General features: G+C 41.0%; 4 protein-coding genes and 1 long non-coding RNA gene across 12 annotated transcripts; 4 read left to right on the top strand and 1 right to left on the bottom strand.

The window, feature by feature from the left end:
* Positions 1–4,700: 4,700 nt before the first annotated feature.
* usp45 (ubiquitin specific peptidase 45) lies at positions 4,701–49,231 on the bottom strand. 5 transcript variants are annotated; one of them, XM_036006238.1, is made up of 19 exons: positions 49,096–49,230; positions 48,909–49,006; positions 46,825–46,935; positions 46,098–46,267; positions 44,788–44,888; positions 44,289–44,389; positions 31,744–31,895; positions 29,594–29,701; positions 28,670–28,800; positions 21,809–21,896; positions 19,097–19,178; positions 18,597–18,688; positions 17,202–17,258; positions 16,367–16,498; positions 14,881–15,535; positions 14,023–14,120; positions 13,762–13,848; positions 11,131–11,275; positions 4,701–6,755 (listed from the first exon to the last, which is right to left on the bottom strand). In XM_036006238.1, exons 3-19 carry the CDS (start codon positions 46,925–46,927, stop codon positions 6,625–6,627), a joined length of 2,433 nt encoding a protein of 810 aa, XP_035862131.1. In that variant the 5' UTR covers positions 46,928–46,935; positions 48,909–49,006; positions 49,096–49,230; the 3' UTR covers positions 4,701–6,624. The 5 variants fall into 5 exon arrangements, with proteins under 5 accessions (XP_035862131.1, XP_035862133.1, XP_031178534.1 ...); XM_036006240.1 differs by having other exon boundaries at positions 14,881–15,532; positions 48,909–49,231; XM_031322674.2 differs by having other exon boundaries at positions 29,606–29,701; positions 48,909–49,230.
* A 2,820-nt stretch (positions 49,232–52,051) lies between these two features.
* On the top strand, positions 52,052–58,347 carry tstd3 (thiosulfate sulfurtransferase like domain containing 3). Of its 2 annotated transcripts, none has more exons than XM_036005882.1 (4): positions 52,052–52,356; positions 52,499–52,666; positions 53,958–54,117; positions 58,186–58,347. In XM_036005882.1, exons 1-4 carry the CDS (start codon positions 52,215–52,217, stop codon positions 58,232–58,234), a joined length of 519 nt encoding a protein of 172 aa, XP_035861775.1. In that variant the 5' UTR covers positions 52,052–52,214; the 3' UTR covers positions 58,235–58,347. The 2 variants fall into 2 exon arrangements, with proteins under 2 accessions (XP_035861775.1, XP_031178658.1); XM_031322798.2 differs by lacking the exon at positions 58,186–58,347 and adding an exon at positions 56,395–56,614 and having other exon boundaries at positions 52,055–52,356.
* Positions 58,348–58,641: 294 nt separating this feature from the next.
* zgc:172323 (uncharacterized protein LOC564165 homolog) lies at positions 58,642–63,552 on the top strand. Of its 3 annotated transcripts, none has more exons than XM_031322773.2 (11): positions 58,642–58,972; positions 59,907–60,066; positions 60,264–60,413; positions 60,894–61,013; positions 61,118–61,213; positions 61,300–61,434; positions 61,524–61,634; positions 61,739–61,849; positions 61,982–62,106; positions 62,206–63,136; positions 63,307–63,552. In XM_031322773.2, the coding sequence occupies exons 1-10, from the start codon at positions 58,749–58,751 to the stop codon at positions 63,122–63,124; spliced, it is 2,151 nt and encodes a 716-aa protein (XP_031178633.1). In that variant the 5' UTR covers positions 58,642–58,748; the 3' UTR covers positions 63,125–63,136; positions 63,307–63,552. The 3 variants fall into 3 exon arrangements, with proteins under 3 accessions (XP_031178633.1, XP_031178634.1, XP_031178632.1); XM_031322774.2 differs by having other exon boundaries at positions 62,206–63,126; XM_031322772.2 differs by having other exon boundaries at positions 62,206–63,120.
* Positions 63,553–69,909: 6,357 nt separating this feature from the next.
* On the top strand, positions 69,910–75,759 carry prdm13 (PR domain containing 13). The gene is made up of 4 exons (XM_031322780.2): positions 69,910–70,210; positions 71,592–71,723; positions 71,824–71,944; positions 74,005–75,759. The coding sequence occupies exons 1-4, from the start codon at positions 70,043–70,045 to the stop codon at positions 75,492–75,494; spliced, it is 1,911 nt and encodes a 636-aa protein (XP_031178640.1). The 5' UTR covers positions 69,910–70,042; the 3' UTR covers positions 75,495–75,759.
* Positions 75,760–83,801: 8,042 nt separating this feature from the next.
* Positions 83,802–100,261, top strand: LOC116066618. The gene is made up of 3 exons (XR_004109003.2): positions 83,802–83,812; positions 97,506–97,516; positions 100,192–100,261. It is a non-coding gene; the product is annotated as an uncharacterized LOC116066618 (long non-coding RNA).
* The last annotated feature ends 42,189 nt before the right edge of the window (positions 100,262–142,450 follow it).

Consider the following 142,450-nt stretch of genomic DNA (forward strand, 5'->3'; position numbering starts at 1 on the left):
CTAGAATGAAGGAAGTATCTTGTTTAAAGATCTGTATACAAATACAGCAATGTGTAGTGGATTGACTGTGAGGATGCCTGATCTTAAAAACAGAAGTTGAGAAGAATGACTTTAATGCACACAGTAGATGATTCGTAATGCCCTTTTCTGAAGACAAAAAAACAGGGACAAGTTTAGTGGGTTGAGTACTTCCCCATACAGAGTTACAGTGGTGTATGTAAAGCCCGAGACACACCAACCCGATTATCGGCCATCAGACAGTCTGGCGAGGTTGGTGACTCGTCTGTTCGGTGTGTTCTGTGCCGACGTCCGTCGGACAACACGGTCGGCCTTCATTTTGACCGACCTGACTTGCTGGGTCGGAGGGCGGGCAGTCGTACTAACCCGGAAATAACGAGCGGGATGAGTGACGAACGCCTCTCAAAAAATCGGACGAAAATCTTTTAAGGTGTGGACACACAGAGCCAATAATTGGCCGTCGGACAGTCTGGCGAGGTCAGTGACTCGAGTCTGTTCGGTGTGTGGCCTATTTCTCGCTTAAATGTTTTCAGAAACACATTTCGGTGAACTATTTTAGTACATTAGGAGATAGTATTCTAAACAAGCCACCATGACAGTCTGTCTTTGAATTTCTGGAGAAACCAGACCCACGTAATGCGTTCATCCAATCAGCTGCCGGTTTTCATTTTTGGGCGACAGTACAGATTAGCGCCGTCTGTTGTTATGGAGACGTATTACGTCTCATCTCTTTGGTGTGTTCCGAGGCACTATTTTGACCAAGTCGGGGAGACTGATCAGTCCAACTGCCTTTTCTGCCGACATTTGGCCGTCGGCTCTGTGTCCACACCTTTAAACTGACCTTTGTTGATCTGAAATGAAGACAGATTCATCAACTGCATGGCCTATTTCTCGCTTAAAATGTTTTCAGAAACACGTTTCAGTGAACTATTTTCGTAAAATAAGAGATCGTATTTCGAACAAGCCACCACTACTATCGGCTGGAGAAGCCAGACCAACGTGACGCGTTCGTCATTTACGGTTTTAATTTTTTGTATTACGTCTCGCGCACATGCAGAATGTACGCTCAAATTGGCGTCGCTTCGGTGTGTTCTGAGGCACTTTTTGGACCTCCGGGAGCCAACTGATCAGTCCGACTGGCTTTTCTGCCGACGGTCGGCCGTCGGGTTGGTGTGTCAGGGCCTTAAGGATAAACCGTAGAATAATATAAAAGCATGGCAACCTCCGTGTTTTGCAATTTTAGTTTGAAGCCAGAAGGCTGTTTAACTCACCAAAGGCCATGCCTCCTCAGTTTCAGTGAGTAATATTTGACACATATTTATTCTTAGTACCATTGTGTTAAAAGTCCCTAAAGAGAGTCCACCTGACCTAGTTTGATTGTCTCTAATGCACACAATTTATGTTCACGTTTGAATCATTATTGAAATTTTGTTATCTTGTTGCAGCGAAAAAACACACATTGAATCTGCCAATCTGCTGACGTCTCCTTCCATGCTAATATAACATCAGTTAAAGGTGCTGTAGGTAGGATTGTGAAGATCCAGGACCTAGCCAAAAAATTTGAACATCGACAACTTCTCAGTCCCTCCCCCTCTTTCTGCTAAAGCCCAAAACGGTCTCCTAAGCTGCTCCCCCCACAAGGGAGAATGAATGCATGTGCATGAGCAGTGATTGACACACAGTTAGACACCGCCCCGGTCCTGATTGGTCATCTGAACAGGGAGAGGTGGATTTTTGTAAATCTCACTACAGGCTGTAGGTGGAGCCAGAGGAGCTGGATTTATTTTAATGACCTGCTTCATGTAGTTCTACTGGAACATAGGGTCAGTTTCAGCAAATATGACAAAGTTAGTTTTATACGTCTTACCTACTGCAACTTTGAGTCAACTCGCCAGTGTTTCCTTCAGGTTGTGATGTCTCTGTGCTGTTCTGAAGTGTTTTTAAAACAAACTCTGAGCCGTTGTCACCTTTGTTGTTCTCTATTCATATAAATGAAATGACTGTGCACAGCATCAATGTTAGTTTACTTAAATATGCTGATGACATGGCCGTGGTAGGACTTCTCACAGAAAATAATGCAGCACATGAGGAAGCTTACTTTAGCCAAGTCACTTTACTGCAGGACTGGTGTCAGACTGTTAAATTGGAAATTAATGTGACTAAAACAAAAGAACTTATAATACAAACGAAACTGAGAGGGGCCAGTAACTTTAACCCTGTTGTACTTAACAGCCGGCCTGTGGAAGTAGTCGAAAATTTCAAGTATTTGGGTATAATAATTGATCGCACTTTAAGTTTTAATGTTAACTCAGAGAGTATTTTTAAGAGAGCTAATCAACGGTTGTTTTTAATTAGAAAATTGAGGAGTTTCGGGGTCAGTCAATACATTCTTGAGATGGCATATAGGTGTCTAGTAGAAAGTATTTTACAGTTTAATATAACTGCCTGGTATGGTAACCTGAATGTGAAAGATAAAAACAAGCTTTCTAAAATTGTTAATACTGCAGGGAAGGTGATTGGCAAGTCACAAAGGCAGCTTGGGGATGTATTCGATAATGCGGTACTCAGGAAGGCCAGACAGATATCAGCTGACACTCTACACCCACTAAACTTAGAGTTTGAGCTGCTTCCATCTGGCCGTAGATTCAGGGTTCCAAGGGCGAGTCGGAACATTTATAAGAGATCTTTTATTCCCAATGCCATACATGAACTCAACTTAAAATTTTAAATGTGTTAGTTGTAGATTGAAACCTACCTTAACCTAATCGTCTGCATCGTTTTCCATTTCTGTTGTTGCATGTTGACGGTATTAGTGTTGTACTGTTAACTGTGTGTATTTTAATGTAATTTTAAATTGGTGTCATTGATGTATATCTGTCGGAGAAGTCAAAGACAAATTTCCACTAAGGTGGACAATAAAGTCTAATCAATCAATCAATCAATCAATCAATCAATCTAGGATCTGGGCATGTCTGTGTATTTCAGGCACTGAGTGAAAAAGTGTAACTTCCCCTTGCAGGATTAATAAAATGTCTTAATCTTGTCAGTTGAATTTGTCTGTTTTGACATTACACCATGATGCAGGAGTTCTGCGCATACTGTATATTTTACATATAATACTGCCTGTTTCAATAGTGCATCTGGAGGTGTATTAAAAGTTCTTATTATGGTTAAAAAAAAGGACTGGACAGAAGACTTGAGCAACAAACAGTTGGAGATTGTAGATGCTGTAGATAAAATCTCATACAGGACTTCGTAATACATTGTTTGAAATGGGTATGAATAGAACAGCAGATCATACACGGTGACCAGATACCAGAGAATCACTGGTTTGACATGAAGTACAGGTTGGGGTGGAACCCACATTGAGCAGCCAACCAGGTGGATGTTACTCTTTGGTGCACACCAAAACAGTGGAAGTGCATTAAAGCCAAGCATTTAACTGGGGTTAAGATTAACCCACTGGGGCCAAAATGAGCTGCAGACCCTTATTCCTTATTGGGGTCTTCAGGGGCCCACAATGCAGTTTCTGTTAATCCAGCCATTTAACCTATGTGCTGGTATTTCTAAAAAAAACATGTCTATATCAGTAGAGGGCAGCATGCGCTAAGCATGCGTTGGTTGCCTGGGTAAATTTCAATAGCAACGATAATCACAGCAAAAACAAAGCCAACAATGAAATACAAATACAGTACTGATGTCCGGTTGCTCTGTAGCTCTTACTGGGTGTCACCAGTTTCCTACAACATGTCTGAAATCTATTTAACACATCCTGTTTTAGGAAAGAAAGGGTTATGTGCAGGTGTTGTTCAGTGCTATGTTGGTGTTAATAATAGTGATGTACAGTATATGCACTGTGAGGAGCAAAGCCTGAGGCGTGTTTTCATGAGAAAATGTGTTGAGTGGGTTATGGATTAACGCAGGATATGTGTGGTGTGGTATCAACCTAGGTGACACTGACAGTGACAATGGCGTGCATGGTGAGAACAGTAACATGTAACCTCCACTGCTGGTAGATAGGAAGACAGTAATGAGCATTCCAGCGTTAGTTTCTTACATCTGCCTCACACAGGGGGAGGGTGTCTTTCATTAAGTGAGATTAAATCACATCTAATGCTTCAGCAGCATGTCCCCGAGCCAAAAGCCACCCCCGCTTTAAAAATAGACAAATGCATTTCAGAAAAGATTTGCTCTTTTTGTTGGTGGCGCTTTGACAATCTGTTTTAATGTTTCAGCAGCATGACTCGGATGTCACAGCGTGTGGGAACAAGAGGACGTGCAAAGCGATGTTTTTGGACGTTGCCCTTTTCCTGATTCCACACCCACCTCCTCTTCACCAGCTCGCGACATGTTCTGAAGCAGTGCTGCTTTGCTCCCGTCAGGGCCGATCACTGGTGAAGATGGGTTGAGTGTGGCACCATTGGATCCACAGCGACAGCCCACAGCGATGCTGGACAACATCTCGCTGAGAGTAAAAACAGGATGACATCAAGTCCAAAGCAGAAACAGTAAAAAAAAAAAAAAAAAAAAAAAAAAACCTTCCCCCTTGTGCTGTTGCACAAGGCTAACGCATGGAGAGAAAGATGAGCCTTGTAGGATATTCAGTTCATAAATTAGTTTTATTTTGATACAGTTTGTAGGTATACTCATTTCAATGTTTTTTTTTTATTTAATTTTTTTTATAAATGAAATTAAATGATTTTCTGGAAACAAAAAGCCGCCTTGAGGAAAAACCCTGCACGCCTTAAGCACCATGATTGTGTGTTGTTTTTAGTATGTACAATTACATATACTCATTATTTTTTCCTTACAGTAACTTCTACTGTACATAAATACTGTTTGTCACAAATATCCCTCTTTGCATTTGACTATGCATATGTTTTTCATTTCACCATGCACAGGTTTCCTAAACCTGAAGCACAGGCACTGAATTTGTCCTCGTTTCAAAATAAAAATAATCAAGCTCTAGATTCTGATGCACATGTTCAACCCTTTCCCTTCTACTGTTGTGGCAAATGTCCCAACAACCAAGAAAAATGTTTTCATCTAAAATATTTTCATAGAAAAAGATGAACAGCTCATTTGACAGACATTTCAAGAATAGGCAATACATTCATTGGAACATTAACCCATGCACATTACAGCAAAGACGTTTTTTTTTTTCTTCTTTTTTATAGTACTGTTTTACTCAACCTTATTGATTGTATAAGGGATATTCACAGCGCTGACTTTTTGTTGAACATCTTAATGGGTTTGTGAGTGCGCCTACACAGTTGCAGTAGAGCAGAAATACAACAAAGGCAGACATGGTGCTTTGTTGATTTGATAAACGGAGTAGTTTTGTTTGTGCAACGACACTTGAGAACCATACTGATGGCCTCGAAAGAACAAATGTTAAAGAAACTGTATGAAGTAAACTCCTCGTGTGTTTGGTTTGGATTTTCTGCTCTGACTTGCAGTTGCAAAACTTGTCTTTGGCAAATGTAATTCACTAATAGTCTTACATTTTAACATTCTGATGTAAAAAAGAAAAAAAAATATATGCTCAAAGGAGGCTGTAAAATAACTGTTGTGCTGTTCTTTAAAAAGGTGCTATGTGTAACAATTTAAACCACTATGTCAATGTAAACTATTATTAGCTGTGATAGCTTGGTTATTATCAGTAACATAAATAAAGAGGGCAAAGGCTGAGGGAATTACAAGCCACTATTTAACACCACTGGTGCTGTATTATTAGTGCTCGAGTTTCTTAAATGAACGCCCATATTTTCCATAAACTCTGTCACGAATGATATTGCTACTTGTCCTCATGCATCAATCTCTTTACTGAAAAGAACAAACATGTCTGAATTCATTTTTCTCTTGGCATTTCTTACCATCTATAATCTGCCACTGCCACAAACAATCAAGCACACATCGGAACAAATCTGAGCCAGTGCCACACAATGAAAAATATTCTGTGTAGAATGCAGACAGAGGAGCCAATCTTCTTCACGAGTGTTTACAATAATTACACTAACTATAATACTAACTCAATTTATTGTGGCAATGTGAAAATGATACACATAGCACCTTAAATCTACATTCTCCTGTCTCTCACTCACTCATTCACTCACTCATACATGTGTGCATGTGTACATACACGCACACTTGACATCAACTAGTCAGTGCTGAGCGCAGTTTAGCATGCAATAATTCTGCTTACTTCCTGTAGTTACTGTAGAAAACTCCTTCATGCACATACCGCAGGCATGTCATCGTGACGGTCGTTAAACTTAAAACAGCTCAGGCTCATTAACACTATTTTCTCCTGACCTCTTCTTAAAGGGTAGGATTTTTAAAACATGAATTATCAGAAAATAATAACTTTAACATCTGATGTTCATCTTTTATATCTAAGATATTCAGAGGTGCCAATTTTATTTGAGAATGTGTATGCAAATGATAGTTCTTCCTCTAGTAAGACAAGTGAGTGCACAGGGAAGTCTTTCCCTTTTCTTCCCCCCCACTTAGTCACAGATAGAGCATGAGGAGTAGTACGGGCGTGTATCAAAAACAATACGAAGCAAAACGGAGATCTAGAGAAAAATACGTCTGCTAGACACGTTACAGCAGTTCCTCGTAGAAGAGCAGGTATGCCTGAGAGTTGAGTACCCTTGACTCTGGTACCATCTGAACAGTGGTATCACTGATGTACACCCACTGGCCCTGGAAGCTGCTGCCGGCATCCCTGGCACCTGAAAACACACACACACACACACACACACACACACACACACACACACACACACACACACACACACACACACACACACACACACACACACACACACACACACACACACAGACACACACACACACACACACACAGACAGAAATAAGCTGCTATGTGGTTTTGTATTTGTCTCGTGGTGGTGATGTCATTAAAGATAAATTAAAAAAAAAAAAAAGGCACTAACTCTTTGGTAGTAGTCTTCTGTTATTTTTTTTTAAGTCTGACTAAAGGCCAGTGTGGGTAAATAATCTTGTTCGGTGTACAGATATGTGGAGAAGCGGCCCTTTTACCCTAGACGGGTTGTAACGTTGGTCTATAGAGAAGTATGTTTGCGTGTGTTTCAAAGGTGTGTCTGTATATCTGTCAGCCATGAGGGTCCAGATTTGTCTCTCAACATGTTTGTTATAAAATACAAACAGCCATGTGGGAAGCAACATGTGACTTCCTGTCCATAAACTAGTTTAGCATTTGTAAAATTCATTTAGATTTCCTAAATAGCTAATAGGCTAATAAGCTTATATAAATGTTCGTCCCTTACCTTGATATTATAATAAAACTATAATGATGCAAATCTGTGCACATCATTACTAAATTAGGTAAATGCTAACAGAGTGTTTTGCCTAACATACTGCACTGGGTAAAAATTGCCCTGGCAGTTGTTCATCTTTCTCATCTGGAGACATAATTTAAATAATTTTGTCTATATGGAACCAAAGCGGTAGGCAGCCTATTGCAGCAGCTCTCTCACTACATTGCTTATTTATTTATTTTTTTTTAACTTTATTAGTACACACAAAAAACAAAAAAAAAACATGAACATTGTCCTGAGACTGGGCTCCACACATTATTTACAATCAGAAACATAAACAATTTAAAGCACAGGCTTGTGTCCTACTTCAGAAAGTCAATGACAGGACCCCATCTCCTTTCAAAAACTGGGGTTTTTTAATTGCAGCTGTGCTGTCAACCGTTCCATTAAATAAACTTGTCTTATCTTTTGTGTCCATTGCGTAACGGTAGGTGGCTCAGGTTTTAATTGTTATCATTTTCCTTGCCATCATTAAGAGGAGATGGAGAAGAAATGCTTGGTCTTGAGAAAGATTGTCTGGACAGATATCCAGTAAAAATGTTTGGGAGTCTAAAGAGATGTTCACTTTTAGTAGATTTTCCAAAATGCCCTTAATGTCCCTCCAAAAGTTAAGTATGACGGGACAGTCCCAAAAGATGTGATTGAATGAGTTTCTCCAACATTTGTCACTCCTGATACTCTTGGCGAGGAAAGATTTTAACTGAGTCCTGAAAAATCTGATTTTAGTCTTCCAATCATACTCCCTCCAGACCTGACTGCCCGCACCCTTATGGCAGCCAGAGCAAATGTTAACCCAAACATCGTCATCCAAGGTAACATTCAGCTACATTTCCCATTGTTGTTTTATGTGTTGTGTGTTATCTGACATGTCGATCAACAGTTTTTTGTACATCAAGGACATTTGTTTTTTCATTGTACCACCATTTTCAATCAAATTAATAAAATGCTTCTCTATATTTGTAGGCTCTCTTCTGATCAGTTCCCAATCATTATGTTTTGTTACATAGCTCCTTATTTGAAAATACTTACATAAGTCACTTGAGGGTAATTTGAATTTTGCTTTTAATTGGGCAAAGGTTTTAATTACATTTCCGTCAAACAATTGATTCACTGTGAGGAGACCCCTCTCAGCCCATCCCCGAAAGCCGCTGCTGTCTGATAAAGATGGAAGGAACTCAATATTACCATTAATAGTTATAGCCCAAGATAAAGCAGTCCCTCCCCTCAACTGCTTTTGGACTTTATTCCAAATCTTTAATGTATGTTTGACCCATAAATTTGCAGCTACATTGCTTATTTTTCTTAATTTTCTTACTTTCGGTCTGTGTATCTTGAGCATTTCTATACATCTGGTTTGCATAGTACAAAACTATTCATTTGGTTGCATAGACCTGCGACGAGCTCCTGGAATACCACTAGAGACACGCTGCAGCAGGAGAGTGAAGTAGATGAAAAGCCTTCTCAAAAGAAGAAGTGGGCTTTCAATGCGAAGGCTGTCAAAAGAATTTAAAGAGAAAACTGAGAGGCCAAGAACAGCTACAAGGAGAAGATTGAGGGACTGTTTCCGCACCCCCGTGTTTGAGAGGGTCCGCACTAGAGGTCGACCGATAGTGGATTTTACCGATACCGATAGCTAGGTTGGGCCGTATTTGCCGATAACCGATTAATCGACCGATAGTATTTATAACTTATACAGTTGACAAAATACATACATTGTTTCAAAAAAAGTCCAGACGCTTTTGCCAATAATCAAAATAATAATGTCATATTTATTGATATTACACCCACAGCAATGCTACACAAGCATGTGTGTAGTCTAAAACAGTTCTCCTACATATTTGGAGTCATCCAGTGCAAAAATAAACATAATGAGCATTATAATTCATATAAAGGACAAACAATCTCAAAACAGTGACGCCATTCTTCTCTGTAGAACGGTTTAGAACGGTAACAGACGATCTCTGACCTGGAGGGATCTATCTTTCCCACTTTATACTATATATATATATTTGTTCTCGCTTGGATGCCCATATAAGGCGTAATGTGTGACGGACCTGCCTCCCCATTGGTTGAAAACATAAACAAAGGCATCATGGGAGATCCCCTTGTCGGTAGCACCTACTGTCTATGGGTAGCACGGAGTTAGCGGCAGAAATGACCGAAAACGTAATGAATTATGGACATCAAGTGGATAAATCTTGGATGTAACAGTTTGGATTTAATGCTCAACAACCCCGAAAAAAGGCACAAGTTCCAGGCTGGACAGAAAATCACCTGTAAAGGCTAGAAAGACACCAAAGACACCCCCGTGACGGCTAACTCGTTAGCTTTTAGCTGCAGCCATCAGTAAGTCTCTACGTTTAACTGTTATTAAATGATCTAAATATGAATCAGAGGTGCCGTTTGGGATCGTGGACGATCCTTTAGGGTTCTGATTCTGACATTTGGGTCGGACTTGCGTTTATTTTTGTCAGTGTTTTAACCGCTTGAGGTAAGTTAGCCTACTACTAATGTTTAGCATCATCTCAGCCTCGAAAGCAAACAAATATACTGTTGTGCTGTTCTTTCTCTACTAATGCAGCATCTATTCAACAAATTAATATGAACTGTATACATACCTTTTTGCTGTCGATGCTTTAAACGTGCATCTGATGCATCTGGTCAGCCTTCTCCGCACAGCATGTGCTCTCCGTGCAGCGCGCAGTAACACGTGTCGATAATAAACAACACCAGGCATCAGTGATAGTTTTTATTTCGCCTCTAGAGGCCGCTATTGTAATGCATGATGCCAGCAGACCCTTCTCAGCTCTCGCGTACTGTGTAATGAATGACAGCGCGCACTTCTCAGCCGCTCCAGCAACGGACGCAACCATCGGTATGGATTTTTGCCGATAACGATAGTTCCACCAATCAACTATCGGTGCCGATTAATCGGCAAAACCGATGAATCGGTCGACCTCTAGTCCGCACAGACCCCTATGTGGACGTATGTGTGCAGCCCAAAATTTAGGACGGACTGTACCCATAGCAAGTGTGCCAACTGTGCATGCTCCATCTCTTGTTTGGCACTCCAGCCCAGTAAAGGGATAAGCTTCTAGGGATTCACTGCATTGTGGAGTATAGACTACTTCACTGGTCAGCCTCAATATGTTGGAGTGGATGGTTGTGCCTCTGAGGTTTTGATTAGCAACACTGGTGCACCTCAGGGAACTGTTCTGGTGCCATTCCTATTCACATTCTACACTTCAGTCTTCCAGTTCTTCTTCTTCTTCCCTAAATTATGTTAATATGTTACATTGACTCTTGCATTATATTATATTATATTAAGACAAACACAACATAATTATACCATATATTAGTCTGGTCTACACTGTTGACATGGACTTGGACACCACTGTCACTTTACCATGTCATCTTGTCTTCAAATACTTTTGTATAGTTTTTATTTTTATTCTATTCTTATTTTAGATTATGTAACTTTTATTATTTATTTTTGTTACCTTCTATACTTATCTGTATTTATTTATTTCCTTGTACTGCTGCAATAACCAAAATTCCCCGCTGGCAATCAATAACGGCTTATCTTATCTTTATTAAACAGAGAATATTGCATTGAGTTAACTAAAAAGAGAAGAAAAAGTGAGGCCTACTGCAAAATTCTGGTCACTTTCGTGAACAGCACTCAAACACACGACACAGAAAAAAGATAAAAAGGTCTTTAAGGAGCTCAAGAGAACCAAACCCTGACCTGACAGGTTCCTGTGGTGCTGTTCTTTTTTCCTCTGGGGAGCACGCACTTTTACATATGCAGTGTAGTGGCCCCCCCGCATTGAGCCACTATGTTCGACAATCCCATACAGGTTGTAGAGGACACGCTCACCAGCTGCCAGGTTCTAGTAAAAACGAGAAAGAGGGTTAGCAAAAAGGTAAACAGAGCTAAGAAAAAGGAAATATACAGAGATGGAGGTCTCCAAGAACACTACCACCTAAGGACTTTCATTACAAACTGAACTACTAGAGACCTTAGTACAGAAATAGTAAAGTAGTGGTGAATGTAAGAGAGTTTAACCTCTTAACAATCCGACATACTGTCGGTAGTTCTCACTGTTGAGAGGCTGTAGCGGGCTCGACTTCAGCTACAGTGAAGATAATGGTATCATATGAAACTAGACGATCTAAGAAACTATACCTACCTACCAACCATAGCTTGTCGGAAACGGGGGCTAAATAACGCTTCAAAATAAGGCTCAATTTAGTGAGGGAAAAACTGCCATGGACATTTTCAAAGTAGGCCCTTATCCTCTCTAAATAACGCTTCAAAATAAGCCTCAATTTAGTGAGGGAAAAACTGGCATGGACATCTTCAAAGTAGGCCCTTATCCTCCCATTTCAAGATATCTGAATGAAAATGTGTAGTATGAATACCCACGGGTCTCTCCTTTACAGACATGCATCTTTCTCATGCAATAAAAAATGTTTTATTTTCTCCTTTATTAAAATGTACGGAGCCCCCCTGGTCCCACTTTGTCAAAAAAAATTAATTATAACTATCTCGTGGCCTCAAGATAGTAACTCGTGGCCTCAAGATAGTATCTCGTGGCCTCAAGATAGTATCTCGTGGCCTCAAGATAGTATCTCGTGGCCTCAAGATAGTATCTCGTTGCCTCAAGATAGTAACTCGTGGCCTCAAGATACGTATCTCGTGGCCTCAAGATAGTATCTCGTGGCCTCAAGATAGTATCTCGTTGCCTCAAGATAGTAACTCGTGGCCTCGAGATACGTATCTCGTGGCCTCAAGATAGTAACTCGTGGCCTCAAGATAGTATCTCGTGGCCTCAAGATAGTATCTCGTGGCCTCAAGATAGTAACTCGTGGCCTCAAGATACTATCTCGTGGCCTCAAGATAGTAACTCGTGGCCTCAAGATAGTATCTCGTGGCCTCAAGATAGTAACTCGTGGCCTCAAGATAAGTGTATATAAAAGGAGAATGCACAATGGAGCAGCTTTTCTCCCCAAAGCAGAGAGTGCATCAAGACATTTAAAGGAATATAAATAATAATAGAAGTTGGTAAATAAACAAGTATATACATGTAAAAAGTATAAATATAGGCTATAAAATATGAAGAAGAATTATAAAGAACTATGGATATGCAGTCTCACGGCAGTTCGTGTAAATGTCACGTTATTTTCTCGGGGAAAGGACGCCGGGAGACGGCTGGGAAACGCCCGAAAATGATGCTCTGTAAGCTGGGAGGCGGCCGCAAGGCGGCCCGCTGGGGACGCGCCACAATAACGGGATGGCGGAGGTTGGGTTTGGAGAAACATAACGGGGAAAGGGCGCGTTACGTGCTGGGAGACGGCCGCGGGGGACCCGCCACAATAACGGGATGGCGGAGGTTGGGTTTGGAGAAACGTAACGGGGAAAGGGCGCGTTACGTGCCGGGAGACGGCCGTGGGGGACCCAACACAATAACGGGATGGCGGAGTTTGGGTTTGGAGAAACATAACGGGGAAAGGGCGCCTTACGCGCCGGGAGACGGCCGTGGGGGACCCAACACAATAACGGGATGGCGGAGGTTGGGTTTTAGGAGAAACTCTCTGCACTCTCTGCTTTGGGGAGAAAAGCTGCTCCATTGTGCATTCTCCTTTTATATACACTTATCTCGAGGCCACGAGTTACTATCTTGAGGCCACGAGATACGTATCTCGAGGCCACGAGTTACTATCTCGAGGCCACGAGATACTATCTTGAGGCCACGAGATAGTTATAATTAATTTTTTTTTTTACAAAGTGGGACCAGGGGGGCTCCGTAAAAATGTTATATTTGTATACTTCTGCCCACAGGGGTCCCTAAACAGTCTTGGGATTGCATAAATTGGGCATGACGGGAATACTGAGACTCTTATGGATTCAGTAAGCCCAAATGTATTTATGTGTGATGTTAGTCCCCATAGTAGCTATTTTACTGTAGTAAGACCATTTTTTGAAATTTGACCTCACTGTATAAAATGACCTGTGCCTGTATATTGACAATAAGGGGGTTTCTAAAGCATTGATTTTTCTATGGTTTTCCTCAAGGTCTTGGTGTCTTAGTGTGGTATTTGAGAGATTTCTGACCATTTTTATCAATTCCCCAGTGGTAAATTTTCTTTAATTTAGCAAATATGTGTAACAAATGGTATCAACCCAGAAATTGCTGCAACTTATGAGACATAATTGAGCATAAGAAAGGCCATCATACACACCACTTCTATGTGGCATATACGGTTGACTTTTTATCTACCTCTGAACATCCCCTGTCCTCCACCCCCAGCCCTTTATGCTAAGAGGTTAAACATCTTTTATCACAAGTTTGACCAAACTTGAGAAGTTTAATACCTTGCAGGACGCCGAGCAGAATGGAGCCAGATCCAAGATCAGGGGAAAGTCAACGTGGCGGTTCACTTTTCGTAAGTTCATCCCTGCCTTGAAATACAAAAACAGAACGGCGGCACATTAACGGCCTATAGACCACAACAAAAGCCCCACAACGTCACCGTTAAGGATATGTAAAAGACACACACTACTGCATCAAATACACTATTGAACCATCTGCATGATTAAATGGATGGGAAGAAAAGGCTGCGTGTGGCTTCTCACCTGATGGAAGCGTTTCAGATGCAATGTGATGACAGGAGGCAGCATGGATATCAGCATTTGCTTCCTAGCACTGGTGTAAATCTTCTCCACCTTCTTGTCTATGCCAATAAGCCAAAACACACAGAAATCTCAGGTTTAACAGTTAAAACATCCATACCGTTTTATTTAAACTAAAAAAGTCAGGAATCTCTGGAAAAAAGATTTGAGTGATTAAAAAAACACACTGAAAATAGCAAGTGTTTATTACAGGAACATCTGGAGCCATGGAGAAAATGACAAAAAAAAGTGAGATGTTAGCCCTTTATTTTGACACTAGTTAAGAATTTGCACTTGCTCTGGCGTGTGCAAACACACCTGCTACTGATGATCTCAACACGGTCAGTTGTATTATGGCAGAAATATGAGTTTTATATATATTATGCCACAGGAGTGGATTAAGAAGTTTCTATGGCTGTTTTGATACTTTGTTTCAGAGCAAAATCTGGAATGGTTGGAATCTATTTAAAATGACAAGAACTCAAGCTCAATTTAGGAGGAAACTCCATACTTTTTACAGCCAACAATCAAGCCTACAGGGGATGAGAATTCAATATTCTAAAGATTAATTCTGTATGTGAAGTGTCACTTTAAATAATAATAATAATTTATAATTTATACTATTTATTGATCCCTAATGGGGTAAATACAATTAAAGGGTTCCTATGGACAACCTTTGATGTAATGATTAGATGTACAATATTCTGGCAATAATTCTGAAAATATTTATGTCAATCATTTGCAGGTAGGCAACTTGCAGACTATTGCTCATTCTCAAAGCTCCTAAAAAGCTCTTTATTGTTTGCAGATGTTTTTTCTTACCGGCTGAGCTGCTCTTGAGCAGCTGTTTATGTCTGCGTTCAGTGCAGCTCTCGCACAGTAGCTTGTTGTTGCCCATCAGCAGTTCTACAGAGGTGAACTGGTGGAGGCAGGACTGGATGGAGCACTCCTTGGAAGTGGGTGTGTAACTGTGGGACAGCGCCTGGAAGGCCCCCTGGTGGTGTTGATGGTGGAGGTTATCTCGGGACTGCGTTTCTCCCTGCTCCTCTGGAGAACAGTGTGTCGAAGGAGGGCAGTCCCCAGAAGTAAACCCAAGGTTGACTTTAGACACTGCAGTAACTAGCTGCTCTACGGCGCCACCTTGCCTCTTGGAGGATGATGCCGAGGGGGAGGAGGCAGAGATGGGCGTAGGGGATGGAGTGAGGGTGGACGATGGGGTGGACATGTGTCCGTGGCTGGAGGGGGAGGTGCGTGGGGCCCACTCGCTTTCTGAGGCCTCACTGTCAGCGTCATTACTGCTGTCCTGAGCACCTGAGTCTCTCTCACTGCCGTCTGATAGGCTGCCAGCAGCGGCCATCTTGCAGACAGAGACACCACGGGCTGATCCACCAGCTACCCCCTCCTCCTCTGGCCGCTCCGCGCTGCAGCCTGCTCCCTTCTCCTCCACAGAGCTCGAAGACCTCCTGCTCTGCTGCTTCTGGGGGAAAAGAAGAACGGATACATCAGCCCCTTTCAGAGATGCAGACTCATGGAAACTTGACATGTTTGTGTCAGGGTTAAAAAGGATCTCGATTTATTTGCTCTGGCCATCTGCCGATATAATTTTTTGCACAACTCAAATGTGAATTAAAGCATTGCCAGCATAGGCACGTAAAAGATCATCCTTACGTATGACATTTTCACAAGAGAGTAGGGAGGAATGCTTTAAATGCTGTGACTTGGTTACAGAAATCAGCACATATGACTCTGAGGAAAGACTTTTGCAAGCTACAACAGATATATTACTTTTGTAAGGATGGCTGGAAACTGACACTGAAATAAGAAAACGTATCTCTCTGGCCCAATATACAGTAACACAAAGATATAGAAAGACAGCTTGGTGACTCATTGCAGTAAACAATCGTCCACCCTGTACATCATCTGAAATATCCTGTGTTGTTTAGCCTGATGTGCCAGATGCCAAATATTGTGCAAGCGTTGTGGCTCTATCTGTAAGCAGAGTCAACGTGGAAATAGGGCGTGACATGGATGTGAAATACTTTAGAGGGGAAGTACCAAATTTGATAAATATGTTGTGATAATTACACATCAGAAAAACATCAGTTATTAGCTTACCCACCATGAAATGAATATAATGTTGGCCCATGCTTTGCACATTGCAAAAATATGTGTGTATGTGTGTGTGTATCTATCTACATCAGTTTGCAGACATTGGAGGAAAAAAAAAACCTGCAGCATGATACAGAAAAACAACAAATGAACAAACTCAGCAGATCATTTCACTGAGAAGCATGACTATAAACAATACCTGTCCGCTCAGCTTCTTCGTGTTTCTGTTGACCGAGTGCGCTGCGGAAAGAACCTGCTCATTGTGAGTCACGTGGGTGTCTTGCTCCCGGTTGCCCTTACCCAGCTTACCAGGGTTGGATGGTTTTGATATCTGAGTACAATAAATAAAGCATCATCCAAGTGGAACCATAAACAGTATGTGGCAGAACTTGTTCTGCAAAAAACAATTAACGAGCAAAGCCTTGCATGTCTTGTAGAGCCCGACTGATAAAGGATTTTTAAGGCCGATACCGATAAAAATATTTGGTGATTTAAAAGTCTGATATTCCAATATATCGGCCGATATATATATTTTTTTAAACATCCAGAAACGCGTAACAAAACATAAACAGATTTCCCTAACATTAGTTATTTGTAGTTATTTATGCGTCCTCATTAAAATATGATAATGCAGTTTAAAAATAAACTTGTTTGTTTTATTGTCACAACAGAACAGAGGAACATCAAAATATATTAAAGTTCTGATACATAAAATGTATAAAAATACAAACTTAAAGATATGAAACTTAAAGGGTTAAACACGAGTGTTGCCAACAGGATGATTTTATTTTTTAAATATTTATTTATCAGCCATTATAAATGCTGATAACGATAGTTTGGAAAATGCCCAATATCGGCTGATAATATCGGCCCGCCGATACATCGGTCGGGCTCTAATATCTTGCCATCAGTCAAATAACTGTGACACTTTGTTTTTCTTACTCATTAGGTTAGGTATACTCTATGAGAGTAATACTCATCATTCTTTAATATTATTTGCATTTATTTTCTTATGAACAATTGTAGCAGCTCACCCTCTCCTCTATGATGGGTAAGGATATGTCTATGAAAGCCTCCTTCACTGTGGAGATCTGAAAAAGAAATCACATGTCAGTGTTGGCAGCATATGCATTCATTATAATAGCCAAGCAGCTAGTTGTCACCTGGTGCTCTCTATCTTCAAGGATGTTCATTAGTTTTCATAGTGGCATTTGCTTTGTTAACAACTCTGAGCTCCCACTTTATTGTAAATGCCTGCTGCAGTTTTGCTTTTTCTGTTGACTTCGGAATTCCTCTGATTTATTTTTCAGTACATCCTTTGGTTGTGGGTATTGAAGTCAGAAATGTTCCCTGAATATAACAGCTAGAAGAGAAATGGCAACTTAAAGCAGCCATATTATGCTCATTTTCAGATTCATAATTGTATTTTAAGGTTGTACCAAAATAGGTTTACATGGTTTAATTTTCAAAAAACAACCATATTTTTGTTGTACTGCACCGCTCTCTCTAACGCTACAAGCTAATGGTTGCGGTTAGCCTGCTCGTTTCGGCTTGTGACGTCACAAGCCGTGCCAATTTTGAACAGCTCACCCAGAAACACATTCAGAAACTGTATCTCACTCTAAACAGCATGGATGGATTTTTTTCAAAGTTTGTATGTGTGTGGAAGCACCAGAGACACAAAATAACACCCCAAATCCCAGAAAAAGTGATTTTCATAATATGGGCACTTTAATGTTGGTTAGCTTCACTTCAGGTCAGTGACAAATATCTGTCAATTCATGATTTGAGAATGCCAGTGTTGCTGGAAATCAGCTGGCAATCGGCCGTGCCTCCTGCGGCAATAGTTTAAAGCAATAGTGAAATAAAATGAAATATGAAAAAGGTGGGGAAGCTTTCACAACAAAGTATTAAGTAGTAACTGTGTTACACATTTACTGCATTCAAAAGCAACTACTGTCTGAAGATAAGGTTGCCTGAATAGTGTGACCCTGTGCTTCATAAGTGTTCCATTGAGCTATGCCTGCCTGAACCTGAATAGAGATCGACCGATATGGTTTTTCTCTGGCCGATGCCGATCTTTAGAAATCAGGGTCAGCCGATATTTGGCCGATACGTGCTAGTTTTTAAACCTCTATACGGCAAGGCAAGAACACCAGCAACATGCTCCTGCTAACGGTAGCGCCTGAACCTGAAGTGACTCTGCGAGACACACTGCGCAAGAATTCACGAGGGGAGGGGCTGGAGGCAGCTGGTCTGGGCGCTGCCCGCAGATGTGCCTGCTTATTAATCGGCTTGATATACTGGGATATTGGCCGATGCCGATTATGTAAAAAAAATGGCAAAAATCGGCCGGCCGATTAATCGGTCGACCTCTAAACCTGAATGCCTCACACAGACTATTCTACAGTTCACCTACGCACACTTACATGCTCACACTCTTCACACATAATTGTGTTGGTCAGCTCGCCTACAAAAATGCGGTCAACGAAGTTCATCTTCACACCTTCCTTTCCGTATGCTAGTGGGAAAGATAGACATAGTTTTCAATTGAACAATGTAATGAATAGTCACTTCAATACACTTAACCATTCTGGTCACTATTATACCTCCAATAAAGGCTAATAACTAGTTATATTAACCTATCTTGGACTAAAAATGCATATGTAGCCTTACTTTTTGAAATTAAGATGACGGTAAACTGTCTAACTTTTCAGTGTTAACAGTGACATAAAGGCCAGGTATACAACTGGGTTTTATTGATAATATGAATACAAATGTGACAGTTAAGGTTTATCTAACATAAACTAGCTCTGTCTTCCATCAAACCACCCTTTGCCTGATTAGTAACTGAGCTGTATTTCCATTTACTGCCACAAGATGGGACTATTGATCTTGGCCATGTATCCACTACAGCGAGTATATGAACCTTTGACTTGGCGTTTGGTCTCCTCATCTGCTGTCTTTTCTGTGGGATTGTTGAAAGCCTTCAGAATTCCCGCTTTCACCCTCTGGACACAACAAAAACAAAATAATATGAAAATGGTCACTTAAAGTGATATTCCTAGATGCAAAACAAATACATGAATTAAAATAAAACTCACTCTGGGATGTTTTTTCTTGAATTCCCTCTATTACATCCATTAGTGAAATATCAAAGTCTAGCCTATAGCTCAGTTTGACAGGTATACCTATTACAAGCATCATTAGTGTAAAATAATTATTGTGCCTGTCTAGAAACGTTACCATGTAAATCTCTTAATGAACAGTGTTTGTGTGTGTCTATACGTTCTTCACAGGGCCCACTCATTGAAGGTGACATGGTCAGTGAGTGTGTTGGCAACAGAGCTGTGAAGAGGCACAGCCATAGTAAAGCACCAATCAATAGATAATTGGCCATGGTCTATGTCTGTGGTCGAGACCAGTCAGCCCCCATTGTCCCGGGACCCACGCACTGGAATGGCTATTTAGGTCAAAAAGTGTTAATCCCAGCCCGGCCAGCGTTCACCCCTCAGTCAGCAGCCAAACCAGGCTGGGGCTCTCCTACTAATTAATTACCAGTAACCCCCACCCTCCATAAAGTAACAGCGTGCACTGTCCCACACAGGATGGGCTGAGGGAGGGGGTTAGAGGGGGTGGAGAGGGTTGCTGGTACAAGGGTGCAGGGGTGGAAACTAAAACGAAGACAGGGCGAAGAAGGACAGTCCATGCCCTGAGAGAGTAATACCTACCGTCTCAGCTAATTGGTGATAACTGACTGGGGCCAAATTAGCATATTTAGATCCCTGATACTAATGGCCAATCAACACAAACACTTAGGGCCTCTAAAAGGTTGGCGACACCCACTGCAAAAATGCCTACCTCAGAGGCACACACGCAGGACAGTGTGTGTATAATATTTAAACGGTATATGAATTACTCAAATATGCCTATTCAAAATGAATGGGTTTATTCTGGCTCACTCAGGTATATATTAATTGCTGTCAGTTTAAGGAAAAATATTTGTGTCATGTTCATCCAGTCTTTGGATTTGCTACATTAAGAAACCTTCTATAACACATTTCATATTTATTAGACAAGTTAGTAACTAGTTTAATGTTTGCGTTCATTTTAAAAATCATTCAACAATGTAGGCTAAAATGCCACTTGTGCTTGGCTGTATAAATGAGTTTCTGAGTGAATGAATAGATGAGGCCGTACCCCCTCCCTCTTTACCTCCTTGATTGGATTGGGAGATGGGCTGATGGGTGAGTGTGTGTGTGTGTGTGTGTGTGTGTGTGTGTGTGTGTGTGTGTGTGTGTGTGTGTGTGTGTGTGTGCGCGCGCGCGCGCGCGTGTAGGAGGGGGCTGTGGGTGACAAGCACAATGGGACGGCCCTGGAGCTCATTCAGCAGCTGTGGGTTTCCCAAGATCACACAATGATGCCGGTCGTGCCACTTGCAAGTCCCCTAAGTGGCACAACTGTCAGTGTTCACAAGTTTAAATGGGAATAGGGGAGCTCAGCCTGCGGCCCCTCCCGGGTCTGGGCCTGACCACTAAACACACCCGCTAACTTCTTCTCCTTGGTTCACATAACCACTGGTGGGGCCCTGCAAAGGGCTGCTGTGGGGTCTCCTAATTGCCCCGTGAAGGCCTGGGGGGAAGGGGTTCTCTGTACTTGCCAAAAACATGGCACCATAAGGTTTAAACACAAAAACTGGCTAGAGCCAAGATATTGGGATATGTGAGAGCACACAGCCACCCACAAACACACAGCTGAATGTCTTACATTATGACTACGCTAGTTAAGGATGGCTGTCAAAAACAAACAGAATTCCATGTGTGTTTGACTTTTTTTTTTAAAGATTATTTTTTGGGCATTCTTAGGCCTTTATTCGACAGGACAACTGAAGACATGAAAGGGGAGAGAGAGGGGGGAATGACATGCAGCAAAGGGCCACAGGTCAGAGTCAAACCCATGCCCGCTGCGTCGAGGAGTAAACCTCTATATATGGGCGCCGGCTCTACCAACTGAGCTATGCGGGCGCCCGTGTTTGACATTTCTGTTTTTGGTGCTACTATCAACTCATTTTGGATATTAGCATGAACACAATTACAGCAATCCAGGCCAACATTTAAAAATAACAACATTTAAAACAAAAATACAATTTGCCAAATCAAGAAGAAAACAAATTAAGAGTCTACAGCCATGCTAGCGGCTCGGTGAGGCTGCACTTAAGCACAGCAGTGCTTTGAGCTAAATGCTAATGTCAGCAGGCTTTTCAGTCACAGTGCTAACATGGTGATGTTTAGCAGGTATAATGTTTACTATTTTCACCATCTTAGTTTTGCATGTTCACTTGTTGTAAAATAAGCTAATTAGCACAAAACACAAAGTGGAGTATGATGGGTTTTTTAGCATTATAGTGGTTAAAAAATGAAAGACAGCTTTAAATCCCCGGACAGCCTCGAGTTTTGTTATAAACCGACTAACTGTGGTGTCTTCACTTTTAGCACATTTTCCTCTACCAAACGAAAATTAAAACTTGAGCAAAAAAACATGACAAAAGATCCCCACCAAATATATTCTAAACTTTAAAAAAACATGTGGGTTTAAGCTTTTTACAGCCATTACAGGTGTATGTATAAATAAGTAAGCTCACTTTAGTTTCCTCTACTCGTATGGAGTCCAGCAGGTAGTGCAGAAGCTCCTGGCTGTCTTGCTGTTGGTAGCCCTTGAAGCGTGGAGCCCTGTAAAAAAATAAAATAAATAAAAACATTGATGAAAGTCAAGAAAAATAGTGCAGACCTCCGTCAAGGCATGCTCTATCTCACAATGTTAATACAGTGTGAATTTTCCCAGACGCAAACAAAAGTGAAGAATTATTTGTGTATCCGCCCTGTGATTTGGATCCGCTACAAAATGTAATGGTTTTTTCCTTGGCCCATGCCTCTACAAAGTTTCCTGAAAATCGGGCCAGCAGTTTTTCTGTAATCCTGCTGAGAGACAAACAAACCACCACACTGAACCGAAAACATAAAGCAATCACTAGAACAACAGAGGTGTTACAGAGCTGAGCAGCAGTATAACAAAGTCACAAGTTAAGACAAGTCAAGTCATGGTTGATTAGGTGTCCATTGAAAAGAGTGGAAGATCAGTTCAACTACCTTGGACCACGCAGATTGTGTAGAACCCCAAACATCTGTATCTAATGTCACCCCCAGGTCTCTCTCCCAATTGCTTTGAAGGGCACTCCATCTATCTGCCTGGAAGCTGTTCAACAATTTGTAAATCTGGGAAGCAATACTTTCTTTCTGTCTAATCATGTTTTGCAGATCACCTTCTAATTTTGGCAATTTGGGTATACTCACTGTGGCAGGTTAATGTTTTCAGTGTTACAAATCTGTGTCTTCAAAGTTTTAAAACTTGTTTTGCAGACATTCAACAGTCCTATCAGAGATTTAACTCACTTTTTTCTCTTTTCACAGATTCAAACCTGCTCTTTCAGCTTTGCATTTTTGGATTTCTGATGGCATTTTAACTGGGAAAATGATCTGAAACTGAAGGAAAAAAAATCATGTGGCTCCTAAAATCCCCACAATGCCTTTCTCAACAAAAAACTTGTAGGCTTGCAAGTCTGATCTTTTTTTAACAATGCACATCTTGATAAGCATGAAGGTGACATAAAGCACACCATGACTCCCCCTCCCAGCAAAAAGTTCAAATTATTTCAATCAATTATTTCATTGATTCTTTTTTTTTTTAACCAGTGTTTAACCAGGAATGATATACTGCATTAGATCCTCATGCATTCTTTTTCTGTAATTCCACAATTCAAAATAATTCCACAGGTTTTCAATCATGATTTATGCTGGCAGGAAGTTGCAAAAGGTAGACAAGGCTCTAAAATGAATAGCCAATTTACACTTCTTTTTTCCATTGGGTTATCTCGGTAGAATACAGAGGTCCATTTCAAGGAAAAAGTGCTCTGCAGAGAGCAAATAATGATAATCAGCAGTCAAACCACAGCTCTACCGTTGCTGAACATGTAATTGCCATTTAGTTGGTGGATATCCATCCTGGACATTAATGCCAGAGCGGTTAGAGGGGAGGCTCTCCTTGGGTCCGTCCCCTGGCCGTCCGCAGTGAAGCAGATGTGGGGACAGATGCCAGGGGCAGATGGGCAGCCAAGGCTAGAGCCACTGCAACCTGTTGGGCCGAACCAGCCACATAACCACAGGACAGGTTGGTCCGACAGGCACAACACACTCTAAGACGCCACATCACTGGTTTGAAAAGCCATCAGTCAAATGTTGAGAATGTTAGGACAACGTGGAGTTGGGGTGGCGGGTTAACTCCATTAATAGTACTGGTGGTCCTTCACTGGTACTTTATGGATTACACCAGTAGCCGTCAGTTCTTTATGGTGTAGTATTAACAAATCTCCTGTCAATTTAAAGAGATCTCTTTTGTGTATTGTGGTTTGACGAGGCGTTTTTAAATGGGAATCTTGGCCACCAATTCTTTGACACAGCAGATAGCCAGCACCATTTTGATAAATATTTATTAATATACACAGTAATAATATTCACAGCCATTTGTGTTCTCTGGCTGCAGTGTTTTGTAGCCATTGTTTTCATTAATGCTGTCCATAATCCTACTTATTGAAAGAATTCACTTTAAATGAAATCATCCCTCTGAGACACGCTGACATGGCCCAAGAATGGATGTCTGTAGTTGGGGGGGAGATAGCCAACCACCTGCCCTCAACACAGGTCATAACCAGGAGGTCTGGAGGAGCCTAAAGTCGTCTCCCCCCCGACATATACAGATACAATCTCTGTCTCTTCTGCCCTTTTCGTGCAGACATATGGGAAAGGTGGGGGGGGATGGTAGATAGCACATATGTAATTTATTCGCCAGCCCAAAAAACGAACAGCATGCAAAGGAATGTTTCCCTCTTGTTCGGCTAACTAGTCCGTCAATCTCCCAAGAGAGAGACACAGAGAGGACTATAAAGCAAAACTGAGAAGGACTGAGACAGAAAAAGAGTGAGAGAGGGGCGCAGAGAAGTATAGAGAAAAAAAATGAAAAGGTTGGTTGGGATCAGTGGGAATGAGGAGGTCTGGAAGCTCATCCCAGTGGAGAAAAGCAGAAGGGCCCTGTAGCGCTGCTCTCAATCTGGCCAATGCAAACAGCTGCGGTGCTAACACAATTAATAGCCGGATGAGTTAGTACCAGACACAAGGCCACACAAGCTCCCCCCACAAACACACACACACACTGTATGAGCAACACAATGCACCCGCACACAGTTCACATATTAAATTCATCCATCATATCCTCACACATAGGCATAAAAAAATTATTTACAATATGTTAATAAAAAAGGTGTATCGTACAAATAGAGAACAAAAAAGCTATACAGATATCTGCCTTTGTTTGGTGCCATGCATTGTACATTTCGTTATTTTATTTCCTGATTGTATCTTTACTAACAATACAACTCCAACCTCTCACCCAGGCAACCGCATTGTTTAAATACAGTTTTTAAGATTGAGAAAAAAAATGTTTACTGGCTGAATATGCTGCTAGGTGACAGACATAAAATTATTAAAAATGCAAAGGCATATTTATGCATGCTATAGCATGAGATATTGGTATATTTGAATGCCTGTAAGCCAATCACAATATCAAATTAAAGCCCACTGTGGAATATAGATTCCTTAAAATACATTTTTTGTTTTTAATCAATATGTTTGGTATCTACTGACCTCTGGTCCCTTAGAAATGTATTTAAAACATTTATTTTCTACTTGCCTCACTAAAGCTAAGTAAAGCACAATGATATGGTATAGTATGTAGACCATACAACATCTTATCATATCACCATAACATACTCTATCATCTAACATACTCTCATATTTAGCTATACTGTAAAAAACAGGATTGTCATATGTTCTTTTTATTCTATTTTTAGGGGGGGCATGTAATAAGCATTTTTGGTTCTGCTGTAGTGCAATATTTGTGTCTTTTGCTGCAACTTACACGATTTTAAGGTTAAGTATTTGCCACCTTTGCCCTCGTGTCTCCCTCTAACAAACAATGTATTTATCAACTTGTGCTCATTTGCACAGGTATTCTGAAAATTCACAAGATAGACCAAAGTGAATGGATTCTAATCATCAGATTGTAAAGTTAGAATCCCTTGACTGCGTTTCTCGGCTCAGCACATGTACACAAACCAATATTTCTATTACTTTTTTTAAGCAACTATGAATATCTGCCTCTTTTGTTCAACATGAAAGCGGTCTTCCTTTTGAGCACCTCAGCATGCCGGCCCTGCCTTTTTGAGTGTGTACTGCATTTATGTCAATGTAGATATGTGTGTGTGTCCTGGATGCCAGCCAGAGCACTAGATGAAATATATTGTTGTCCTCTGCTATTTCTATCAGGAATGTAAGGCTTCCCATAAAGGCTGATAAACAACATTTGAAAGATGCGGGTATGTACGCAGCACATGGATAGAGCAGAGAGCCAGCACAATGTTCATGTTTGTGCAATACAAGTGTCCAGTGGCTGTTCTGAAAATTGAATCAGTCCCTGAAATAAACAGGTGTAGATGAATGCCTCTGTACGACCATTTTGTACAGCTTATGCATTAGATATACATAGAGATTGGATTCCATTCACAATAACACAGGCTGTATAAAAACCTCTGTCCCTGACCTCAGACTCCAGGTGCCCAGGAGGACGTAAATAAATATTTGATTCTTTAATCCAATGTTATTTTCCCGTCTTGACAACAATGATGTTGGTAGTAAAAAAAAAAAAAAAAAAAAAGCCTGGGTACAAGCTGTGACCCTCTCTGGCACCAGATAGTGTGTGGTGCTGACCATCCAACCCACATAGCTTGGCACTGGTCCGAGCCCAGACCAGACCCCTTCCGCTGGCAGGAGGAAGAGGCAGGCTGTGGGGTACTCAGCTGGTTGAGGTCAAATGCATGTGCACACACGTGCAGAAACACACAAACTAGGGCGATGATTCATTGTTTTCAAATTGAAATCTCGATTTGAAATTGAATCGTAATCGCAATATCCGGCAGAAAAATTGCAATTCGATTTTTTCCCTAAATCATTCAGCCCTAATACAAACTATTGGAAAGAGCAGAATAAATAGGCTGAATAGAGCTCCAGTGTTGCACATAAACACTCAAACTGGCCTCCATTGGAGCCAGAAATCCTTATTAACCTGCCTGTCAACATCAACATACTGAGAAAGACAGTGAAAGAAAAATGGAAAAGCACTCTCTGCCCCCACAGGCCAAGTGCAGACACAAACCTCTTGGAGTGACAAAAGCTTGCTTCGACAAGTCAGGATGATAGGCTATATTCACAGAGTGAAGCCATCACAAAGGTCACTAAAATGGGGAAAAATATCTCTGTAAACAGGAGCAGTTATTGACCCTGTCCTTTCAGCTCAAAGCTTTAGACCTGACTGAATGGAAATGAGTTGCTGTGTGGAGGAGTGTATTACCAGGGGACTCCACTAGGCGCATATGTGGCTCATTCTGGTTGTGTTGTGGATTTGTTCTTCTTGTTTGTCGTCCGCCATGCACAATACCACACCAGGAGTGTCTCAGAAGCAGAGCGTCTTGCCTGCCCAACTCAGAGATTTTGTTGTGGATTTTTGTGTTACTACCATAAAAGTAAGTATTCTACATAGTTAATGGTTTCTTCCATTTAGTCCAATTATGAACATCATGGAATAAAGATTTGTGGCTGTGTTTTAGTTGTTAAAATAGTGTAGCAGTGTGATATACGATCAGGAGTCTCCACAGGGTTTTTATTTTGAAAGCTGACTAGATGCTTTAGCCCTTACACGGCCTGTGCAACACCCCACGGCTCCATGAAAAATATAATAAGATTATAATAAATATAATAATATAATAACTGGTATATTTGCATATATTCCATCGAAATCCCATTCGAAAAAGTTATATGCAAACCAGAAAGTCTGCAGGAGAACCAAGAAATCCCACACACTGTGTTCCGTCAATTCTGGCTATTTTCACATTTTCACTCGGTGCCATTGCTTGGAATCAAGAAATGAACAAGGTCACTCAGAACAAAGACTTCTGACCACTAAAAAATGCTCAAAGAATTAGATTCCCCCCCCCCCCCCCAATATACAGTATACCTGGATACCTTCCAGCTCCTGTGAAGATGTAGAGATTAAAATAAAGAAAATGAGTTTAAGTGCTCAACAGTGTGTGTGCTTTTCTTGGTTCTTTCACTGTTTTTGTTCTTTTTAAATCAAAATTGTTGCGGATTGTTTTTGTTTTTTTTAATCGACTAATGGATTCATCTCTATACCTATGCAACTATGTATTTAATCAGAAAATGCTTTTTCTGTTTTAAAGAGGGCTGTAACATTGTTTTTTTTTTTAAATATCTAACTTCCCCACAATTCTTGCTGTTTGCTACCCTTTTGTTTTTGACAACAGTGTGTGTGGATATTTGGGCTGCATATTTGCATTCACTGTATGGATATATAAAACAACATACTGGCCTTCATAAACATTTACCAGTGGTATAAGTGTACCATACTGTATGGGTAATGGGTGCTGAGGCAAAAAAGTCATATAAACGCATGTCACTGGAATGGACAAGCCCTACTTAAAATTAGACGCATATGAATGCATAAAGGTGTGCGCAATGCTTGCTGTCTGAATGCACAATTGCCTGCATGTGTGTTGCAGGCTGAGGTGATACCAGGTGAGGTGGCCCCACACACACACACACACACACACGCACACACAGGGCCTTTCTGATGAAAGCTAGGTACCAGAATAACTGTCAAAGCGGCACCAGAGACGTAGGCAGTCATCCCATGTCAAATGCCCTGGTCACCCACCTGCACCACTAAACAGTACAAGACCCCCCACCCCCACACCCCCTACTCAAATACACACACACGGGGTGGACCCAACCACCAGTGTACCACGCTCAAACAAGAACCCAGCCAACTGAAAATTCACACTGTTCATAAAAGAGAATAAAACTATTCGGTTCATAAATGTAGGGCTGTTTCTGACTATGACACAGCCTGTTAGACCTTGCTATGGATCAAATGTGACACAGGTGGCACAGCAGTGCGGCAAGTGGCAGAAAGAGTGACACATCAGTAGCTGCTGCTACACACTTAATAAGGTACAGTGCCTGTATTATGTTTAGTGTATGTTGAGCTTTGAGTGCGTGAAAGGCATTCAGCTGGGACCAGGTGCTACCTGGGTCTGGCTGGTTAAAGTGGTCACAACAGCAGTGAGGGGATGAAAGCAGGTGAAAGCTGTGGCTCCTGTGTTGTAAACTGCTAATGTGATGATGGAGAACTGCATTACTAACAATTATGGCACAGTTAAACAACTTTACTGACCCTGTGGTGAAATATATCAATTGAGTCTGAAGCTAGTGTATCATCATGGGGGATTTTATGGTAATTGATATGAAGAGTAGCGTCTTACTTCTGGCAGAGCTGGTTGAAAAGGATCTTGGGATTGACCGGTCCTTTCCCTGGTTCTTTCATGCTCTGGAGGAAGAGAAACATGGCCGCAGTCAGGGGCTCTGGACTGGGCAGTGTTACTGTCAATGGACTCTGGAATATGAAGAGATCAAATACAAATAAGACTAACAAAACAGGATCCAGCTTTAACTTAATGTGCCAGTACAAGTTATATAATAACAGTTTTGGAAAACTCAAAATTACTTTAGTTTTAATGATTTACTTCTATCAATTAGGATGATATTTAAAAAGGTCAAAAGTACAATAACAACAAAATTAAATGTAATTTAATTTGTCACAAATGCTCATAAAGAAGTTTCAAATTTACTTTTTACGTTTTAAAATTAGACCGAAAGTTGCCAAAATACCAAAACATTTACATACTTACATAGGACCCATTTTCAATTAATTAATTAAAACTATTTATTATCAGGGTCAGCTGTCACTGATCTAATGAATGCAAACGGGGAACAACGAGTCTGCAGCATTAGGATGATCAAGCAAGGTCATTTTTGATTTGTTCAATCTATTGTTTAGTTTGGAGGAGACAACACAGGGTTTTTCCTGCAATTATACAGTGTAGGCGCAGCCCCGCATCCCCCCCCTGCAGCAGCTGCAGCCCACACATTAGTGAGTGTGCAGAGGCTAACTAACTTAAGGTGGGCTGACCTTTAAGGTGGTCCAGCAATTGTCATTTTAGTGACAAGCCACTCCTCCAAGTTTTGGAGTTTTAGTGATCTCTCCCTCGCTGCAACCGACAACCACTAAGCTTCGTGCAAATAATTGCCTGATGACGTCACCAAAATGTGCAAATGAGCGTATGAGTTCATTTGTACCTAAAACCCAGGTAAACCCCGCAATAGCTTAAGAAGTAGAAGAGATGGACAGCAGACTGTACCACATTGGTATCGACAGTGGGGCTGATCCTCAGTTTGTAACCTTTGTCCTTCACTTCCTGGATGAGGTCGATGAGCAGGTGTGTCTGAGACAGGTTCTGTGGAGAGAAAAGAATCATTTTAAGACTTTTACTAACATTTCATTAACAATTTTCAATCCATCTATGCATTGAATGGCAATGGGTAAAGGTATTGTTCATAAGATCAACAAATGTTGCATGCATGTATTATGTATTAGCATTATTCATCAAATCATTGGATCATCAAATTGATCATATACAGTGGTTTTGCTATTCATCAGATTAAAAGACCCAACAACAATTTTGTGGACAAGAAAAGAGAACAAAAAGTTATAATCCTTCAAAGATATTAAACTGTATTGATACTAAGCTTGTAGCAATCCAATGTCGTCAATTAAAATACCCTTGGGAAATGTTATCTCCACTGTAGTAGGACTTGGAAAACTTGTGGTGAGTTCATTATTCTGAAAGAGGCTTTCAAATCTATCTATGATCTGTGAGTTTGAAATGACGAGAAGGTCCTTGGTGAGGAGATAGCCTGAAGCAGTCACTGCCCCTTCATGTTAGAGAAACATCTTTTCCTTCCCTTTTCCTTGTCACATCCTGGCAATGAAGACAGTTGCTATGGAAAACACACAATGGAGCTGGCATTGTGAATGCAGACACAGCTCACCCTTTGACAATTATGGGTTTTCACCAAAAAGATTGCAATTTTCAAGAAGACAATACAAACAGACAGGGAGAGGGAGGGAGAGGGAGGGAAAACCATGTAAAGCGCGCTCACTCAAATTTCAATCAACGAGGAAGGCCCTGAGGGTGATGAACAAAATGGCGGAAAAAAACTGCTTCATTGTTGAAGAGGTATGTTGGTTTGAAGTCACCATGACACGACCAGAGAAAACCTGGGAAGGCTCTATAGCTGTGTTGTATGGTGAACATGCCCTGCATACACTGAGTGCCACTAGCGTTTGGGAAGGTGAACGTGTCCAAGCCGGCACTGCATTTACTGCTGCATTAAATATACTTCAAAATGACCTAAAGGCCAAGCCTGTTTACACTCAGTCATTGTAAGACTGGTTCACTATAGGCCACACAGCTCAGAGGCAGCACTTGAGTGTTTCCACCTTTTAATGGGCATTCATATTCATATTGCCATGTTACCATGGAAATCCCTGTGACTCTCTCGTATTGTCTCATTAAATAAAGCAATGACCTGCAACCAGAGGCCTGTACCACGAAGCAAGATTTGCCGTTAACGAGGTAACTTCAGGTTCAACCCAGGGTTTTCTGTACCACGAAGGTGGATCACTTGTTACCGGGTTCAATCGCCGTGGTAACTCATGCTGAACACCTAACCTGGTCGGGAGCAGGTTATGTTGGAGATTAGAGATCAACCGGTGTAAAAGCACCGCCTACTGACCAATCAATGCTCGATTGATAACGGCGTCACCGAGAGAGAGTGTAACGCACAAGTGTAATTATGGTCAGATCTTGTGCCTGACTGATGAGGAAGTGATATTGATAAGCCTTGTAATTTACGCATTTACAGCGTCAGCTATTTTTTTGCCAGCTTTCCTTCTGTTTTACGAAGCAGCGACTGTATTGTGTGTCTGTGTTCTTCATATTATATATATTATGTAGAATTATAATTTGCTCTTCTTATATAAAATATGTGGCTCTAGTAGTTGTTTGCGATTGGTCGTGCTGCGCAGACACCGCCTCTTTTATGTGAACGCGCCCGTCGCTGGATTGGAAAACCCTGGGTTGATTGAACTAGTTGTTAACCACCGTCGTGACACAGCTTATGCGGGACCGCGGTTGTTAGGTTTAGTGAAACCGGGTAACTGAAAGAAATCCAGGACATGTTGATCTTGATTCGTAGTACAGGCCTCAGGTGATGTGCAGTGAGAAATCCACCTTTAAGAAATGTATTCATGCTTCAGATGTATAATAATAGCATGCATCACACCTACTTCTGGGATTTCCTATGGTATTTATTTTGACTAAATATTGTAATATAACTGCACCATATTTCATAATGCACGATAAAATGCCCTAACAGTATAGACACACATGCACAGAAAATGTTCATGTTTGAGCCGACCCATAGTTATACCAACCTGCATAACAGCATTGAAGAAGCAGGTGTTACCAAGGTTATTTATGCCTTTGACAGGGACCAAGGTGCTGTTGATGGCTGGGCTCTTGCCCTTGGGTGAGTCAGTGTAATCTGATGGTTCCTCTTGCAGCTTGATGATCTTGGGTGATGCTCCTGGAACACAGAAAAAACAAAACAGGTCAGTGATGCAATAATGTATATTTGTAAAATTATTCAATAGAAACACAAGCCTGGAAACTACAGATACGTAACGGGGATATGGTGTGTGGGTGGTCTTTGAAATTGACAAAAGATTCAGTTTCTAAACCCTGATTTGGCTTTTACTTTAAGGTTGTTGTTTTATTTGTATTAAGAATTGGCAGCCAAGCTTCAAGATAGAGCCGAGATGGTGGCTGAGTTGGTAATTTGGTTGGAATTGAGGGTAGAAGTCAGCCTGCCTTAGATTGAGATTGTGGCAGGATACAGAAAAAAATTGGGCTTAGCCTTGAAGCCAGACTAGGGCTGGGAGCAGGGTGCTGGGATGGCAGCTGGAAGGAAAGCTGGGTCATTTGGGAAAGCAGATGACAGCTGTAGAAGTTTCCACTGGTTAGTGAGGAAGGGGTGGGGGCTGGGGTTAGAGAGATGGCTCTCCAGAGCCAGCTGTTACTCCTGATCACCAATGAAAACTAACATTTAACAGTAAATCAGACACAGATGGTCAGAATCTAACAGTGACATACAGATAGTCTGCTGGGGGACAGACTAGAGTAGGTAGTGTAGCTGTGCGAGCTGATGGTGTGCCAGCAGCTAGCAAAAAAAGCCAACACCATGATGACACAATACCAATAACAGTGTTACTGACACGTTAGTAGTTACTGATTCGCTTACTAGTAAGGAATCCTGAAAATGGAGATTAGAGTAGAAGAGGGTTCAAGCCCTCATGCACAAAATGTGTTGAGTTAAATGGGATGATGTGTATTCGGTTAAAAGCATTACCTGTCAGCAAGTTTCAAAGGAGCAAAACAACCCTTAGCTGCCACATTCTTTCTAACTAGTGACCACATAATGGATATTTCTACGTTTTTCTAAACTTTGCATTGTTACCCAGGTGCCATAATGGTCAGGAGAGACAAAAAATTACATTAGTTCTAAGCAGCGGTTCATGTGCAACAAGTTATGGATGCCAGCATTAGGTTTTTTGCCACTGATCTGTTGATAGAGACTCCTGTTCTCCTGTAACAACTTACACATTCACATAGAACACTTAAAGTATAATTAAGTCAGAAAAAACAACCAGAGATAATATACAATGTAGAACAAAATATGCAATTCAGTGTAACGGCATCTGCTAAAACACTACTACAAATTTCATGAGTTGAAACATGTCTATCACGCAAGCTGGACAAAATATGGATCATTTAAAGGTAACATTCATTCAAAGACTATTGTAATATTATAGTCTTCAATAAATGATAATTAGACTTTTCACTGCTTTCTATGTCAAATTGGTAGTTGCAGTTGGGGAAAGAATGGCTATGTGTGAACACACTATAACACTACATTCAGAGCGAATGAAGAAACGGAGGTGGTGCTAATGGATTTGAAGTTAAGGGAGGGAGATGAGTTAGGCAATGAATAGAAGATAAGTTAGAAGGTGCTTATTGAGGCATAGAGCTGTTCACTCAATATGATATTAGAAAAGTTTGACAGATCCAGAAAATTCCAGGCAGTTGGCTTTATGCAGGATATCTTGGGCTCTATGATGAATGGCAAGCTCGGTATAGTAATACATGGTGCCTCTGATCTCTTTGGCACAATATACATTAACTTACTGGTATTAAGAGAGATGTAATCAGAAAGGAAAAAACACAGAAAAAGGTCCATAAGGTGGATGTAGTTTCAATTAAAACAGTGGTGTTTTTAAACATGCTCAAATGTTATCAATGCCAATTTCACTTGCTTACTTTTCTGTCAAATAATCATGCATCTATACAGGCATTAATGAGAAAACAAGTGTGACGTCTGGAACCCTTAAAGGAGTAGACAGGAGAGGATTTTCTCCCCTTCTTGCATGTATTACACATTTTACATTATTTGTGCTGCCTTCATGCTCCAAAACGTTTGAAGCTACTGAACACAAGCACATGCATTCACATACACCTCTAACATACATATGATTGCTGTACCACTTGCTGAATACTGAATGAGAGACACACTGATGGCTTAAAAATATAACAAATTAATAGCTGATTGATATTACCTTGGTAGGAGTTGGTAAGAATTAACTAGCTTTTATTAAGAATGCAAAACTGTATAAGTATTCATATGATTATTTTAAGCAATATTGTTAGCAGTACCATTTTTCTTTTTTATCTTATGGTTCTGGTAAATGCTCATGTTTAAGCCCATTAAATACAAATTTTGTATATTTCCCAATACTGTTGACCATTTTTAGATGTGTGTCATAAAGTTTTAGATTGAGTCTCTACCTTTCCAGAGAAGATGGAAATTAACTTTTAAGTTTTTTTGACATTTCACGAAAGATTCTTTACATTGCAAATAAAATTTCTTTCAGGAACGGTCTCTAAAATCTCAGATGTTGGAGCATCTTTGAATACACCAACCAGCGGATTTGCACAACAGTAGCTGGTCTACTGGCCACATGACATGACAAACTAGAAATACTGCCTTGTGGATGTATGCCTAACCAACCAGTCAAGTTGCAGTTTACATTCATGTCTGTCCAGACTCATATGTATTGATAAAAAAACATTAAGGGTTTTTCTTTTTGCTAAATGAAAGTTATCACTGTATTATTAATAATAACAACAACAACAACAACTTTCATTTATATAGCACCTTTCAAGAAACCCAAGGACACTTTACAGAATGACTGTGGCTAAGCTAAAGGAGGTTGTAGGCTGTGGTGAACAGGTGGTGTTTCAGGAGTTTTTTTTAACATGTCCAGGGATGTAGCATTTCGGATATGGAGGGTGTTCCAGAGGGATGGGGCTGCAACACTAAAGCCTCGGTCTCCAAAAGGTACAGTGTCTGGTGTGGGGAATGGAGAGCAGGCCAGCGTCTGAGGACCGCAGGTTTCGGGGTGGGGTGTATGATTGGAGGAGGTCGAAGAGGTACTGTGGGGCCAGGGCATGGAGGGATTTGTAGATGAGGATTTTATATTTGATGTGGGACTTAACTGGGAGCCAGTGAAGGTGGATGAGGGTTGGGGTGATGTGCTGCCAGGGTCCTCACCCACACCAAGACCTGGCAGCAGAGTTTTGGACATACTGGAGCCTGTCTAGGGTTTTGCTGGGGACCCCAGACAGGACTCCATTGCAGTAGTCCAAACAGGAGGTAATGAAAGCATGAATGAGGGTTTCTGCCACGGAGCCAGAGAGTGATGGCCAGAGTCTGGAGATGTTTTTGAGATGAAAAAGGCTGATTTGGTGATGGATTTGATGTGCGTATGGAAAGAGAGGGTGGAGTCCAGGATTACTGTACACCAAGGTTGCAGACCTCAGAGGATGGGCAGATGGTGCACCCATCAACATCCAGGATGAGATCTCCAACCTTCTGGGGCAGCGCCTTGGGGGCACAACCAAGATCTATGTTTTATTGCTGTTCAGTTTGAGTAGGTTGGTTGACATCCAGGCTTTGATGTCATGCAGACAGTTGACCAGGGAGAGAGGTGGGGATAGTAAAGAGGATAGCATGATGATCAGAGACAGTGTATTGACACGCAGTGCTGGGCAGTGTACCCGTTGATCTGGTAAACCGGTTATAATTTCCCATACGGTATGAATGTTTCACATACCGGTACATAGCCCCAAAGAGCGCTACGGTCAGGTCTAGCCATGAGTGTATTGAATGGGGACCCCTAATAACTACGTACCCTTCTCACTCAAGGTTAAATCAGCTAAAACACTGTAAGAACGTACACTGTAAGAATCCTTGTCCATAACATTCTCTGCACTCATATTTTCACTAATGGAAAAGTAGCTAGTTTGCAATACAAGAGAATAAAACAAGGAAGTTTGTCAACGGCACTGCGCAGCTACATGTACCAAAGCTGAAGTAGCACTCTGTAGTTCAGTAGATTTTGCAGGTGCAGCTGGATGAACCCCAGATACACAGAAAAAAATGGAAAAAACTGCATACTTTTTTACACCATATTCCTAACCCAGACGGATAGAGATAAGGTTGGAAATATGTGAGTTTCCCCTTTAATAATAATGTGCACATTGAGCACTTCTCCCATATAAGCCAGTCAAGAGAGCAGGCTAGCAGCGAGGTCAGTGGCCTGAACCCGTTTATGTCCAAACAAAGGAAATTCAATTGAACCTTAAACCCTCATTTACTCTCACCACTCTTCTCATCAACATACAGCAGCCTTGCCCTTGAACATTCAATTCACAGAACCACTCCTTGTGCACAACACATTTATTGAAAAAGCCATTCATCCTACAGTGGTGGTAAGTCCACTGCTGGCTGCTACCTCGCAAGCTTTTCCTCTTCAAGGCCAGGACATAAGCGGCAGAGCCCTAGATACAGTCGCTGTGAACGTGAATGTGAACCGTAGGCTTTTCACTCGTGGCCTGGCAACTTGCATTTTAGACTTTATTAAATTCCACTCAAAGTAATGTGGGCAAAAGGCCAACTTTTAAGTTAAACAGATTTGAGAAGGAAAAAACAGATACTTGAATACACACACATACTATACAGTACAGTCTCTTTCAGGTCTGCTGCATTAATATATTTTTCTTGACTGCACCAACTGTGTTGCTTTACATTTCCGTGCTTTAAGCCTAACTGAAAAATGGTCAACAGTGAAGAGAAGTGAAGAGAGCATTTTTAGGCTTGTCTTGTAGTTTGGGGACTAAGAAGGTTCAGCTTGTCAGGAGCTGTGGCGCTCCACCCAGCGGTGCGAAATGCATCTGGCTCTCCGTGCTGGCAACATCTGGAGGCCTATTTCCAACTTCAATATGCAGCCATAAGGGAGCTCCCATATGTCAACACACACAATGCATGGAAAACAAGTGGAGATGGGGTAAGACTGCAGACCTGATCAGGAAAACAAATGTGTATTTCTGGATTTGGTGTGAGACAAACAAGGTGTGAAGAGATGTGTTTACAAAATGTGAACTGAGCAAAAGAAAAAGTAATTGAGAGAAAGAGTATGCAGATGTATGTGCCTACTTGTTGTGTTTGCAAGAGGATCCACAAAATCAACAGACTGAATGCAACTTGAGTGTAAGAGCTGCGACTGGCACTCTGGCTAAGAGGGAGCAGAGGAATGAGAAAACTAACTGGGCGGAATGGGGATGCCAATGGACACTCTCTGCATCTGGGACCGTCACCCAAGGTAAACAATGTTCAGGGAGCCATCTGGTTGAGACTGGGGAGAGGGGAGCAGAATGAGGGAGTGGGATGGGGGGGCAGTAGGTGGAGGGAAGGGTTGCAACGAGCACAAGCATATGGAAAAGCAGATTTTTCCTCTCCCTGCAGCAGTCAGCGAAGGCAAATGTCAGCATGCGCTGTGCCCACGCTTGACTGTGCTGCACTCGGCACCACCACCTGGCCCTCCTTGCTCAGCCACCGAGTATGGGCAGCAGTGACACTGTGGAGCCTTTCCCCAGGGTGGAGGAAAGCATCACGGTGCTCAGGATTGTCCACATGCACGCATATTCCCTAACACCTCCTGCACTCCCTGCTCTTTTTCACACAAGAGATACACAAAGAAACATGGGCCTTGTTTACTTTTACAGAGAACAGTACTAGGGTACTTGCAAAAGAAGAAAAAAACACACAAGCTCAAGTGAAATCTTTCAAAAAGCATTATGTTCTGTCATGCATGTGTCTGCATTTTTTTGACATTTTGTCGAGCTGAAGCAAGACCAACACCAGGCCTAAGAAGAAAACTCAAGCTCATGAAACAATGCCATAAACAAAAAGCATTCTTTTCAATTGTTTTACACTAAAATTTGCTGCTTTCTTAAATTTACAAGGGAACAGGATCTAACTCACTGCCAGTTTTTTTGTCTCACAGCCACTTTGTTCATATAATAAAACAAAAAAACAGGAACCTGTAACAGTATATTTTTTTCACAAAAAGGCTTATTTGAGTGGCTTTTTCATAGCCTTCCTAATCTGGTCCACAGTTGTGCTGAGAGGCCGTCAAATTGTATGGCCAGTGGGCTTCATGACTCCATGTTCACTCACAGTGCAGCAGTGTGGAGGCTCAAGGCCAGCTCCCCTCATGCAGAGCAGGCAGTCAAGAGGAAGGCCAGGCAACACCAAATGTCTTATTAATTCACTAATTTGTTGTGACTGCAGGGCACAAAAAGCCTGTTTCCTTGCCATCTGAGGCCAAGAGAACCCAGTGCCATGTTACTCACACACACACACACACACACACACACACCTTTTGCTACTCACTATCTGGCCTACTTTCATGTGCGGTGGTGGGAATAAAGACAGGATCACCCTTGATTACCTCCATGAAAGCACCACCAGGGGACAAGCATCTTCCTGGCTACTGACTCGGCTGAGCTAAACTGACAGAAAACTGAGGACTATGGTTTTCAAAATACAACAACCAGAGGCAGGAAGCCAGGTGAATAAAGGTGCGGTAATCATACATACACTATCATCTACTTCAGCCAAGGTAAGTAACGAGGAGTTGTCTCCACCGCAGCCTTTCTGATCTGCTGTCCGCTGACTTCGTTTCGTGTGTGTGTATGTTTGAATGTGTGTGTGTTTTTGGAGGAGCTCAGCCCCGAGCAGGGGAGAGGCTGCAGCATGATGATAAATACTACAGTTTTTAGCCCAGGGGCCCATTTAATACTGGGTTTTGATACCCATCCCTTAATAAATTAGTTTTCCTTATTCATCGTGTTTCAAGCATTTCAGTCTTTTAAAAAAGATTTAAAAAAATACGATTTATCGGTCAGCATTACAACAGATTACATTTAATATCTATATTTACCATTTAGGAATTCATCACAAGATCTCGGCCTACGCAGACGACGTTATATTATTTATTTCAAACCCCAAAGCCTCTATATCTCCACTGCTGCAGCTAAAAAATAAATTTTCAGGATAAAAGATAAATTGGGGGAAAAGTGAACTAATGCCATTGTCAAACCTAGTAGATATAACATTCCTCAAGACAACTCCATTAAGAATTGTATCAGATAAGTTCACAAGTCTGGGTATTATAGTCACAAGGAAGTTGAGTCAGCTACTACGTCATAACTGGGATGTGAAAATTAAGCAGTTGGAGAGGAATATACAGTTCTGGAACCTTACCTATATCAATGGTAGGACGTATCAACGCCATTAAAATGGTGGTCTTGCCTAGGTTCCTTTATATATTTCAATCAATCCCAGTATGCATCCCTCTAAATCACTTCAGACAGCTGGACTCAATTATATCATCCTTTATTTGGTCTGGCAAAATACCTAGGATCTCAAAGAAACATCTTATTAAAAGCCGGTCCGAGGGAGGTCTCGGCCTGCCTCAATTTAAATCATATTACCTGGCCGCAAATTTAAATATTTTTTCATTTTGGTTGGGGTGTTTACCAGGCAACAACTCGGAGGAGATGCCTGCGTGGCTGCAAATTGAACACCTCTCCTGTCAACGCACCTCTCTACCTGCTCTCATTAATAGTCCAGTAAAGATTAAGAAGCACTTGTATAATGATAACCCGATAATTTATAATTCTTTAAAGATATGGAAGCAGGTAACAACAACTCTGAAAACACCCAAAGTTTACTTGGATTCTCCTATTTGCCGTAACCATGCATTTAAACCTGCTCTGGATGATGTAGTTTTCTCGAACTGGAGGGAGAAAGGCATTATCACTTTGAGGAACGTTTATATTGAGGGTCACTTGGCCTCCTTTCAGCAGTTACAGCGGGCATTCCAGCTCCCGGCTTCCCATTTTTTTCGTTTCCTACAGTTGAGACACTTTGTGAGGACTCATGTTCCACAATATGAACGTAAACCTCAGCATGTAGTATTAGATAGTTTTTCTCAAATCAAACCATATACGAGGGGTGCTATATCTAAATTCTATGGAATCATACAGAATGTGAATAACACATTGTCAGACCCATTTAAGGAGGCTTGGGGGAGAGAATTGGATAGTGAAATCCCAGATGAGATGTGGGAGAATTGTATTAAGAACATCCATAATAGCTCAATCAATGCAAGACATAGCTTGATACAATTCAAAGTAGTACATAGACTACATTACTCTCCCTCCAGATTGCAGAAAATATTTCTGGAGGTGTCATCCCAATGTATTAAGTGTCGGAGTGAAGAAGGAACACTAACCCACTTATTCTGGTCATGTCATAAGTTACAATCATTCTGGGGCTCCTTGTTTGAGTTCTTCTCTAAGGCCTTTAATAATCCATGTAACCCAGACCCACTCACCGTATTGTTCGGTGCGGCCAATCCAGATAGTGTAAGGAGTAGTTGTGAAGCTAAGGCTATTTCGCTCTCAACATTGTTAGCCAGAAAGCTGATTTTACAATCCTGGAAATCTGAAAGGTCTCCTACACTTGAAATGTGGTTGAGGGAGCTGGGTAATGTCTTACATTTGGAGAAAATCAGGTACATCATGTCTGCTAAAGTGGAATTATTTTTTGAAATCTGGCAACCTTTCCTCGATTTAATGTCAAAAATCTAAACTTGTGCTACCCTGTCGCTGTGCCATTTTCTTTGTTTTTGTTCTGCTTGTCGCATGTCGACAGCCCCTGTCAAGTAACCTGTTCTGTTTTGTGTAACACCACCATCTATTGTTACAATGTTTCTACTTCTTTGTTACAAAAACAATAAAAATAAATACACAAAAAAAAAAAAAAAATCTATATTTACATTACAGACACCACCGCTGACTATCCCTGTAACAATTTGGACACAATTAAGCATTTTGACTAGACACGGTCCAGCCATATACTAGGTTTTGACGTAATTTTTAAATTTTAAATTTGATGATTTGAAAAAAGCAAATCCTTTTGCAAAGCCATTTTGGGGAAAATGCATAAATATGTATCTGAAGAATTTAAAGAAGAAGAACATATTGTAGAAGGGCCCAGCTCTACCACACACACATTTTGCTTTATTACCTATATCACACAAATGTAGAGTAATTGAAAGATGGACCAGGCCCTTTGAAATCAATTATAGTGTTTCTATAAATTCTGAATCTAGTGACGACAAAGATAATCAACTTTTAAAATAGAGCTACAGTATAGTATATAATATACATTAAGCTACTTTTTTTTTTTTTTTTACAGATACTTTAAGTTGTGAAAAAAAATTGAAAAATGAAAATAAACAGTATGGCAATATAATGAATGATGTAGTAATATAGCAATTGATGTGAATTGAATCACTACCATAAAATAAGACATGTACAGAAGAATGTACAGATTCCAATGAGAAGCAGCCTCTAATGCCTTTTCAGATTAAATATTTTAATTAGCTCCACAAAGACTCCCCAGCTGTGTGACAAGCTGGAGTCTAGCTCCCTGAGGTCAATTAGCTTTTTACTGTGACTCAGGTACTAGAGCTGAAAGCCTTGATGGTGAGAGAGCACAGTTAATCAACTTTCTTTCTACCCTTAGTTGCTGTCTGAAAAAATAAAAAAAACCCTTGCTGGGGCTCTTTTGTGCTTGGGGACTATATAGGAAAAACAGTACAACAGCAGCTTCTTCTGAAAACATGGCCTTCATACCAAAATTCAATATCACCAGCAACCGCAAATTCCTCAGGTCTGTAATGTCCTCGGCAAATTAAAGTTATTCAGATTCCTTTACAGGGAGAGCTTGTGCTCTGTTGCAAAGAATACAGAAGAGAATTCCAATAATTCTTCTTCTTACTGAAACATAACACCCTTTGTGGCCAACTACCATATACTATATACAATACAGATTAAAAGAAAACAATGTATTTGCTTGAGTTAAACATTATTTTCAACATTCTGCAAATGTGTATCTGTGTGTGTCTGTGTGTCCACTGAGAGTTAGTGTGCTCCAGCTGTAAGGATCCAGTCACTCTGACTTGTTGAGGACCCTGGCTCCCACTAGTGCAGCACACAGGCCCAGAGGTGGTGAGATATCCAGCGGCTCGACAGAGGAAGCAAGGGACAGAAACAGATAGGGATGGAAAGACAAAGAACGACAGAGCAGTGGCTGAACCCCACGCAGCTGCTCTTGTTCTTCAGGGAACCCAGCCGGGAAGCATCGCTCAAGCGCCTAATTCCGCTAATGTGTGCAGTCATGCGATGTGAAGGGTGAGGGTGGGGGGTACTGCTCCAGCATCAATCCTGCAACTCTGAAGCTGTGGCTGAAAGACTGATGGGGAACCAGCCTGACTGGGTCTGGATGGCTGGCCTCTGGCCACCGAGCTAAGCTGAGGCGGTCAGTGAGACTGAGTGGTGATGCCCACCACCCTGATCAGCTACAGCCTGTTAAGAGGCCTCTCAGCATGCCAGCACAAAGTAGGAGAGGTAGGGGGAGGCAGGAACAGAAGGTGTATGAGTGTGTAAGTAAGGAAAGGGAGTGGGGGGATAATATCTATGTGGTTGACTGACCGGGCAAGGAGGGCTCAGGTGGCTTGAGTGAGGTGAGAGGACATTAGACTGAAATTAGGCAGTCAGGCTGTCAAATATCAGAGTGAAAGCAACCTGCTGTGACACAACTCTCATCAAACTCAAACTCTTCACATGATTTTACTTGGAAAATCGTCAAAATCAAGTAATATGCAATATAAATGTAATGTGTTTCTTTTGACTTTTTAGTGACAGTTTTTGATGACCATAAAGGCTCGATGGTGTTTTAAGCCCCCAACGTCTCCTTCCATGCAGCGCTGCGACCGTTGACTTCAAGGCACCTAACCATAACCATAACCTAATCCTAGTGCCTTCCAGGCAGCGCTGCCTGGAAGGAGACTTGGGAGCTTAAAACACAGATAAACATCATAAAGCATGAAAAATGGCTCTTCAAGCCCTAAGCGGCTTAGTAAATCAAAAGAGAAGCAGCACCCATAATAAATAATGCCTGTAACACAGAGTGGTCTCACCCGTCACACTGCAGTATTGCCTAATAACGCACATGTAGGATGACAGGTTAAAGCCAGGGATTCAGGTGACCACTGCCACAAGGGGGAGTAGGTGTACTGCAGTCAATTCCTGGTAAGTAGTTGTATCACTGACAATAACACATTTGAACCTACAGTATGTGACCAGAGGCCTGTACTACGAATCAAGATCAACATGCCCTGGATTTATTTGAGTTACCGGGCTTCACCTAACCTAACAACCGCTGTCCCGCATTATAAGCTGTGTCACGACGGTAGTTAACAACTAGTTCAATCAACCCAGGGTTTTCCAATCCAGCGACGGGCGCGTTCACATAAAAGAGGCGGTGTCTGCGCAGCACGACCAATCGCAAACATCTACCAGAGACGCATATTTTATATAAGAAGAGCACACTATAATTCTACATAAATATGAAGAACACAGACACGGTTCAACAGGCAAAACGCAGGAAGGAAAGCTGGCAAAAAAAGCTGACGCTGTTATGCGTAAATCACAACGCTTATCAATATCACTTCTACATCAGTCAGGCACAAGATCTGACCATAATTACACTTATGCTTTCCATAAACTGTCGTTGCTTTAGCCTATTATATTATCAGTTAAAAAATATAAAAACATAATTCAAACCGATGTGTGGCATCGGCAACACACGGCTCAAGAAGTCGACAAATAGCCTACATGTAATTCCCTCCGCTGAAATTCTATATCTTTCATAAAAAATACCCATCGGGGAATGTTAACGGGGTTGTCGGTCTCTAAATGTTTTAACTTTTATAAGCGCACCTCTCTCTCCCTCTCCGCGCACCGAGCTCTACCGGATCTTCTAAGAACGGTGACGCCGTTATCAATCGAGTATTGATTGGTCAGTAGGCGGTGCTTTAACCCCGGCTGATCTCTAATCTCCAACATAACCTGCTCCCAAGCAGGTTAGGTGTTCATGAGAGCATGAGTTACCACGGCAATTTAACCCAGTAACAAGTGATCCACCGTCGTGATACAGAAAACCCTGGGTTGAACCTGAAGTTAGCTCGTTAACGCCAAATCTTGCTTCGTGGTACAGGCCTCTGGTAAGCCAATTCATCGTCTGGTATACAGTCATAGTGTTATTGTGCTGTTAGCTTCTGGTGCATTGGTGTACTGCGGACACTAAGACGTTAAGCATGTGAAACCTTATTTCACCAGTGCAGATTTTTACACATAAGCCATTAATAATTAATAAACCATTAATATATGATTTTTTTGTTTAACTCTTTTTGCTGAGAACCACTATAGATTGTCTGTGTTCAAGGACAATCATTTCCTACTTCAACTGAAAAGGTTGCTAAATTATAAAAATGTCTGTACAAAACTCCAAATGAATTGACTTCAGCCTTGCTGAAATTGCAGTTAGGACGCATGTGTCTAATAAAAGCTTTAGTACGGTGCCAGGCCTCCAGGATGAACACCTTACCTGATGTTGCCTTGACAGCGTGCTTTTGTAAAAAGTCCAAGGTCTGAGCCAAAGCCTTCTTGTTGCAGTGAGTGGAAAGCTCCTCATTACATTCAAAACACCTGTTATAATGAGACAGGGTCATAGACAGACACAAAAAAGCTTTACGTTATTGTGGAATTTAAAAACCCTTAAACGCTTGCTGAAATGAACCATTATTTAAGAACGTAATTACTTAGCTGAAGTAGAAAACAATTTATACACACAATCAAAACAAAGATAATGGAGTGAAATTATGTCAAATGAAATATAGGTCTGAAAACAGAAACTGCACTGTAAATTGTGGTAGCCAAGATCATCTGTATGACGTGCGTCAAGACATCCACGGCTACTGTTTCCTATGTAAGCTCACACACTGACGGGATCTTGTCATGCGTCAGCGCAAGTTGACACAAATTGGCAATGTGTGCAATCGTGGCTATTCATTACAGTTTAATGATTGCAGTTTGAGGTTTCCTACCAGGCCTTCCAGGTGCTCAAGCTGATGGTGATGCAGTGAGACTCTGGATGGAAAGCTTGGTGGTGCTTGACAGCATGCTGGATCCCTGACTGGTTACAGCCCTGTAAGATAGGTAATTTAAAATGTTTTAGTTAGAAATCTTTGCTAACAAGCACAACATACATTCACAGTGCACATGCCTATATTTAAAGACCATGGCTAATTTTCCACCTCAATAAAGCCATGTGGTAGAGCTAGAGCTATAAGGGTAAAAAATAATATAATTTTGTAAGCCTTTGGGCAATATACAATGCACTGTATATGTGCATATGTATGCATGCATCTCTTGAATTTTTAAAAAGGTATCTGTCTAATTAGAAAAATAGTTTTGTGTGTCAATTATCGTTTTAAATTTCAGAGTTATCAGTATTTGTGCTGTTGGCAAAAAAATGGACATCAAGATTTATCTGTCATTCTCTGTCTTACCCCTTCGTCTTGCCCCTAGCCCTTGTCCCTCGAAACTGACTGCTAAGGGCTAGGGGCGAAAACATACCCCTATGAAACGAGAAACCACTTGGTTACGGTTACGCCATCATACATCGTCGCTAGCTGGCTGCCATGGAGTCCATTCCATGCTAGTCAGAGAAATGCGGGACTGTTGTGCAAATCAGCAATGTAACGTTAGCGTAGCAAACTAGCGATTTAAAAAAAAATTTCAATTAAGAACATGGTTGCAAATGTATATGTACAGGACTGTGTAGAGCACAAAACAAGACTGTCGTAATTTTTAAATCAATTATTTAAGCCGAAAATACTTACATTTATGGGACTCTGGGTACCCGTTGATTTCAAGTAAGCTTGTGAAAATGCTTGATTTTAAGGGGTATCTACCCCTTCCCCTTAGCCCTACCCCTCGATCAAAACGAGAATTGGGATAGCCCTTACTCTCATGTGAACGTGCAAAACTAAGGGGAAGGGGTAAGACAGAGAATTGGGATTCAGCATTTAAATCTACATGTGTTCTCGCCTCTTAGTAATTTCTGTTGTGCAGTAATTCACTTGTCATGTGAGAGCCACTTTAATTCATACTAAATATGTTGGTGGCTGACAGAGCAGTACTAGTAAACACACACACAAGAATCAAAATGCCCATGATGATATTGGCACTCTTGGTTAATAAAGATATTGTCCTTCTGTGTACTGACATTGTATTGACATTGACAAAGAATATCACAAGTACAGTATATTGGTAATATCCAGTATACAGCTGAGCCCCAATGTGTGCTATGTATTGTGCTGCACATTTAAAAGACAATTAAAACAATTCTTACCTGAAAGCCACACTTTAAGCACACCAGGATGTCATGGGATGCTGCCGGCTCTCCATCAATCATGGTCCTCTCCTTTAGGCACTCAGAGCACACCAACCACACGCTGGAGAGCACTGATTTCTTCACTAAGCTCAGGTCCACTGCCTTACTCACATGCTGGCAAGTCAACCCTGGTTAAATACAAAATATGCTGTAATGACAAATTGACCTGCCAATCGCTACTAGGGACCAATTTAGGACTCTGAGTGAATATGTTTCGAAAGGAAGACAATGTGCACACACCTGATGTTAATTACATAACGTGGGACAACCCCACATAAAAATAACTATCCACTGTAAAATAAATTCCCCATTATAGATATTCCACTTGTGTCACACTCACAGGTTTTCATTAACATATAGCTTTGTTGCCCTGGTCTAGTTGGACAAATTTATAATTTAAAATATTATCAACAAAATAGACAATTTTAAAAAGATCACTGTTTAGTTGAAACCAAAGTGGTGTTTCAATCGAGTCAACAGTCAAGGGCAGTGGATGAATGTACTTAAAGAACTTGAACATTTTTACAGAAAGAACTATGGTTTTTCATAAATACGTACCCTGCCTTTTGAGCATATCTTAAAGAGTTAATCCCATTCACTATCCACCGTGTTAGATTTGGCCAAATCAAAACTCACAGCCCCAACTTTAAACAGTGGGGTGCCCTGTACTGCTTCAGTGACTTACCACCGACTTCATCTGATGACTCCTCATCTCGAGGTTTCCTAGGTTTATTAGTCCGCTTAGTCATTTCGGCGGCTTTTAAAGAGAAGGGGTCCTTTAGCCGCATCTGGAGCTCTGGATGGAAAGATTGAGGACACACATAGGTGCTACTATACAGAATTAAACCACCTCAACATAACTGTTTCAACAAAGGTACTTGAATGTATCAAAGCTTGCACTAGTCAATAACTGCCATGACTATTTTATTTATTAAGAGCACACAATACTTTGAAAACCAGCTACAGTGCAGTCCATAATAATAATAATAATAATAATAATAATAATAATAATAATAATAACAACTTTATTCAGGACACAAATGGAAGGTCCATAGTACATTAAAAATGACAATATTTACAAATATATAGCAATAAATATACAGTACAATTCATATAAATGAATAAAAGGTCAACAACCTTCACCTGTAATGTACAAACAGGAGCGCCAATGTCTCCACAGTCTAGATGCTTACCTGACAGAGCTAAAATCAATGTGGGCTAAAGCTTGTAGAATTCTGTTTTCTGAGACAGACATTCTCCACATGTATCGATAAATAAGGTTTCTTACTGAGGCAGAACAGGTAGGCACACCAACACTAACAAACATTTGACTAGCACTACACCATCTTGGTTGTTTTAGAAGCAATCTCATGCCATCATTATACGCTACATTCAGTCTGTAGTATATACAGCCATAAGTATCTGTACAGTAACTTGTTTATTGTTAACTTTGTACTCTAGCACAGTTAATCAATGACTGTGAGCCATCCTAAAGCGCTATTCTGAGGGTATTTACATTTGCAACAGATGAACTCATACCAAAATTACCTGGAAAAATTCATTTAAATAAGCTTCCAGGTATGAATGTGTAACTGTGTGAATGTGATCAGGGCGTTCCTGCAAAAGAGAGGCTTCCTCTCAGTGAACCTTCCCCGAACAAGTACAGGTAAAAAATTAAAAAAAATTAAAAGGTGTATTTTTTAAATCTAGGTGCAAATCCTATGCAACCAATCTTAGGTCTACATCACACATGTCAAACTCAAGGCCCACGGGCCAAATCCAGCCCCTTGCTAATTTTGATCCAGCCCCTATATACATTTTGGCCGACCTAATTTTTGTCACTTTTCACAATGTCTTTTTCGACATTTTTTATGCTTTTTCCAAACGTTTTTGGCATTTTCTTCGACATTTTTGTCGACCAAACTCTAAGTGAGAAGACTATATGAGACATGCAATAATACAGTCAAAGAGATTTGACTTTTCCCATGACATAAAAGCAATAAACTATGTCTGGCCCTTGATATGATTCTCATTTTCTAGTGTGGCCCTTAGGGGAGTTGATTTTGATACCCCTGGTCTACAACCTACAGACATTTGCCAATACTTGGTATCTTCCTGGTCTGTACTGCAGCCATGTTCATTTCTTGCTCTTTTGGGGGGGTTTACAACCTAAGCCTGGTCTTTAGCAGGTGAATTGCTCAGGTGAATTGAGGTCAGGTGAATGACTCCGCCGGTCAAGAATATTCCACTGTTTGGACCTTATATTTCCATGGTAGCTCGTAGGTTTAAGATGTCATGTTTGAAACCGTTCCTACCGTTTACCCTATATAAGCTACTGTAACCCGGAGTCAAATTCCTTGTATACATAAGCACACCTGGCCAATAAAGTTGATTCTGATACATGGGGGCACCCTCATGCATTCTCAAAGCTTAGCTAAAGTCACTTATCCGCAGTCACATTACTATTTTTAAAACATTGTATCGGAGTACTGAGCCAAAACAGAACATGTGTAACTGTCCAAATAGTTCAAGATTGCATAGTAACGGTATGTCACCAAGAACAAAATTGATACTAGCTATATTAAGGATAACTACCCAGTAATGTGAAAATAACACGGTTAAGAAGCATCAATTAGCCCCAACCGTCCAATGTAGGTGAGCATAAGAGGCCTAACGTTAACAGTTATAGCAATATCGTGTCAACGACATTTAAAAGAATGAATAAACAAATGTTCTTGTTAGATTTGGCGAAAAGCCGTATGAACTCACCTCTTTATTTTTGCTCCTATGTTGACTGTGTTAGCTAACCCGAAGCCAACAGTGAGTTGTCAACTCTTCCAAGCTAGCAAACAGGCTAGCTACATTAGCTTGTCAGAATAAATAAAACATTAACAGTTGTGTTTTATCCAACAATGCATTGAGATATTAAGGCATGTCAAAGAAAAGTAAACAGTACCGACAACAACAGCACGCTTCTCTCAATAATTGTTCGTTTTTGACTTTGACTTTCTAAATGTGTTAAGGCTTTTGGTAGCATCAACTAGCAAACCTAGTCAACATGTGACGCACTACGGCAGCTCAGTTGGCCTAATGCTGCATTCATGTACAATGGTAAATCTCACATGGCAGAGCGTCATAGGTTCTAAGGCATTCAAGAGCTTTTCCAACGTTGAACTACAAATATCGGGTTGTTGTCAAGTTTTTTTTTTTAAAAAAAGACCACATCCATGACAGAGTCCAAACATCTGGAATGTTGGTGAAAATATCACATAGTCCTACTATGTCCCACTATGACTGAAAACGTAATTATTGTATGTGGTGTTGCCTCAAGTCTTTCTGTTAATTTAATGTGAAATTAGTGGTATCATAAATACACACATCATAAAATCCAATCCTTTATTGTCAGCAATAATTTAGATGCTGTAGTTTATAATACCTTTGACTACAAACAGATATAGCAGGGTCATTTGTTTAGTGGTCAGTAAAGCTATAGGCCTCTACGGCATGGAGCATGAATGTATTATGTTTTAGTATGATCTATTATTTTAAACAGTCTATGATTATGTTATGAGAACTCTTGATAAATCAAGGGTCAGATGTGCAACGTGTGATTGTCAATTTTCCGTCTTTCCCACGACAATGAATGCATCATGAATATCTTTAGTGCATACGTTTTAGCTACGTTCATTTACGCTATTTTACAAAGGAATTGTCCCACATTTATACCTTAAAATGACTTAAAATCTGAAACTCGAGGGGCTAAAAAACTATTTTGCTCCATAAATCCAGACAATGACTAAAATATTTGAGTTGACATCTCTAAATCTAACAATTTAACTGTATGGAGGTAAAGACCAACATTTTTACTGTAAAATGACTTCAAATATGAAACTGGAGGAGCTATAAAAAGACTTTGCTCCATATTTCCAGACAATGACTGATATATTTGAGTACAAGACAGCTTTGACTACACCCTTACAGAAAATCAAAAAATTGTACTGTACAAATTTGGAGATTTTTGAAAGTACATTCACACATTTCACTTTCATTGACTACACCCTTACTAAAAATCAATCATTTTTTTCCCACATTTATACCATATATTTGATAGTATTTCTGAAACTTGAGTTTTTGTAAAAAAAGACATTGCTTGTGTGGTCCAAGCAAGTACACCAGAAGCAGGGGTCTGGGAAATAAGGAATGGCCGCCTCCCCCTCTAGTCTAGAATTATATAGAATTTCACTACATTGTACTGTGTATGTGACGATTAAGAATAAAGTTTGATCCTTTTTGAGTTTCATATTTTAAGTCATTTAACGGTAGAGATATGGGATTTTACTTGGTAACATCTCCTAAATTATACAGTAAAAATGGTTTGATTTTCAGTATGGGTGTAGTCAGAGATGTCTTTAACTCAAATATATCAGTCATTGTCTGGAATTATGGAGCAAAGTCTATTTATAGCTCCTCCAGTTTCAGATTTTTAGTCATTTAACGGTAGAGGTATGGGATTTTACTTTGAAAAATATCCATATTTATACAGTAAATGGTTTGATTTTCAGTATGGGTGTAGTCAGAGATGTCCTGTACTCAAATATATCAGTCATTGTCTGGAATTATGGAGCAAAGTCTTTTTTTATAGCACCTCCAGTTTCAGATTTGAAGTCATTTTTCACTAGAAATGTGGGACTTTACTCCATAAAATCTCCAAATGTATACCCTAAATTATTGGAATTATTAATGTTATATTCTTGTAAAATCCAACAATACATTCCTTTCACAATTTAGTGGAATTTTAAGGGACACGGGTTACATATATTTTATTTCTGGTGAATATAATCCATTAATCTTGTTTAGCCTACTTTGTATTAACATCTTATTTTGAAAACCGGTAGTAGTCTAGTAGTCTAGCTAGTGCACTAGAATTGTAGTGTCGGCTGATTTGACCACGGGGATCCGACTGTCGGCTGGCTGGACCGCGGTATCTTTTTCACTGCGGAACAGTAGTTTAAATGATGCACTTGTCGACTAAGCAAAGCAGCGTTTCAAGTAAGAACATTAGTGGCTATTCCTCCTTCCCTTCTCTCTTTGTCACTCTCATTCAAACACACACGGGCTCCATTGTAGTGTCTCGGTAACGTTACCCAGTTCTGATGACGGGTCACGTCCGGATGGTTGATTACCCTACCGCTCCGACATAAACTGACAACGTGCTCAACTCTCGGTAAAATTAACCCAAAACGAGTCAAGAACAAAATCTCGTCTCTTGCTCTTCGGTTCATATAGTAAATTCTTTGAGAGGCCAGTGTGTTTTGTATTGACTGAAAACTCTGGCATCTAACAGTAGAGAGCAGATTAACAGATTAAAAAATAAGCATGTATAGCGGACCTAACGAGAGCTCATGATCATCACACAGAAGGCACCCGCCACCCGCATGCGCAGCTGATGGTTCATGCGGTGGATGCATCCATATGGATGCATCTGAGTTTCCTCACTGTTGTGCGTAACTGAGCAGAACACATCAACACACACTAAGTACCTTAAACTGCGCATCCTCTCTCCTGTTTTGACTGGTAGCCTATTTGCCTAGCTCCCTATCTGCCGAACCAAACTAACTTTCCAAAGGCCCAGCCCTTTATTGAGTATACTTCTTTTTTATTTTATTTTAGTGCGCTATGGACCTTTTTGTGTCCTTAATAAAGTTTATTATAATAGTTATTATAATTTGTATTATTGTTATTGTTGTTATCATTATTTAGTTGGGGGGGGGGGGGGGGGGGTAAAGATTTTTACCTCCAAAGGGGGGAAAGGCAGAAGATGTTTTAGTACTATTGATGTATTTGCGTTTGATATGAACTGAAAGGTTTTTGGTCCTTTAGGGGATCCGTACTTTTGCGCAAGTGCAGGTCATTCGGCAGGGTCGTTGTCGTACGTTCCAGCCTCCAGCCAAAGAAGAAATCTTTTAAGTTTTCTTGGGGTGAGAATAGTTGTCGTACGTAGTATAATTGCGCCAAATACGGGTTTTTGTCGACAAAGCGTTAATAGAGTGTCGGTAACCGGGCCACTAATAGAATATGGCTCTCCGAAGGTGTTGTTGGGGATTTGCAGGGGTTGTTCCGCGGCTGTTGTGGAACAGTACCGTCCTGTCTGGGTCTTCCGTCCCGGGAGCACGAAGCTCTGTGTTCAGCCTTGTCAACACTCACCACGGTTGCAAAAGTGAGCTTCACTTCCATTTAGCGTCGCATTCATTTGTGACAACATTTCGACTGCCCATGTGAATGTCAGCTGGTAGGCTCGCGACATACTATCATGTTTTGAAAATTGTTCATATGTGGCATGCTGTCTGTTTTGCTTTCAGCTACAGAGTTGCTGCTCCGCGGGTTCAGTTCCGCGCCACCGAGCACGGATGTGAGTTATGAGCAGCTGAAGCAGCTCTTGGCTGGCCGGAAGGTTGTACTTATAGACGTCCGAGAGCCCTGGGAACTCAGGGAGTACGGCGTCATCCCCGGGTCAATTAACGTTCCTCGTGAGTGTTCTTCAAAATACACACAAAGTCAGTGTTAGGGCAGGAATGTAACGTCAGACCCACTTGTTAGACCAATATACAAAATGTAGTGTCCAAATAGTTTTAAGTTTTCAGCGGGTCATTAATACATTTGAGAATGTTCCTGAATCATATCAAGTCTGTCACACATAATATTTAGGCCCTATATAACCCAGCTCTGCCTCAGTTTATAATGGCAGGCTTTTTTGATAGGGAATAAACTGCTTCAATAGTACATTCCCAGTCAAATAAAAAATATTTCAACATGGATGACACCTGCAAACAACTTTTTTCATGGTTAACATTTCTTTAAAATAAATTTTATATATATATATATACACAGTGCTGCTCATAAGTATTCATACCCATGCTAAAGTTGACTAAAAAAAGGAATAAAAAAATCATCTTTTGGAAATTGATCTTTTGAGGACACCGATTTGTTTTGTGAATGAATAATGTAAATAAATGTTCTTCCTTAAAATACAGGGGCCATAATTATACATACCCCTATGTTAAATTCCCATAGAGGCAGGCAGATTTTTATTTTTAAAGGCCAGTTATTTCATGGATCCAGGATACTATGCATCCTGATAAAGTTCCCTTGGCCTTTGGAATTAAAATAGCCCCACATCATCACATCCCCTTCACCATACCTAGAGATTGGCATGGTTTGATTTCAGTTAGCCTAATAACTAACTGAGATAAGATCCATATCAATGCAAATCAAACCAGCTATTAGGATAACTGAAATCAAACCATGCCAATCTCTAGGTATGGTGAAGGCTATGTGATGATGTGGGGCTATTTTAATTCCAAAGGCCAAGGGAACTTTATCAGGATGCATAGTATCCTGGATCCATGAAATAACTGGCCTTTCAAAATAAAAGTCTGCCTTCCTCTATGGGAATTTAACATAGGGGTATGTATAATTATGGCCCCTGTATTTTAAGGAAGAACATTTATTTATTTACAATACATTATTCATTCACAAAAAAAATTGGTGTCCTCAAAAGGTCGGATTTTTCCCTCATTTTTTTAATTAAGGCATTAAGATCAATTTCCAAAAGATGATTTTTTTATTCCTCTTTTTAGTCAACTTGACCATGGATATGAATACTTACGAGCAGCACTGTATATATAAAATAATCCTGATAAGTGAATAGGTACAATGCGTTGACACTACTTACCACAGTTCCCAGAAACCACCAAAGTTTAGTTTTATCTAGATTTAAAGTGCTACACTTGACCTATCTGTGCTTCTTTGACTTTGCAGTGGGACAGGTGAACACTGCCCTCCAGCTGGGTCCGGAAGAGTTCAATGAACAGTATGGTGGTAAAATGCCCCAGCAGACAGATAACATTGTGTTCACCTGTCTGAAAGGGATCAGGAGCAAGGATGCGCTCAACACTGCCGCCTCGCTGGGATACAAAGAGTGAGACTGGCATATCTCTTTCAAAATCATTGCTTTTCACTTCAGTATTGAGCCTATCAATTATTGAACTATTGTATTGAACTAAGTAGTGTTTTTCAAGTCTGGGCAAATGCTAGAGTACCAGTACATTTTTATGGCTGAGTTTTATATGTGACTTTTATAATTCATCACAAGACAGTATTAAGTTTAACCAACTTGAGATTTTTGACCCGTTGTTGCATAATGCCAACCCATCATGCAGTGCTCTTTTGAGAGCTGCCACATACCACATCTCCAGTATCTGGCTGAAAAGTAGACAAAATCTATCGTAGAGGCTAAGCCTAAGCGTTAATCCCCTGAGGTGCTGTAGTTTAGTTCAGTTTAGTTTATCTGTTTTACAGAACATAAAAAAACAAATTACATTAAAGAAATACAAAAATACATGAAAGTGTGTGGTAGAAAACCTGTAGCGGCTTATATAAAAACTACAACCTAAGTACATACACAAATGTAGACATACAAAATCAAAAATACTGGTACACTGTACCACGGGTTGAATAGTTGACACACTTTTTACTTTGTTTGATCAATTAAAGTCCAAGTTGTCAGTCAAAAGCAGTAGTTCCATTTATTTCCAGTGCAGCTTAATGGTTTCTCCAAACAAACAGTGACTGTGTTTGTGTCTGGCTGGCTGTGTGTGGCCTTTAGTTGTGTGGGGGGTCAAACACTGTCAGTGCTTCCAGGTAGAACACCTGACTAACCAAAGATTGGTTACTATTTATCCCCTGAGCGCTAATTGGCTTTTGCAGCTACTTAGCTCAAAAGGCTAACATTCAGTATGTTTACATGCACTCCCAATATTCCACTATTATTCCGAATATGACAATATTCCGAATTTGATACAGGTCATGTAAACTGCATACTCCGGTTGGATATTCCGGATAAGGCATTAATCCGAATATAGCATTTTCTGATTAAGATGTGGGATATTCCGGTACTATTTGGGTTTTAGAGGCATTCTTTGGACAATGGATTGGAATATGCGTCTCAATCTGGGTTTTCACCGCAGGCTTATGGTCAGCTCTGGTTGCTGTAAACAAACCCATCAGCCAACAGTTTGCAAGACTGCAGACCCGATAAGAAGGAGAAACACAGCTACTTTTAAACATTATCATAGACTTGGATATCAACAGGTTTTTGGATATGTGCACACATCACTACGCCGACCTTTTCAAGAAGCTGGTTGAAGGAATGAAAGAGAGATGCTGTGTTCACATGGTCCAACAAGTGGTTGAAAACTTTGTTTTTCAAAGTTTTCAACCACTTGTTGGACCGTGTTTTGCACGGCTACATTTAAAAGGGAATATTAGTGGAATATTCACTTTCATCCATCCATCCATCCATCTTCGTCCGCTTATCCGGTCTCGGGTCGCGGGGGTAGCAGCTCCAGCAGGGGACCCCAAACTTCCCTTTCCCGAGCCACATTAACCAGCTCCGACTGGGGGATCCCGAGGCGTTCCCAGGCCAGGTTGGAGATATAATCCCTCCACCTAGTCCTGGGTCTTCCCCGAGGCCTCCTCCCAGCTGGACGTGCCTGGAACACCTCCCTAGGGAGGCGCCCAGGGGGCATCCTTACCAGATGCCCGAACCACCTCAACTGGCTCCTTTCGACGCGAAGGAGCAGCGGCTCTACTCCGAGCTCCTCACGGATGACTGAGCTTCTCACCCTATCTCTAAGGGAGACGCCAGCCACCCTCCTGAGGAAACCCATTTCGGCCGCTTGTACCCTGGATCTCGTTCTTTCGGTCATGACCCAACCTTCATGACCATAGGTGAGGGTAGGAACGAAAACTGACCGGTAGATCGAGAGCTTTGCCTTCTGGCTCAGCTCTCTTTTCTATTCACTTTCATTAGCCATGTAAACAGCTTAGTCGGAATATCGTCTTTTTCGGAATAAGTGCACAACCCGGAATATTATGTGCATGTAAACGTAGTGAATGAAATCATTAAATCCAGCATATTACTATACAGTACAGTCAAACCCTGACAGTGTTGGGGTGACCTGTATCTCACCTGGTAGAGTGTGTACCCCATGTGGGCTGGGTCCTTGAGTGGTTCAGGTACAGGTCCGCATCTGCCCTTTGCTCCGTGTCATCTGCTCTCTCTATCCCCCTTTCCCTGTCATTCTCAAGCTATCATAAAGGCAATTTAAAAACCACCAAAAACAAATGTTTAGTTTTTTACATACCTGTTTATGCAACATATCAATAACTTACTTCCTTTTCCTCTCCATTTCAGTGTTAAGCATTACCCGGGTGGATGGCAAGACTGGGTGAAAAATGAATGAAATGATCCAATGATAACCAAACAGAAAAGAAATACCCCCTTTTTTTCCCAGACTACGCAAATGACTACCTAACTGTGTATGATTGTGAGTTAAAATGAAGCCACAGATACATCTGCAGTTGTATCCACCATCATTCAATAAATTCAATTATAGTTTTGATTAACAGTGATATTTAGTTTGTGTTTTGTCGTTTTTCATTTTATTTCTTTTGTACAATTGATCAACAATGTCGGTCAGGTTTATTAAAGACATGAGAAGACATTTATTTGAATAATTTGTGATATAAATAGGCATAGAGCGGTGACAGTCACTAGGACTAAGATGATCTATGGTATTGAAGGGCCATGTCTAATATCCACTGTGTCTCAGTATGAATTTGCCACCCACCCTCCAGGGAACGTTAACAGATTCCTTCGTCATCCATGATAATAAATGTGTTTGTTTTTAACTGAGAAAAATGCCTCTACTACAGAATTTCAACTGTGACCATGGACCTTGTTCCCTATTAACTTGCCCTTTTACAGCTTAGGATGAAACTCCAAGCAGGACACAGAAATGATATTATCCTGATAGGTAATAAGATTTCTAAATTATCCAAGTGCCTCACGGAACTTAGGAGCAGCTTGTTGACATCAAATCATTGACACTGAATAGGAAACTGACCTGAGTGACTTTCCAGATGCATGACTAAATAATCTGACTCAGAAGTGTTAATTCTATTTCTGCTTAGATCAGAGATCTTCAACAGGGGGTCCTCAGAGTCACTGCAAGGGGGCCTCCAAAATTATTGTTAATTTTTGAAACTTTTTTCAAATTAAAATTATTTAACAAGAATAAAACATTAGCAAATATAAATCCCCACTGATGATAGGCTTTCTGGCCTATGGGTAAGTAGTAGTAGTAGTAGTCACTAAGGTAGCCATCCACAAATACAGTTAATCCTAAGAAATCACTGTGCCATATGTATGTATATTAAAATATTTATAAAATCACGTCAACAATTATTATTTTGATAGCTTAGCATTAGCTTAGCGGCTAGCTGAATGAATAGTTCAACGTGGGAGTCGGGGTTGTTACCATTTGAAGCCAGGCTTCGTAAATACTGTGATAGAAAATACCACAATGATGATGAGTGATGTTATTTAGTTGCAACATGAAAAGAGCTGGTTAGTGGAGATTGATTGTTCAAATGACTTGACAGATTCCACCTCTTCCCAAAAGTCCCAAGGTGCTGCTAGATCTGAGGTCAACAGGGAGGAATAGATGCTCGCTTAATCCATCAAGACATGTTCAGTACAATAAATTAAAACAATGTTATAACTTGGTTTGTACGTTTTCAATGTGCTGAAAACCAATAGCATCTGGCTTTTGGAGAGGTTACAATGTTTGTGTGTGTGTGTGTGTGTGTGTGTGTGTGTGTGTGTGTGTGTGTGTGTGTATGTTGCTAGTAGTAAATGTTTACAGTACATTTTAAGGACTGACCCAGGACCAAGTGACCCTGTAGGTGTTCGCCCTGAACAAACATGAGCACTGTTTTCTCCCCTCATATCACTGTGCCATGTCAACTGTGAACTCCAGACTAACCCCCCCCCCCTTTTTTTCCCCTTCCGCCTCCTTATTTCCCTCAGAAGCAGTTAATTGCATTCTCTTTTTTCTGATTGCTATGGTTTTAATATGTTGAAAACATCAGACAAATAAGTACTAATTTATGTCAAATGTCGCTGGGGCTCTTTGTTCCCCTGCAGCAGCCTCATCAGGTCACCCTCCAGCTTCTGCTCAGCATTCAATTAAAGTCCCTCGTCCCATCAGAGCAGATCACATCAGTGCTGCAACTTCTAGATGCTACCGGACCTTGCCTGCTTGCCTGTCTGCTGCCAAGTGCCGTATTGGACACTGATGGGGTGGATAATACTGGCAAAACCCACTGTGGTACTGATAAACGGGAGTCTGACATGATCCCATTCTGTGATTTTCAGAAAGACTAATGGTTGACGCCCTCAGCCACTATCCCAGCCAAGCTCTGCTCCTCACGATCTGCTGACAGATATCTGAGCAGCAGGTCAAGCCTGAGTTGGTGCAGAGGTTCGAGATTCCACAGGTGTTGGCTCATGAACTGGGCTGTCTTTGACAGAGCTGGGGTATGGCTGGCAATGGGCAGTATAAAACCTGAGACTGGGTTGACAGTCAGGGAGTGCAAACAAGGTGGAACAGCCCTGAAGTGCAGTCAACCACAGACAAGCCCTGCTTGAGTATTTCTGTCATCTCCCTTCAGAGGACCAGAGGAAACACAGTCGCTGCCGCCACCATGAGCCGCAGCCCAGAGAGGATCTCATCCTACCGCCGTCACTTTGAGGACAGCAGCAGCTCGTCCTACCAAGTCAGGGTGTCCAGCCCATCCCCCACCAGGAGAGACACCCGTCATGCCTCCGCCGGCTACTCCTGCAGAGCCGGGGTCAGCGGCATGCGTGTGGAGTCAGTGGGACGAAGGAACGTCTCGGCTGCACGCAGGACTCGCATGGTTGGAGCAGGGTAAGCTGTGTCAGTTACAGTACAGGGCCTACACATTAACAGACGTGGGGTTTATGGGTAAGCAGGCTATACAATTAGATTAGCCTATTATACGTCATTGTCAGTGGTGGAGTGTAAGTACAAATTTGAACTACTTGAGTCTTTTCTTTTCATGTCTCTTTCTACTTCTCCCCTACATCTCAGAGAGAAATATTGTACTTTTTACTCCACTACATTCATCTGACAGCTTTAGTTACTAGTTACTTTACAAATTCAGATTTTTGCACTCACAACACATGTAGTTTATAAAATACAATGTTTTGTTATAAATTAAACTACTCAACAATATAACGGCTACAAGTCCAGCTGGAATGATTAGAAGATGAAACACTTAGTTGATTGACAGAACTGTTTTGATCGTTTCTAAAATGTGAAGATTTTTCTGCATTGAGCACTTTTACTTTTAATACTAATACCAAGTACAGTTTCCTGATGATACTTCCATACTTTTACTTCTACCATTTTCAATGCAGGTCTTTTACATGTAACAGAGTATTTTTTTACAGTGGTATGAGTACTTTCACTTTTTTAAATAATCTGAATACTTCTTCCACCACTGGTCATTGTTAAAGAAAAGACCCGGGCGACTGGGTAGCTCACCTGGTAGAGCGCGTACCCATATGTAGAGGTTTACTCCTCGAAGCAGCGGCCGTGGGTTCAACTCCGCCCTGCGGCCCTTTGCTGCATGTCATTCCCCCTTTCATGTCTTCAGCTGTCCTATATAATTAAAATGCTCAAAAAATAATCTTAAAAAAAGATGTTCTTTATGTAAACGTACGTTCCTCTTTCTCAAACTGTCATTCAAGCCAGAGTACTTTTTAGTACAGGACACTTTCACGTCTCCTCATGATACCTACCCCTTCTTCAAATATGATGTCTTTGGGTAACTTTTCAGCGTGAGTGCAGGAGCCTTGGTCTGTGTCGGGCCAAGTGGAGAACCTCCTATAGATCTGGATGTGGCTGCAGCTGAAAACCATGAATTCCTCAACACCCGCACAACTGAAAGACAGGAGATGATCGTCCTCAATGACAGACTGGCTGTATACATTGACAAGGTAAAACATCCTTCAAACTAACCCCATACTTCTTCCCTCAGTGCTGAAAAATATACATTTCTTTTAAGGAAAAATGCCTTTCGGTGCAAAATGGGAGCATATTACTGTCACTCTGCGAGCACATGGACAGGAAACATGTCGTGCTTTCTGGTTCAAACGTACTTGAAGTCACAGAGGAGGTTTTCTCATGCTTACAGGTTCGATCCCTTGAGCAGCAGAACAAGCTATTGGAAGCAGAGATCGAGGCCTACCAGAACCGCTTTGAGAATCCATCCGGTCTGCGTCTCCTGTATGAGGAACAGCTGAGGGAGCTGAAAAAGATCGCTGACCAGATGAGAGCTCAGCGGGTGAGAAAGAATTCTAAAAAAAAAAAAGCCGCACATCGCCTCTGTTTCTTTCTTTTACGTTTCAGAAGCTCAATAAAGCAGAAAGACTGAATTCTTCGTTTCCGGCGAGGTTTACACCTCACTGAGCTGTAGAGGATCTATCCAGGCAACGATACAAGACGTCAACTTGGTGTTTTCAAGGTTCCTTACCTGGTAACAGGCTTATTTCTGGCAGGCAAATGGAGAGGTGCCTCAGCATGTTAAGGGTGTCAGGGAGTACAGCTGTCTTCAGCTATGTTTTATGCACAGATGAGATGGCTTGATTGTACATTTGCTGACACACACACACACACACACACACACACACACACACACACACACACACACACACAAATGAATTAAGATATAAAATGCACAAGTGTCTGATCTACATTTTCAACGCACCCGTGCACACTCCAAGTCTAATAGACAATCATATTACTTCTGGTTTCTTGGTTGTAGGACATTTCCTTGGCGGCTAAGGAGTCCACAGCTGCCCAACTGGAGGCAATCAAAATCAAATATGAGGAGGCAGTGGAGCTGAGGAGGAAAGCTGAGTTAGACATTGAAGCCTTCCGTCCAGTAGGTGGCATTTAATTATCCAATATCTCTGCCCTCATCAGATTAATTTACAGTCCCAAACCCGTGTGATAATCATGGTGTGTGTGTGTTTGTGTGTTCCTCAGGATGTTGACAAAGCCACCTCCTCGCGCATTGCCTTGGAGAAGAAGCTGGAGCAGCTGGAAGTTGAAATTGAATTCCTAAAACGGGTCCATCAACAGGTGGATACCATCTTCACGTAAGAATCATATATTTAGTTTGGTTTTTCCATTTTTAAGATGACTTTAAGATTTCTTTTTTTTTCCAGGAAATTGATGAGCTCATGAAACAGATCTACTCGGCTCATGCGTCAGCTCAGAGTGCATTCACCCTCCCTGACCTGGCAGCTGCTTTGAAACAAATCCAAACCCAGTATGACGACATCGCAGCCAAAAATCTCCAGGTCAAATAATCACACATCCGCACTGTCTGAAGTCAAATTCTTTGTGTTTTACATTACAGTCATTTGAGTTTTTCACCCCTTATTTTTAGGAGATGGATTCGTGGTATAAAAACAAGTTTGAAGGGTTGACCAGTAAGACGTCAAGGCATGTGGATAAGGTTCGAAGCATTAGAAATGAAATAGCCGGTGCCAAAAAGGATGTGAGTATCAAAAGAATGAATAAATGAGGCTGGATTGACAATTGATATTGAATGTCTATAATGACTAATAATCATATAAAAATATCTCTATCGATCTATACCAGATCCAAAGCAAAGACCGTGAATTGGATGCCCTGAGGAGCAAGAATGAAGCTCTTGAGGCCCGGATCCGAGAGACACAAGAAAATCACAAGAAGGAACTGGAAGACCTGCAGGTAAAGAAAGGCTCATGTAGTCCCAGTGTGCATACCTGTGCACACATATATGCCCACTCTCATGCATGCAGACTAAAAGCCACCACAAGAATTCATTCATAAAGTAATTGTATGGCTCTGTTAACCTAATAGGCTCGGATTGAGGCCCTGCAATTTGAGCTGAAATCCTACAAGGAGAAAATTGCACTGCACCTGCGTGAGTACCAGGACCTCCTGAATGTCAAGATGGCTCTGGAGATTGAGATTACAACATACAGGTGAAGAAAAAATAACTTAAATTGATGTTGTGCCTTGAAATATATATTTAAATGCATGTAAGTTGTGCCCTTTTTAAATATTATTTTTTTTTGTTACAGAAAACTCATTGAAGGAGAGGACCTGCGGCTCTCTGGCATGATGCAAACCCTGTCTCTCACCAGCTGTAGCGTGAGCGCCATTGGTGGTGGGATGAGCTTCAGTGGAGGCAGCATGGGTGGTGGTGGTGGCATGGGTGGCGGGATGATGGGAGGTAGTGGTGGAGGTGTTGGAGGCACGGGGAGTGGAGTGGGAATGAGTGGGGGCATGGGGGCAGGAGGCATGGGCACAGGTCCAGGCAGTGGTGCTGGAGGAATGGGTGGAAGAATGGGTGCTGGAGGTCCTGCTGGTAGGGCAGGTGGGGCAGACATGGGCGGTGGTCATGGATTGGGAGCTGGGGGTGTAGGAGCTGGCGCAGTGGGTGTGGGTACTGGTGGAGGCAGTGGAGGAGTGGGCGCCAGAGGAATGAGTGGTGTTGGCACTGGTGCTGGTGCTGGTAATGGTCTTGGGGGATTGGGCTCCAGAGCTGGAGGTCTGGGAACTGGGGCTGGAGGAGTGGGTGTTGGGGGAAATTTGGGGTTCGGCACCGGAGGCAAAGTTGACAGCGGCGTGGGTGGTGTTGGATTGGGTGGTGGCACTGCAGGTTCAGGTGGCATGGGCACCGCTGTCAATGGTTTCAGTGGAGGAAATAGCGGTGTTGGTGGAGGCACGGGTGACGAAATTGGTGGAGGCATAAATGGGGATGGACGTAAAGATCGTGGTATGGGTCCTGCTGGAATGGGTGGCGGAATCGGAGGGGGTAGAGGAACTGAGGGTGTGGGTGGAGGTGATCTAGGCGTTGCACTGTCAGGCATTGGTGGAATGGGTGACAGCAGTGGTGCCGGGATGGGATATGGATCCGATGGATATGACGGCAAAAATGACCCCTACGCAGAGCAGGCTGTGGAGCTGACGGAGAGGAGGACGGTGCTCATTAGGTAAAGGTACCATCAGGTATCATTTTTCTTTTTCTTTTCAACATTTATTTGCATAAAAATAAAATCAGACTTAAAGTGTCTTAACCTGCTTAGGGTTACATATAAAGCCAGCATACAGCTATTTGGAGGTCCAACAAGCTTCATGTGGTTACTTCAGCCCTCTGCATTTTCTTTCCTCCCCTGCAGAACTGTTAAAAATGAGGATGACGTGCTGGAGATGGACCACCAAGAACAAACCTACACCATCACCGGTGCAGCCGACGACTCTGACGAGGAATGAGCAGCATGAATTCCCAAGTGACCTCCCCTTGGCCTTAAAGCTCCACACCCCCCTGAGCTTTGCACTGACCAAAGCCCATGTCTGGGCACTGACCTTCGCCCTTTGCCCTGGACAAGAAGACCATGAATGACTCTTCGCCTCACCGGGTTTAACTATAACACTCAACATGGTCACTAAACGTTTGTGTGCCTTACACTCCCTCCCTTGTTTTCTACTTGCTGCAAATAAAGCTATCAGCATTCAACTACCTTGTCTTTCTTTTTTATTTGATGTCTTTTTCAGTGTTTACACAATGTTATTAATACTACTTTCATGAAATGCTGGTAAAAGAAAATCTCTTGCACAACTGAGAGAGAGAGCGATGTAGCTTATTTTTGAGTGCTTTGGCTTGTGAGGATAAAGAGGGAGAAAAAGGGAAATGAAGTAGTGAGGGAACAGCAACACAGAGAGAAAGGCAAACTCACCTGAGGGTCGAGGCGGTCGCCCTGACACTTTCTGGAGGGCTAAGGAATCCGTCAGTCAGATTCTGTCCTGCAGCAGAGTGATGGCACACAGCCGTTTCCTGTCCTCATTCCATCCACATCCACACCTTTTCCTCCTGCTGCTGATTGGGAGCGATTGGATCTGGCCAGCAGATGCCAAACACACTCAGTGTCCTGCTCAGGGGCTCAGAGCAGACACATGCAACACACCAATCCTCTGAGAGAAACTAAAACAAAAGATAGGAACAGGGCTGCTGTTATTATAGCAGCAATAACATTACTGTGCCATTATTATTATTATTATTATTATTATTATGAAACACATCTGATTAAAGTCAACTGAAGATCAAAAACCTAATTTGATATTATAGTGGAATGCTTCTACATTACTGGAACCCTAAAATATTTTGCTTTTGCTTGTGAAGATGAATAATCAGAATGCACACATTTAAATATTAATTGCCAAATGTTTATTGCTTCAAATGTTGGATTAAAACTCTAATGTTCTCCGAACTTGGAATACAATAAATTAGTTTTAGTTTTAGCAAATAAATTGCGTAAATAAAATGTCTATACAATCAGGCTTGTGATTTTAGCTATATAATAATAAAAAAACAAGCAAGATTAAATGAAGACAAAACACGAAACGAGCCTACTTTAAGCATTGTTAAAGCCAACGCGCCTCTCTTATCATCATCTCACTGTATTATATCATTGCTTAATAAATCATTTTTACGATGATCACGCAGAGACTTCATGTTGAAATAATCAATATTTCTCTCGGACATCATTTCCACAAGCTCATCCCACCCGAACACGCAGGAGACAATTAGTTCGAACCTAGAACTGTCAATCGGAGATATAATGAGGAGCCGCGAGACAGTCATATCATTATAGATTACATTTTGTTACAGCGAATTATTAATGTGCATCCAACCCGAACGATGTAGGATCAGTGTAGGCCTATATATATATATATATATATATATATATATATATATATATATATATATATATATATATATATATATATATATATATATATATATATATATATATATATATATATATATAAGCTCAGTATATATATATATATATATATATATATGCTTAAGCTCAGTGAGATACATGCACATTTCATCAATATGATGAGATGGAATGTATTATTAATATAATTAACAGAGTGTGTGTGTGTGCGTGCGTGCGTGCGTGCGTGCGTGTGTGTGTGTGTGTGTGTGTGTGTGTGTGTGTGTGTGTGTGTGGAATGCGGAGCTCTCCATGGTGCTTCGTCTTCACAGAAAAACCGACGCGTTGGAACAGACGGGTGTAGTTTTACCATTCAGATAGGCCTGAATAAATTAATAAAAGATAAATTTGCCACATTTCAGACAGTCTAAACCTTCTTTCTGAAACACAGTTTGTCAAAAAGCCTGTTCTAAACATTTTCAAATCAGCAGATTTGATTTAAAAAATGGTTGAATTATTGTTATTTTTATATTATTATTATTATTATTATTATTATTATTATTATTATTATTATTATTATTATTATTATTATTATTATTATTGCAAAACCACAAACAACTATCTACAAAACCGTTTGGAAATTATACATTTTCCCCGTGAAAAGGGAAAAATGCTAAATGATTTGTTCACATAATAACCATGACTTTGGCTAAAATATCTGGCTTCATTCAAACATATAGGCCAGTCAAGGTTACGTGTCTTTAAACATGCTCTTTGCCATTAGAGTTGTTTTGCTCACACTTTTAGTTTGCAGAAACACACCGCATGGCCAATTGGGTCACTAACCTCCATATGAGGAAAAATGCTGTTTAACTCTGGGCCGAGGGAAACAGCTCCTTATATTCACCAAGAAGGGCAAAAGTTGTGACTTTCTTTGAAAGCTGCGGTTTTCTGTCACTTTGTGCATATGCTTTGGGTGGCTAAATCCCAATTAGGGTCGGCTGACACGCTGCTCTATTCATGCACAGCCCTGCCTGCATACATTTGCCTAGGAATGATCTGCTCAAATAGATCTCCTGCTAAATGCGTTGGACAGCAGAGAGAATCGGCCTGACTGACACTTTCTTTCTGAATCAACCGAGTGAGAAAAGGTATGAATTTATAAGGTACACCGAAACATATCAATTCACGGGACTTCACACGCTTTTATCCGCGTCTCCTCATGCGAGACAAAGTGAGTTTAAGTCAGGGAAATGTGGCCTGAAAAAGCCCGGCGCAAAAAAAAAAAAAAAAAAAAACTTTGTAGAGACTTTGAATACCGAAATGGTGCAGCCCACTTCTGGGGGAGAAAGAGAGAAGTCATTCTGAATGAAATCACGCATGAACAGCGTTGAATCTGGTGTCGTTTATTCGGCTCCTCTCTAATGTGATTTTGAATATTAGTCTGGGTTAAAATCCCAATCATGTCATCTGGTGGGAGTCCCATACAAGCATAATTACTATTCAAACGCGTCGCTAATGTCCCACCCGCAGCAAGGCAGCTGGTCTGCCCTGGGTGCAGCTTGCTTCTTTCCCCAGGTTTCTCGGAGAGTTAAACACCTTTAATATGACCGGTTGTGGTTTTAAATAAAGACAAGAAAAAAGATGAGGAGTAAGATAAACAGGCCTGTCCAAAGCGTTTCTCTTTGTCTGAGAGCGGGCTCAGATCTGAAAGGAATAATAATAAGATTCTTTTGCTGCATGGACAGAGTTCAACCTGTCCAGAAAACCAAAAGCATGAGGATTTAAGTTTTCTTTCTTTCTTTCTTTCATTCTTTCTTTCTGTCTTTCAATTAAAACAAGTGTGACCAAATGAATGTGTGAGGTGTCGAAGGTGTGGGCTTACATGTGGAGAAATAAATGGATTTAGACAAACAGTCGTTTCCAAGACGTGGGAATCGGTGAGAAACAGGCCACATTGCTAAGTGGGACAATGATTGGGCTCATTCTGAATAGAACCAAACAAAGTTTATGGGTCGACGTAAAAAATGTGTTTTCTTCCGAGCTCAGAGGGGTCTTAAATGGTGGGCCATTGAAACCAGTCCGGGAGAGGTGGTGGTGAACCCTTGGCTCCCCTCAAGTATAGTCAGGGAGCATGAATGGAGATCCCTGGTGGGGCATTGCTCTCTGTATTTACCGCGTTGCTTTGCAGACAGGTTGTTCCTCTATATTCATGGCTCATTAATGGCCAACCAGTTAAATCAGAGCCCCACCGTTTAGACAGTTAAAATCCGAAAAAGGCTGGCAAGAGCCGGGCAGAGCCGCCCATAAAAACGTCTCCCTCCTCTCCCGACTCCGATTCTTCTCAGCTTGTTATTTACGTTTATTGAAAAAGACGCTGAGTGCATTGAAGAGAAGAAGCGCGCTAGCGGAATGCTGTTGATTGACTCCGCAATATTGTCCCAGAATAAAGATCCGAGCATGTAATTAATGTCTTTTTCCTTTTTTTTTTTTTTTTTTTTTTTATAAAAAGGAGGAGGAACAATAGCGCCGGTCAAGCCATTTGCTTCCAACCCTGTTTTCACTCTGACACCGAGCCTTTTGACTGCTCTTCAGGGCTTCAGAGCGCACAGTGGCGCGGGGATTCAGCCCAGCGACTTCTCCGCAAACCCCGGAGTATAATTCATTTCGCTGTGGAGAAGTGCAGGGGGATTTTAAAGCAGCGCAGGGGTGGATGGGAACCAGCCGCAAATGGCGAGGCGTTAATAAATAACCCCTCCGCACAGCCAGGCGCAAACATTGCGCCCATTGAGGAGATTGTTCGCGTGTCGTTCAGGCTCTTTGACTGGCTGTGGAAGAGAGAGAGAGAGAGAGAGAGAGAGAGAGAGAGAGAGAGAGAGAGAGAGAGAGAGAGAGAGAGAGAGAGAGAGAGAGAGATTAATGTCTTTTATTTATTTAGAGCTTCTTTTTTTTAAATAAATGAATGCAATGCACTGATTTAAATTGAACTGTGCAATGTGTTTTATTGTTTTATTGTTGTTTTGTGTTTATTCTTTATTTCTATTCTTTCTTTAGACAACATATTAAATACTGCTGGGAGGCATAACACCTATCACTTCTGGGCATTTGATCATTTGGTATTATTTGATCTGAAAAGTCATATCACGGGAATTTTTGGCATCGAAAGGATAAGCTATGTCCACAGTGGACAGGTCATAGGTCAACATGTCCACGGTCTGAATGCATCGCCCACAGGTTCTTCCTCTTCTGCTCAGACTCATCGCCACGGCCATCAGAAGGCAAGGCTCCAACTACTTCAACAACCTGCTGCACAGAGACACATGCTAGTCCCTCCAAGTCTCCCATCCCAATCCATCTGTATACCATTCATAGGTGAATCAAACGTTCAAGGCGTTTGGAGTCTTTTGCCATTAGAGTCATGTGGTCTGATATATTTACAATATGATAGTATGTCCATGGTAATGTGAATGGAGTTACAGTTGGGCTGATATATAGTGCCGTAAATCCATCAAAGTTCTGAGTCAAAAGTTGCATTTGACTGTTGTCTTATCTGCGCTGTACAGTGATTCAATCATCCTTCTGAGAAAACCCACCTACTGTCAATTACATAAACTATCTGAAAAATGGGACAAACATTGCATTTTTCAGGTAGTCTTTTTTGTTTTGCAGGACTGCTTTTCTTTGCTCGTGATTTTTCGATTTAGATTTTTTCTATTATAAAATCAATTAATCAACCAATCAATCAATCAATCAATCAATCAATCAATCAAACAAACAAACAATCAATCAAGATCCTCAAGTCAATTAGTCAAACAAAATCAATCATGTAATCACAATAATGTCTATCTTATTCATATGGTAACTTTGGGACTTTGGCGTTGATCATGGATTTAAAATTTCAAACAATATTGAAATATTGTATTATCGTTATAATTCTATATTCGCATATTATTCCTGTAAAGCTCTTGTATTGTGTCATTTTTGTCATTGATTTATAGAGGAGCAGCTTTAAAAAAAAAAATAAGTTAATATTTCGTCACTAAAATAGATAGCTGAATTGAGCTATCATATTAGGTCAAATAATGGAAGTATTTTTCAAAATGATATCGTTCAATATCGTTCAATAATAAATTGTTTCTCGCACTTGCACATCGATACAGCACAATGTACGTGTTGAATAAGACAAGACAGGAAAACCACAAGTGTGTGTGTGTGTGTGTGTGTGTGTGTGTGTGTGTGTGTGTGTGTGTGTGTGTGTGTGTGTGTGTGTGTTGGGAAGATGCTGATAGTTACTCTCTGTTTTTCTCCTGCTGCTGGTTCCTTTCAGTACCTGCCTGATCTCAACCCGGCACACGCCGAGAGTCAATAGAAGTTAACAAATCCTCTAAACTTTCCTGCTCTTTTGTTAAACTAAGGACACAAAGGAGGAGGGAGAATAAAGCGCTTTGAAGTATATAAAACCCAAAGAATGCCAGCCAAGTAGATTTAAAGTAGCCACTGATTTCCAAAAACTGGCTTGAAAGGAAAGAATGGAAAAGGGTGAGGATTTATGGACAAATTATACAGTGGATTTGTCAGTTAAAATATCGGAACTGTCTGGAGGACAAAGCCACATGCTGAGGATTAATGGTCGCTCTGGACCTTTGATTCTGCTCCCTCTTTTCTCTGGCCTTGACAAATTGGATTTTGGGGATGGGAAGGTCGCCTGGCCCTTTGTGTCTCTTGACCAGTTTGGAGCAATTCATTATGCGGCGGGGTGAGGGAAAGTCTCCATGTGACCACGCCGGCCCGTTTTCCCTCTCCTCACAGCTGCTGGGAGAGCCCAACTCTCTCACACTCACACACACACACACACACACACACACACACACACACACACACACACACACACACACACACACACACACACTCCTCGCTGCTGCTGCAAACTCAGGACCGCTCCCCCTCCTCCCCCTTTAAACTACCTTATAGCACAGCATCACCTCTTTCCACAACCCCGCACCCCCCGCACTCACTTGCATCCTGAGCTGGAGAGGTCGGGGAGGGGTGGAGGGTGTGCACCGTGCACTAGAAAAGCCGGAGAGCATAACGCCACCGCGTCACTTTGAGGGCGGATATCGGCCGGTCCTCATCCTCTCTTCCTCCTGCTCTTCCTCCTTCCCTGCACTCTCCCACTCGGTCTCCATCAGCCTTCATGGTTCTGATCTCAGCCCACGCCATGCAAGCCACCCGGGCGTCCACCACCGTCAGTGTGTTTGCGGACTGCAGCATCCCGGCCGGGCTCCGGATAGGACCGGTACCGGGCATCTTCAAACTCGGGAAATACGCGTCGGACCGTAAGGAAGTTGGACCCAAGAAAAAGGTAAGAAAACATTTTTCAAATATATATCTTTAAGTTTTCATTTCATGTTTTTGACCAGGCCTGCAGCCCAAGAAATGCGTCTAATTTTGAAATATTTCGGTTAAAAGTTGCATTGCTGTATTTTTAAATACACTTTTTTTTTTTTTTTACCAATTTAGTCATTCCAAAATGGCATCAAAAACTTTTTTCAAACAATTTTACTTTACTTTGTTTTGTGAGCATAATTTACGCAACCGACTTCGATAAATAACCCCATAATAAATCTAAACACTCGAATTTTGTAGGCCTATAGGCTATATATATATAGGCCTATAGCTACATATTAAAAACGAACGGACTGATTTGGATTTTAAAACTGCACTGTCAAACTCCATCGGGCCATCGGCTATTAATTGGTTTGGCCTGTCAAGTTGGAAATAATTGAGCTCCATTAGTTGGCCGACTTGTCAGTCTGTACTTCTACTTAACCGGCCTAATGGGCGACCCTGCTCTGCTGTGTGGGATTTCATGCCCTCAGCCGCCTCACATTTCCCCGCATGGCTGGCCTGTTCTCCCGATGAGCCGTTTAATTTTAATGTAATCCGGCCACAGAAAGATGCCACAGAGGCCGGGACCTCAGCCTGGGGCTACGGGGAATCATTTTAATAATAACACTGATAGGCCTACAAGATCAAATGAAACAAACTGCATCCATGTTATTGGAATGGGATTTATCTGATAAACAGCAGTGATGAAACCCAGAGGAGTAAAGAGTTTAAACAGTTATCTGTGCGGTCCGTCTACCTCCGCAGCCTGTTATTGTTGCCGCTGTCAGCGGTTGTGATTGATGCGTCTAAATGCTTGGCCCCGGGCTGCCGGCGATCATCAGGTGCAATCTCTGTGTCAAATGTCACGCTTCGATCTTTAATGTCCTTGAACAGTTTAGAAACGCTTTGACACTCCTCAAATTCGTTTCCCATATCAACTCAATTAGGCCCGAGCGTCATTTTCCTTAGTGAATTATCAGCAGAGCGGATAAAGACGCATTAAGCGCGCTTTGGTCATGCGTGGCCGCTGCACCTCCAGGTAGAATAGCACATAGTCAAGGGCGACTCTATTGGTGAGAAAAATAGTTAAATCAAATATGAATAAACAAATTAATTAATTTAAAAAGAATTAAAAAAAAAACAGGGGGATTCATAAAACAATGTTTGGAAAGAAAACGGCAAAAGTTGCGCTTTTGAAAAAATGAGGCCAAATGAGTTTTTCTCAACTGTAATTAGTTTTAATTTCAATCTCTTTGTTTGTCTGTGAGGCGGCCTTGGCGTTCATATTCCCCATCATTATCATATACTGTATAGTCAAACTCATGCTCACTCTGACTGTTTGTTTGCTGTCTTAGATCCGCTTGGTACGGGGAGAGTTCGTGGATGAGTCGGCCTGTCCCGTGCCAGACTGGATCGGATTCATCCGCGCCGCCAGAAACAGTCAAGAACAAAACCTGGAGGCTGTGTCGGACTTACCTGGCGGACAGGTGAATTTTCATGACATCTCACTTTTAGCCGCAGTGTCAGATTTCTTCTCCCATGTTGGACACTTCACTTCAGTCTTCCTCTTCCCTTTTCTGTCTGAAGATTTTCTACCGCGTGCTGAGAGAAATCCCTTCAGGAGAGGAGCTCAGTGTCTGGTACTCCAACGCTCTGGCTCAGTGGTACGACATCCCCACCACGGCCACTCCCACACACGACGAGAAAGGTAAATCAGACCGCTGGTGTCGATCCAGCGGGCCCATTATCTGGAAATAAAAAGATGGGAATTATAGAAAAAAAAATATATGACTACACGAGCTCTGAATTATAAGGTTATGCCTGGCTGTGAACAGATGTGGACACTGAGGATTTTAAGATGTAGCCTATTAATACTAATAAAGACCATAATAATAATTCCAAATACCACATTGTTTTTTTTAGATGTTTTTATTGCATGATACATAATATGTTTTAATTCTGGTGACATGCCTGCGCTCAGATTGACACTGACACAACGTCGACATGCTGAGGGCTCCATCTCTGCACACTTAAATAGCTGCCAATACCCGTGATGTCCCTCCTTTATCGCTCAGAGATGGAAATCAATTGGATGTTGTTTTTTTCCTCAGGCAGCCTAGTTATTTATTTATTTTTGTCATTTATTAACTTATTTATCCCGAAAAATACCACACGTTTCAATAAATGAAAACAAATTCAACAATCACTTTCTTTAAAAAAAAAAAAGAAGAAAAGAAGAAAAAAAAGAAGTGAAATTCGGTTAAATAATAGGATGGATGTTTTACTTCAGGCCTACAGCAGTAATGATTGAATCGATATTTACCCGAATGAAAGTGTAGCATTTATTCATTTGATGGGCACAACATCCTAATCTTAGCTTTAATTACCACCGATGATATTTCCTGTCAGAAGAGCTGATGTTTCTTGTTTGGATCAGTTTTTTTAATCGGCTTGTTTGGGCTAGTAGTGGGCTTGGGGATTAATTCCTAATCTGGCCAAAACACCATCTCAGCAGGAACTAATCCGTTGAGGAAAAAAAAAAGATGATTTACAGCAGACACCTTACAGGGAATTCCATTCAGTTCACATGCTTAATCCACTTTATCTGGACCTGTATGGGCCTCTTAACGGATTGAATAAATGTGAAAGCAAAACGGCGAAGCTTCGAATGATATTGAATTTGCGTCGAGTCAAAAGATAATTGTGATAAAGTAATTACGGTGCTTGAAGCGAAACAATAATAAAAAGCAATTAAAAACATAAATTAACGTGTCTCGGCGACCATGGAAGAAGAAGAGGCTGGTGATTCAGTTGCGAGACGGAGGTTAACAAATGTCAGCGCGTCATTAATATTCATGTATTCAAAAGCAAATAAATTCAAAAACAAGTGCTTCACGGTAAATTAGGTGGGTGCGTCAAGGTATTGTGGCTTAATGAATGCTAACTTTTATATGGGGTGTATATTACCCTGATTCTCCGGCCCAACACCGTGTGCGCTCCTGGACATACGCTCTCTCCCATTATTAGGCGTCAACAGATGGGCCGGCGCCATTGTTTCTGGAGACTTGCGATTTCAAGCAACAGCTGCTGTCACTTCCACGGGAAAGGCAAAGTCCCGCATTCAATGCATCGGTTTCTGAGCGCCAGATTGGGCAGGGCGTTTGCTCTTTTGATGGCGATCATAAACAATGACCCGTATGAGGATTACAAAATCATTACATCTATATTAACCTCTGAGTACTCGACTGGGGGTCATTAAAATGGCCTTCTGTGTCTATTACCATTTGGCACCAGACCGTAGAAACCGGATCATATCCATTTATCCTTTTTATTATTTAAATTGAAGGTGATGTGCAGTGAGTGACTGATGGAAATGTTGCTCTTTGAAGGGACATTTTCAAAGTAACATTGATACAATATTACAATGTTTAAATATGGCAATCTCTCGATTTTATGCCAAATGTATGCGTTTTTATTATAACTGCATCACACCCTTCAATTTGTGTGCGCGTGTTGTGTGTGGTTGGGGTGGTATTGGGAGAAGAGGGGGGGTGGATGACTTGTCTGTGTAGGCGCTCACAGGTATTTTATCTACAGGTCGCCAAACCTGTTATTTTCATTTTATGCACAGACCTGGCATATTACGCACGGGAATATATTGTAAATTGTCATGTCATTAGTATTAAATCTGGCTTCACGCTGTGTTGGGGGACTTAATGATCCACATCCATCTGATAATTAATGCCATGTTTGCTGTTGTCTCTACAGGTGAGGAGCGTTACATCTGCTGGTACTGCTGGAGAATATTCAAATACCCGAACACACTCAAGGCCCACGTCCACTTCCACTGCGCCCTGAGCAATGGGCGGGGGTTTGTGAACAGCGAGCAAGCCAGAGGCACGGAGACCTTCAGCAGGTCACCAAAATCTGGAGACATCCCCAACACTTCCACCTTTCCGAGGAGCGGCCACAGTATCTCTTCCATGTCAGACTCTGGCAGGCGGGGACTGTCCTCCTCGCCGTTTCTACACAAAGTGGGACTGTCAAAGAAAAGCAGCTCAGAGGAGCAGGACAGGGCCCTCGACATGAGCGTTACCTCTGCCAGAAACCAAGGACACATCCTCGGCCTCGGCGCCACATCCTCAGTGCTGAGCAGCATGGGCTTCCACCCGGGTGTGCGCTCTGCCTTCAAACCGACCGGCGTCTCCAAAGTCCCGGGCGCGGACGCCTCCAGAGAGGACGCAAATGGGAAGCTGAGCGGCCTGGGATTCAGCAAACTCATTGGAAACATGAAACCTATCCGTAATGTAGGCGAGACTCTAAATGGAGCAGGGAACCCCCCTCCCAAGTGTACACCTGCAATTATGGACTCCGCATCTCCAATGGTGCCATGCACAAACGCTATCCGAGGCTTCCCGTTGCTGCCTCACATAGAGGAGAACTCAGCTTTTAAGCACGTAGAGAGTCGGATGCACTCCGGCCTGTCCCCATCCCGTTACCCCCAGATGCCCCCTGGACTCCAATTTGAGAGGTTCTCTCTCCCTCACTTCGACGGCGTCAAGACATATGGTGGAGACTGTAACATCCCACTCATGCCCCTCACTGTCTACAACGGGGAGCTCCTGTACAGCTCGCCTTACTATCCGCTAAAATTCCACTTCAGCAACCTCCTCAAGTACCCGGAGTCCATGTCATACTTTGGCGCGCCCTCACTGAACCATGACCTGGGCTCCATCACCAACATCGACCGGGAGATCGCCATGCACACGCAACAGCTGTCTGAAATCGCGGCGGAGAAGAACCGGACGAGGCTGGACTCAATGCCCACCGGGAGCGCCAGCAATGCCGGGTCTGGCAAACCGAAAAAGGGACACCTGTGTCTGTATTGCGGCAAGCTGTACTCGAGAAAATACGGCCTGAAAATCCACATGAGGACTCACACAGGTTACAAGCCGCTCAAGTGCAAAGTGTGCTTCAGGCCGTTTGGAGACCCCAGCAACCTGAACAAACACATCCGGCTCCACGCGGAGGGGAACACGCCCTACAGGTGCGACTTTTGTGGCAAGGTGCTGGTGCGGAGGCGGGACCTGGAGAGGCACGTCAAGTCCAGACACCCGGGCCAGACCGTCAAGAAATTGGAGGACAAACCGGGCGGCGTGTTCGAGGACGCCGAGCAAAAGAGCGACAATGACAGTGATGTGGACGTGTGCTTCACCGACGACCAGAGCGACCAAGAGTCGAGCAAAAATAATGACTGAGAAGCTTTCATGCCCAGGAGAGAGACTGCTCATTGACTTTAATTTATGTACACAAGAAAACATGTCAAGTTTACTGAAGCTTGAATCTTTACATTTTAGACATTGACCCAATGGCGTCAGAACTACATGGCACCACATTGTCCAAACGTAATGATAATTCGCAGTTGAAGTATTACTTTTGGATTCAAGGGGGACTTCTTTTTTTTGTTTGGTGTTTCATCGTGACTTATTCGAGAGAAAAAAATAATTATCCTAGCCTATATTTAGTCGTTAGTCACAGTAATCGGGCAAGTAAAATGTTCTTTGGCTTGCTCATGGACACATATTGTTCTGGTCTGCCTGTAACATGTGACCTTTGGATTCGGGCACGCTTTCTTAACCATGCAAAAAGCCAGGGGTGTTGCAGACATTATCGTTTGTTTCAAATACAAATGACCATCATTGTTTTCAGATTTTTTAAAAAAAAGATTTTTTTTGCAAATGGCAAATCTTTCTTTATCTACTGCGTCTCAAAACACTGACAATTCTACAGAACTATCACAGCACCTGCGCACAAAACAATAACAATGATCCAACATCACTTCCAGACATTTTCAGTCGCTTCAAGAAAATAAACAGTTAGGGCTGAATATGACACTAAATGACTTAAGTTAGATATATTTTTTTGCAGTGTAAAAAAAGGTAACGGCTGTCTTTTGTGTCTCCCGCTGAGAAAGGATATATGCGTTTATTCACCTAAAGGCATAAAAAAAATAATAAAAAAAAAATCAAAAGAGCACTAAATTCCATCACACTAGATATGGACGCATTCTGGGAAATTATGAGCTGTAAAAGAATATGATTCTTTTCTATTTTGTTTTATTTTTATTGTGGAAAAAATGCATCATTCTCACGTTCCCTTCTGAACTATCAGTTGCACTTTAAAAACAACAATGGGCATTTAATTTCAACAAAACAGATGCATAATGATTTATTATAATGCAACTTATTTTCATCACTCCATTAAAGATTTCGGATTCCCTGCGCCTCACTGAGTAACACACTGTACTTAAATATGCACTTTCCTGCCGAGGCCCGCTGTTGTTAGAAAAGCAGCCAGCAGCAGCAGAGGCCTTTATTTAAGGAACTATTTCTAGAGAAAGAAAATTGTATTGGTTGCAGTTATAGCCTATGTAAAGAAGTGTAAAGTATGATATTTCACATTTCAGTGGAGAAGTGTTGTATACGTTTGTTTATAAGTGATATTGTCTAGGAGCACAATGTTTACTCCTGTGTCCATTAAGTCGTTGGTTTTTGAATAAATTTAATTTAAATATCAAGAAAAAGTTGTTGAAGGATTTCTTTTTGTTGTTGTCTCCGTGACATGTTCAAAATCCCCCGGTGAACGGCGTTGTCCGTGGACAACTCCACGATGTCCTACTGTCATATTCATGACGTTTGGTGTTGAGGGTTGTGGGACACAGACTGCTAGACGCTCATTATGCAGATGGGGCGGACTAGTAGCTGCACACCAACCACCGTTATCAATCCGCACCGAGGCTCAGTCCGTCGGGCCTGTTGCTGTCACTAACGCACGGCTGGTGGGGCGCTGGAAGAGCCAAATATGTCTTTTCTTTTTATTGTTGTTGTTTTTCTTGTTCTTCATCTGCTTTTTCGTGTTCTTCATCTTCTTTTTCTTGTTCTTCATCTTCTTTTTCGTGTTCTTCATCTTCTTTTTCTTGTTCTTCATCTTCTTTTTCGTGTTCTTCATCTTCTTTTTCGTGTTCTTCATCTTCTTTTTCTTGTTCGTCTTTTTTCTATTTCTTGTTGTTCTTTTTCTTCTTCCATTACTACTACTACTACTACTACTACTACTACTACTACTACTATTACTACTACTACTACGACTACTACTACTAATAATATTAATACTACTACTACCACTACTACTACTACTACTACTACTACTACAGATAATAATAATAATAATATTTTTACCCAGGGAAGAAAGTATTCAGATGCTTTTATAGGCTAAATAAAAGTAACAATACTGCAATGGAAAAGTACTCTGTTTTATATTACATGTCATTTAGCTGACCCTTTTATCCAAAGCGACTTACAATTACTATATATGTCAGAGGTTGCACGCCTCTGGAGCAACTAGAGGTTAAGTGTCTTGCTCAGGAACACATTGTATCGCAGTGGGAATGGAACCCAGGTCTCCCACACCAAAGGCATGTGTCATATCCACTGCACCATCACCACCACCTCTGTTTAAAGATTTAAAGCTTAAAGCTCCCATATTATGCTCATTTTCAGGTTCATAATTGTATTTTAAGGTTGTACCAGAATAGGTTTACATGGTTTAATTTTCAAAAAACACCATATTTTTGTTGTAGCCTACTGCACAGCTCTCTTTCACTGCTGCAGATCCTCTTTTCACCTTGTGTTCAGGTCTCTGTTTTAGCTACAGAGTGAGACATCTTTTCTTCTGTACTATCTTTGATTGCACTCTCACATGCGCAGTAGCTCAGATCATAGATCATGTCAGCTAGCTAGCTCCATAGACAGTAAAAGAAAGATGTTTCTCCAACTTTGGAGAACGGTTGCGGTTAGCTAGTTTGTTTTGGCTAGTGACGTAGAAAGCCGTGCAGATTTTGACCAGCTCACCCAGAGACTGAAGGCAGGACACATTCAGAAACTGTATCTCAATCTAAACAGCATGGATGGATTTTTTTCCAAGTTTGTATGCGTGTGGAAGCACCAGAGACAAAAAAATAAAAATATATCATTGATGATGATTTTTTCATAATATGGGCAATTTAAATATTAGCAAATTGGGTAACACTTTACAATAAGGTACACAAACATGTAGGTAGTTACTGAGGAACGAATGAGGAACGAATGAGGAACAAATGGTTACTTAATGATTAGTTACTGATTGACTGATTCAAGCACTAATGATTAGTTACTGGTAAACATAATGGTAGCTACTGTTAAATGAATGAGTTAGCTAATGATTAGCAAAATGTTGTAGTTAAATCCATAACTTGAGTAAATGTATTAAGTTACATTCCACCACTACATTCCCCCTGTCCCATTTGACCATAAAGTCCCTGATCTGGATTATTTCTGAATTATTAAGGCACCAAGTTTTAAGGTGGTAAAATAAAAGCTGCCGCCTCCTTTTTATGCAAAAAACAAACAACTACCCATGCGGGTAGTGTTTGAAGGAAAGAGGTTGCAGATAAACACGATCAAATAAGATTGTACCACAAGGAACTCAATCTTCCCATTTCAGTGTTTGCTTGGTGGGAAGAAATTCTCTAAAAGAAGAAGAAGTTCTTTGCAGTTGAATGTAAAGTGATGCATTTATTTTCTTGGTGGCTCAGATTTATTCCTTTGCATATTGCCAGTTTAGGAAAAAAAAAAGAAGAAGAAAAAGCCAGTGTGATGCACATACAATCTTTCCCCAGAATGTGTACCAAACATGTATTCTCATTATGATTGGCCACAAATGCACGCCATGATTCAACCCGCAGGAGTGATTGTAATTAACTCCAAAGTGTTTTCACTCTCAGCAGGGCAGCGGGCGGCTACAGAGGCTCGGAGCTGTCTGTCCCTTTATGTGTCTGCTCCCCTGTGTTCACTGTACCCTGTATTATATCCCATACTCAGGGCTCTGTGCTGTGGGCCCCCCACATCAGTCTGGACTGAGTCCAGGCTCTGTTTGTGTTCAAACCCCCTTTCACTCTCTCACACTATAACACCCTGCTCGCTCATCCCCTCCCACCAGCGTTTTCAATCAATTAGTGCCGTTCATTAGTGGGAACATTGGGGAAAAAAGAGTTTGATTGAGAGAGTTTGACTCCCAGCCTAGAATTTGATCCAAAACCAGACTTCAACCACCACACCGAGGCCGACTTGTTTCCAGGCTACGATTTAGTCTCTTCTAAAGCCTGATGTGGGTATCCTTGATCCCAGGAATCCTTTTCAGCCGCTTGCCTTGACTGACCAAGCAAAGTATAAGACATAATAAAGACAGCGGATATTTCACTCAAGAGTTTTTGCTACTAAATATGCTATTCACTGCATTCACTGTAAAGGCTGCACCAGGGGTGATTCTAGAATCAGACCTTTAGGGGGGGCTCAGTCCCTAATGAGAATGTGACACGGATACAGTGCCTTGCAAAAGTGTTAAACCCCCCCCCCCATGCTAAATCAGTAATATCATTAGCCGATAATCTCTGAGCTAGCTACGGAACAACAACGTCAGCTAACGTTTTTAACTAAACCTGACACTTTATAAGTCACAGTAATAACGACCAGTTTGACACAATGTTCTAACATTCAGCAATTTTAGTTGATTACGTTTCAATTTGGGCTCTAATCTGCACCATGAAATGACCAACTTCTTCTCTGGGGACTACCAACGTTAAACTTCACAACCGTCTCCTGTTCTCCCTCTGACAGATTACATAGACACTGAGCCTAAGGTGAAAGTCTGGCACAACCACCTCCCATAGGCCCAAACTACATTTCTGTTAACCCTTTCCTTGACGGGGTTACAGGTGCATAGCATCGGCTACAGACACACAGGATATTAAACCTGCTTTAAGCTCTTTGAACCTGTAATTGTTTGTCCTCTGTCACTAACAGACAAGTTCGCAAACTCTAGCTTGAAGCACAAAAATTGATTAAAAAAATAGAGGGGGGCTGAGATGAAATTCAGGGGTGCTTGAGCCCCCCTAAAAAGGGTCTAAAATCGCCCATGGGCTGAACACTGTAAAGCTGAAAAGGAAATGTTTCATAGAAGAATGGGTTCAACTGAAAGTGTTCAGAGGAGTCTTGCGGAGGTGAGGTTCTGAAGAAAATCTCTTGTTGAATTATTCAACAAATATAGTTGATGGTGAAAAAAACCCCAAAACAAACTGACAGCCGGTATCTTAGATACTGTTCGTAATCTCAGTATGAATACCACATTTAGCTGGTTTAAATGGTTGAATGAGACTGGAGACAAATGAAAAAAAAAAGAATATGGAAATTCTCATTTGTGAATTCAAATGAGATGCATAAATCAGAGGAAGTACCTTTATCTTTTCTTTTTCTCTCCCACTGACTGTTGTGGTGTGAAATCATTTAGCGTCTATTCAGCCGCTTCTGATGTGATAAAAAGGAGGTTAAACAAAGTTAGTATTGCAGCTATAAACCCCCAGGCATCTGTGTGTGTGTGTGTGTGTGTGTGTGGATACCAGCGTATTAGAAATGTCTCCATTCCATAAAGTCTTAGAGGGATTCTCTGCAATGCCAGCCAACAGGATTGCCTTTCTTTCGGGTTAAGCTGCTGAAGAATCAGCGTGTCACAGTGCTACACAGCAGAGCCAGAAATATCTCCCTCCCGTACACGGTGTGATACACTTCTGTATGGTTCTGTCAGGGTAGAGACTAAATCCATTTAAGACATGGATTTGAATAAAACAGCTTTTTACCATGCTTTAAAGAATGAGTTCACATTGTTTCAAGTCTGTCATTAAACCAGTGCCTGAAATGGGCCAGGACTCAGCGGTACTATACTGGCACTTCACATGAATACCCTTACTTCTGATCCGTATCTCCATAGTTCCTCTTTTTATTTCTTTTCATAAATGAATGCTATTAGTCACCTCTGCGTCTGTCTGTGGATTTTTACAAATGTTATTATAGTGATGAGGCAATTTCATCTGACTTCGTCTGAGTTAAATAGCTAAATAAAATGTTCTTAAATTAGCCTTTTTTTTTTTCATTTCCTGGTGAAAAGGTTTTCACCCGACTGTGACAAAATGTTAGTATGCCATGCTTACACAAATGCTAAAATGCTAAATTATTCTGGCACAAATTATTAAAAATAGAGAAAATTTGGAGTCATTATGTTGTTGTTTCCACTGAAAAGGTTCAAATCGCTCACAGGATGTTGAAGAGTCCTTTAGTCCTCTGTCACTACCAACAACAAAAACATGTAGCTGAGAAATCTTAAGGCTGACCTGTTTCTTGTAGAATAGTGAAGGCAGCTAGAATTTCTTCTTCAAATCACAGGCAGCTCATCATTTGACAGGTGCAATAACTTTCCTTCTCTCTTCCTACTCAACACACGCAGACCGATTGACCAGTGCACACACTCTCACACACACAATTTCATGTGATCTTAAGTGTGTTTAAGGTCTTTATGCTAAATGTGCAGAGCTTCAGGAAGACTGTCACATGGTCAGTCTCTCAATTAAACCAAAACCAATTTAGTTTAGCGAATGTAGCCACATTAATGGATCAGGTCACCCAAATTACAGAAAAACATGTTTTTTTTCCCATACAACTAATAGCATCTAGTCATGTGGAGTTTTTATCTGTCCAGGTTTTGAAATACTGGTTGCTGAGATGTCTGCTGTCACTCCAATACAATGAAAGTAAATTGAATTTTGTCTTTGGCCCTCATAGAAATGACAAAATAAATTCAGCAGTAGCAGCAGCCGCAGCAGCACGTCATTACAGAATCACTGTACTTGTTGCCTTCTTGTAACCAATTTTGAACTACTGAACTTTCAACTGATGAAAGCTGTTCACAGGGAGATAACGGAGGGATCACAGTTACTGGAAATACACACTGCTATTGATTTCAATTGATTGATGGCTATTGATTTGATTTTTTAAATGTCATTTTAATGTTGCAAGCATCATTGACCAACAGGTATCTTAAACCCTGGGCAAATACAACTAAAACAAGAGCTGAGTGAAATAATACGTTTTTAATATTAGTAATTTGGATGTTCATCCAAATTACAAACATTAAAAACTTATTAATTTAACTTACCCTTTAAATATAGGGGTATCAAATGTTACGATGAATGAATGTATGCCAAAATAATCATTACAGGAATATTCAATACATCAGTGTGTGCTGTGATGCAAACACATTCTCCTGCAGAAAATTGGAGGCAGTTAAAAAAATGGATTAACACTGAACTTAAAGTCCTCCTCTAGCCAGACATGTGTTTGCTTATTGTTACTTGACTTGGACCTTGGAGCTTCACTGTGCAGTATGATGTATGTGAAGAGTTTGACCGTAGACTAGAGGACTGTTTTCACAAAGGGAAGATTCTCGGAGCTCACCTTAAATCTCACTTGAATAAGAAATGAGTTTTGTGAGATCACAAGTAGTTTGGAGCCAGTCATGGTCCTATTATGCAACTTACACAAATGTGACCTCCAATGCACATTCATCGAGAACTCCCTTTTAGTGAAGTAGGAGACACCTTGTGTCTAGCAGTTAAACTTTTGAAATGAGAATTATTTGCATATTTATAGGATTCTAGATTTTTCAGTGAGTAGATGTCATTTTGAGATTTTTTAACAAGGGCAATCAACCATATTAAACCCAAATTATTATTCCAAGCAGAGTAAAAAAAACATGTATTTAAAGTTCATAATCATAAGATTACAGTTGTGCTTGATATATAGCAATACCTGTGGTTACTGAGGGTATCATTATTATCATTATTATTATTAATAATCATTTTCTTCAGTCTGTGGCCCAACAGGAAAGTTAGGTCTCCAAGCTAATGTTAGTAAAAGTTTTGACATATGAAAACATTAAACATGCATTTTAGATGAATGAAATGAGAGTATATCTAGTTGTTCCTCGCCCCCTGTTTGTTCAGCGCCTTTAAAGCTTTAATGAGTAACTTTTTGATAATAATGAACTTCTGTTACATTCAAGCCATTGCCAAATGAGTTGCTACAAAGCTAATTAAGACTATCAGCTCCACACATCTCTCTCTGTATTTCTCAGCATGGCTATGTTTAGAACATGGTGTCGTCCGGCGACTTTCACACGCAGAAACTCGAGTGAAGCTAATTAACTTTTCTGAAGAGTCCATCATGTTTTTATAATACTCCGTGTCCTCCGTGGCAACAGGCAACTGTGGAGGAGGGGTGGGGGCGGTGCGCGATTACGGAAGGCTTGCGTCATGTGGATGCAAGAACAGTGGTGTTGTCATTACTTAGAATTCCTCATGAGGGCGACAGAAACTATGCACTATAGCTTTAAATTGTATGTATGGGACGCAGGGGTTTTTCTACCAGGAAATGATTGTAAACAAACATTGGGATTTTTGTCTTTAGAGAGATAACTAAAGGTGCTCTAAGCGATGTCACACGTTTTTTAGGCAACAACATTTTTGGTCACACTATAGGCTAGCTGTCCCCTGAACACATTGTAAAAAAACGCGGTCTGTGTAGACAGCCCAGGCTCCACAAACACCAACAAAAACAAACTGCGCCAACCTGCACCACCAAACATAACAAACAGTGTTCCAGCCAATAACCGACAAGAAGGAGTTAGTTGAGCCCATCACCGCAGCAGTGTTAGCACGTAGGCTACTTCCACAATGCGTTCATGATTCATTCATGTTTCAGGAAGCACGGAAGGGAGGGGGAGGGGACGGGATGAGGAGGAGGGAGGGGCGAGCTAGCCTCCGTTGTGTTTGACAATACTTCAAACATCAACAAGAAGTGACGTCACCCAACATCACTTAGAGCACCTTTAATGAGTGTACATTTTATTTAATGGCTAAAGTAGAATAAATGCCAAACATAAGTAGAATCAGAAATTGGATTTGATATGATAAAAATTGTGTAACTTCTAGAGTTGTGGTTTTAAGCAGCAAGAGCCGTCAAGTCCGTTATTTGAGCCGAGACACTAGATGAAGGCTTGTAAATACATGGCAGGGCAGACATCTAAAAGCCCCATTAAGGACCAGGACTAAGCCACTGGTTAGAGTATAAAATATCTGCCATCAGCAAGGAAAAAGATTGATTAGTCCTTGTACTAATCATAATGTTTTTTTTCAGTCTACTGCAGCACCTGTTTTTCTCACAATGGCGCACAGACAAAGAGGAGAGAAAAAAAACTAGAAAACATAATGTGATGCTACCTGTTCTTATTTCAAGGCCACAGTCCAAGTCCTGTATTGACTAACATGTACAGGAGAAAACATTCTTTTCTAAGCATGCAGCGCAAGATTTGCTACACAGCTGAATATTTCAGTTGAAGCGCAGTTGGTAAAATAAAAACGTGTCTTTGACAGGGGGGCAGCGAATGCTTGTCTCAGTTTCTCAGCCTGTTTTTGGTTTGACAGAGCTGATGCGGAGTGACTGCTCCGCTGCTGGCAGCCTGCTCTCCTGGAGCAGGTAGACCAGGAGATGAATGCAGGTAGAGTCAACACGCACATCTGGTCAGAGAGAGCTTGAAAGAGATGGAACAAATGGCTCCACGAGCACATATGCACACAAACCCATACGCACCACCTTCAAGTTAAAATGACCCAGCTGTACACCCAGTGTCCGACATGCAGACCTCCTGGCAGTGATGGGGGATTGACAGAGTGGATTTGAAGTGACGGGGCTGCTGCTGGCAGCCTGCTCTCCTGGAGCAGGTAAACCAGGCAGAGTGAACATACACAGCTGGTTTCACAGCGCTGCAGAGACACACACATACAAGTACAAAAAGCATGGAGGACCATAAAAAGACACCCTAATGCATATTGACATGGATAGACACAACTGTAGGGCGTTTTACAGGGAGGTAGGGAAGGACACAAGTTGTAATTGGAAAGATGGACAGCTGGACATCTGCACTTCACTGCCTGTAGCGTAAAGGTAAGAGGAACTGGCTTTATTTTAGGGACAAATTAAGGAGGACACAACCCTGCATTATACCAAGGGAACACCATGTACTGGAATTCAGCCAACCAAGGGTCTGGAGGGAGATTTTTCCTCCATTTACTGCAGCTATATGCACTATTTTTCAAGCAATTGGAAAGAATTGAATGTCTCTGCAATGAACTGTATCTGTACATCATTTGGGAAACACATGATAGATACCAAGAAAAACAATCATGCCATAGAGCCTACATCATTTTTGGTATCTATGTGTTCTCCAACTGTCATCACTTTAAAACCAGGACAGAACAAATGTTGACTGATTTTCACTCCTGCCACCTAAAAAGGGACAGAACATGTCTGGTTTTATTATTCTTAAGTTAGGCTACATAACATAGGTAGGATAGGAGTTTGGCAACAGCATTACTAATCTTGAATCCTATTTTTCTTATACTATGCTAGAGTAGAGTTCACAGAATGAATGGCAGTATTCCCCCAGTAACTGAACACTACGTTTAAGTAATTTTAAAACCCTGTAAGGCTCGAGGCTTTTAAGAAAACCTTCGGCGATGGAGCCCCAGGAGCGACCCCCCCCCTGTTCCGCCCCTGCTGGAATTTGTAGTCATTCTTGCTAAGGCAGACAGGTGAGCAGACAGGCTCGAAAGACCAGCTGACAACTCAGGCTCAGATTGACAAACAAGCAGACAGTAAGGTAGCGAGGCCGAGTCCACGGCCTTGACTATGGTAACAGCAGGACTATTAGTCCCTGGTTGTGGCCCAGCCTGTCAGTTGTGATGGGAGCAGGTAGAAGGTTGAGACTGTGGCACACCAGCTGTGGCTCACTGGTACCCTCTCCTCCTCCATCCCTCCACCATCTCTGCAACACAAACACATGCTAAACAGGCCACTGTCTCCACTGCCTCCCACATTCAGCTGCAAATGAGCCCGCTTCGGGCCCCAGCCCTGTTTGATGTCATGAATAATGAGGACGAATTTTCATTTGTGCAGGTTTCTGAAAACTATAACCCTATTGTTTTGGTCCCTCACATCAAGCAGTCAGGTCTGTGAGCTCTGGAGTCTATTCATGTCTAAGTTACATTCAAGCCCACACATTAACACACAGATTGTATAAAATAAATACACTGATATTATGGCTAAATCAGACAGGATTGGTACATTCAGTATCTCAGTGAAGAATCCATCCGAGGTACACATGTGGACCTCTTGGCAATGATGGACATCTGACAAAGTAAATGTGAAGTGGTGCCTTGCCCGCTGGCAGACACACCAAAAACACGATGCTCACAAAAGCACAAAAACAATAAACCAAATTCACATTCAGAAGAAGCATGTTCTTAACTTTAATGATGGACAAAATGGCCTGACTATGACCAAATTAAGACCTTTATCTCATGTCACTCCACTCTCAGTCCACCAATGTTTCTGTCTCATTCTATCGTTGACCATGTGATATGACGCCAAAAAATAAAGAAAAACAAAGAAATACCTCAACAAACATGAGCAAACAACAAGCATAAACCCACATTAAGATGATGGAAACCACAAACACCACACAAAACATCATTTCATACCCATGATAAGATTGATACCACTCTCCAGGCTAGCTGTTTCCCCTGCTTCTAGTCTTCACACTAAACTAAGCTAAGCTAAGTTAAGGTAAGCTAAGAGACGGTTAGCTAAATTAAAATAAGCTTAGCCAAAGCTGTTCTATAACTAAAGATTATTACAAGCTGCAATCAATGGTATGAAACGGTACACACTTCCTGTCTCCTAAATGGGCGTGGCCTCGTTTGAACGTATAGTGAACATCATGTGGATGGTGGAAAACTTCTTTGCATACATTAGATATTAGATATTTACACACCTGAAAAAAACATATTTAGCACAACGAAAATTAGTTTTGTTATGCCATTTGTGAACGTTAGTTGCTGATATAGAAATATATGAGTATAGTCTCTGTGTTGCCAGATCTCGTGAGAGTTTGTTGCTGAGTCAGAAACAGGTCTCGAAAGAAGTATGATTTCTCCTGATTTGTCGGAAAAATGCCATTTTAGTGTCAGAATGTTCGGGAGATATGTGGCTTGTGAAAAACGGGTCCAATATTTACTTTGGTGACTATGGGGCGAAAGAATCGGTCATAATCTGTGTTTACATTTAATCCTCCCATTGGAATTAATACACCCAGGCTGCCGTGGCAGTAGTGAAACCCACGGGACACAAATACAGGAAATTACTCTGAGTTGGGGCGTCTCGGTTCTAAAACGTCTCTGGCTAAGCTAACTCTCTTTTGGCGGACAGATATTAAGCACATTATTTACCTCTTATGAATGGAAACATAATTACACATAGCATTACATCCTTGTATTAAAAATAATTTAATTCAAAGTCTGCAGAGCTTCTCAGTCACTACGGCAATGTGTACATTTGTCAGGACGAGCTGTAACATTACATAGAAGTTCTTTAGTACACCGTATGGATGTGGAGCAGAGTGAGAGAAAGTATGAGGCAGTAAAAGTATAGCAGGTCTAGCTCTGATCGACTGACTGGCGGGTTAAAAGTTGGATTTAATTGAAGCCTGCAGGCTGCTACAAGCTACTATTGACAGGCTGCTTACGCCAGTCAAAAGGGAGTAACAGTTAACTGATCAACTTACCATCCTTGTTGACATTGTTAAGTTGTGACTCAACCAGTGCATTCAGATTTGAGTTATTCCGTGTCATGTGTTTGGTACGGGACTGTTAGGAAGATGTTACCAGTACTGAGAATGAATGAGCTGTACTACTAAAAAAAAAGCTCTTTTAGTTGTGTCTGTGGCTAAAGATGTGTTGAATGTGGTTCATTGATTTCCTCATTACCTTCAGCCTACTAAACAACCAGGCAACTGCTAATGCACTGGTCATTACCATCCAACTTGCTGGATTCTCTGTAGCCAAAGCTTTCTCTATAATCCCCAAGGAGATTTGCTGCTGCGTTGTTGCGTATGTAGCATGTAGCGTATGTGTGCTCCGTTTACATTAAAGAAAGTAAATCACTGTAGAAGTAATCAAAATGTCACTTTTATTCACAGCAAACACTCCAGCAGTCTCTCTTTTTTTTATTTCGCATTAGTTTAGCTGTTTGGTCTAAATTGAAAACCATGAAAAAGAAAATCCACATTTGTTATTTCAATCAGAAAAGTGTGAAATACTAACAACGTCACTTAACTGTGATGTAATCACAACATGGACTGAAGAGAGCTATTGCTTTTATAAAACATCAAGTATGACAACATGAAAGTAACATTACAATGTAAACATATTTTTATTAATTAAAAAACAATTTACAAAAAAATAGTCTCTCCTGGGCTGGATGCTGAGGTGGTTGCTATGGAACATAGCCTAGCAGCTACCATATTTCTTTTTGCATCACAGGCTAGTGTTATATTGAATACATATCTGGCTATTTATTTACATTAATTTGTATGTTGCCATTGATTGCGCAGCCACTGAAAAACTGTCCAACGTCAGTAGGATGACTTTGAAAACTGCTTGTAGGCTTGCATTTCTTGTTCGATGGAGGTGTATTGCTTGTCGTGGCAAGGTTATCGCTCCGCTAACTGCGCTCATCGAGTTTCAGTTGGCAATAGTTTTGGAGAGAGGTTTCGCACTCGTGGCCACTTTTGCCAATGATCTCTCTTGTTTCAAGACCTGCATCGGATAGTTTCTGAATCGTGGTGCTGCGGAGGCAGTGATTAGTGTCTTTCTGCATTCCTGCTTGCTTGCAAATTCTGGGTGCCATTGTTGCAAGATGATTGACGCCCATTGGCCATTAGTGTACCTGTAACACACAGCAATTTACACTTTTTCCATGTAGGTCATTAACAGCCAGGATAGCCAATTGATTACTATATAGATTTTTTTAAATGACTGTAGGCAGCGCTTTTTCATTAGTCATCGCACGTTCTAATGTATGATTTATGTGAGAGTAAGAATTGAATTTTACACACACACACACACACACACACACACACACACACACACACACACACACACACAACCAGCCTATATGTAAACTGAAATGATGTACGTGTTCATTTGCATATAGAGCGGGGAAGTCAAGATGCATTTGGAAACACATTTTACTACTACTACTGTGTGAACCCACGTTCCTACAGCTGTTTACTTGTGATCACTCAGGACCAATTTTTTATATTTGACTAAGATATGTTTCCAACTACAGTAAGACATTCATTAAATTCATTAAATTGTTTCAATGGTGCAACCTGATCACTTTATGCATAAACTTAGTGATGGTTTAACTTAACATTCTTCTAAATATACACACAGCAGGCGAGCAACGGCAACAAAACCCTCAGCTATGCTTTGTTTTTCATTTTATGAAGTTCTCAATTACAGCATATACCGTATAGGTCACTATTGCTATCTTATATTTACATGTTCTCCCTGAGACTCCATAGGTTTCCACCTTGATTTTCCTATTGAGCCATGCTAGAGATTAGGCTCATAGGAAGGCAGGTCAGTTGGTTGGTCCACCACTTTGGTCCAGACTGAAATATATTGACGTTTTGTTTTATTGCCATGGAATTTTAGACATTCATGAACCCCAGAGGATGAATTTGACTTTGATTATCCCTTGACCATTTCTCTGGCACCACCATGAGGTTGACGTTTTAGACTTTTAGTATAATGTCTTGACAACTACAGACTTCCATGTCCCCCTCAGAATAAATTGCAATCACTTCAGTGATGCTCTAACTTTCCATCTATCATTAAATCACAATGTCAATTTGTCCAACAGGCTAAACAACAAGATGGTGAACATGGTAAACATTATACATCAGAATGTAAGCCTTGTCATTGTGAGTATGTTAGCATGCAGCCATTAGCATTTAGCTCAAAGCACCACTTGACTCCACTCTGACTTTAGTTTATTCTCATTTTCTTTTCAGTGTCTGTTTTTACCGTGTTGTGTCTTTCACTCATGGTGTCATTGCCATGTCAATCTAGACTGTGTTTTTCTCAGCTACTCAACTGTGAGAGGTCCAGGTTTTCATTCAAGCGAATAGTCAAATTGAAGACACTTGTCAGAGTTATAAGTCAGAATTATTTATATGAAAAATCCAATGGTCCACGAGGCTGTCATGAATTGTATTATTGTATTTCTGCCCTATATTCAAATGCAATGAAAGTAAATGTGTTCAATTCATTATATTTAACAAATGTGAACTCCATCACCTAACTATTTGACTATAATAACCTTGTGTTGTGGGCAAGGGTGTGTGTGCCTAAAGGAACAAAATATATTTTCCCTTTTCTCTTTCACATCCTCAGGGGACAATCATTACCAAACATTACAAAGGCTAACTATTTAAACCCTTGCTCCTTTTGAAAGCCAATTCATACAGACTGAAGAAGAGACCTAAAACAAGAAAGAATAGGAGGAAAAAAGGAAACAAAGGCCAAGATAGACTCTGAGAGAACGTGGAAGAGAGAAAGAGGACGGGTAAGGCACAGAGAGAGATGGTAAGAGCGAGACACGCATAGAGAAAGAGATGGTGAAGAGGTGGCTCTTTTGGGGTGCAGTGGGCTGTGAGACAGGTCCATTCACTCTGATCTAAACACTGTGTCCCACTGTGCATCAGTGCTCTCACCCAGGCAGCCAACACTGTGGCCACAGACTCAAAGTTAACCAGTCAACTCCATTACAGTGCAGGGGGCGTGTACAGACCTGCCACACCAAAGGGATCACGCCGGCCGGCCAAGAATATTAATTGCTTTTAAATGAAGTGGAAGTCTCTTTATTGGGTGTCTGGTGTTGGTTTGTTATCTGCAGGGCTGAAAAGGCTTCAGTGCTCTTTGGTCTCGCCGCCTTTGAAAAAGAAACTGACTCTGGATGAGGTCATTGATCAGCGGGGGCTGTATACTCCCAGTGGGTTTTTGTGTGTCCTGCCCCTTTAACTACCGCTATTGTACTTTGCCCATTCAATCCTCAATGCACTGCAGTCAATAAACATATTTGTTAGTGATGCTTCCTCCCAAATGTAGATAAGTCCAAAGTATGTTTGTAGACCATGACATATTTGTTAAACATGCAACTTTTAATAAAAATGGAACTGATGCTCAGTATATCAGTTTAACGCGCTGCTTAGTAATATTTGTGCCTAGTTCACACTACATGACTGAAAACCGGATTTTCCACTCGCCAACAGTTTTTGGAGATCTCCGACAAAAGGCAAATCGGTGTTGACTCGGCGGCATCCCAGACGCATCCCAGACGCATCCCAGATATCTAGCAAGCCAAATATTTTGACCTGTCAGGGAGTCTGTCAGTAAGCTACAGCCAATGAGAGTGCAAGACACGGATTGAGGGAAAACCTTGGGGAGGGGTCGCATAAAACAACAGGCACTTTACTGTACGTGTTGCATTTGCAACACTGACCAACGTTGTTGTTGCAGCTAGATGAAAAAAGCTATAAATAGTAAAGACATGTGGAAACAAGAAAAGTTTCACAAATTGCTTGAACAAAAATCCTGTGGCTGTGTGTGTGGTGGTATTACACCATTTCTCATGTCACTTCTCGCATGTGTTTTCGTGACAAAAAGTCATTTGAAGTCAAAAAATACTCATCAGGGATTCCTCCTGGTGAAAGAGGAAGTTCAAGTGTGTGACCCCCTTGTCAACTTGGAGACTCCACATGCAAGTTGTGTTGTGTAACAGCACAGCGATCTAACCAGTCGTGTAGTGTGAACTAGGCGTTGCAGTAATGTGATTCTTTTATTTAGTTACAAATGTAAAGGATTAAAATTAGAAATTCAGTAGTTTACATTACTACTACTACTATCTCACTAATGTCTTGTTACTCCGACAGTTTGGGGGTCAGCTTGTTCAGTTGACAGGGTGGCCTGGCATGTGTTAGCTTGGCACACAGACAGGATGTTCGGGGTGGCTACAATGAGGAGACCATGGTGGGACTGCAAATGAAAAATGGCCCTGGACGTTTTGACTCAGACCAGCCCATAGGTTTAGAGTTTGAGGTTGTACGAGCCCTGTGACTTCACCATGAATTTCTGGAGAACTATGTGCAGTCACTTCATGGGGCTATAACGTTAAGCTAGCTGTCGACGATCTGTAAATAACTCCAAAACGTAGACTGACGGCTTGTGAAACCAAATCACCTTGGAGCTGGGCTGAGTAACAAAAGCAAAGTGATTATTAAGTAAGTTTGTAATATGTAATGACATTTAATAAAAAAAAAAAACGAACTTGCCTAACACTGCTGATGCTCAGCATGTGTATACAAATTTATTGTTATCTTAATTTTTTTTGGCATTTTATAGATCATGAAAAATTAACATTTTCCCATCACAACAGATACTGTAACAACACAAATATGAGCGCCATGTACGGCACGCTAGGCTTTATTATTTTGTCTTGTGGGTAATTTGTCACCGCCTGGCTGTGACTGAATGCATTTCCACCTGTGAGCCCTGTCAGGACTACAATGGCTGCTGTAGCCCGAATCATGTACAGTGTGTCTACCTCTCTGGTCCCCACTGAGCTCTGTGTCTGAGGCCTAGCAGGCAAGCTGGGGGAGAGGATAGAGGACATTATCTATAATTCCCTGCACCATCTCTCTCTCTTAAAAGGGGCCCGCGGTACCAAACAAAGCCCTGCTGCTAGACAGCTCTGGAGATGAAGACGAAGCTGAGGTTTCACATCCCCATGAATAAGGTTAGATATTAATCCAGCTAATAGAAGAAAAAAACATGCTACAGGTTGCTTTCTCAGCTTCCTTTGTGGGAGTATTTCTTTGTGTTGCTGACTGTCTGGCTTGTGAATAGGACCCCCCTCCATCTTACTATGTCCATTGAAAAAAAATGGCTTCTAAATACAAGCTATTAGAATATTTGTGTAGATGAGTAATAAGTTATTAGTTGCAATTACTGGTCATCTATTAGCCTGGTATAATAGACTGATTAGGCAGCGGGCCTTTTAACTTCTGAAGAAGTAATTTGGAAGACAGCCTACCTTTGAGGCAAAGAAAGGTTTCCCTTATTCAAGCCATATCTGGCTATTGTACTAACAGACATGTTATAATGGGATTACTAGCGACTACATTGGACTCATAAAATTAATGGCGAACGCATCATCTTGTATAATTCACAGGTACTGGAGACGAGAAGAGATCCTGGCTAGTGAAAGGACACTTCAAACAGGATGAATAGGGAGAGGTATATGCATTAAACAACCTATATTTAATGTAATTTACAGCATATGGCAAATGGTGGCAGGAAATTTCACTCCCTCAATATTTATTCAAGGTGACTTCAGCACATTTTTACTTTTGTTTTTTTTTGGGGATGCTTTTTGGAGTCATGCTTGCCTCAAAATGTTACATTTTGGCCGGTCTGTGTTTGACCTCGGATAAATTGGAAGCATAGCCTCCTCTGTACAGGTAATACTGGTCCTTTGTCAAAGATGATGACAAAACCTCCATTCATATTCTGTCTGAGTTTTCCAAGGACACTCCGTTGTTGTAAAACATTTCCCCTGCCTGAAATCGTTCATACTAAAGAACAATGGTAGCTCTTGTGGGCATGGTGCTTGGACTACTTTTGTCTCCATCCGTCTTTCTCTTGCCTTCCCCATTATCTTCAATCCAAGGAGATGCTGGTAAATCAATGCCACTGTATTAAATGTTTGCACACAATTATGTGCATGAAAAAAACACTATCAAAAATGAGAGAAGTTGCAAGGGAAAATCCTGCTCTGAAATAAGGTGCCGTAGACTTGAACTATTCCAAAAGGGTATCAGAGCTACATAAAAGAAGTTTCTCCCTGAACATACAGTAGCATGATCAGTCTAATAAAAATAATAATAATAATAATAATTATAATGCAATTTATTTTAGGGCGTCTTTCGGGACATCCATCTGTATAGGTAAAAACATTGAAACAAGACACCACTACAGACAATCACAAAACAAGAGACGTAGGGTGAGCACATGTAAAAACATTAACATTGTGAGGCTAAAGGGAATCGGACAGAGAGGGTGGGTGTAAGAACGAGTAGGCCAGTTTGAACAGGTGAGTTTTGAGGTGGGATTTTAATGTTGTTATGGTGTCAGCCTTTTAAATGTGTGGGAGCAGGGAGTTCCAGAGCCTGGGAACAGTGCAGCTGAAAGCCCTAGCACCCCTGTGCTGAGGCGTGAGATGGGGATGGTCAGAAGACCAGCTAAGGATGATCGAAGGGAGCCGGAGTACCCCTGGAGGAGGTCAGAGAGATAAGTTCTTGTAGTCGCTCAGGTTTTAGACAGGGAGCCAGTGCCGTTGGATGATTTGGTGCGGGTAATGATCCGGGCAGCCGAGTCCTGAATGATTTGGAGCCTGTTGAGTAGTTTGGAGGAAAGGTCGGAGAGAAAAGCGGTACAGTAGTCAATCTGGGATGTGATGAATGCATGGACCAAAACTCCAGTGCAGGATAGAGTCAGAAATGGGCAGAGCCTGGAAATGTTGCGGAGGTGGAATAAAGTAGTCCAGGTGATGTTTTTTTATGTGAGTAGCAGAGAAAAGGGTGTTATCCATCGAAGTGATGTCTGGGGATGTGGTGTTTGTTTTAGGGCGTTTTCACACCTACCTCATTTGGTCCGGACTTTCGGACTTTTCAGTTTGATCCGAACCAAAATTAGAGGTGTGAAACCTCCCTCGGACCACGGTCCGGATCAAAAGACCAAATTTTGGTCCGATAAAAAGAGGTGGTCTCGGTCCGGACCAAACTGAACCATGGTCCGGTTCATTTATAGTGTGAAAGCATTTTTTGGATGGTTCGGACTTTCGGACCAAATAAAAGAAGCTCTGGCAGGCTCTCCTCGTGTTACAAGACCGGGGGACCTCCTTTAAGGAATAGCTCGTGCTTAGGGTACATGACAGAGTGACGGTGAATGCGCTCAGAGCAGACAGCTGTCGGCTCTCAGAGCAGAGAATACATCAGCAGTTTATTTGTTAAGTGGTAGTAAATGTACATTGTAGGCTTCCGTTTGTCTCTGAATAAATGATGCAGAAAGAAAGTTCCCGTGTCTTCTCAACATCACAACAAAACAAAAAGAGCCGCAGCAGTAGGGGAGAGCAGCAGTCAGCTGAAACCAAAACTTACCGGATCAAATGTATACAATGTAACAAAAACATGAACCTTGGTCCGGACCTTGGTTCAGACTTTTAGATGTGAAAACGACCTTAGACTTTGGAGAGGGTGTTTTTTTTTTTGGAGCCAATGTTCACAAAGTTCCTGCTCATTCAGCTCCTGATATCCTGGAGGCAGGTGAAGGAAGGTGGGAGAAAGGGCAGTGGTGGGTTTAGAGGGAGATGTAGACCTGTGTATCATCAGTGTAGAAGTGAAAGTGGACACAATGGTGGCAGAGGGTTGTGCCCAGGCGTTATAAATAACGGCGTTACTAACGGCGTTACTTTTTTTCAGTAACGAGTAATCTAATTGATTACTCTTCCCATCTTAATAACGGCGTTACCGTTACTGCCAAAAAATGTGGCGCGTTACTATATTTGAAGCTGTTTTTTTTCATCAGACCAACGAGATCTCTGAGTCTGAGCCGAGAGGCAAATACTTTTTTTTACTGTTCTTCCTTGGTTAGTGGGCAGTGCACGACAAGCACATAAATGCTGACGATTGGCTGAGGTTGAGTAAAATGTCATGTTAGCCAATCAGAGGTAGAGTTGGGCGGATGTTTGAAAGCACGCATAGTCAGACACACAATGAACAACACAAGCGAGTCAGTCAACGAGAGAGAGACAGGTATGGTGTTATGAAATCAAGGAGATGATTAACTTTTCCTGCTACTGATGTTCCACCGTGGTCAGAAAGAACAGGGGAGACACTTTGTTTCTCTTACTATGACTCTAGAGTCGGTACTCACTCCAAAGCTAATCGCCGTCACTCTCTCACTTCTCCCTCGCTCTATCACCTACTCCCCACACACACACACACACGTATAAAGATCAGGCCACTTACGTTATTTGCACTACAAAGAGTGTATATATTTGTTATTTATTTTTGGTATAGTGCTTAACAAGCATAATTTAATTTAGCCCAGTTGTGGCCTGTTGTGGTGTTGTACTATTTGTATCGATCAACTATATAAACATAATATCTACATACATGGCATTTGATTGGAGGTTAGTCTCACTTTGTCCCACAGCAACATTAAAATAGTTTAGATTTGTGTACACTGTTTCTTGTTATGAGTGAAACTAAGGTTGAACCCAAGTGCAGACAATAACACAGAGCCAAATGGAAGTTTAACAGGTTTATTGCAAATGTCCAAGATCAAAAGCAACCGGAAAAGCAAAGTCCAAATCCAATGATTTCAGATCCAGGGTACAGAGCGGGAGTGATACCGTAATATCCAAGGTCTGTGTCCAATAATCCTGAGATCCAATGTGGAGAGCAGGAATGGGGATGGCCGGAATGGAGGATGGCAGGAATGGTGGATAGCAGGAGTGAAGCGGCAGCAGGAGTCAGGTTCCAAGAGCTGTGGCAAAAACAGAACAAATCAGAGCGAGCAAAACACACAAGAGCTTAATACAAACTGGTGAAGTCAGCAGCTAAACTAACGTGGTCATCTTGACTATGATCTGACGATGAGTGGAAAGTTGACTGGGGTATTTAAAGCTGAGGTGATTGTGGTAAATGAGCTGCAGCTGGAACCCTGACTCCCGCACACCAGACTTCACTCCTGCAATTAATGATTTTTTAATAAGAGCAGAGACAGAGAGCTATCTAGCAGCAGCAGCAGGCCTAACAGTTTCTGTTAATAATGTATTGTATTAAGTGTCCATTTCATTATAATATTCAGATTTGTCATAAATAATTGAACATGCACATGTATTTTAAGTTCCATTAAAGAGTGGTAGGTGGAGGTGGGGTCACATTTGAGCATTTACAAATTTACTTGAAAGTAATGTAATAGTTACTTTCTGAAGTAACTAGTTACTTTCATAATTTGTAACTGAATAACTAATTTAGTTACTAAAAGTAACTAGTAACTGTAACTAATTACTTTTTAAAAGTAACTTGCCCAACACTGGTCCTCAGTTGGACATATTGTTGTCTGTCGGTAAGATATGACAAGAACCATGACATTGCGACACCAGTGATCCAGCTGTCAGGTGGGAGATGATGTTGAATGCAGCAATGAGGTCAACAAAGATAAGGATGTTTCAGCAATCCAGAGTCAGCTGCAGGGAGGGTCATAACTAGAGGTTGAAACTAGATTGTAAGGGTTCATGGATGTTGTTTGAATTTTAGAGATCAAGAGAAGGTTGGATAGGGGCCTGCAGTGGTTCAGGTCAGCTGGGTCTCTTTTATTAAAGGCTGTGATGCACAACACAGATGAACAGAGGAGGTTCTGCATGCATTTCCACCCTTAAGTTACTGGCTCAAGTTGTGCTTTATGCCTCCTCATTCACCAGCGTCCGCAGATAGAGCACAGGGTTGATTCTGGGCCAAAAACCCAGAACAATATCATCTTTCCATTGGTGGCAGACAAGACAAGTGTATTGCTTTCTTTCCTACCCACTTGTCTCCTCTCTTTATACCTCTGCTTCTTCCTTGCCTGTTGTTTATTCTAATGTGGTCCCGATGGAGCAGCTGGTGGTGACATGGGGTTGATTATGCTGTTCCCACAGTGACATATTCAAAGGAGGCAGAGGAAGGCACCATTGTTGCCTCTGATCTGTGAATGACAGCCCTGCCTGTTGCACCAGCTCCACACTGGCGAGCTCATGGTGAGAGGGGAGCAGGGCGTGTGTGCAGGGACATGTACAGTACATGCCAGACCAATATGGGCTTTTGAAGGGATATATCAATACCAGGACATTTGGTATCAGTCTGCTGATTACCAGTGCTTTTTTGCCAGTTTCAGTTATTAACACTTCAGTAATTACCTGCTGCATTTGACTATTACAGTGAGGAAAATAAGTATTTGAACACCCTGCTATTTTGCAAGTTCTCCCACTTAGAAATCATGGAGGGGTCTGAAATTGTCATCGTAGGTGCATGTCCACTGTGAGAGACATAATCTAAAAAAAAAATCCAGAAATCACAATATATGATTTTTTAACTATTTATTTGTATGATACAGCTGCAAATAAGTATTTGAACACCTGTCTATCAGCTAGAATTCTGACCCTCAAAGACCTGTTAGTCTGCCTTTAAAATGTCCACCTCCACTCCATTTATTATCCTAAATTAGATGCCCCTGTTTGAGGTCGTTAGCTGCATAAAGACACCTGTCCACCCCATACAATCAGTAAGAATCCAACTACTAACATGGCCAAGACCAAAGAGCTGTCCAAAGACACTAGAGACAAAATTGTACACCTCCACAAGGCTGGAAAGGGCTACAGGGAAATTGCCAAGCAGCTTGGTGAAAAAAGGTCCACTGTTGGAGCAATCATTAGAAAATGGAAGAAGCTAAACATGACTGTCAATCTCCCTCGGACTGGGGCTCCATGCAAGATCTCACCTCGTGGGGTCCCAATGATCCTAAGAAAGGTGAGAAATCAGCCCAGAACTACACGGGAGGAGCTGGTCAATGACCTGAAAAGAGCTGGGACCACCGTTTCCAAGGTTACTGTTGGTAATACACTAAGACGTCATGGTTTGAAATCATGCATGGCACGGAAGGTTCCCCTGCTTAAACCAGCACATGTCAAGGCCCGTCTTAAGTTTGCCAATGACCATTTGGATGATCCAGAGGAGTCATGGGAGAAAGTCATGTGGTCAGATGAGACCAAAATAGAACTTTTTGGTCATAATTCCACTAACCGTGTTTGGAGGAAGAAGAATGATGAGTACCATCCCAAGAACACCATCCCTACTGTGAAGCATGGGGGTGGTAGCATCATGCTTTGGGGGTGTTTTTCTGCACATGGGACAGGGCGACTGCACTGTATTAAGGAGAGGATGACCGGGGCCATGTATTGTGAGATTTTGGGGAACAACCTCCTTCCCTCAGAGCATTGAAGATGGGTCGAGGCTGGGTCTTCCAACATGACAATGACCCGAAGCACACAGCCAGGATAACCAAGGAGTGGCTCTGTAAGAAGCATATCAAGGTTCTGGCGTGGCCTAGCCAGTCTCCAGACCTAAACCCAATAGAGAATCTTTGGAGGGAGCTCAAACTCCGTGTTTCTCAGCGACAGCCCAGAAACCTGACTGATCTAGAGAAGATCTGTGTGGAGGAGTGGGCCAAAATCCCTCCTGCAGTGTGTGCAAACCTGGTGAAAAACTACAGGAAACGTTTGACCTCTGTAATTGCGAACAAAGGCTACTGTACCAAATATTAACATTGATTTTCTCAGGTGTTCAAATACTTATTTGCAGTTGTATCATACAAATAAATAGTTAAAAAATCATACATTGTGATTTCTGGATTTTTTTTTTTAGATTATGTCTCTCACAGTGGACATGCACCTACGATGACAATTTCAGACCCCTCCATGATTTCTAAGTGGGAGAACTTGCAAAATAGCAGGGTGTTCAAATACTTATTTTCCTCACTGTATTAGTATGGAGACATTTCTGAAACAGCATCAAGGTATACTACAACTCTTCACTTCTTTTCTATTAAGCCCATCAATTATTCATGCGACTTAATAACCACCAAAAATATGAGGGATGCAAAACAAGCATATCTTACCAAATAAAATATTGAATAATAGATTAAGAAAAATATTCACAAGATCATCCCCCATCAAAGGATACATCAACTCATTAATCAGCGCCAACGGAAGTACATTTCCAGGATAAAGCCTGACATCTGGCACGTGGCTCATGCGCAGGATGTCCCCTCTCTGTGTGTTGCCATTCTAGAATGTATCTGTGGTGTATCAGACCGTACTCCACAGCACTGTGGCGATCTGGAGGTCTGGCAATGCGAGAACTAAGATGTCCTTAAAGTGCTCAGAAATTTGAGCATCTACAAGGCCATAGTCTGGCTCAACAGATATACATTGCTGGGATAAAGCCTGACGCAGGATGTCCCTACCCTCTCGCTATCGCCGCTATCACAGCTTGGCGCCGCTCAGGATGGTTATGATTGGTTTAAAGAAATACAAACAAGCCAGAGCATTTTTTCCCAATATCCCAGAATAGAGTGTCGGTGTAGCCAGACCTTACTCTAGCGCTGGAGTATGGTCTGGCCATAGATATAAAACAGTTAAACCTTTTTATTAATAATAATTTTAAAAAAAAATAGTTTATGTGTCTGGGTTAAGGGACTAAGAATTCCATGACAACTGGCAAACTCAATCTGTTGATGAATATCATGTGGTATGATTGAAAGCTCAGAAGAGTTTCTAAATGGACCTTGAAGTGCAATTGTTTTGTCAAGAGGTTCAAATTCCATCCTCATTGTATCTCATTTTCCAGACCCAAACTTACTTTGAAGTACATTTATAGTTGACCCAACCCATAACCCATGTATTACGTCCAATCCGACAATTCTGCACCTCACCATTTACTTCCAGTGCCACTACTATAAAGTAGTTTGTGACTTTCTTGCAGGACACGGGAGTTTGCAGCCTGTCACAAACCTTCAGCTAATGTGTGCCTCTTTACTAATCCTAAAGAGAATATTTCCCTAACTTAACCAGGTGTTTTAGTTTCCTGAGCCTATTCTGTTCTGAGTTTTCTTGTTGCTTTACCTAAATATGCTTTTCCGCGTGGACATTTTCCCAAATAAATGCCGTTCCTTGTGTTACATGATACTGTGCAAAAAAATCAATCAAGCACACAAAAATCAAACAGCATGTCAAGGTTTTCTGTCACAGAGAAACCTCAATCGCTTATTAGACTTTTCCTAGTCCACGCAGTGCATTCACTTACCCTCACCCAGCAGCTAAAAGCATATAGGATAGTAGCCTAGCGTGCACACAAGCACAAAAAGAATAGTGCAGCTAGTCACTTAGTCAGTACAGCTACTTCATCACAAGGCCCAGTTTGGATCATTTTGTCTGTAATTGCTGCCCACAAGTGAGCCACTCCACATGAATGGAAGTGCTGTAAAGCGTCAGCGGCCATGATCAGTGTCTGCTCCCAGGTAATAGCCCCATCCCCTCCCCCTACTCCATCCCTGCTTCCCTCTCCCAGTCTGCTTCTCCTGTTGAATGAGAGGATAAAAGTAGTGAGGGCTATTGCATGGGGGTGTGGTGGGGGTGGGGATGGGGCTATTACCTGGGAGGGGGTGATATATGCAGTCCATAATTACCTGTAATGAGACTTTTGTCTTGGAGTATTATAGGGATGTTCTTGAAGTCACCCCGGGGGTGGTTTTCAGATGGAGGGAGAGCCGTGCACGCCTCAAGTCCTCTCATCGCCCATCTCATCCATATGTGCAGTAATAAGTAATTACTGAAGTCTCATTGAAGTCCATGTGGAGTATTCTCCCTCTCTCTCTCACTCTCTCTCTGCAGATGAATACCCGCCACTCACCTATTACACAAAGTGACACTCCTGGAGATCCGACGTGTCATCTCAATCTTCCTATTCAGCCCTACTTGTTCCTCTCTCCCCCCCCCCCCAGTTTGAGAAAACAGCTGGCACCCTTTGATGTCTGACTGGCCTCTCACTGCTGCATCTGACAGGGTATCTATTCATGCTATTCTCAGGACGTTGAAATCATTTTCTATATGGCACCATGCTGCAAATATCTATCATAGGCTTCCTGCGCTGCTTCCTGACGCCTAAAAATTGATAGCTCTCACCTAGAGACCACAATTACAGAAATGCTTTGACTGTTTGGTCCGTTGAAACTCTTTTTTCTATTTCTGCCAAAAGGATCCACAGATCAATTTTAGGGATAAACGAAAACACCAAAATCATCTCAACTTTCACCGGGTGAAACCTCTATTTGTTCTCAATAGGATAGTCTCAGTAGGATAATTCCAGTTAATTACAACATGAGTTGTTTTTTTTAGCTGTGGTCATCATTGACATCACTTTTGTTACTCGACGTGGTGAGAAACAGGCGCTAAAGTAGGTTGACTAAACAAGTTGTTCCCAACCGCCAGGTCACAAACTACCAGGCCGCACTCCAACAGGCTGCAAGCCTATTAATCATAAAACCTTGTTGGCTATTTGTGTGGTAATTATCTTGAACTTGGAGTGGTCTGTCTGTGCTACATGTGTCCTCATCACCCACATAGCCTCCTGATCTTCATGTGCTGTGCCCCTGTTACTGTTGCAACTAGCTAGCTAACATTAGTTAAGAACAAAAAGACATGTTGCCTGAGAGTTTCGAAGTTTTGAAGAGCTGGAGGAGATGACAGACCGAACATCATTCTTCTTAGTGCCTAACCTTTATATTGATTGTGATATCCCAACACGGTCTCATGGCAGTTCGTGTAATTGTCACGTTCTTTTTAATCTATTGATTCGTGTACAGCAACGCGTTTATCTCGTTTTTTTCGTGGTGGCCAGCACGAAATGGAAACCATCTATTCAGAGGTTGGGTTTAGGAAAAACACAACGGGGAAAAGACGCCTCACATGCCAGGAGACGACCGCGGGGGACGCGCCTGTATTGTTTGACCCATCCACCACCCCGACCAACCTCCCTATGCGAATTTTCGGCTTTTCATACTACTCCCTACCATTTTCGTGCTGTGACCACGAAATATGCTTCCCATTGAAATACATTACTTTACATTTTCGTGCTGGCCACCACAAAAAAAACCAAGAAAAATGTCCCCATCAACACGAATCAATAGATTAAATAACGTGACCATTTCACCAACTGCCGTGAGACTGTGCAAAACATTATCAGTAGTTTAAAGGTCAAAGGTGTTTTTTGTTCCTACGTTCCTGAGACTTTATGTTGCACAAGAATATTTCTGAAATTGCGACCTGACCAGGGCCTGAAGTTAACTTTTTTGACCACCAGCCACTGTGGCACTGTGACCACCAGCCACTGTGGCAGGTGGATTTAAAAATCCAATGGTAGCAACTCGTGGACATTGCGCCATCATCACGTGCTGTAGTAGGGGGACCAGCCTTGATAATCCTGCATAGGGATTCACATAGATAGTGAAAGTTGCAAAAAAAATTTCAATTTTTTTGTATAGTTCTTTAAAAATAAAAAGGAAACTTGTTTTGGGGAGAATAATAATTATTACTATTAATGAATTACTCTGGGCTGAGATTTCCTTAGGAACCTTACCAAAAAGGCTCAGGATGCTGCAAATGTTGGTATAATATGAAACTGGCTGGTGGATTTAAGACAAAAAATAATTTATTGAATGAATCAAATATGAACATATCTGTCACTGTCAGTGGCTTGTTGATCTTTACATTGTTAGTTAATTTCCTATCCTGGCCTGGCCTGGGACACACATTCATACGGTTTGATGAAGTACTTATTGGACTTTAACTTACAATAACGAGCGTAGCTGTCCTCAATTTAGGTCATCCTGTACATCTCATCTGCGGTTTATCCTGCATCCACCGTGTGTGATTGTGTGTGTTTGTGTGTGTGTGTGTGCGTGCGTCAGTCTCGGGGGGAACGGAGCAGCAGTCCCGCCCGCTGCAGAGAGCCGACAGGATTGATACAGCAGCAGCTTTCAGCGACTTTAGAGTGAAAAATTGTTACAGCGTACATTGATGTTAGAATGTTTACAGGTTGGCAGGACGGTCTGAAAATTTTTGCACGGTCTTTCGCTGTACGTTTTGTTGGTAAATGTGAGATGTTCGAGTCACACACATCTCGTCTTCATAACAGAAACAAGGAAATGAATTTGACCCGTTCTCACTCCCGCTTGGTCAGTGGCTGCACGTGGGACTGCTGGGATTGTTGCGAGTAATGAAAATGCGATAGGGGGCAATCAATGTCTTCCAGTGATGCAGGCCCCTGATTGGTCCGGGCCCGTAAGCAACCGTGTACTCTGCTTACCGATAGTTACGCGTCTGAATCACTCAATTCTCATTGGCTACCTGCCAATGTGGCCCCAAATGCTAAGGGCCCCGGACCCCCTGTTGAAGATCTCTGCTTTAAACCAATCACAATCGTCTTGGGTGGAGTTAAGCGCCATACGGAGCAATGCCTTTTGGAAGGAACTTGTTTTGGTGGAACATGTGTACGTTCAAAGGTTGTTTTAGTCGTGCAACAGAAAACTCAGATTGGACAGATAGTCTAGCTAGCTGTCTGGATTTACCCTGCAGAGATCTGAGGAGCAGTTAACCATAGTCAACACAAAGCCAACACAAAGGAAGCCCAAGGCAACGGATATTAGCTGGCCTGAATGAGTGAAATCCGGCGGAATTTCCGTCGGCAACGGAGCAATCCCAGAAGTGGAATATCGTGGATATAGACTAGCTGCAAACTGATCCGGTGTCAAGAAATAAAGGCTGTCAATCTTTATGGTAATGGTCAGATTTGATACCACATAAATACTTATACTGTATGTTATCTATTATATTTAATATCAATTTTGAATATTATTCAGGTAGAGGTGATTAATAAGCTTCTATAAGAAGCGCACTATATTCTTTGTTCTGATGTTCTTTCTAGGGTTTTGCGCAAATCCACTTTAAAATTATTTGATTTGCTTTTAAATCCCTCAATAGTCTTGCCCCACCCTACATCTCTGAGCGGCTACACCCTTATACACCCAACCGTTCTCTCAGGTCAGCTGATCAACTGTGCCGGAGTGGGCCCAAAACTAAGCGTAAGCTCAAAGGGGGCCGAGCCTTCGCTGTTACAGCTCCTAAACTGTGGAATGATCTGTGTCTGCCTCATTAGACTCACCTCTTCGCTCTGTTTTAAAACCCATCTCTTCTCCTTGGCCTTTGACACCTGACGCTGACATTTTGATTTTATTACAGCAGGGTATGGCTGTGACTTCTATGTGTGTGATGCCTTTCCACTCATCAGTTGTGTGATTTCTATCTGGTTCTGTGTGTAGCTACTTTTGTCTGTGTGTGTCAGGGGGAATCCGGAGGTCTTAGAACACATGCCACCCTGACCACTAACATCCCCGTGTTTTAATATCTACTTTTGTTTGCCATAGCTGCTTGAAATAAACGTCAAGCTGTAACACGATATTCCCTAACTGCTGCAGAGGGCAACAGTGTGCAGAAGGTGACTCCATGCTCTACCTATGTTTTTTTTATCATACTTAAATGCAAGTCTCTGTACTCTGAATTGAAAAGTTAATCCTGTCTGCCCTTTGGATGAGTCAAGGTGTTCCCAATGAGAAGTGAAGTTGAGGTGGTTGTAGTCTATGTCCACGACGTTCCACTTCTGGGACTGCTCCGGTGCCGCCGGAAATTCCACAAGATGTCCTCATTTTTGGCCAGATGTCCGTCCCCTTCCTCTTTCTTTGGTTTGGCGTTCTAAACTCTGGTGGATTTCTGAGGACTATCGTTAACTGCTCCTCAGATCTCTACAGGGTAAATCCAGACAGCTAGCTAGACTATCTGTGGATATAAGAATACAAAGACAGTTTTTTTTACAATGAGCCCTGAAGTGCACACACAAACCCACACCAACAGGTATGTGGTCTGTATTTTCTCAAGGGCTCATTTCTCTCGTGTGCACAAAACTTATTTTCAAGGCCTTCAATTACTGATCGTAACCATGAACACCGTTATTAAATTTAAGCGCAAATTTCTATTAAGATGAATTGGAAGAGTGTGAATGCCATATGAAGAGTGGCATAATTTGACCTGCTTGGAAAGTCACACACTTGATATTTATATAAACTTAAAAATCGAGCTGAAGGGCTAAAGTTTTATTGTTGGAATCACTAAAAGATATTTATCTGCCATCTGCTGCGGTGAAAAAGCAAGAGCACTCCAAACTTAGCTCTCAGGTGGGGTTTTAAAGTGTGTGTGTATGGTTTAAGTTCTTGAGACTTTTACCAGACTTTTTGTTGTCATAGCAGAAAATGAACCCTTGGTGACTGGCGTGCTTAGACTCACACACACACACACACACACACACACACACACACACGCACACCACAAACAAACAAAACAGCTGTGCGGGTGGGCCTTGTCATTAGTCCTGCTTGTTTTCCTTTTGATTGAGGTAAGTTGCATTGCGGTGCAACTCTCAATGCGCATTTGAGAGTGAAAGTGTGTGCCATGTGGATCCGTTCTCAGTGTCTACTCAGCACTGGGACTAATTTGCATTCCTTTGTGTGTGAATAAAAGACACCTATTCTGAGGACAGAGTTTACCAGCTGCCATCCAGGACTAGTCCTTATTAGAGCCCTGCTGTTCCTCTGAGAACGCCAGCACATGTTCAACACACGCTGCCGCTCACACACGGGCACACACACAATACACACACACTCAAGGACACGTGCACCCCCACAGTCATAATCTATTCATACACAAATGAAAACACGCTAACACAGATGCGCGACAAGAAACAAACACACACTTTACATAGAGACTCTCGCAGAGGGTTCGAGCAGTTATCACCAACACCGGTGGTAATATTTTGTAGTTATCAATTAAAAGGGCAAAGGCCGTTTTTTTTAAAACTAAATCCCATGTAATACAATGGCTTTTTGTGTTTTTGTGTGTACAATCTGGTCACATAAGTAACACAGGTTTAGATCAGAAACTTAAACTTAAGCCCCATTCAGACTGGATTCATGTCTCTTAAAGAGGTAGGTTGACTTCAACATAATCTGCGCTAGTCGATGATTTTAATTCCATTCGGAGCGTGTATGTGGGTCATTTTTCACTCCCACCCTATTCACAATTACAGCTGCAATTCCCCACAGTTTTTTAGCGAACTCGCTGGTCCTGCTGTTATTTAACTCCCGTACATAGTGACATACCTATATTTTAAAGTGGATCTTTGAGGATTTTCCACAATTTATCAGCTCAGTCTGAAATTTGGAGAAAGTCAAACATCATTTTGCTAATCTGATCCATGGAAACACGCTGACACCAACATATGGGCCTATTTGAGAACCAACATGAGGACCCCATAATAGCATATCAAATGTGCTGTAGTAATATCAGCTAGGTAGGTACTGGTATTCTCTTTTGAGCTCTGTGTTTTAGCTACATTTATTTACATTTTGACAAATTGGAACCATTAAAAGTATGTCAAATTAGCAGTTCCTGTTTGCAATATGCCAGTGGATGTACACACAACACATTGGATTAATTTGATATTGAAGAAAACATCAAGAAAAATGTGATGACTCTCAGGCGAACTCTGATAATCTTTTTTCTATGATTTATGGACGTTAATTTGCAAAAATTGAACATCGATGATATCCACAGAAAGTGTCAATCACACTGAATTATATCATTCCGTGTTTCATGTCTGTGTGTTCAGATTTGACTTTTTTATTTTTGACTTAATTCATGCAGTATCTTTGCCTTTCCTTAAACTCTCCCACGCTTCCCTGGGGAGGCGTTTGGCTTTGTCCATGTCTATTACAGACCATATCCTGTCATTTCAGCATAGTTAAAATGTTGTCTGGAACGATGAGTTAAATTACCAATGAACACAGTGAATATTTCATTCCTGTCCTCTCCCTGTAAAGGCAATCCCGTCCGAACCTGTTTTTGCACCTATGACCGTCAGGTCCAGGGCCTGAAATTAACACCCGTCAGAGTAACTGTAGGGGGCCACCAACTTATTGTTCCTTTTTTGAAAGTTTTTCATTACAGAAAAATACTTTGCACATCTATAACGTGAGAAAGGTTATAGATGGAGGGGGAAGATTAAGTCAAAAAGTAAGTCAAAAGTTGCAAAGAAACTCCCGCACACTGTCTAACTTGTTTCTTTGCAACTTTTTTTTTTTTTTTTTACATGAATCCAACAAATCAGCCTATTTGTGAAAAAAAAACAACACATTGATGATAGGCTTACTGGGCTATGGGTAAAGTAGTCACTAAAATAGCCATCCACAGATACAGTTCATCCTAAGAATTTACTGTGCAGCATTAAAACATTATTTATAAAGCTTACCAACAATTATTCTAATAGCTTTGTATTAGATTAGATTAGATTAGATTAGGTTCAACTTTATTGTCATTGTGCAGAGTACAAGTACAAAGACAACGAAATGCAGTTTGCATCCAACCAGAAGTGCAAAGAAAGCAGAAAAATACAATGCGATATACAAGTATAGACAGGTGGTGCATAGACAGGACAAGAAATATAGTGCAGTGTAGACAGTAGTATACAGTTGGTTTACAGAAGGTAGTTTAAATAATACATACAGTATAAATACAGTATGTGTAGTGTATTACATTATAAGAGCAGAATTCTATGCACTAAAAAGGTATGTGTAAAGGCTTTAGGCTGCCCAAACATTATTGTAGGCCCAGTTTAATATGCAACTTAATTTTATGCAATATATATAGTAGGGGGTCCCCTAGGCTTAAGAAAACGTTGAAGACCCCTGATTTAAAGAAATGGCAATAAACCAGAGCAGGTTTTTCTCCCATCCCAGAATGCTGTGTGGACTCGCCAGACCCTCCTCTGCAGCGCCTCGGTAGAGGAAGGTCTGGCAATGCGAGACTAGTTTGCAGGTTACTTCGAGAGTTTCTTATATTAATAGCAAAACTCATGATTCCTTTTGACACAAAACAGGACGTTTGGTATTACTACACAATGTAATTCAAAAAAGTTGTACAATTCCAATGACATGATTCCACTTCACAGTAGCTTCAATGAAAAAAAAGCAGAAAAAAAAGCTTTCCAGTCACGAAACAGATATTTCTCATTTTCTTCTAGTGTGTCATTATTTGTGCACCAAGGGACCAAAATGATTATCCCATGCTTAGCTATAGTGTAGCTTACAAGTAAAACACATGATGCATTCATAGTGTTACACATTGTAATGCTACAAATGCTTTTACAACTGCCATATTCATTTTCTGTTGGCTTGAAACCAAGCTAAAGGTATTCATCTTAAAATACCTTTTGAAAAAGAAAAGGAAAGTAAGCTCTGTGCCAATTCCCTAAAACATCCAAATGAGGCACATGTCGACTGGAAAATGACAGGATGTCAGTAAGCATACTACTAAATGCATTTTCTCTTTTGAATGTGGTGTTAATGGACAACAATGCATTGCACAATAGACATGTTATAACAAACTGCAGACAATGAAGACAAAGCTCCAGTATTATCAATACAATAAATAAAGAAATAAAAAAGTATAATAATGAAATCCCTGAAAAAGCTTTTTCAGAAGGTTTCCAAATCTAAACTTGGAAGCATCATTTAAGAGTTTGCCATCTGTTGGCTCACACTGTGGTTCTTGTTAGTACAATACACTGAAGATAGTTTCTTGCAGAATGAGGATTAGTACATAGTGAATGCTTTATAGCAGGAATGTCAAACTCAACTTCACTAAGGGCCACATTGAAAATGAGAATCACATCCAGGGCCAGCCATGTAGAGTTTATTGACATGCTTTTATTTAATTGTAAAAGTAAAGTATTTTTGACTGTATTGTTGCATGTCTCATATACTCTTTTCACATACAATTTGCTCTGCATAAAGCCCTACAAAAGTCAGGAAAAAAGTTCCTTAGCCATCATAGAATTTAGCAAATCAAGCACAACAATGAATACATTTTTATTTTATTTTTTTGTGATCAAATGTTTTATTTTTATATTATTAAAGGAAATAAACAACTACAAACTACAAACAATACACTGAGACAGAGAACGTGTCCCAGGGCCAGAAAGATGGGAGGGAGGGAGACAAAAACAACAAGCAGAAACAGACACACACAAACACATACACAAACAGACACAAACACAGACAGACACAAGATAAGGAACCTAACAAGGCTACAGCCCGGACTTCACAGCCTCAGCAATGTTCACCCAAATGTCCAGGGTCTTTCCTGGCGCTCCATTAATACGTGCCGTGGATAGCTCCATATACACTACATCCAAGTAGGAAATGGTCCATGTGCGGATAGACAGGTCGTGAGGTGGTTTCCAACGAGTTGCAATAATTTTCTTTGCAGCTGTAAGTCCAATGAATACATTTTTTAAAAGCAGGCTACCCGATTTACAACAACCTGTTTCACATCCTGAATATGCAGACTCACAGTTTCAAAATCAGCAAATTTGCCAAATTCTGCTTTGAGTTTTTACGTAATTGCAGTTTGAAAAACAGTTTCCTGTCTTTTTGGGTAAGCGCACAACTAGGCGGGCCTTAAGTTTGACACATGTGCTTTATAGTATAAGTATGAAGTGTTGAATTGGGTGCCAGCTACAGTGAAGCCAGAATGTAAGAGAGGATCCAGATTGCACCATTTTTTTATTCAGGAATGAAGTTGTCAATAAAAAGCACACTGCTACACATAGGACCTTTAACTCTTCACTGGCGGTGGTGATTGTCAGTGGCACAATTCTGATGTGCTCGTGTTATGAAGAGCTACAGTAGGAGGTTTATCAGTGTCACTTGCTGTCACTCCTCTGAATGTTAATGACTATTAGATTAGGGGATGATACGGGGTATAAAAGAAGAAACACATTTTTCAATTTGGGCTAATTAGAACTGAAAATGTAGACACTGACCAGCTCAGCCTTGGCTTGAATACCTAATAACAGAGTGGACAAATTATCCAGCTCGCTCTCCAAAATTACAGTCAGGTTTAACAAACACGTTCTGACCCTGACCATCTGAGGGACAGGCTCTCAATTTGGATCTATTTTATGCTGCTGATAAAAACAGCATACACTTCACCCCCTTTCTGAGCACATGTACATGTATGTGTGCATGTGTGTTTGTGAAGTGGTTGCTGATATGCGGGTCCATGTAATGTGTTTTTCAGCCATTATCCCACTATTGTTAGAGTTTTCTTTATGCCTTTCTTTTCACCAGTTCTCCGTTAATCTATTTTGAATTAATTGCATCTCCCTTAATTGTTCCTCTGTTAAATAGAGAGTTAGTATGGCGCACGACAAGTGAGGAACGACGATGGCCCTTTAGAAGCGTTGCACACAAGCTAACACTCGAAAACACTTCAGGGCGATAACAAAGTGCAGCTTTTAGTGCACTGCAAAAAGTCCTTCAATGGTACTGTCCATAAGACTTTATTTAAAAATGTATATTTCTTTCAATAAATTAATTTCCTTTTATTTTGCTTTCAGTTACAGATTATGAAGTGTTATGAAGTTTTTTTTTTAAACCCATTCCAGGTGGATTTCTGAACATTACTGCCTGCTCCTTCCTGCACTAGTAAACATTTTGACCATTCACGCCTGCTCAATATTTTATGTATTCTCCCATTTTTATTTTATGTACAGATTTCTAACTTAAACTTAATGGATTTGATAATTACTGTCGAAAGCTTTTTTTTTTTATTTTTACTACAATCAAGGGACACTATCCAAGGTCTCCAGCTCCATCATCCTGCATTTCATTATTGGTGGAAAAAAGGGCATATTGGCTTTTCATTCAGTAGCCTATACGTGTTTGTAATTTTAAATAAGGTGTTGCTAAATGGTGTATATGGTCTTACCTGGTCTTTCCCACTTTGAAATAACATGGGTTTACTAAGAACCCAGATGACCCAGTTTTCCACCAGCACTAATATCCAGCATTCATTGGAGTAGGGTCTCAAAAAGCCACATGCTAATGTACATTATACATACATACATGCGTCAGGTGATCCTTGCACGCACATTTAACGTAAATCGATGCAAAATAAAAGTCAAAGCAAAAATTATGGGATATCTTAAGTTAAAAAATGACCATAAGATTTTAATATTGATTTAAAGGTGCTGTAGGTAGGATTGTGAAGATCCAGGACTTAGCCAAACATTTTTAACATTGACAACTTCTCAGTCCCTCCCCCCTTTCCGCTAAAGCCCAAAACGGTCTCCTAAGCCACTCCCCCCACAAGGGAGAACATAGGGTCAGTTTCAGCAAATATGACAGAAAGTTAGTTTTATAAGGCTTACCTATTGCACCTGTAAATGACAATAAATATGACAGTTTCTTAATTTTGGTATTCTGTTTGTCTGTTCATGTGAAACGTGATTGTTGGCCTGGCACTGAAGACTGTTTTGTTTTTTCTGTTCAAGGACGTTACATTTTTCTGGGCCTGATGAGTGTATTCTTGAGTTGTACCTGAAGGCCTTTCAAGCACTTTGTGGGACTCTGCACTGGGTCCCAGTGGGTTATTTAAAATGATTTAACTGATGTACTCACGGGGAGACACTGAAGATATTGTACCAAGCTGCAGTTGCTAAGCTGAGGTCACATGTTATAGTATGTAAACTACTTTTAAAGGAAAATCTGCCAATTTTAAACCATGACTTGTAGTTTAAAAAAACATACAGTTGCAGTCTTTGCCCTGTTTTGTTTTTAGCCATTGATGTCAAATGATGCATTGACTGTTAAGCCGTGATGTTTAAAATGGTTAAATGTGTCCCTTCAAGACTACCGTTTACACAGAAAGGTTGCTGTACTGTGGAGGTGCTCTACTACACTTATTTTATAAGCTGGTCAGCAAACATGTAATTAATTTCCATTTAGTTTTGCCATGACTGGATTCAATAGCAGTTTAATACATGCTGGAATCAAATACTTCTCTTTTCTTTGGTAAATCAATGCCAATGCTAACTAATTATTTGAAGTAAACTGCACTTCAAAAACAGAAAAAAAGAATTTCTCAACATTAAAAATGATAAGTGCAGGATTTGATTTAAATCAAATTTTTTATTTTTCTTTTTAATGTAACTTAATTTAATTAGGTGTTTGTGGATGAAATGCTCTCTAATCTCTTTTGCCTATTTTCGTAGACTTTACTTAATAATTTAGAAGGGGTGTGCAAAATAATCGATTCACATTCAAATCGCGATTCAAGCTCTACCGATTCAAAATCGGTTCATAGAATTCCAAAAATCAATTCATATTTTTTAAAATTATTATATATACATATATATATATATATATATATATTTTTTTTTATTGTATGTCTATACTGCAATCACATGGGGAAAGTAACTACATTTACATACTATGAATCGTTTTTGAATCGAAAATCGTTTTTGAATCGAATCTTGAGCCTAAAAATCGATATTGAATCGAATCGTGACATTTTCTGAATTGTGCACCCCTATAATTTAGCACATAGTAAAATGTTTATTATGTAGATGTTCGCTAAAGTAACAAAAAGTGGTTGGAAAATGTAGCCTTAATTTTTTAAGTTAAATCTAAGTAACAGTTTTAACAGTGTGCTTATTAAAAAGAAAAGATATGCTTATTATGTTTGTTATTAAGCGCTTAACAAGTGGTTCGGACATGCTGGTCAGTGAAAAAGGGAAGATGGAGTAAGCGTGTGAGTGCAAACATGGAACAGAATAAGAAAAGCATTTCAATTCTGCAAAGATGGCTACTGTGATGGTTTTAATTTTTGCAGAAAACACTATGGAAACTCAATGGAGGTTGTGAAGAACAATATGTGTCAGTGAGTCACTGGGTTGTTTTGTCAAGACAGAAAATAAAATGCTTTTCCAAACGCCCCAAACCTGCAGCATCTTAAACCTTCTGTGCATCTCTTCAGCACAACATCTTTCAGGATCAAGAGGTCTGCAGCTGCACAGATGCTTCGCCCATGTTTTCTGTGCAGGTCAGATTACATGACAGAAAAGGGACTTTTGTTTTCACACATGTAACTTAAAATGTTGTGTTTGGGACGACTGTGATAACTTTACAGAATGTGTTACTAAAGGCTTTTTCCTCATACAATTGGCCTTCTCTGAGTTAAAAAAGGGGCTCACAGGTCACAGAACAAATGGATACTGGTCATCCAAGGACCATGTCTGACTGCTTGAAGCATTCCTTGCATTGTTAAATACAAATAAAAGATTCAAAAAATGTTATTGGTAGGATGAATCGAGCAAGAGATTATTACCTTTTGGCAGCACCAAAGCTGCCAAAAGATTAATTAGAATTCCTGGATCCAGATTTGTGTAATTACAAATGATCTTTGAACCCCCACTGAGATGAACGCAAATGAGAGGTAGTCATTGAACTAAACATATTCTTCTATTCACAAGCTAAAGGTGGTATGAGACTGCATAGTAAATAGACTGTTTCCTCTGCTCCGATTTTTTTTCTTTTTCACCATTACTCCGATTGTTGGATACTCATAGCTGAGAGAGGGGCTATGTGATGGAGTATGACCGCTGTCACAATACAGACAACAGAAAGGCTCGGTGAAAAATGTAATTTCCCCTCTGTGGAGCTGCAGCGGGGAGAAAAAATGAACCCGGCAGAATCATTTGCCTGCAACTATTAGAGCTTGTGGTAATTACTATAATGATGTCTCCAAGTCAAGGCACAGCCAGTGCCGCGATCACATAGAAGCTGATCAGAAAATAAAAATTTCAGGGGGCACACAAGGCAGCTAACGTCATCTCATTAATACATGCTAAATAAGGAGAAATAAGGAGAAATGACAGAAGGACCCTTCTTGGCCTTTCACAAATATTCGTGTTATTGTTACGAGGTTTGTATGCCTAAATAAAATCACTTGCGTGACTATTAAGATTATTACTGTAGCCTATATTTGTACACTACAGCGGATGACACAGAGGTCCGGTTTTCTGTATTTTCTTTGATGGGAATTTGTGTGGGTTTAATTACTTAAGGAGTTTTTATTTGGAGTGTTCACAATGAGACACAGTCCACATGTCAGGCTTTTTTTTGAGAGGATTTTGACATTTGTTACACTTGATTGCTTCAAATGTGACTGTGTGATGGTTTTAGTATACTCATCTATGCTATCAATATTACAAAGCATGTGGAAAAGGTTTTGACACAGCATTTCAGATCTTCATATTGGGAGAAGAAAAGAAAAGGAAAATATACTTTAATTTAAATAAATAAAACATAAAAATGGGTATAGACATTTCCCATGGAGTATGGTTTTATACTCAAACTCTTCAGAGTTTTAGCAATCTGGAGATGTTGTATACTAAAGACACATAGTGGCTATTTATTTAGCTGATTCTAACATTATTAGATCATTTTAAGCCAACAAAATTAATAAATAATGGCAATTTTACTTTTTTCCCCCACCATAATTTAATTTCAGGCAGTGTAGAGAAGGGTTTAAAACATCATTTAGAAGATATCATGTTTTTTGTTTTTTTTCCAGGTTTGTTCACTGTTTTGTATTTAAACATCTTGCACTTTAACCTTCTCTGTTTGTTTTTTTTAGCATGAGTATTTCAATATAAAATACCTGCATGAATGGATTGTGCTCTATTGTGTCAGTTAGATGTCAGTAAAGGAAAACTTAGCTAGCTTCAAACTAATGTTGACTAGCAAGTGAAGATTTCAAGTAACCTGCAACATAATTTAAGCAAAACAGCACGGTATGTACAGTAATGTAGAAACAGCTTGAGTATGCCTTCTCTGTTTTTATAAAAAGTCACGTTTTTAAGAATGTAGCTTAGCTAATGTAAATGCTACAGTAGCTAACGTTTGCTAGGATGCTACATTGGTTATCCGTCATTTTTCCAACGGTACATGTGTAACGTTACATCGGTTATATGATCAAATGATGGGTAAGCAAGGACCTGGCTACATGGCTATTAGTCAGAGGTTGTTAGATTGGTAGAGGAAATCTGTAGCCTAGAAATCTAGAAGCACCCTAGCGGCAGCAAATGTACTTTGCAGCCAGGGTCAACTAGCAACTCTTCGTTGGCTTGCGAGCTGGAAAAACCAAGTTCTGGCCGGGCCAATCACATCGTGTATAGAGTCGCTGGGCGGGCTTATGGCTGCTGCTGCTGGGAACAGCGGTCTTTGGAATCGGCTTTGGCCGTGACTCTGGAAGACTTGGAGTTAAGCTTTTTCTTTGAGAAAAGAACAAAGAACGGCACTGAAGTCATTCTTAAAAAAGGAAGATGTGTTCGGAGTTTTGCCAACCGGATACGGCAAAAGTTTAATCTATCAACTAGCGTTGCTCTGGTTTGCTATTGCATGCAGAGGGAATTTGAAAGACAACCGTTTATCCCGCCCCTCGGATTGAGCCCTGCCAATGGTGAGTTCGCAGACCCAACATCTTGATGTGGGTCTGGCTTGTCAGGCTAGGAAAGCTGCCCTTTAACTCAGAAACAGTTCGCAGTAAAAAATTTAAATGACCAACATGCTGCATCTTTTACTCCCACATACAGGAGCCCATCATTTCTCACATCAGGCCAATCAAATACAGCAAATAATGACTTACTGACGTGCGTATTTCGGTGTCGCACTGACCGCTACAAGAAATCATTCCTACCACAGGCAACATAACTTTTTAACACTTCATCACTAAGTGTTAGATGAGACTCACATACATCACAACACTGTACTAAGTGCAACTTGCACAAACATAGGTTTTACTTACATCTTTATAACTATTATTTAAGTAGTTGTACATTTTTATTCCCAACTTGTATAGACCTATACGTTTCTTGTATACTTATTTTTATTTTTTGAATATTTGTTCTTGTATTCTATCCTATTTATTATTTCTTGAATGTTCTTTGTGTGCTGTGTGTCTGATATTTTGCTGCTGTAGCACTGAAATTTCCCAATTTGGGATCAATAAAAGTCTATCTAATCTAATCTATCTAATTTACTTAATTGGGTATTGTTAATCTATTCAGTATTTGGATTACTTTTTACTTTTTGTGTAAAACAAAGTATTCTCCTCATCATTATCATTGATTATTATTATTATTATTATTACATCCAATTAAACTTTGTCTGTGACATTAAAAAAGAATCTTCAAATGAGTTCCAGAGTTTGTAAGCATTTAAAACGCACCTTTTTAAAACCAGAGTATAGTTCTAAGAGTGTGGGTGAAGGGATTTTGGGAGAGTGGAGATACAGAAGATGTAACATGCAGAAACTAGGCTTCCCTAAGGAAGACAGTGTTCAGAAAACAGTGCTTTGTGACCAAAAGCAATTTCTTTGTGACTCTGCGACTGGCCCGAGAAGACATGGTGGACATGCTGATACGCACAGATGTTCCCCCTCATATCCACAAGCGTGTGACCACAGTCACTGGTTCGCCCTCGCCTGGCGCCCGCTTACGCAGCTTGCCTCTTGGTCCTTCCACATTATACGCTGCCCTGTTTGATTCTGATGACTCCTGAAAGCCAGGAGACATACGTGGCTGTAACAACATCAATGCGCTTCGCCAGGTTTTCAAGTCAGGGACATGTCTTATTATAATTACTACCTATGTATTATTTATTTTGCTCTAGAGAGACAAATCGTCATGGTGCTCCCTGGACGGTTTTGTGTCTTCCTTTCCTCCCTCCCTCCCTCCCATCCTCCTTCTTTCCTGTCATCCTTTCCAGTCCTGGGAGAGGAGGGATACCACAGTTTGGGAAAAAGACAAGGGCAAGGGGGGAGAATGGTGGGGGCAGCAGTGATCTGCAAATCATTTATTTACGTTTGGCATCTGCATAATGAGCTAGGGAGCCAATGGCAGGCCTGGCTGGCTGGAGACAGGGTGGCATGCCTTCAGTTTTAATGGGCACACTGAGGAAACTTCCAATCCTTCTTGACATTTCTCATAGCGAAATAAACGTGCTCTGGGTCAGAGTGTCTATTAGGAAGATAAGAGACGAACAAGTCAATTATACTTCAATGACTGCATAGCCAGGGGACCTCATTAACATGATCAGGGAGGGCCAGGCTGCAGCAGCCCTCTCCTGTGTGTAGCTCCTGATTAAGTTGTGGAAGAATGACATGGCCCTTTTTTTGCCTGCTTTATGTAGAAAAAGACATAAAACACAGAGACGTAAATATATTCAAACATACATAAGCAAGTGCAAACACTCACATGGATCCACATATACACACAGTGGCCCACACAGTGGCACACAGTGGCACACACACACACACACACACACACACACACACACACACACACACACGGCAGACATAGCCAGGACGCCGTGTCTGGCCAGCCAGCCAGAAATTGTTGACACATTCAAAAAAGTGAGAGGCACACTCCATCAGGGGTTGTGGGGAGGTTTTATCTGCTGATAGGGTCACGGAAGTATAGATGCTTTGGGAAAACATTTGTGGCAGGGGATGTTGCGAGCTGTCATGCACAGCCTGGACGCATGGCCTAGGGTTGCAAGTGGAGGGTGGGGGGAGCAGGCGAGCGGGCGGAGCACAGGCAGAGGCGGAGGCTCAGGTTTAAAAAAGCAGAGCCTGGGGTTTGGTGGGCGGCGTGGTGCATGTTCTTTCCCCCCTTTTCCTCTGTGCTGGCTTGTTTTCTCAGTGAGGACACTGCGATCTGTTGACGTTGATGGGATGAGTGCAGACAGGGTACAGGAAGCACTGGCTTGTCTTTTCTAGTGCTTGCATAGTGTGCATCACATCCAGCCACTGAGCTAAGGCTCTAATTAATTAATTTAAGTGCTTATCTGGACCAGTGGGAATTGATCAGCAGTCATCTTATCAGAGAAGTGTTGGCTACTACTTTTGACTGGAAGAAAAACATCCATTCATCCAACAATTTCAGCTATTACATTACTGTGTGATATCCAGTCCATGCCTTCTTTTTGGTTTGAAAACAGAACAAAAGCAGTATTTATGAGTAGCTGTAGCAATTGTAGATGTGTTTAAGGAAAAATAGATTTAATTTGAAAGCAGTATAATTTTCCTGAATAGCCTAATTTGCAAACATTGGCCAGAATTTTAGGACTGATATTTTAGTGTCAACTGTAGTAAAGTAAAATTATTTATGTAGCAGCTTCTTACATCAGACGTCAAGTCCTTCACAATAAAAGACAACACATGAAATAGAGACAAAATATTAAATGAATGAATAAGATAGAGATACAAGTTTAAAAAAATTAAATAACAGGAGCTGAAACCCCTTATCTGAGTCTAAGTGCTATTGACATCTTTCTCAATTTTTTGACTTTTTGAAATTCTCCTGTACTGCTGGACATAAAGAAATAGTCCTCTGCTCAGCTGTACTTAATGGATCTAATTTGGCTTTAACATTGATCTGATTTCTATCAACTGGCCAATTGGCATCCTTATCAGAATCCAGCTTGTTTGCTGTAATGTTTTGATGATCTCTGGTTTGCATATTTTTGCGTGTGACCATGAAAAAAAGAGAAGAGACAGTAACAAGGCTTTGTCCACAGGCACACCAAGCACACACAAAGGCATCCCACTAGGAAAGGTCCTGGACATATCTGCTCACATACCTCCATTATTGCTCTCTGAAACATGAATGATTTGATTATTTGATGACAGCTTATTTCTTAAATCTGTTTCGGCACCATATGTGTCTAATATGCAGCTCGCCCGCCATATGAATGCCTTGCCCTGGGGTCTGAGGGAGGCCAGTGCAATTTTCCAACCTGGAGGGAGGATTGGCTTGTGAACTCAGACAAGCATACTGCGCTGTGCAAAAGCGCATTGGACTGGATTCAAGTGCATGTTCAAGGGAACATCTTCCTATTGCTATGCATCCTGTGTTCTTCGTTCTTCTCTCTCTCTCTCTCTCTCTCTCTCTCTCTCTCTCTCTCTCTCTCTCTCTCTCTCTTATTGTGAATTAATAAAGGTGTTTGAGGCTTTAAGTGCTGTTTTTGAATATCTTGGCCTCGGCAAACCAACCAAAGAAGGCTTCTCTTTCGTTATTTCCATTGCTTCCTCAGGAAATATTCTCGTTATCATAATTGGTTCCCCAGTCTTTTCCCCTGCAGGGATTTTAAAACACGACAATGCTTCACGATTCAAACTAACTTTAACCAGCTTTGCAACCTGTGTCCCGTCACTCTAAAAGGCTCTTTAGTTGATCTGACTGGATGACATTGATTCCCTATGATAAACAATGGCAGACGGTTCAGACTATTGACACTGACTTTAAATTAAGTGAATCAAGTCCTACTTCTTACAGAATTTACCTTCTATCAGTTCTGACGCAGTTTCACAGAAAGAAAATGCATTGGAAAATATAATATAATTAAAAAACATATCATTGTTATGTTTAAGTGCATTTTAGTGAAACAAATTATACTCACGTCAGTGCAAGAACATTCTTTCTTCTCCTTTTAACCAAGAGCCATTATGCAAATTATGGAAATGTCAAAAAATAATAATTGGCAAAATTGACAAATTATAATAAATTTTCTGCCACAATGTTGTGTAATTGAGGAATATTTATTTTATTTATATTTGCCGTATTTTTTTTTTCATATGTGCACCCCATGGCAACAATTTTGCAAATTACCCTTTCTCACAAATACCTTCAAAATAAAAGAATCATTTGAAATTTTCGTTTTATGTCATTATTTCAATTAGATTATTAACCTTATCTTATTTTTATTCATACTCTGTTTTCATGAGTAGCTTCAAATAGACAAACAATACTTGAATAATGTAATCCATCCATTAATGAACGGTGCTGTGTGTGTTAGTGTAGTGCGTTTATTGCCCATGGGGCTTAGATGAACGCTACTGGACAGCTGGAGGCCACACAGGTCAGGACACTGAGGCCGCAGAGAGTTGCTTACTAACAAGCGCCCCGTAATAAGTGTCCGTCACCGCGCCCCCTCTCTCATTCACACCTCGTACAGTATAAGGAAGAACCTGACCGCTCTCCATTAGAAATCACTCGACTGCAGGGATACCAAATGACTTGTCAAAAGAAATAGAGAATGTTACTGAACTGGAAACTGAAAGGATTGGCTCCAAGTTATGCAAATGACCTCAGGAGCAGTCACAGTCATGTCAACACATTCATTCCTATTGAAGCGTGCCATACAGTGGCTTGACAAATAACCTTTTTTATAATTGTTCTGCTCTCCCAAAGAACTGTTTCAACAATTTAGAAAATTACTGGCCTTCAAATTCTCCACTTCTGACAAAATGAATGACTGAGGTCATTCTGGGGTCTTGAGATACGAGTCTGTATCTAACTGCAAATAAAGCTTTGAACAAAGAAGAATCCAGAGGAGAAAACTACAACCATGGCGCATTCAGATACTTCTGACGAGATGCAAAGACTCTAGAACTATAACAAGTTTCAAGGTTAATGTATTTTGTTCTCGGATTGTGTCCCATGTGAAACCAAAAGTCAAGGTTGACTTGTTTATTTAACGTTCTTAAACTAAGACTTGTGGTAACACTTTGTAACATGTGTAACTTCAACTACATCACAAACATACTTATTTTAACCTAAACCGTCATTTTTTTCTAAACCTAACCAAGTAGTTTTGTTTCAATTCATTTTGATTTAGAATTTTGTTTGATGCAGCGACTCTTTCATAACGTGCTCTGGTCCCTGGAAAAAAACCTTTCCCTAACCGAGAATGCAGTTTCACTGTATGGGAATTTAATTTGTTAGAAGACAAGGTTGAGTTTATAAGTGTCATAAAGGCAAGAGGTGCCAGAAATGGACTGTGGGACTGTGTGTATGTGGCATAGATGCTCACAAGTCTCTGAACTCTCTTGTGGGTATAATGAGTGTTGTATCACTTGCTGCGTTCCATCCAGGCTGCTCAGAACACTGCATATATATATATATATATATATATATATATATATATATATATATATTTGTAGGTAGGTTCGAGGTTACGCAGGGAGGGGAATAACATTTAGCTCATCAGACAATTCCTAAAAATAAAGATTGTTCACGAGTCCTGCATCTCGAGTCCGAATCGAGTCTGAAGTCTTTTGAGGACGAGTCTCAAGTCAAGTCTGAGGGCACTGTGTGTGCGACTTAAGTGCGACTCAAGTCCGAGTCTCAAGCTCGAGTCCCCATCCCTGATATGTGGGGGTTGTGAGTGATTTGGGGGTTGCTGTTATGGCTACTGGGATTGTTCTTGGCCATTAGCTGAGCTAAATGTCTCTGCCATGCCAAATCACCCTTCTCTACAAATATTTAGACCTGAATATCCCTCAGGGGACAGAAAAAGCTCTTTAATTGATGTACTGTGCATCCCCAAACCTTTGAATTTGGAGGAAGGAGGAACCTGATAAACTGGTGCAAATAGAAGAACAAAAGGCTTCAGCACAGAAAGAAGCATTTGTCTTCTTCTCTGCGTTGCTGGTGTCATGCTGAATGTCCCTGCTGCCTCAGATCTCTGCTGAAGAGATAACGCTGGCTGTGCCCTAACAAGACGTACAGTTATGGTTGACTTCATTCCTCTCAGGTCTTCTAATCAAGGCGGAAGAAGACCAAATTAATTCACTTTAAATGGGATAAGGAAACGCAGCACTTTGCTTGCTTGTTCAGTCGACATGTGAGAAATAAACATGCAAGCAAAGAAAAATCAGATGTACAAAAGACCAAAATCACCAGCAGGAATTAATACGCTGTCTTTTTTTGACACAGACTTTCATTTGGATCACCGGCTTGTCTGTGACTATTTAAAATTGCTTGTTACTGTGGGGAACTGAAGCATTAAACGTTCATCTCTTCAATAACCTCTGAGCCATACGAAAGCTGTTATGTTTGGAACAGAGCACAGCACGAGTGCCACTTTGCTCTCTCACGGCAGGTTGTTTTACTCGGCCTCTCCTGATAACACGGAGACTTTATTAGACCTGTATTTTGATGCTCAACAATACTGCTAGTTTAGGATGGTTACGGCTTTTATTTTGATACGAACAATAAGCTTTTACTGACTTGTAAAGAGACAATTCCACCACTTAACGCAGCTTGTATATGTAATAACCCTAATAGAATTTGTGTAAAGTACTACGTTAGCTTTCAAAGATACCACATGTGTCTAATTTTGGGGAAATGTGTATGAAATCATGCACAAGATATTTAGCCTATGGTATTTTTCATTTCACTTCATTGGGGATGTTGCAGCCATAAAAAAAAAATAAGGTGTTGGGTTTCAATGTGTGTGAAACTGTCAGGCACTGTAGAATAAGGTGCTTTTTTCAACTTTAACCCATAATATTTAGATTTGATAGGATGTTGCAGCCATAAAAAATAAGGTGTTCAATATTTCACTTACAGCCCTTGTTTCTCCAGCGAACATTGCTAGCCCAGTCTACCTCCTCAATTGAGCCCCTACTCAAATGAGTTGGTCATGTAACCTTGGCATCGTTGGTTTGAAAATTATTCAAGACTAAAAGTAAAAATAATAAAGTGAAAACGCTCTTAAAACGTTCTGTGTCTTGTAATTAACACATCTGTAGAAACAACTGAAGGTGTTGGAGAGTTAAAGGTATTTCGGATTATCCCTCTGTGTGTGTGTGTGTGTGTGTGTGTATTGTGAGAGGGTGGATGCACCCTGAAGGCTAAAACAGGTCACAGTGTCAAAATGCTCATTTGAAGATCAGGGCCTGCTATAATTTTCACACTTCCCCACGTGCTGGCTAATTGACCCTAATTACCCAATTATCTGGTCAGTGATTTCCTTTTAATTATTCGGGGGGGGGGGGTCTCCTCCCACTCCTTTACTTTCCTATATATTGCTAGAAATAAAGACAGGCTTTGTTTGGAGTGTCATGTTCAATAAAGTGGGCTGGGGTGGGTCCCAATTAATATGCTGAGCTTAACCATCATACAGAGGAGAAAAACTGGAACTTAATGGGGACATTTCCTCAGGACATAGCTTAATCTGATTACATCAGCTTTCATTTGAGCAATGCTGCCTGCAGGGTATACATTTGTCTTGAAGGTATGCTTGTTAAACTAAGAAAAGTCTTAAACATCCTCTGATCCTAAATTACTCACCTGTAAATGTCCCCATGTCCTCGAGCAGGAAGGATGCGTTCTGAGACGTCATTAATTTGACCCCATTACGACCAGATGTTGTTTGGACCAATAAAACATTCTTAGAACAGCAATACACTGAAATACTGGAGCAGTTAATATAAAAAAGAGCCACCTCACATTTTTTCACTTACCCTCATCTATATCTAGACACAACATCTTCAATATCTGGTTTTGTATGCCAGTGTTTTGGAATATCCAGCTCTGACTTCTGCATCCAGAGTCATCTGCTGTCTGTGGACTATCCTGAGTAATACTGCTGATGAGGAACAGATGAGGAACAGATGAGGAACAGATGAGGAACGGATGAGGAACGAATGAGGAACGGATGAGGAACGAATGAGGAAAGGATGAGCAACGGATGAGGAACGAATAAGGAACAAATGAGGAACGGATGAGGAACAGATGAGGAAGGGATGAGGAAAATTTCAAAAGGAGAAAATACTGGTTTTAGCATTGTTGTCAGAAAACATAGTGTTTCAACTTAGCATGTTTCCTTAATATGTGATGACGCATTGGGGTCATTTTTGGATTTATTACAGTAAATATATTACATATTGGACCTTTAACAACGTATTTTTACACTATGGTATTGCTACTTTTACTAAGGTAAAATATTGCAATATTTCTTCCACCACTGACAAACACAAGGGAAAACATAAAAACTCCACACCCAATGGACCAAAGGCTAAGACTGATTTAAACCCAGGAGCTTGTTATTTTGCATGTTAACATAATGCATTACCTAAAAACTTGCGCATGCATTACCATATCTGACATATTTCTGTTAAACCCACAATATTTTAGCCAACGATCAGTCCAGAAGTGTGAGGTTTGTAGGAATGCTTTTTAACAGTTCTGAAGAGTCCTCTCATCTCTTAACCCCCCACCCCAACTATCTCTCTCTATGTCTGTCACTCTGACTCTAATAGCTCTTCTCTTCCTTGCTAGTCTTAGGAGTATCTCTGTGCTGTGGACCTTCGAATCATATTACCCAAGGCTAGTCCAGACTCTTGAAATTGTAACCTTATGATCCTCCAGGCCAAAGTTAATGGGACACCAGAGTCCCAACCCGCCCCAACCAGCCCAGTGGATTAGTGCTACTCGGATCCGATCACATGCAGGCCCGTCAGAGACGCCCTTCAGACCAACTAACTGCAAATCTGAGGCGGCACCTCTGGGCCCAAGACCTGCCTGAGTTTACCCATAGCCTCAGGTCATGTGACCTCACTGACCAGCCTCATTGCCCTCAGGGAACGTACACTGCAGCAGCAGAGAGGCAGAGAGAGGCTGACCGACCCAGAAAGACCAGCATGGTCAGACACATGATGGTCACATGATGGCCCCTCCCCATTTTCTGTGGCCAAAGATATGAAATAAAGAACATCTGGAGGGCATCGCTGCAAGCAGCAAGAGGCGTGTCTTTGGCTGCAGTGAGGCTGGTCAGCAGGAAGTGAAATGAATAAAAGAGAGAGATAAATAGACATCGAAAAGATGAAGAAATAGAAAGATATCAAGTACTCAGTTGTGTTCCAGTTATGGGATCTCAACTGCAACTTGTTCTACACATTGGAAACCTCTGATTTATTGAATACACAGTGCTGTTCAGCTAGTCTCGCATTCAGGACCGGCTCTAGCCCATTGGCTGCCCTAGGCGATACTGAACACTAGCTAGGCTACTCCTTAAAGCAGTTTGGCTAACAAGGCTAACACTACGTTTTTATTTTCCTTTTTTTAAAAACTTAAAGCTATGTGTCAACTTGTGTCAGTCTGTTCAACTTATTTTGTATGTTTATCACTAGTGATACTGTTGAAATAAAACTGTTTTACCAAGCAAACTTACTAGGAATAGAATAGAATGCTATTCTAACTAGTGCTAGCAGAGCACGCAGTGATAGCTAGCTTCTACCAGCAATGAAACGTCCGTTAATACAATTTTAAAACAAAACACAATTTTGATTAAACTTTAGAACTAATGTCTTAGATGAAAATACATACCTCTATGCTGGGCTTTCTTCTCCTCCTCTTTTCTTCGTTTTCGTCCCTGTGCACCAGTTTGGACCTTTTCATTTTGAGAATTGATATTCTAACTAGTTAGCTTAATCGAGTGTGCCCATTGCCTTGCAACGCAACCGTAACGTCGTCAATCGCCTAGTTCGCCTATAGCAATCGCCGGCCCTGCTCACATTGCCAGACCTTCCTCCACAGCGCTGCGCAGGAAGGTCTGGCTAGTCCACACAGCAGTCCGGGATAGGAGAAAAATGTGCTCTGGTTTATATTTAAACCAATCACAATCATCTTGGGCAGGGCTAAGCGCCGTACGGAGCAACGGTGCCTCTGCAAAACAGCCTCGGGAAGGAACTTGTTTTGGTGGAGTGAGTTTAGAACGCCAACACAAAGAAAGCGGAAGGTGATGGCCATCCGGCCGAAATGAGGGACATCTGGTGGAATTTCTGGCGACACCTAAACAATCCCGGAAATGAAACGTCGTCGATATACTGTAGACTACTGTTGAGCTAACCTATCAGTTGACCATTGCTAATCATCATCCTCCTTAGTTGCTGTTGCAACGCGTATCGAGCTTGCACTCTGCTGTAGCATGGCCCATTCAGTTTACAATGATAATGGTGCCAGATAACATTTGACATAGTAATACTCAGTAATAGTAAAAAACAGTAGGTCCTTTGTTTCACACAGAGGTGGACAAAGCTTCTTAATCGTGGATGGCGACCGTTGATTTAGCCAGCTAAAACAACTGTCGCTGGGAGATTTTATCATGGCTAGCTAGCTGATTAATTTTCGTTAGCTCTGTGAGTTGGCTGAAAAGTCTGTGTCCAGCTGACTTATTTTGAAATGCCTGTGAAATGGCCTACAGCCTGTGCATTTGAAGGCAAGTCCTAAGACATGGGCAAGACATGTAAGATCATATGTTATGTCACATTTGGGTGTGACATAACTGTGTTTGAATGTTTGTTTACCTTAAAAAAACATACTTGAAACCGCAAGTCAGGCTATGATGCTTATGAGATGTATGCTTCATTGTTTGTATTTTCATAATGTATGCTTTATTGTTTGTATTTTCATAATGTATGCTTTATTGTTTGTATTTTCATAATGTATGCTTTATTGTTTGTATTTTCATAATGTATGTTTTACTTTTAACGTTAAAGACTGGTAAGATGACGACTCATGTTCACTGATGTGTTTGGGAAGAGTGACTCAGGTGACAAAGCTGGGGTTGCTGGAATATAAGAACCCCCAAATCAGGACAGGATAATTGCTGATTACTTTCGAGCAGATAAAAGGCAAGAAAAAAGTGAATGGTTAATTTTCTCAGAATAGCCCAAAGCCATTCCTCTCAATGTGAATCTGAATTGTATTTATTTATTGTTTTTTTATGCTGCTTTCTTGCCAAGGTCTCTCTTGAAAAATACATTTTAATCTCAGTGGCATGTTTGCCTTGCTAGATATGGAAAATTAAAAATACAAAAAAAAAGAATTAAGAAGTATTTTTCCTTAAGCGGATATTATAGAGATTTAGTATTGCATTTCCATAAACATGCAAAAGAAAGACAAAGAAAAAGAATGGTTGAAATCTGTGCAAATAATCACAGAGGAATTCCAAGCACTTAAAACAATTACCCACAGTGCAATTAATTTAACTATAACAGATCATTTATATACTCTATATTTTTTTGTATATTGACTACTTATTATTTTTTATGTATAAGGGACTTTACGTATGGTTCAAGCTCCAAAAAGGTTGGATCCTACAATTCCCCTTAACGCAGCTTGAAAGCAGCTCTTCATTAGACAGAAAACGCAAATGTTCTTTTAGAAATATGTAGTCTCCATGCCAACATAACCTTAGTGACATCACCAGAGTTATTTTTAGAAAGACTTCCAAAAGCTCCTTCAGGGTCAAAGAAGACATTATACAACTGTTGTCACAGTCTGAGTAGCACTTACTGTAACTAGCTGAGTGCCTCTTTAACATGTAGCCAGTTTTTCACATTTAAAAACGAGGTGTGTGCAGTTTCTGTGGGAAAAGCTTTTCTTTACAATACAGCAACAGCCTCCGTACATGTGTCAGAATATATCTACAGTATGACACAAAAGGGGACTTAGACACTTGGCACTTTGAACGTTATTAGTTCCACCTTTGTGTCACCAGCGCTTCATCTGACCGTCTGTTGTTCATTTCACTGACCTTCGATACAACCTGTCCCTCAACATCTGAGCAACAGCATCCATGAGCCACTAGCCATAATACAACAACCAGCCTATAGCTTTGAATGCAGGCTGTTTTTCAGTGAGAGAATTTCAGTGAACAAATAAGGAAAATCAGAACAAGCATAGCAGCCACTTGGTTAGAGAGTACAAGAGCTATACAGTAACAAACAGAGTGAGGAGACAGAGATATGACTGAGGCTCTTTATTGCGCATGAGAGAAAACAGAGGCAAATATCTGAATTCTAATCGCAAATCCCACTTAAAGAACAGCGTCAAAAGAATTAGGTCTATAACGTCAGAGCTCAGCATAATGGAAGCCAACAAGTTGACAGGGAACTAGATAGTTTGTGGTGGGCACGCAGCGGCTGAAATATCCGGCAAAACTTGTATGTTGACTAGTCTTTTATCTGATTGGATTACTGTTACTTAGCCCACATGCAGTTGAGCGTGAGTAACACAAAGCTCTTTTTTTAGATTTCCTCCCTCTCTCCTGTTCTGTTTAAGATCATTGTGGGTGGAGATGATGGATAGATGTAGACTCACTGACCTACATAAAGGACATTTCCACACTCGTGTATGTCATGTAAAGGACGTATAGGCCTCATTTGGACCGTACAGGACGATTATATCTCTAATTTCAGTGCCTAGAGGCTCAAATGAGGGCCACATTGGTACCAATCAACATGAGGGTTGAATGCATTAGTGAGCTGATGCAGAACATTTTAAAAGCAAGCAAATCAATGCTGTGTGTCATCTGATTCTACATCTCATGGGGGGCTAACATGTGTAATCATGAATGTACAGTTATCTAAAGTTAGTGGGTTCAATATTTTTATTTTTGTGCATCCAAACAACATCCACTGTGAAATAGTATTGATATGAGCAACTGCAGTTTGAGAACCAGTCACAAAAAAAAAATATATATATATATATATATATATATATATATCTGACAACATGTTTGAGGTTACAGTTTGATACTTTCACTGCTGCAACCTTTAATTTGGAATACACTCCCACCTTTCAACAGATTTTTTTTTTCTTTTTGGAAAGCCTATTCATCAGCTTTGTCATTGTGAGAAAACATGGTGATGCTGGACTGTGTTTTCAATTAGGTTGCTCACTGTTTACAGGTATTGTGCTGGGGGCTGTTGGGCCAGTGTAGCCTGGCCTCCAGGCCATTGTGCCTGCCGACAATAGATAATGAGCTATCCACCCATATGCAGCCAGCATAAGACAGATACACTCATACAAGCACACAGATACAATTTTACTAAGACAGGGACAGAAATACTCAGTTTTGTCCTCAGTTGTCATTGATTGATCTATTCTGCTTGCATTTGTTTTTATCCCATGAAATAATTTGACCTGAACTACTGAGCGTTTGCGGGGAGATTTGTGTGTGGAATGGAGGAAAGCACAGGGAGGATTCAGCACAAGGTTAGAGTGTCATCACAGCTATTACAGGTCTGTGAGACATTCAATGACCAGCACAACAGATGAATCTTTGAAACAACCTTTGGGGTATGAAAGTAGTTACCTCAGGCTGTATGTTTGCATATTCTATTGTAGAAAATGTTGTAGAGAAATTAAAGTTGCATGGTCCTATGAACAGTTTGTCTATCTGATTGTTTTGGTCTGGTTTTTAGTTCTCCGAAGCAGTCTGAATTATAAATGAAATCTTTATTCACTTTTGTGAAGACAACTGACCTATGATGGTCGCAACGCGTTTGTCATTTTAAATTGCCATGTAAAATAATGGCATTTTGTGCCTTGGATTAGTTTTTTAAAGGAGACATGTATTTGAGACCAGATTCTACCCATGCAATGAGCCCCTTACGAGATGGAATATTCACTTTTCTTGGCCACTTGGGGCCTGCAGAAGCCAGTTTTAAACAGAACACTGATATGTATGGTGAAAATGTTAACATTGAATATTAACATTGATTAAGAGTCATGTTCTTGCCCATAATTTACTCCTTTTACTTCTGGTTTGTTTTCCACTAACTCCTCTTTTTGCAGCTAAATGCTCCACTATGTTCACCAGCTAGTTGATCATTTTGTCTCTCCGCTGATTGGTGCTGGCCAGGTAGCTACGACGGATCATTAGGGCCAAATCAAGTGGAAAAAAAATAAGAAGGAAGATTTTTTTATTCATTTTGCATTTCGAGAATAAAGTCGAAATGTCGAGAATTAAGTCGAAATGTCGAGAATAAAGTCAACATGACGAGAATAAAGTTGAAATACTTTTTCGAGAATAAAGTCGACATGTCGAGAAAAAACTTGATATTTCAAGAATCAAGTCGGACTTAACCAAACTACTATCCATCCATCCATCCATCTTCGTCCGCTTATCCGGTCTCGGGTCGCGGGGGTAGCAGCTCCAGCAGGGGACCCCAAACTTCCCTTTCCCGAGCCACATTAACCAGCTCCGACTGGGGGATCCCGAGGCGTTCCCAGGCCAGGTTGGAGATATAATCCCTCCACCTAGTCCTGGGTCTTCCCCGAGGCCTCCTCCCAGCTGGACGTGCCTGGAACACCTCCCTAGGGAGGCGCCCAGGGGGCATCCTTACCAGATGCCCGAACCACCTCAACCAAACTACTAGCTTTACCTATAGTCTTCTACAAAATGCATTGTGAAGGCCTATATGAACTCGTGAAATTATACTTCAGAATTTGTTTTAATAACAAAGAAATTATTTATCTTTTAGCGCATAAACACAGTATGGTGATAAGTATTAGGACTTTGAAGAGATTGTGCCGAAAATTGCGTCTGTTCAGAAGGAGAAACCACACAAACTTGCAAGAGGTGGCCGTATTCAAGGCTGCAAACTGAAATAGCTTGTAATGGACAGATGCAAGGGTATCGATAGTTACACCTACATGCAATACAGAGAGGATATTTTGTATCACAAGACACAATAAGACAATTGATCAAATTGTTTGAGAAGTGGCCGTGGGGCTCAGGCGAGCGAGGCACTCCAAGGATGTAACCCATATCTATGATGTTGCCTACATGGCAGCTGGCATGGCAGACAGTCGCTCTAATGTGATTAAGTGATAAAGAAGTTGAATTTATTCTCGTCATTTCAACTTTAATCTTGACATTTCGACATTATTCTCGAAATGGTAGTTCAACTTTATTCTCGTCATGTTGACTTAATCCTCGACATTTCGAATTCTCAAAATGCTAAATAAATTTAAAAAAAATCTTCCTCCTTCATTTTTTTCCCGTTGATGAGGCCCTAATGCTCCATCGTAGGTAGCTTATGGCAGGTTGTTAGGTTTTTTTGTCGTAACAGCAGCCTGCTGCATCTGAAAACGATCTAGGTGAGAGCTGTTAAAGTGAATGAAAAAAGTATGTTGTGGGCCATAAAACCAATGATCCAATGTAAATATAATGATTTTGATTTTAGCAGCTTTAAAGCTATAGTGCGTAGTTTCTGTCTCCCACATGAGGAATTCTAAGTAATGACAACAACACTGTCGGCGCGTCCACATGATACAAGCCTTACATGATCGCGCGATTACTTATTTTTCAAACAAGAGGAACTGGCCTCAAACGCCAAGCCTTCAACATAATTTCAAATGGACACAATGTTTTCCGTATTCATTCTGTGCACCCTTTGCACCATAGTGTCAGAACAGCGTGTGATGTTGGCTTGGTACAGGCCACCGTGACATATTGATCAAAAAGAAAAAATACAGGTTCTTTAATGTATCTGTCAGGTGAACAAACTCAGGTGGACCCTTGAGCAGATAAGGAGATAACACAACAGGCGGATTTACATGCCGCAACTGATGCAAGCAAAGGGGCCACCTTGCTCATGGTGGCCACATCAAAGCCAACCTGGTTATTAATGGGCAAGGAGAGCACTGAAGGCCACATTACCATCACACACACACACACACACACACACACACACACACACACACACACACACACACACACACACACACACACACACACACACACACACACACACACACCTCACTGTCCTCATTTATAATCAGCAACACACACACACTGAACATACAGACGGCAGGATGGTCACGCACCATAACCACACAAGCAAAGAGGGACAAAATACTTTCTACACACACAGCAACCAGAAGCTGTTGTTGCCTATCACAATTCATTAGGCAACTTATTGAGCTCAAGATGCAATATGCATGTTAACTTAATGGGTTATGTCTGGTTTCAGAAAAAAAGGGAAAATGCTTTGATGTTTACAAAACATGGCAGTAAATCACTGGCAGCGAACAATTACAGAATTAATGAAGATCCAGAAACAATAACCACGGCTATTGTTGCAAATGCATGCATGTTAATATCTTAAAATGCATGCATGTTAAATGTGATTTCACACAATGGTGCGCCTCAGAGTGTATTCAGGCCTATTACTGGTCTTAAGTGTCTCCAGTGTAATGGTGGGCTTACCTTTCTTTGTCAATCAATCATTTCAATTCATTTTGGTCCATGGTCACCACTTGTAGATAAAAATTCAAACTTTAGGAACATCCATTTATCACACACAATACAAATTATATAAAATATACACGCATTACATAACACGATACGGTTAAACGATGCATTAATTACAGGCCCACAATTCTACATTGTACAGTATTTAGGACGATATGCATACGAGTATTGAATTGAATTGAATTGAATTGAATTGAATTGAGTAGCACTATGAATACAATAATATTAGACCTGAAAAAAGAATTGCTCCAGCATCACCATTTGTTGAAGAAACTAATGTATCGGTCCCTCTGGACCTTCATCAAGATTGGAAAGAGTGAGGGATCTTCCTTTTTCAAGTCTAATGTGGTATTTTCCAACGTACCTGCATCGAAAAGTAGTTGGATGTGCGAATTGTTTCTTTGTAAAGTACACATTTAAAGATAGTGTACCATGATGGACTAAATCCTGTACTCATAGGCGTAGATTTTGGGGGGATGCCCACCCCCCCCCCCAACATCTAAAAGAGGTAGATTTGTCCTCCTCAAAAAATATGAAAGACAACCCAATCCCCAAAAGAGTTAAAAATAACTGTTCAGGGGGCTCAAAACATGTACCGACAACAAGAATTGGGTCTACTTTGCAACATTGAGGGGTTAAAGAACACAACAGGGCCGTGAAAACTAAAGATAGATTTAAGTAGATTCAAACTTTGGAGCTTGTCACTTTAACAAGGTCTCATTCTCTAGCAGATTTGTTGTTGAGATGTACATGATTCTTAGTCATAGTCTATTCATAGTCTATATCCACGACGTTTCACGTCCGGGATTGCTCGTTGCTGCCGGATATTCCGTCCCCTTCCCCCTCCTTTGTGCTGGTATTCTAACCTCTGGTGGATTTGTGAGGACTATGGTTAACTGCTCCTCAGATCTCTGCAGGGTAAATCCAGACAGCTAGCTAGACTATCTGTCCAATCTGAGTTTTCTGTTTCACGACTAAAACAACTTTTGAACGTACACATGTTCCACCAAAAGAACTTCCTTCCCGAGGCTATTTTGCAGAGGCGCCGTGGCTCTCTGCAGTGCTTAGACAATTGTAATTGGTTTAAAGAAATGCCAATAAAACAGAGCACGTTGTTCTACCATCCCGGAATGCTGTGTAGTTTTCAACAATACAGGAGAATAATTATTTCCTTTACATTTGCACCATAAATTGTTGCATAGTAAAATTCACTAGAATGCAGGAAATTAAGTGTTTGACGCCCACATTTTATTTTATTTTATGGGGCATGACCCCCCACCGTTATCATGTGTCGTCTCCACCCCCCACCACCACCACCAATGTTAAAACAAAACCTACACCCTTGCCTGCACTGAACTTTCAGCCACAGCAATATCGCAGGTGGCGTTAGTTTCCAAATGGGATCCAAGATATCTAAAAAAATATATCAAAAAAGTAGGCAGAACTTAAACTATTCATACCTGTTTTGATAGATAGAACTTGTCTTTTGTAGTAATCAACCACAATCTGCTAATTTGAATACCCAGTGTTGTGGAGTGCAAATGTTCTGATCCGGGGTCATTAAATAATGTCTTTGGACTGACTTGTTTGCATGGTGGAGCAGAAGTGAAGGGATTAAGGTCACATGCAAATGTCTTGCTTGTAATATTTTCAGCATGTGTTGATCCATCTGGAGCTCGCAGCAGAATAATAAGCACAAGCCCGGCTAGCATGTGCCGACATTCAAAAGGCGGCAAAGACATGCTCAGCAGCTAAAGGCAACGTGCTGTGCATAGCTAACTAAACTAGGCTAAAACATGTTCAATTTCCCTACTCTTGAATTATTGCATAGATGAACAAAATCCTTGTCCTAAAAACCAAATATCTGGACCTGTCACTTTTGAATTATGACTGAAATTAAGGTTCAAATCAGCAAACCTACACCTCACAAATGTCAAACAGTGGCCTATTTTAGTAGAATGTGTGGTGTTTTTCAGTGATGAGCGCTGCAGGGAATGATGTCCTGTGTTGCAACAACATTTAATTAAACCCGACTTTGGGTCGTGATCACACATGTCACGATGGATTTCAGTGCAAGAATCCCTGTGCTGAGTGCAAGGCTTCATCTAATTGTGGAAAAGTTGTCAAGGCGTTGGCGCTCCTGCTTGGTATCTGCGCGTGGTACCCGCCTGAGAAACAACAGGCTGTCTGAAACCTGCGCCCGCCACTGCCTCTCAGGCTAAAACCTGTGCGACGATGCAGGGCCTCACGAACTGTCTGCAAAACGGAGGCGTCTCTCTAAATTACTCAGAGAATCATTCACTGGAACAGCAGAACGGTATGAAGCTGCTGAACAGAGGTGGTTTCTTGATAATTGTCCTCATTCAGTCCACCACCAGCCAGGCAGGGACCTGAATCTGCTGAGAAAATAAAGGTCACTTGGTGTAGCAACTTGTGTCGTCTCACACGACAACAAGTACTAAGTAGGCTTATTTGGGGTTATTTTGTACAACAGGTTCTGGCCTTCTGAAAAATACAATTATGTTGCATGAAATAAAGAAACAAAGTAATAAATTAAAATTAAATAAATGCTATTCAGGGTTTTCCCTACCATTATAAGGCTCAGGCGCAGCACCCAAGCTGTTGTGGGAACCACCTGAGCTAAATGAATGTAAAATCAATGTGAGCATCAAAACTAACTAAATGAATTTTCCCAGTTGAGCTCTTAAGTCATTTTTGTGTGTTATTTATTTTTTTATTGTCTGCTCTTGTGGGTCCAAAATTATCTTATATTGCATGTTTTTGATTAAAAAAAGGTCACATTTTCTTGAGGGAGGACCTCTAAACCCCCCCGTCAAATATGTGCACCTAAGGCTTCCACAAACCTGGGGAAAACACTGCTCTATATGCTGTGAGTGTTATCAATCCTACCTTTTGGTGACAGACTGGTCTACAGGTCAAAGGTCAGGGTTGAAGCTCATTATATGCTGCTCAGGCACACAAAGAGGTCAAACTAAATGACCACTCTAGCTTTGAGTCACAGATAAGAGTTAACCCTGTAAATGTTAAAAAAAAAAAGAGATGTATGAGAGAGATGTAATTCGACAATACATTGACAATAGTGGCATGTTAAGTTTTTAGTGGTGTACATACAATATAATTTGGTTTTGGATTGTATTTAGGAATAATAACATATTGCAAAGCTGTCTAAATGTTACACTCCAGAACTCCAGACAACTACAACTGGTCAGCTGATTAAGAATTGGTGACTCTAAACATGTTTCTGTTGTTGGTCTAAACTATCTTGGTTTAGTAAAAATATCTAAATTCTTAATTATGAAATGTTAATAAAGGTTTATCCATCAGATATTTGATCTTGACCTTAAGTCTAAATTTCTCTAAGCGATAGCAGCAAATATGAATCAAAAATGACATTTTTACTAGTGAACAGAGCCGCAGTAAATAATATGTAACCATAATGTATTTTATTCCATTTAGCTGATTATAGACTGTTATAATATCCGTCATAGGTTTTGTCCAATTTACCCATCATCATCTCAGACTATAAAGCCCATTCACTGGCCAAGTCATACAAAGAGCAGGAACAATACAGTCATCTGGACTATTATATACTGTATATATAAAGATGTAGCTGGTGAAATTAGCCCCGAGTGAATGCAGTGAGTTTGGCGTATTATTGCATTTCTAGTCATTATAATTTGTCATTATATTACAGTGATTCATTAGCAACACAGGTTGCAGGAAACTTATAGGACAAAGTCATGATGGAAGAAAATGTGCCAGCGAGGAGAGATGATAATGTGTGTATTCAAATCATTATTTTCACAAACGTTGCATTAATAGTGCTTTTTAAGGCCTTTTACTGATCTCAGCTCAAACAACATGTCAGAGCACCCTCTGCTGGTCTTTTCTAGCAGGTTGCTCTTCTTCACCTGCACATTTCAGCCACTGCAAGTGAAGAGTACAAATGATAAATTATAGTTAGAGTAGAACATGAATCAGAATATCTGCAACATTTCTTCGAGGTGAAGTGGCAAAATTAAACTAATGAATCATACATTGTGAAAGGAGATAAAACAAAGGGCCAAATCATGGATCCTGAGAGGAAATGAAATGTCTGTCTGCTGTGTCTGTGGTGACATACAGTAGGAACGCAAGCTTTGGGCTTAATGGCAGACAGGCGGCAGGGAGGATGGGTAGACACACGATATTCCCTCCGGGGCTGTACTGATTGGCACTGATCACAAGGTCTCAGCAAGGTGCCATTTCATGTGAGACTGTAAACAAGGTCAAAATGATGTGGGGTTACAGCTGGCAGTCACCCAGCCGGTCAGTGACCAGCAAGGTGCTGCAGAGGGCTGCAGGGTGACGGGCGAACCACAGACACAGAGAGAGAGAGTGATGTACTGCAGATTTCCTGCTTTAGTAAAGAAGCACGCTGATTCGCAGAGGTATTGTAGAGTAGCTCAATTCATTTGAGCTGTATTTTGAATTAAAATTATTATTGAATTAATTTGAACTATAAATTATGATTTGCTGGAAAATATGCATCCACATATTAAGTAGACAACCTGAACGCCACATATTGTGAATGAGAGTGTGTGAAAACTACATAGCAAGCTAGCAGAGACTTCTAAAGTTAACGTGGCTAAAAGTAACTAAATGTTTGAAACAGATAGCTAGAGAAATGAATAAACAGTTCAACAAGTTCAAGCCAAAATAAATGGATAAACAGTTGAAAATAAAAGGTTGAATATGGTGAAATAGCTAAAAGTTACAGATGGAAACAGTGGGCATATTTAGCTAATCAATGGTAGAAAAATAGATTGCTGAATTATCCGTTCACAGTTTTCTAAATGTCACGGGTACATGGTTGAAATTGCTCAAAGTAATGGATTTGTTTGAAATGTCCAACTTCTGCCAATAGTAAGAATCTAACTTAACACTGAAAAGTTCAATTACCTTTTTTGTAGTTAATAGTAATAACATCAAATTTAAAAATCCCTTCAAATGAATACATTTGGAGCATTACAGGTGGTGTTGATGAAGGGACACTCGAGTTCATTTGGCACAAAACAACAACAAAAGAAGAACGGCTGATATACAACATTCAGAATTTGGCACAAAATCTCTGGAGGTTCAAAGTTCAACCCTCCCATGTCATGTCTTCCTCTTACTGTAAATCTTTCCTGTCTATTTTAATCCATTCTGCAAAGCAGATATGTTCAACTTTATCCTGATACACCACCGATGGACAGCTGTTTATGTGTTGCAGTACTGATATACCATTTACAACAGATGGTGTTGACATTGAGACATATTGATCATAGTGCCAGAGTGGTGGTTGCCCAGGGCTGAAATAAAAAGGAGGGTGAAGCAGATCGTGCCTGTGGCCAGACGCTCAGCGCTGAACGCTGACTGGTCTGGTTGCTTCTCTATTGATTTCAGACTGGCTTGGGCATCAGGCCAGCCAAGGACTCTGGTACTGACTGTCTGGCCTGTGATTGATTCATTAATGTGAAATCATCCTGTTTTGAAATCAAACAGCAGACAGACACAAAATACACTGCTGGACCATAAACAAGTTTGATTCACCTGCTGCTTTTATTGTGGCTCGCATGTACGCACCACTTATTTGATATGTGTATGGCTCTGTTATGTGGGCTACACCTACCACAATTTCATTGTGTGTTTATTTGTATAGGGACTAGTTGCCCTCTCCCTCTAAAACTGTCAAAATGCAGCTTTTAGAGCTGCTTTTAATGTTTAATAATGTGTGTATTTTAGTGTGTAAATTTTCGTACTATGTGTTTTTCCCTTTCCTGTCTTTTAAGCGTTAAAAAAAGCGCTATATAAATAGAGTGCATTATTATTTTTATTATTAAGTCTGTAGCATAGACCTATGCAGCAGCCACAGCATTCATAGCCTACGCTAATTTAAAATAAAATACAATCATTTAAACACAAAAGACAACACAAACCCAACAATAGACAATTACGCATTTGTTTGCTATTAAAATTGCATGAAACTGATATGAATGGACATTCAATTGTTTTATGGTACATACAGAGAGGTTAGTTCATTTCCTGATAAAATCTGATGATAAAAATCTGAAAAAAATGAAACATCTGCACAGATTTGATAATGAAGCCATAGAGAAGCTGCTAATTGTATTGCAATGACAGAAGTGGGCCTCTGGAGGGAGCCAGATCACTGTCAGATGCATTTGAGAAACAACTTGCCCACCATTTATAATTCAGTTACTCACAGTAAAGCAAGCAAGATGAAAAACATTTATCCAGGGAAGTGTTTTACACTGAAAAAGGGAGGGATAGCTGCATCATGACATCTCCATACCAGCTTTGGTTTCACAGACAATCACAAGCAAAGTCTCATCTATCTCGTCAAAAGAATATCTGATTACAATAATTTCTCTCTGTTTCACTATTTGTGGTGAAGAGAAAAGGCAGAGGAAATCATTCCTCTTCACACAGATCAAATAGGGCAAAACAGCAATATGTCTGTTCCATTGCCATTAAGGCTGTTTTATAGTTGTGCGTAAACTCCACGCCGTAGCTACGCCGTCACTCCTACGGCGTCGTGACCTTTCTGAGTTCTGCGTCGGGGGTTGAACGTGTTTCTTTGCAACGCGGTGCATTTCACCGCCAGAGCGCTAGGGGGTGTGTGGCTTCCGGAGGGTCAATCACAAAACTCTTTTCGCTTTTTTCATTTCCAAAAATGGCGACCGAAAGAGAGAGTGTGTTGTTGGAGCTGGAGATGATCCACATTGAACAACAAATGATTTTATTGCAAATGTTAAATCGCAGAAGGAAAAGAAGACGTCAGCGAAGGTGGTCTGTACGACCAGCGAACGAAGAGAGGCCAACCATGGGCGAATTTGTTACGGTTGTTCGACCGCTGAGGGACTTGGACGAAGAAATGCACTAAAAGTATTTTCGGGTGTCGAAAGCTCGATTTAACGATCTTGCTCATCGTTTAAAACCTTTAATGCATCATCAGAGCACACACCATATGCCTATTGACGTTTATCGGTGTTTTTTGCCCCCAACTGCTCCTTCCAGGCAGCGCTGCCTGGAAGGCACTAGGATTAGGCACTGGTTATGGTTATGGTTAGGGTTAGGTGCCTTGAAGGCAGTGGTCTCAGCGCTGCCTGGAAGGAGCAGTTGGGGGCAAAAAACACCATCGAGCCCTATTGACGTTGCTCAGAGACTGGCAGTGACTTTGAAGATTTTATCTTCAAGTGCAAGCCAACAGATTACAGGATTGGGCTACAAAATGGCTACGAGCACGGTGTCCTCCATAGTATCGGAGGTCTGCAAAGCGTTGTGGACTGCACGGCAGCCCGAATATTCGCTTTGCCAGACCCTCCTCCAAAGCGCACTGCAGGAGGGTCTGGCTACTCCACACAGCATTCGGGGATGGGAGGAAAACATGCTCTGGTTTATTGGCATTTCTTTAAACTAATCAGAATCGTCAGAGAGAGAAAACTCAGATTGGACAGATAGTCTAGCTAGCTGTCTGGATTTACCCTGGAGAGATCTGAGGAGAAGTTAACCATAGTCCTCAGAAATCCACCAGATTTAAAAGTCCAACACAAAGAAAGTGGAAGGAAACGGAAAATACATGCATCTGGCGGAATTTCCTGCGGCACCGGAGCAATCCCGGAAGTGGAACGTCAAGGATATACACTACGTTGCCATTAATGGTCTGAGTCTTTTGTTTAAAGTGAGAGCATGTAACCTTTGAAAGAAGAAAAAAAAAAAAAGAATCTTCCTCTTGTAAAAAAAGGATTTTATAAGTAATAAAACACGCCCTTGCTCAAGTTATTACACTCTGGGGTTTTGCTACTTCATCCTGACTTTGTAAAAACCATGCCGTTTTCACATGCAGTATACAAATGTGTTATTTACGCATATTCAAAAAAAATGATGTATTTGAATATTTTTTCTGCATTTCTGCGGAAAGCTGAAACTCTTGTGGATTCAGTGAGCCCAATTGTATCCATGTGTGATGAAGTTAGTCCCCATAGCCATGTCATTGTAGCGAGACCATTTTTGGAAACTTGACCTCACTGTATTAAATTACCTCTAGGATAAACACAGCCTCGCGTCGAAGGGAGCCAGTTGAGGTGGTTCGGGCATCTGGTAAGGATGCCCCCTGGGCGCCTCCCTAGGGAGGTGTTCCAGGCACGTCCAGCTGGGAGGAGGCCTCGGGGAAGACCCAGGACTAGGTGGAGGGATTATATCTCCAACCTGGCCTGGGAACGCCTCGGGATCCCCCAGTCGGAGCTGGTTAATGTGGCTCGGGAAAGGGAAGTTTGGGGTCCCCTGCTGGAGCTGCTACCCCCGCGACCCACTACCGGATAAGCGGAAGAAGATGGATGGATAAACACAGCCTCATGGAACTTTACAACCACAAACTAGAGACCTAGGGCATTCAGAGAAAGTATGGCTTTCCTAGGTATAAGGGGGTCCCTGAGCAGTTTCCAGAACAGAAATGCTCGCCATCCAATTTCCGAAAAAAATCCAGTTCTTAAAGTTTATGATACCAAATCACAGCAATGATTTTTCTATAGTGTTCCTCTTGGTGTCTTAATGTGGTGTTTTGGAGGGATTTTTGACCATGTTTATCAATTCAAGTAACAAATGGTATCAACCCAAACATTACTGCAACAACTTATGAGACATAATAGAGCAAGGGAACGGGCACCATATACTCCCATCATAATGTGCTAAGCCCTTATACACACACTAAACTTTACGTAAAAAGTAGTATACGTATACGTAGTATACGTGGCCTGAATGTGTGGGATTGGCCTGGAATGCTGTTAGATGCCCAGCCCTGATTTCAGAACCACCTTGCAGAGCATTTTCAAGTTGGTTACTCACAGTAAAGCAAATGACATTTATCAAGGCAGTTAGTGTCACTGGGCAACACATTCTCATGAATGGGATCGTACAATATTGTACGAAAATGTATGCACATCTATGCACACCGATACGATACGTATGATCAGGGTGCGATTTGTGAAAAAAGCAGAAGGGGGGAGAGGGTTTTTGTTCTTGTTCAATTTGTGTTTATCTGTTCTGTGCACCATCTGCTATTACCTGTCACACGTTGTGGAATTTGTTTTGTATGTCTGAAGGTGCCAATAAAAAAAGTTGATCACAAAAAAAGAAGGGGGGATGTTTTTTGATCATGCACAACAAAACAAAACATGCAAATGTAAATCCCCCTTGCAATACATTGGATATTGGATATAGTGCCAGGCATGACAAACACTTAAATATGCACTTCAATATTCAATGGAAAACACAACGCTTTCAAGGCGAAGAGCGGAGTTCACTTTGCGAATACTTTCACCTAGGAAACGCTCGATCGTTCCTCGGGAATGTCTTAACTGTCATCTCTGCATAACGCTCACTTTTTCTGGCTAAACTCCACTACCACGGCCCCTGATAGGGCTGTCATCTGGCGGTGCCTGTACCTGGCTCACAGTCACCTGTTGGCGGCCAAATAACCGCTGGAAGTCGGCGTCCCGGAGCTCTGCAGCGGCTAAATATAACCAGCAACTGCTGCTCTGATTTTATCGCTCTCTCGCAATATAGACTGTTACCATTACAGTGCTCTTAGTCTCCCTAGTTTAAAATACTACTATTTTGGGTATATAATGGTCTATTAGTGAAGTAGCATTGATCACTTTGAGATGGGATACATTTTGTCCCCACCGGGGATAAAAA

The sequence above is a fragment of the Sander lucioperca genome, chromosome 10 (genome assembly GCF_008315115.2).
Source record: "Sander lucioperca isolate FBNREF2018 chromosome 10, SLUC_FBN_1.2, whole genome shotgun sequence".
NCBI classification, from domain to species: domain Eukaryota; kingdom Metazoa; phylum Chordata; class Actinopteri; order Perciformes; family Percidae; genus Sander; species Sander lucioperca.

What these genes read in the sequence shown, in the direction of transcription:
- zgc:172323 (XM_031322772.2), top strand. Translation starts at nt 58,749, where the DNA reads ATGAGCCGCAGCCCAGAGAGGATCTCATCCTACCGCCGTCACTTTGAG. An exon ending in TGGCTGTATACATTGACAAG is followed by an intron (nt 60,067 to 60,263) that starts GTAAAACATCCT and finishes TCATGCTTACAG; the next exon opens with GTTCGATCCCTTGAGCAGCA. An exon ending in TAAAACGGGTCCATCAACAG is followed by an intron (nt 61,214 to 61,299) that starts GTGGATACCATC and finishes TTTTTTTTCCAG; the next exon opens with GAAATTGATGAGCTCATGAA.
- usp45 (XM_036006238.1), bottom strand. Translation starts at nt 46,927, where the DNA reads ATGCGGCTAAAGGACCCCTTCTCTTTAAAAGCCGCCGAAATGACTAAG. An exon ending in GCTTAAAGTGTGGCTTTCAG is followed by an intron (nt 44,889 to 46,097) that starts GTAAGAATTGTT and finishes CCTATCTTACAG; the next exon opens with GGCTGTAACCAGTCAGGGAT. An exon ending in TTGAGCACCTGGAAGGCCTG is followed by an intron (nt 44,390 to 44,787) that starts GTAGGAAACCTC and finishes TCATTATAACAG; the next exon opens with GTGTTTTGAATGTAATGAGG.
- tstd3 (XM_036005882.1), top strand. Translation starts at nt 52,215, where the DNA reads ATGGCTCTCCGAAGGTGTTGTTGGGGATTTGCAGGGGTTGTTCCGCGG. An exon ending in CGGGTCAATTAACGTTCCTC is followed by an intron (nt 52,667 to 53,957) that starts GTGAGTGTTCTT and finishes TTGACTTTGCAG; the next exon opens with TGGGACAGGTGAACACTGCC. An exon ending in GCCTCGCTGGGATACAAAGA is followed by an intron (nt 54,118 to 58,185) that starts GTGAGACTGGCA and finishes TTTGTTCCCCTG; the next exon opens with CAGCAGCCTCATCAGGTCAC.
- prdm13 (XM_031322780.2), top strand. Translation starts at nt 70,043, where the DNA reads ATGGTTCTGATCTCAGCCCACGCCATGCAAGCCACCCGGGCGTCCACC. An exon ending in AAGTTGGACCCAAGAAAAAG is followed by an intron (nt 70,211 to 71,591) that starts GTAAGAAAACAT and finishes TTGCTGTCTTAG; the next exon opens with ATCCGCTTGGTACGGGGAGA. An exon ending in CGGACTTACCTGGCGGACAG is followed by an intron (nt 71,724 to 71,823) that starts GTGAATTTTCAT and finishes TTCTGTCTGAAG; the next exon opens with ATTTTCTACCGCGTGCTGAG.